At 52.8% G+C, this 134,611-nt stretch overlaps 3 protein-coding genes, 4 non-coding genes and 1 pseudogene across 16 annotated transcripts; 6 read left to right on the top strand and 2 right to left on the bottom strand.

Annotated features, from left to right (window-relative positions):
• Positions 1–3,188: 3,188 nt before the first annotated feature.
• Positions 3,189–3,352, top strand: LOC142460400 (U1 spliceosomal RNA). Its single transcript, XR_012786612.1, has one exon. It is a non-coding gene; the product is annotated as a U1 spliceosomal RNA (small nuclear RNA).
• A 3,214-nt stretch (positions 3,353–6,566) lies between these two features.
• TEX14 (testis expressed 14, intercellular bridge forming factor) lies at positions 6,567–78,936 on the top strand. Its single transcript, XM_075559630.1, has 32 exons — positions 6,567–6,702; positions 25,656–25,770; positions 27,944–28,109; positions 28,614–28,747; positions 30,523–30,604; positions 31,929–32,059; positions 33,579–33,692; positions 34,337–34,460; positions 35,315–35,493; positions 38,382–38,533; positions 38,874–39,064; positions 39,339–39,489; positions 41,506–42,284; positions 44,768–44,858; positions 47,309–47,450; positions 47,659–47,744; positions 48,594–48,842; positions 49,500–49,600; positions 50,576–50,695; positions 52,955–53,021; positions 54,825–54,906; positions 57,948–58,010; positions 58,424–58,551; positions 60,678–60,859; positions 65,311–65,407; positions 66,462–66,536; positions 70,397–70,480; positions 70,974–71,055; positions 73,763–73,855; positions 76,087–76,181; positions 77,967–78,018; positions 78,747–78,936. The coding sequence occupies exons 1-32, from the start codon at positions 6,567–6,569 to the stop codon at positions 78,781–78,783; spliced, it is 4,380 nt and encodes a 1,459-aa protein (XP_075415745.1). The 3' UTR covers positions 78,784–78,936.
• LOC142460346 (small nucleolar RNA U3) lies at positions 11,618–11,833 on the top strand. Its single transcript, XR_012786567.1, has one exon. It is a non-coding gene; the product is annotated as a small nucleolar RNA U3 (small nucleolar RNA).
• LOC142460344 (small nucleolar RNA U3) lies at positions 18,915–19,127 on the top strand. Its single transcript, XR_012786565.1, has one exon. It is a non-coding gene; the product is annotated as a small nucleolar RNA U3 (small nucleolar RNA).
• LOC142460315 (U2 spliceosomal RNA) lies at positions 26,343–26,533 on the bottom strand. Its single transcript, XR_012786547.1, has one exon. It is a non-coding gene; the product is annotated as a U2 spliceosomal RNA (small nuclear RNA).
• A 1,469-nt stretch (positions 78,937–80,405) lies between the features above and the next one.
• LOC142458696 (eukaryotic translation initiation factor 2 subunit 3 pseudogene) lies at positions 80,406–81,808 on the bottom strand (annotated as a pseudogene).
• Positions 81,809–98,246: 16,438 nt separating this feature from the next.
• On the top strand, positions 98,247–109,395 carry SEPTIN4 (septin 4). 7 transcript variants are annotated; one of them, XM_075561528.1, is made up of 12 exons: positions 98,254–98,350; positions 103,210–103,524; positions 104,025–104,118; positions 104,591–104,677; positions 105,102–105,225; positions 107,499–107,633; positions 107,747–107,864; positions 107,953–108,054; positions 108,250–108,346; positions 108,459–108,621; positions 108,804–108,903; positions 109,173–109,395. In XM_075561528.1, exons 1-12 carry the CDS (start codon positions 98,348–98,350, stop codon positions 109,230–109,232), a joined length of 1,398 nt encoding a protein of 465 aa, XP_075417643.1. In that variant the 5' UTR covers positions 98,254–98,347; the 3' UTR covers positions 109,233–109,395. The 7 variants fall into 7 exon arrangements, with proteins under 7 accessions (XP_075417649.1, XP_075417643.1, XP_075417644.1 ...); XM_075561529.1 differs by lacking the exon at positions 98,254–98,350 and adding an exon at positions 100,777–100,956 and having other exon boundaries at positions 108,524–108,621; XM_075561527.1 differs by lacking the exon at positions 98,254–98,350 and adding an exon at positions 100,779–100,956.
• Positions 109,396–111,438: 2,043 nt separating this feature from the next.
• MTMR4 (myotubularin related protein 4) lies at positions 111,439–132,993 on the top strand. 4 transcript variants are annotated; one of them, XM_075561536.1, is made up of 18 exons: positions 111,439–111,527; positions 112,724–112,762; positions 116,937–117,026; positions 117,355–117,471; positions 117,981–118,063; positions 119,694–120,062; positions 120,209–120,322; positions 121,651–121,847; positions 122,050–122,178; positions 122,832–122,943; positions 123,943–124,138; positions 124,384–124,569; positions 124,647–124,817; positions 124,940–125,094; positions 128,785–130,153; positions 131,400–131,510; positions 131,675–131,763; positions 131,952–132,993. In XM_075561536.1, the coding sequence occupies exons 2-18, from the start codon at positions 112,760–112,762 to the stop codon at positions 132,127–132,129; spliced, it is 3,669 nt and encodes a 1,222-aa protein (XP_075417651.1). In that variant the 5' UTR covers positions 111,439–111,527; positions 112,724–112,759; the 3' UTR covers positions 132,130–132,993. The 4 variants fall into 4 exon arrangements, with proteins under 4 accessions (XP_075417651.1, XP_075417652.1, XP_075417653.1 ...); XM_075561537.1 differs by lacking the exon at positions 111,439–111,527 and adding an exon at positions 111,702–111,820; XM_075561538.1 differs by lacking the exons at positions 111,439–111,527; positions 112,724–112,762 and adding an exon at positions 115,336–115,583 and having other exon boundaries at positions 119,694–119,854; positions 119,966–120,062.
• The last annotated feature ends 1,618 nt before the right edge of the window (positions 132,994–134,611 follow it).

The following is a 134,611-nucleotide window of genomic DNA, read 5'->3' on the forward strand; positions in this document are numbered from 1 at the left end:
GAAAAGTTTCAACAAGCTGATGAAGCACCGGAAGCACTTACTCATCTATGGCAGGAAACTTGGAAGACAGCTACCCATTCCAAAGAAAGGTGACCCAAAAGAGTGCTCAAATTAAAAAAAAAAAAACACAATATAATTAACCATACATGCAAGTAAAATTTTGCTGATCATCCAACAATGGTTGCAACAGTCCATTGACAAGTTACAACAGTATAGTGACCAGAGGTTCAGGCTGGATTCAGAAGAGGACATGGAACAAAGGATGTTATTGCTGATGTCAGATGGATCTTGGCTAAAATCAGAGACTACCTCGATGAAACATACCACTTTCCTCTAGTTCTTTACTGCTTCTTCCCCCACCCCCACCCCCACTATCATGACCCCAATTCTGCCTTGCAAATCTGGCTAGCCCAGAGCATGTGCACTGGTACAGATAAGGGCTGGAAACAGGGAATGCAGGACAGATAACCCCTCAGGACCAACATTGGGAGTACCCGTACCAGAGGTGGGTGGGGGGAATGTAGGGGGACCAATCACAAGGATCTACATATAACCCCCTCCCAGGGGAATGGACAACAGAAAAGTGGGTGAAGGGAGACATCGGTCAGTGTAAGACATGAAAAAATAAAAAATTATCTAGGGTTCATGAGAGAGGAAGGGGAAAAAAGTAAGAAGCTGATACCAAGGGCTCAAGTAGAAAGAAAATGTTTTGAAAATGATGATGACAACAAATGTACAAATGTGCTTGACACAATGGATGGATGGATTGTGATAAAGAGTTGTATGAGCCCCCAATAAAATGATTTTTTCCCAATAAAATGATTTTAAAAATAAAATCAGAGAATACCAAAAACATGTTTGTGCTTTATTACTTGGCAAAGGCACTCGACTGTATGGGTAGTAACGAACTGTGGATATGGGAAGCTTAGGAACTCCAGACCCTTCATTGTGCTCGTGCAGAACTTGTGCTTGGATCAAGGGGCAGTTGTGTGAGCAGAACCAGGGAATTCTGCGTGGTTTATATAATCTGGAGTGGGGTGTGTCAGGGTTCTGTCCTCGTACCATATGTGTCCAGTCTGTATGCTGAGCAAGTCATCAGAGAAGCTGGATGATACGGAGAAGAATGCATCTGAATTGGGGGAAGGCTTATTAACAGTCTTTGATAAGCAAATGACACACCTCACTTGCTGAAAGGGAGGAGGACTGGAAGCACTTGCTGATGAAGATCGAGGCTTTTAGCCTTCAGTGTGGATTACGACTCAATGAAAAGATGGCCAAAATCCTCACAACTGGACCAATAGGCAGCATCAAGATAAATGGAGAAAAGTTTGAACTTGTCAAGAATTTAATCTTGCTTCAGTCGACAGTCACTGCTCATGGAAGCAGCAGTCACGAAACCAGAAGATGTGTTGAATTAGGTAAATCTGCTGCACCTGGCCTCTGTAGGGTAGTGAAAAGCAAGGATGTTATTTTGAGGACTAAGGCGCACCTGACTCAAGCCATGCTGTTTTCAATATGTCAAAGTTGGACGTTGAATAAGGAAGAGGGAAGAATAGATGCAGTTAATGGTGCTGGGAAACAATATTGAAGGCCCCATAGACTGCTAAGGACAAACCAAGCTGTCATGGAAGAAGGATGGTCAGATACAGCAGTGGTTCTCAACCTGATGCGGACTCGCAGCTGGATTGTCCAGGGCAGAGCTGCCCCTGAGTCCCCGAGACTGTGCTTCTCTGTGGGAGCAGAAAGCCTCCTCTGTGGCCCGTGGAGCGGCGCAGGCTCTCCAGATGCCGCCCCTGCAGTCAGCAGCCGTTTGTAGCCAGCACGTGCACGGCTCAGAAGAGCTGGAGGCACAGGGAGCCCAGGACAGAGGGCCCCTCAGGACCCACCGTGAGAGTGGCGATGCCAGGACAGGAGGGGAAGGGGAGATAAAGGGGGAACCGGTCACAATGACCTGCTGGTAACCCCCTCCCAGGGGGATGGACACCAGAAAGTGGTGGAGAGACAGCAGTCAGTGTAAGACATGAAAATAACGATGTATAAATTATGAAGGGTTCAGCGGGGAAGGGGGAGCAGGGAGGGGGGGGAATGAGTTGCTGATGCCAAGGGCTCAAGTAGAAAGAAAGTGCTTTGAGAATGATGAGGGCAACAAACGTGCACACGTGCTTGACACATGGATGGATGGATGGATTGCGATAAGAGTTGAATGAGCCCCCAATAGAATGATTTTACATATATATATATATAAAATCACCAGGACTCCTAGTATCAGTATAAAGCACAAATAACATGGCCCTGTATAATCAAGATGAATGAAAATTTCAATAAATCAGCATGTGAATATAAATCTAAGACCTGTACCTTTGTGGGGAAATGGTATTAAATGATAATGGAATTTTCCCGAGTCTTTTGAAGCCTCTTGTATGCAAAAATAACCGGAAATACCATTTAGAACGACCATACACAAGTCCAGAGTGTAACAATGGTAATTACTTAACGGGCTTTTGGTTCACTTTAATTTTGTGTTTTGTACTTTTCCGTATCCCCCCAGCTATCTTCAAGGGCCTTTTGCTTTTTTTTTCTTCTAAACACCATCGTCATAATTTAAAATAACCTCTGGAATATAAAATAAGGGGAAGCTTTTAGTACATTGTGCGGACGAAGGGAGTCTGAATCCACAGTTGCGTAGACAGTTGCTTTCGATTGGGCCCAGGGCGCGCGGGCTGCGGGGCAGAGAGGAAGACGCAACGTCTGGTAGCCCAGAGACCTGGAGGGCTCGCTGCCGTCCCTGGGCTGCCTCCCCCTCGGCCACCGCTTCCCAAGTCCAAGTGCCCCGCCCCGCAGCCCCGGGGAGCACGCCCCAGGCGGCTTCGGAGGCCTGTGGCACGGGCGCGGAGCGTAGCCACGTGACCTCATCCGGAAGCGCCCGCGGAAAGAGGAAGCGGATCCGCTGTGACGTCAGCCCGAGAGGCAGAGCTATGCAGATCAGCGGCGAGATGACTGCCGTTTCGGATGGTCTCTACAGGGCAGAAATAACCTCGTTTCCAGCGAATACCCGGAGTAATGTGATTTACAGCATATAATAATTTATATGATCTCTAGTTAAGGGCCCAGCAAGTTCAGAAGTAATTCACCCTAACTCTAAAGTATGTTGAGCAAGGGGGTGCGTGAACAAGCGAGCCGAGCAACTCATACTTACCTGGCAGGGGAGATACCATGATCACGAAGGTGGTTTTCCCAGGGCGAGGCTCACCCATTGCACTCCGGGTGTGCTGACCCCTGCGATTTCCCCAAATGTGGGAAACTCGACTGCATAATTTGTGGTAGTGGGGGACTGCGTTCGCGCTATCCCCTGATCATTCCCGGTTCAAAAATAGAATGTGTGTGCTTGCGGTTAGCGTAGTCTCACTTTTTTATCTCTAAGCGTTTAGGGAGTGTATATAGGATGTTTCTTTTTAGGATAGGAGAGTTTTTTGGCTGATGAAAAACTAGTTGTTTCTTTGCAGGAGCTTTTTCTAACCCGAGCGCAACGTACGGGCAAGTGGTCCTGCCAGAAGTAAAGCCTTAATGCCCAACCTACACCCTTGTTTCTGTGCCGGACTGCCACAGCATTCCTGAACTAAGTGGAACAATTTGGGGCAGTAATTCGAAGGAAACGAGTTTGTTTTTTTGCCAGTCCATGTTACTTGTCCTTATTTCTCCAGCTCCACCACTGCAACACTGGATTCTGCTTCAGCTGTATTCAGTGTGTAACTTTCACATGCATATGAGATGCTCAAAAATTCCATGGCTTGTTTCAGGCACACCTTAGTTCTCAAAATGACCTTTCAAGAGGTGTTGTGTATTGTATTTTCATGCTGACTTAACATGCACCGCTGCATGTATCGTTTAGGCTTTGTTCTCATTCTTAATGACCTGGAGGAGCAGTCAGTGGTTAACCACTGGTCTGGTCATAGAGTGAGACGAGTGCAATGTACCTTTGTCTCTTTCGATAGTAAAGTGTGATGCTTACATGCTATCTCCCAGTTATCATGCTTGAACCACAGTGTCTCTCGGGTTTTGTCGAAGACCCTGCCCTTTTTTTATACTTCTTTAGTTTACCAGATACAATGTTCTTCTCCAGCATCTGGGGCCTCTGAACCTGTCCAAGGTGAAATTCCCAACCAAACCCACTGCCATTTAGTTCATGCTGACTCAGAACCCACTGTGCCGGTCCAAAGCTTTAACTGTTTATGGGAGCAGAACCCCCAGTCTTCCTCCTGCCAGGTGCTGGTGGTTTCAGACTACAGACCATTAAGATCATCACAGCCCAACGTAGTAGCACCAGGGCTCCTAAAGTCATGTTCCTTCACTGGCTGATAGTAAATCTCTGGTGAGGGCTTTATTCTGTGATTCTATCAAGGCCTTGTAGTGTGGTGTGTCATGCATTGAGCTATGAAGTTCTAACTCACACCTTGGGGAGGAAAATGAGGCTATCTCCTAGTAAAGCCGTGGATTTCCAAAGGGGCAGTTCTGCTCTGTTCTAAGGTCTGTCTCTTAAGTCTATAAAAGATCAAACGAGGCATCCCAATAGATAACTCTTAACTCTACAGGAGTAGAAATCCTCATCGTTCTTCTAGGGGGGGCCTGGTAGATTGGAGCCACTGACCTTGTGGTTAGCAGCCGAACACGCAATCCACTATGCCGCCAGAGCCCCTCTAGAAAGATTTATAGCCTCTGAAATCCTGGCAAATAGCTCCAACTCTGTTTTATAAAGTCCTGATGGGTAGTTTTAGACACCTCATGAGTGGAGTTATACGAATACTCGCACTCTTGTGCCTGATGTGTTTTACTTAGCATGTCTTAAAGGTTCATCAATGTTATAACTTGTATCCTTTAAATGTCTGAGGCAGCTGTGATAATTTATAGGGAATGGTACAATTATAAAATGGAGTAGAAGCAGCCCACGAGTAGGATCTTACTGTCCAGATTCTGAGCCTAGATGAGCTGTCGAGCCTGAGACTTGCCAGACAGCAGCCCTTGAAACACAGTGGGGAAAGGGGGATGCTCAGAAAGTGACTAGAAACCTCAAATCGTGAAAACAAAAATATTAGTTTGCAAAATCTCAGGGATGCAGGTATTTTGGAGAGGGCGGGGGGGGGGGGAAGCAGTTGGTGCAAGCCTTGTGTCATGGCATACTCTGTGACACTGAGGTGAGTCTGGGAGATTTTGTCTGGATTCCCTGAACATTGTACATGAAGAATATGTTCATGCATTATTTAAGTACAGTATAGTTACTAGTAAGATCACACGGGCAGTGCAGAGGGCCTTGGCCTTGTCCTCATGGAAGAAGCAGAGAGCTTTGTCACAGCCCAGGGAGCAGAGCAGGGGAGGAGGGCACTCAGCAGGCTCCCAGGACAGCCACTGAGTGGCCAGATCAGTGAGGCACACTTGTAGACGCCTCCTCTTGTCAAGAGGTTTTCCACATTCCTCTAATTATTGCGATTATCACATGCCTTAATTAAGTGAAACTAAACCAAACCTTCTGCACCTTATGACATAGCTTTTATTAATAGCTGTCCAAATTACAAAATCATTTATACCTAAACAACATAGAATAGGGCGGGAGGGACGACAAATGATAAGAGGTTCCGTTTATATTTGTTTAAAATGAAATAATGTTCTTGGAATCACTCTTGTCCACTTAAGAACCAGGGCTGTTGCTATTCTTGGATTGCTAGGATGCCGGTCGAAGTTGCTGCCCTGGGTAACCGAAGATGACCGAGGAAATCAAGTAGAAGCATCAGCCCATTGGCACTAGCCACATTTTGTCAGCAGACAAGTTAAGGTGCTACTTCTCAGCCTCCTGACTGGCAAGACTCCCTGAGTGTGAGCTCTTGGCTTTCTCCTGCCCTATGGCGACCGTCACTGTGCTCCTCCATGCAGCACGCTGTCGCAAAGCCACTGTCCCTTACCTGTAGGCCGCCCGTGTGCCCTGCTGATGGGGAGCCTGCCATAGCAACAGTCTGTTGGAGATGCTTGTCACAGCATGTGGCAGGTGCCTAGTGATGGTCAGGTGTGGCTGTGACAGGAGAAGACATGACTCCCAGCTTCAGAGAGCTGGCTCGTGCCAGGCACAGTTCTGAACATCTTTCTCTGCTAAACTGATCAACAACTGCCTAATGACGACTATTCCCACCCTACAGGTGGAGAAATGGGGTCCTGTTGAAGCTGAATAATCACTCCAATTAGGGAGGTAACAGTCGGGACAGGAACTATGGAATCAGAATTAAGAATTTAGCCCACTTCAAAGCCAGCACTGCCTGGATTATCTCCATGACACCACATACTTGGTTATTTCTAAGTTCACACCCTCGTAATCGTCTCTTTTCTAGTCCTGGGACTTGGTCATAAGTACATTCAGTCCAGTAATTTCAGCAATAACATCTGGGGCACACATTTCAGTCATTGTTCCCTTCGCCCTTTTGATTATAAACAAACTGGCTGGTTTCCCAGCGTGAACTGCCCTGAATGGCTTCTTTACACTTAGGGTTCAACTGGAGTAAGCACACCGCTCTCCTTGGAAACAGATGTCTCCGCCCGTCCATCTCCCGGTCCCCTGCCCCGTCCAGCTTGGGTCCTTCCGAAACGACTCCCCGGAAGCTCAGCTGCACGAGTATGTGAAGCAAGGGAACTTTGTGAAAGTGAAGAAGATTCTGAAGAAAGGTAAGCTCCTTTTTTCGCAGACTTGAATTTTTTTTATGTACAGATAGTTGGCATGGCTTCTTCTTTTGGGTAGCGGTCTTGGATTGTCCATCCAAAGATCCCTCAGTCCAGCTGGGTGACGCTGGCGTCCTGCGCGTACTGATGGAAACACCGAGGCCGTATTTCCGGATCGGACCGTGCCGGTCTGAGCACACTTACGGGGCAAGAACGGGACCCGGCCGAATCCGCGGTGGCTCCAGTAGAGCTGCTGGGGCCCATCCCGTCTCCAGGCTCTCTCCAAGGCAAAGGGGCGGTAAGCCCTGCTTGGAGACGGCGTTGGGACATCATGGAACTAGGTGTGTGTCCCCAGCGAAATCTGTGCATTACCCTTAGACTTAAAATGTGCCTGGCCTTGCATTTCCATAACCCAGCCCAGTGCCGGCCCCTGGAGTGTTCTCTCAGCCCAAGCTGCCACTGCTTTTGTTTCAGCCGATTCCTTTTGCCTTGAACTCTGCTTCCCCCTGAGGCCGGGGCACAGTGAGAGCAGTTTCACAGCTCACCTCTCCCTCGCTGCTCGCGGGTGTGTTGTACACGAGCCGGACACGAACAACTGAGACGTGAGATCGAAAGAAATAGAAAAGTTTATTAACAACAAAGAACAACCTGCACAGGGACCAGCAGCCCGAAAGAAAATACTTGGCTCGCCGGTCCCCCTGCTCAGAGACTTGGGTTTTTTACAAGGTTTCCTTAACCTGCTGAGCTGTGCAAGCGAGCTGGTACAGAAGCAGACTTGGCGGTTGCACAATTTCCTGATCCAGGACAGTCTTTTGCTGATTTTAAGAACAAGGGGTATTTGGGGTGTGTTTGTTTTTTTTGAGCATGCTGTAAGTCCTGTGGTTGCATTTTAGGGCTGGTGCAGAATGTTTGCTTAGTATAAAATGGCTTTACTTCGGCTAACTATTACAGGTGTTTGTTTCCAGGTTTCTCGTTGGGGGTTACCAGTAGTTCAGCCTACAGGCCGACACACAGAACCAGCACACAGCTCAGGCACAGAAACGGCTCGGTTTCTGGAGTCGGCTTAGTTTCTGGAGTCGGTAGTACCTTGGTTCGGTTCTTGGCTTTGCAAGATGAAAGAATTCCCGCCAAAGCCTGTTTTGTAATCCCAGGGGGGTTTTAGGGAAGGCCAGGGCAAGTCTCAGGTTCTACAGTCTTATAGAGGTTTACAACTGGGCCTGAAAAGAACAACCACGTGAAAAAGAACACCCACATGTGGAACTGGGGGCGGGGCGGATTCCTGAGCCCCAGGGGTCAAGGGAGGAAAAGCAAGAGGCCCCAGAGGAGGAGGGAGCGAAGTGTCAGAGTGTTGGGCATGAGGGAGCACTGGCCAGAGCCTGCTTCCTGCCTTTATTGTAACCCGCCCCAGCTGGGGAAGACGGGGTTGCAGGTATTGGTTGACCCCATTGGCTGGGTTGAGCCCACCTGGGTGATGTCATGAGCCCAGGCCTAGTTTGGACCTCCCAGGTGTACCTCCCACCTGCCTGGGGGCTGTGATTGGAGCATGCTCATTTTGGGGAATTCATAGGCATCGAATGGTCACGTGATTTCTTCCCAACCTTCTTCAGGGGGCCTTTGCAGGCTTGGGAGGGACAACCCCCTGTCCCTAACTCTAACTACTAACAAAGCCACATACCCACAAGGCCCCTGATTAGGGATCCGGCCAGCTTATTTGGAGTATCCAGAGTTTGGCTAAAGCTCCTCCCACTCCGTCCCTCTTCTTTCCAGTTGGTGGTCTCTAAGAAATCCTGACGTTAGCCATGTCTTCCCTCTTACTTCTTGGTTCTGAGGCGCCCTCTGTTTCCTTTCCTCACCTGTTCTCTAAACGGCGATGCAGGTCAAGCCCCAGGAAACTTGTCTTGCTGGAGACCAGCACTGCGCCCTGAGGAAGGGCATTGCACCCCACCCTAACCTCCTTACAACTGATTGGGTGGTGACTCACATCAGACCACATGGTCCCTCTGCACCCCTCACCCCTGAAGGGGATGATGATCTCCTTATATGACAGCAAATTATAACAGCTTGTTAGTCTGGCTAGACAAGAGAAACAAATTTCATAGACATTCATATTTTGTAAGAGTTTTTATAAAGGGTAAGTGTACATTAAGAAAGCATCCCAACCCAGTGCTGTCCAAGTTCATAAGTTCAACATTAGCCCATATGTCCAACACTGATCTACAGAGCCCTCCTCAATCTCACAAAACGCACACAATGACGCCGGATGCAGAGGGAACGCTGAATCAGTGAGCGTGGAAGCATCTCAGCGCTAGCAGGGGTCTCCACATGGCTGCTCCTCAGGATGTCTCACAGGAAGTGAGCCTTGCCAGCTGAGGCAGAGAACTGGCTAAGGCAGCTGCACCCTGGTCCGACCATCAGAGAGCAAGAGACAAGACATATAGACGAGGCTCCTTTCAATTAGTCCCACATTTGTCCATCGGCCAGGTTGGCACGATGAACCCTAACTATCACCACAGTCAAACGGAGACCCGGCTTCCTGGACACCTCCTTCGTCACCCTCGACCCGCTCCAGACAGTTGCTTTGTATATTTTGCCCCCAGTGTATATTGTTGAGGAAGAAGCCATTTGGCCATTGCTAGTAGCAGAACTCTAGATTTCATTCTTCATTGTAGTGTTTAGGAATGATGAAAGCCCTGTTAAGTGTGGAAGGATTTGAAATGTAAAAACAATCAGCTTATTAGGGACTCGTACAACTCAATCACAATCCATACATGTATCGATTGTGTAAAGCACATTTGTACATTCATTTCCCTCATCATTCTCAAAACATTTGCTCTCCACTTAAGCCCCTGCCATCAGCTCGTTTTCCCTGCTCCCCTCTCCCTCATGAACCCTTGATAATTTATAAATTATTATTTTGTCATATCTTACGCTGTCCGACGTCTCTATTCACCCACTTTTCTGTTGTCCATCCCCCAGGGAGGAAGTTTTATGTAGATCCTTGTAATAGGTTCCCCCTTTCCACCCCACCCTCCCTCCATCCTCCCGGTATGGCCACTCTCAGCACTGGTCTTGAAGGGATCATCTGCCCTGGATTCCCTGTGTTTCAGGTTCCTATCTGTACCAGTGTACATCCTCTGGTCTAGCCAGATTTGTAAGGTAGAATTAGGATCATGATAGTGGGGGGGGGCGGGAAGCATTTAGGAACGAGAGGAAAGTTGTATTTTTCATCGTTGCTACACTGCGCCCTAGCTGGCTCGTCTCCTCCCCGTGACCTGACCATTTTGCTGCAGGGATTGAAGCATAGTCATTGTCCGGAGGCTCCATTAGGAGAGGTGGCTGGGGAACATGACTGACGGCCCTAGTCCCGTCCCCGTGCTGCAGCTAGACCCGTGGTGGGCTCAGAGTGCCCTTCAATGTCAAGTGGCACTGTGCTTCCTGTCATGGAGGAAACTGGTGGGACAGGAGCATTTACAGCCAGAAGCTACTCATCGCCACATGGACCAGGGGTTACTTGAGAAACGGGGGCTAAATTTTGTCAGAAGTAAATGGGTAGACTTCCTCTGGGAATAAGAAACCAGGAAGACTAATCGTTGACAGGACTTTGAAGGAGGTTGTATTCGGTGCCTTAATAAACAATGGGCCACGAGACTGCACTAGTGAGGAAGATGCCGGTCTGGATTCGGACCTAATTTTCACCAGTGGCTCTGTTAGGTTTCTGGTTCTTTGCTTCGCACGCAGCAGAAGCACGTTTTGTAATGCAAGTGAGTTTTATGAAGGGGCGTTTTAGGTTTTCTAGTCTCGGAAGGGTACACTCGATTTCTGGAAAGCTGCCAGGTTGCTGCTGGGCTCGAAAAACCACGCGGAAAAAATACACGAATGGGGAGTGTGGAAGCCACACGGCGGGGGGAGGGGGGGGGACTGGGAACCCCGGAGGCCAAGAGGGCGGCCAGCGCTGTGCTCCCTGACTTTACTCCATCCCGCCCACTGGCCGGAGGAGGCGGGGTTGAGGGGATTGACTGACCCATTGGCTGGGTTAGGCCCACTTGTGTGACATCATTTGCTGGTACCTAAGGTGGGGTGTGTCCAGGTGGACCTCCTACCTGAGCCTGGGCAGTTTCTGAGCATGCTCAGTTCTGGATTTTCCCCGTAGGTGTCTCATTCGCGCTTGATTGCTTTCCAACCCCTCTCTCTGTGTGGACCTTTGCAGGTATTGGGGAGACAACCCCCCTTAGCCCCTATTCTAGCTCCTTTCAGTTCTGACTACTGGGCGTCCTTGCGGAAGGCGCCCATTCTCTGGGAACAGTCGTTGCACCTTACTCCGTCATTCGGAGGATGAAAAGGAAACAACAACCGTCAGAAGGTTAGGACAAACGTGTTAGGAGCCTGGTGACGTTGGTGGAACGCCACTTTCTCTTACAGGGAAAGATTTCCGTGAAGTCACTACTAGGAAGGCAGTCGACTCCACTTTATTTCCTCCCCTCGCCCAGCCTGGCTTTGCCTTCGGTGTCCCCCTGCCCGACATGCGGTACAGCCTAGGGGACGGGGAGCCCGCGTCGCCTGGCTGGCGGCGGGTTCGGTCTCGGAGCAGGCGCAAGGCCCGCCTCCCACGGGCGGGGCAGCGCGTTCCTGGGGTTCCCGGCGCGGCAGGCTGCGGATTCGGCGGGAGCCAGCGGCGCGCGGCGAGCCGCGGCCAGTGATTGGCTGGCAGGAAATCGTATGCTAATGAGGGTTGAGGTCCCTTGGAACCGTTTTTGCGCTTTGTTACGTGCTGACGGCGTCGTGAGTGTTGGTCATGGCGGTCACGTCCCCATGAGATTAAGATGCAGATCAAAAGGCATTTCATATGCCCTGAGAAAAATTTCGCCGTCGCTGAAAAGTGGGCCGCTTGCCGGGACCTCGCGGGGGCGAACGGAGCCGGGCTAAGACTATACTTTCAGGGATCATTTCTATAGTCGGCGACTAGAGAAGTTCCTCTGAGCGTGTAGAGCACCGAAACCCACGAGGAGGAGGAGGCGCAGCACTCACCCCTGAGCGTGAAGCCGGCTCCCGGCGCCGCCTCGCGCAGCGGCCGCTTGCCATTGATGATCGTTCTCCCCGCCCCCGGGCGGGGCGAGGGGGCGAGTGCAGTCTGAGTGGCTTTCGTTAAGTAGCGAAAATATAAGTTTGTGTATTTGTGTCTTGTAGCTTTTACTTTTTCTGTAGGTTACATGTTGCTCCTGCTTTCTGTGATGCTCTTGTCGTGGGGGTTTTGTTTCAGCCTTGGCCTTTCTTTTTCCACACTATGTGCATGATGTAGTTCGGATGCTCTTTTTTATGAGAGCGCTTCCTGCACTCCTGACTTCCTTTTTGTATGCATTTTACTTTTACATTTTACTTTCCTGATTACAATGTTTTGCTGTGGAATTCAAGCTTAAAAGCAGCGGTTCTCAATCTATGGGCTGAACAGTTGCTCCCACAGGGATCACACCGGTTTGTAACAGTAGCACGTTAGCGGTTTAGTAGCAATGTAGGTAGTTTCATTGTTGCGGCGTCCCCACAACATGAGGTTGCGGCATTGGGCAAGTTGAGATGTTCCAGAATGAGATTCATGGGGAATTGTCTTTCAACAATGACATGACTGTTGGAAAGAAGCCTCTGGCCGAAGAGACAACAGCTGTAGAAGCTTGCTAGTCTAGGGAAATTGCAAGTTGTCCAGGTGAAATAGAATCATCAATCTTGAGGTCTTTGGGGTTGTAGAAAATCAAGATGCACTCACTCTGCTGGGAGTAACAAGAGGAACGGCACTGCGTTCATTGTCAAAAGGGACTTTGAAAACCAATCTTCAAGGACTACAGTGCCCATGATAGAGTGACACGGACCCACCTTTAAGGAGACCCAGTCTAACCAAGTTTATTCACCAACACTAGTGTACCAACATCTTCAGTCGGAAGCTGATCAAACCTGCTGTCAATATGCATTGATTATTTGTGTTTGGAATGCAAAAGTGGGAAACAAAGAGGAAGGATTTAGTGATAAAGAAGGAAGCTGGGGAATCTCGATAGAATTTTGCAAGACAATCGGCATATTCATAGCAAATGCCTTTTTGGGAGGACACAAAAGGTGACTACAGTACACTAGGTGGAGCACAGACACCAGATGGTCTACGTCTGTGGGAAGAGACGCTGAAGAATCTCAGTATCAGCTGCTAAAACCAGGCAAGGAACAAACCTTCAATTGCTCATCTGTAAATTCAGGCTAACACCACAGAAACTAGGAAGGGGTGGGGGAGAAGAGCTAGAGAAAAGTGGATGAATTTGAGAAGTCTTTTGGCGATAGTGCAATAATAGCATTTTATAGCAAGGAGCCCTGGTTGCGGAGTGGTTACGACTGGTCTGCTAACTGCAAGGTCATCTGGAAACCACCAGTCGCTCCATGGGAGAAAGAGGCTTTCTACTCCCATTACGGTCTCAGTTTACGGTCTCGGAGACTCACAGGGGCAGTTCTATTTCCGATGGTCTTAGGAACTGAGACACCAGGCCTCTCTCTCTATGGGGGCAGGTCCGTCCACATGCAGATACACCCACATCCGAGTACCCCATTGGAGACTGTTACCCATGCTACACCATGCTTCAAGACAACATCTCATTTGTCCTTAGAAATAAATACTTCACAATGTATGATTACGTATTGTTTTGTGATGAATCACTATGCTTTAATTACGTTCAAATTTGTAACAATGAAAATACATCCCGCATATCAGATGTTTATTTACATGATGATTCCTAATTAGCAAAAGTAGTTATGAAGTGACAAATAATATTTTTATGTTTTATGGATGGGGGCCACCACAACACAAGGAAGGTTGAGAACCTCTGCTCTAGGATTTCCTTTCTAAACTTCTGAGAACCCTGAATGCTGTCTCTGCTCCTCAACACTCCCACTGCCCGCTTTACCGAGGACGCCTGGTAGCACAGCGGTGCAGTGATTGGCTGCTAACCCAATGATCTGAAGTTTGAACCCCAGCCACTCTGTGTGAGAAAGAGGTGACAAGAAGCCTTTGAAGAATCCCCAAAATAGACTTCTGACGTGGGGGGCAGGGCTTAGAACTCCACTGGCCTGGTGGGGGGAGATCCATAAAGGTCATCAGACCCTGAACTATTTGTTTGTTTTGTTATGTTTTGTTAAGGTAGGCATGATAAGCAATCCAGCAGAGAAGGCAACCGGGCTGAAGCTTCTGGGGGGACATGGGAAATGAGGAGGTGGGGGGAAGGGAGTGGATAGGGGAGCAACAAAGGACTTAAACTCGATGGCAAGGAGGGTGTAGAGTGCCTGGTGGTACTTGATCAATCATAATCTCCCCAGGAGGAAGTACTGAGAGGTGAATGAGGGGTGAGCATGATAGTGGAGCAGGAGGAAGGAAAAGGAAATAGAAGAACTAGGTAGTAAGAACTCTGTAAGAGAGGTATAAATATAGACAAGTATGTTTGTAAATATATTAATATATAAAGATAAGGAAGGGGTATTGGCCTATGTACATATATTTATATGGTTATGCACCTGAACACAAGAACAATTTGTTCTAATAACATGGCACTGGGTGATGCCCACCCTCTGGACACAATCACTGAAGACAAATTAGGTGCATAAGCAAATGAGGTGAAGAAAGTAGATGGTGCCCGGTTAGTAAAAGATAGAGCATTTTGGGTCTTAGAGGCTTGAAGTCAAACAAGCCCCCATCTAGCAGGGGAGCAACTAAGCCCACATGGAAGAATCATCCCAGCCTGTGTGATCACGAGGTGTCTACAGAAACAGGTACCAGAAGTTCAAACACAATCACCCCCTTGTGAAGGGGGGGCTTGGGGTGGAAACCCAAAGCTCATCTGACATTCCCTCACAGAAGGGCCACTTGGTGCACGGTACAGCCAGGGTGCAGTTAGCACCAACGAAGCACACAACACACTCCTCTAGCTCTTGAATCCTTCCCCTCCCCACCATTATGACCACAGGGCTACCTCGCACATCCTGCCAGACTGGCGCATGCACATTGGTACAAATAAGAGTTTTCAATACACGGGATCTAGGATAGACAAATCCCTCAGAAACAGTGCTGGGAGTAACGATTCTATGAGGGTATGGGGGCGGGGGGGGGGCAGGGAGAACTGATAGCTCCCCTCAAGGGAATGAAGACCAGACCTGTGGGGGAAGGGGCATATCGGATGGCGTAAGATACGGTAAAAAAAAAAATAATAGTATATGTTAGGGGTTCATAAGGGTGGTAGGGCAGGTGAGGGAGGGTAAAAAGAGGAGCTGATTTCAAAGCTCATGAAGAAATGAATTGTTGCAGAATGAAGACCCAAAGCCCATCTGTAGACAACTGGACATCCCCTCCCAGAAGGGTCACAGGGAAGGGATGAGCCAGTCAGGGTGCAGTGTAGCACCAATGAAACATACAACTTTCCTCTAGTTCTTTAATGCTTCTGCCCACTCCCCACCAACTATCACTACCCCGATTCTACGTTATAAATCCAACTAGACCAGAGGATGTGCACTGGTACAGATAAGAGTTCGTAGGGAATCCAGGACAGATTAACCCCTCAGGAACAATAATGAGAGTAGTGATACCAGGAGGGGAAGGTGGTGGGAGAAAGGGGAAACTGATCACAATGATCTACATATAACACCTCCCCCAGGGGGAGGGACAAACAATGAAAAGTGGGTGAAGGGAGACAGTGGACAATGTAAGATATGAAAATAATAATTTATCAAGGGTTCATGGAGGGAGGGGGGATAGAAGACAAATGAGCAGATACCAAGGACTCAAGTACAAAGAAAATATTTTGAAAATGATGGCAACATCTGTACCGAGTTCACACGATGTAATTGATGTATGATTCTTTAGGGCAGCTTAACGCCATCCCGTGGAGTTGCTGTGAGTCAGGCATTACGTGTTGAGGAGGTCTGGCAGCTGGGTTACATGTTGGGCTGCTAACATCAAGGAGAAAGATGAGGCTTTCTACACCAGCAAAGATGACAGTCTCAGAAACCCAGAGGGGCAGTTCTACTCTGTCCTGTATGGTCCCAGTGAGTCGAAATCAACTCGATGGCAGTGAGTTTGGAGACTGGCAAGATACAGAGAGGAGGGCTATCGGTGCTCCAGGCGGCAAGGGACAACCCCGGAGCCTTGGGAAAATAACTTCTAAGCTTGCATTTCCTCAGCTTCTTAGGAATTCTTAAAAGGGACAATCCAGTAGAAAGAGTCTAATACAAAACAAGCCAACGCAAAGCAACCCCACAGAGGGTTCCCGTAGCCTCACATCCCTCTGGGAGCGGCAGCCTCTTCAGCAGGGAAGGGTGGGTTGTGGGCCATTGGCCTTGGGCAGAGAGCACCCTCAGGACTCAGTCAAGGATTGAGTAGAGGGCCTAAAGACCCATTGCAGTCAGGCCGGTTCATGTTTACAACTAAAGCTATTACACAGGTCCTGCTGGCTGTGAGGGGCCGTCAATTCAGGCTGGACTCCTAGCAGTCTCGTCCACGAGACTCACACACTGGCCAGTGCACCTCTCTTTCACTGACCCTCTGCTGTGTAGGCATGATGTCCTTCTGCAGAGATTGGGCCCTCTTGATCCTATGTCCATGAGACAAGTCTTGCCATCCTCACTTCCAGGGAGCATCGTGGCTGCACCGGGAATACCAAAACACGAACGGCTCCTCGCTGCTTCAGTCTTACTGTTCACGGTCAGGCTTTGGCACACCACGGCTGGGGTCTCCTAGGATGGTGCTGCACGTCGCCGAATCAGCTCCAACTCGCCATGCGTCTGTGCACAATAGAAGGAGACACTGTCCGGTCCTGCGCCAGCCTCACCCTTGCTGAGCCTGAGCCATCGAGGGCCTCCCTTTCTCCCTGCCCTCCATTTACCAAGCATGACGTTCTCCTCCTAACACCTCCACACTGCGTGAGGCAAAGTCTTGCCATCTTTGCCTCTAGGGAGCGCCAGGAGAAGCCAGCCCCTAACACATCGTCATGGGTCCGGTAGGCACACTTGTACAGCCCCCAGTAAGATTACAGTAAAGTCATAGAGAGCATGAGAAATAGAAGAGAGAGAAATAACGGAGTCAGACACAATTCGTGGTAGCAGTACTCACCTCAGCCCCGCTTGATGGTCCACGTGGAGAGAGATTTAATGCTAACCAATACTTTTATATTCTCGGGACACGCAAGCCCCCTGATTACAGGTGAAGACACACGTCACAGGAAGGGGTTGTGCTATAGGTAATGCAGTAATGGGAGGGGGAGGTCTAGGGACATCCACGCAATAGGAAGAGGAGGGATTGGGGGTGCACATGTGGCAAGATGGGCGGATCCTAGAGTCAGGATGGCAGCCTAACTTTGGATGTCACAGAGCCGGTTTGGCCTATTCCCTGGCTCAACTATAGAGACCATTATCTATCGGTAGGGTGTAAACTCCACCTACAGGAACCAAATCCATGACTGCTGGCCTGTCCCTTGTCCTTGACCAGCAGGGAGCGGGGCCTACCGTGTAGTCTGTCGACTAAGACTGACTGTCTTCAGGAAGGATGTCTGTGAGCATCTGACCTCCTCCCACAAGGAGCATTCTGGCTCAGTCTCTTGTACGACAGAGTTGTTTATTCTTTGGACAGTCCTTGGAGCACTTGCTGATGAAGATCAAGGAGTGCAGACTTCAATATGACTTGCAATTTAATGCGAAAAAAACAAAGATTCTCCCAACTGGTACCATCATGACACATGGAAAAGAGGCTGACGTTATCAAGGACTTCATCTTGAGTCACAATCAGTGCTCCTGGGGGCAGCGTTCAGGAAGTGGGTGAATCTGCTGCACAAGATCTCTTCAAAATGTTGGAAAGCAACGATGCTACCTTCAGGATTCACGGGACAAAGATGAGGGTTGTTTTTTTCTGTTGAGTGAGTGACAGTCTGGGAAATCTGCAGGGGCAGTTCTGCCCTGCCCTCTGGGTCACTGAGTTGACATCAGCTGAATGGCAGTGAGCTTTTGAGTTTTGCTTTGAGGATTAAGGTGTCCCTCACCCAAGCCAGGGTATTTTCTGGGCCTCTTCTGAGTGTGAAGTGTGCTGCTTCGCTGAAGCTGCCGTTTGCCATTGATGATGGATCTTCTCTGCCTTTGTGCGGGAGGGGGCAGGGAGGAGAGGGAGAGAGCAGTCTGAGCGGTTTGTCTCCTAACGCCAAGGTTTGAAAATAAGTTGGGAGGTGTTTGACAATGTGCGGCTAGTTTGCTGGCTACTCAGCAAAGGGCAAAGGGTAAAGCTGGCTAATCTTCCAGCAGTCGCGGCCACTTGGTTTGTGGGGGTGTCGCTGGCAGCAGCAGGTTTGCAAGGCTACTGTTTCCACAGGTTCTGCAGCAGGTTTTTGGGTTTGAAGATTTTACAGCATTGGAAGCTTGGCTTGTTGTCAGAAGCCACTTGGTGGCATTGAATTTTTGGATATAGGAGTTTGTAAATGTGCCCTCTCCCTAAGTCTTTCTTTTAACACGGTCTGCTGCCATAGAATTCAACACCTGAATCTAAGCTGTGGCAAGCGTGAAAGCAGTATGCAGCCTGTCCGAGGATCTGTGAGATAGGAACACCTGACCAAGGACAAAGTTTGGAATGGTCAGGAAATAAAGAGTAACGGAAACAGGAAAAACAGGGAGGAAGTGGGATAAGTGATACAATCAGTGGCACGAACAAAGTATTTGTAAAAACTGATTTGCTCTGTAAACCTTCAAAACCTTCCCCCTCCCAGCCTGGGAAAAGGGAAAAGGGAAAAGGGGTTCTCTTTCCCAGCAGTTGAATCATGTCGGTTTTCCCAGCAGTTGAATCAAGCTCCCAGGACAGCCGTTGTCTGTAACGAGGCAACAATCAGGTGATCGACTCTGTGCCCGCTAGCAATTGGCCAACGCTTCCGCTTCCGCTTTTAGGGCGGGGCGACTTTCCTCTTCGGAGAAAGCGCCTTTAAAGATGTAGATTGTGATTGGCTGTTCTTAAGTGTTATGCTAATAAAGCATGGCCGTTTATATTGCTTTGACATTTTTGTGCATCTAAAACGATGAAAACATGTTCTTAAATAAGCGTTTTTAAAGATTGTGTCAAAGAGCCTATTTCTAGAAATGGAATGCAATCAACTAGAACGGGAGACGTTTCCTCGCCACGGCTGTAATGTGTGTGCCACCCGAGGACCCAGCAGGGGCGGGGGCAGCAAGCTAAGACTATACTTTCAGGGATCATTTCTATAGTCCGTGACTAGAGAAGTTCCTCTGAGCGTGTAGAGCACCGAAACCCACGAGGAGGAGGCGCAGCACTCGCCCCTGAGCGTGAAGCCGGCTCCCGGCGCCGCCTCGCGCAGCGGCCGCTTGCCATTGATGATCGTTCTCCCCGCCCCCGGGCGGGGCGAGGGGGCGAGTGCAGTCTGAGTGGCTTTCGGGTGTATGTTCAAGAGCTGGGAAGCTCCTAATTTGGATTCATTGTTATGGAAGCTGTCTTTGCTGCAAGTGTTTAATTGCATGCTATGTGCAATATGCAGGTGCTGGGCTTTCATTCTCTCTTGAGAAATAGCTTTTCTCCTCTTAAAGTCTTCAGTGTTTGGGGATATTTTCTTTGCATTTTCATTCCTTCCTCCTCCGTGTTTCTTTTTTTAATGTGATGCTGTGCGTGTTTCTTTATGGTTACTGCCTCCCTGGTTTGGAACAGCAAGCTACATTTTTATAATTGTGAACTAAAAAAGTATCTTTTATTGGGGCCCTTACAATTCTTATCAGTCGTGTAAAGCACGTTGCGTTGCCTTGGCTTTCTGTTTCCGCCTTTGGAATCAGCTCTTTGTTTTTCTTTTTATACCCCCCTCCTCTGCCTCCCCCTCCCTCATGAACTATTGAGAATGTTTAAATTATGATGTCTCCCTTCACCCACTTTTCTGCTGTTTGTCCCCCAGGGAGGGGGTTACATGCAGAGCCTTACATTACGGAACTTGACAAGCCAGGTCTTTGTAGCGTGGTCTCCTTGTCACCCAGGGAAAGGGTCAGAGGTTACTATCACAGCACCTGTATAAAGGCGCAGGAGCACTCCTCCGGGTGGGCCCACTGGGCCACAGCTCCCTCAGCAGCACCAGCTTTAGCCAGAAGTCTCCCACAGGAGTCTGTGCAGAAAGAACACCCAAGGAGGGGCATGTAGGCCTGGCAGGCCTAGGGCAGTAACCTGCCCATGTGCAGGTTGAGGGTAACTGCATGCTGTCACAGGGCTCAGGGACCAGGAGATGGCAGGTTCTATGTGAGGCCTCTGGCCCCTGGGCACCAACTGAACAAAGAGCCTGAGCCCCCCATTCCACAGGTGCTGAGGCTCACCACTGCCTCTCCCGTGGAGTGGACCTCAGTGTCGGGTTAGGGTGCTGGTCTGCTTTTATGAGTGAGAGTTCCAATCTTGACAGGGTTACTAGCAGGCCACCCCCCCAAGTCTCCCTGCTTCTGGGGTTTGTGTGCGTCCCTCACTTCACCTCCCCCTCTCCAAGATTGGCACCGGCTGGCTGGGCAGCTCTGGCCACCACCTGCCCCACTAGAGGGCCAGGGATACCAGTGGCTCCAACCCACACGGGAGTCTTTGTGGGACCAGTGGTTTTCCACAGAGTGCGTGCTTCATCCGTAATCCCCGTATGATTTCTTGCAGTTCCTCTAGTGAGGACGGACCACTGACAGGGCTGCTGGGGGTGGGGACGCTCTTCCTTTTGGCCAGACTCAGGACTGAGCACCTGGGCTGCCCTGCAGGTGAAGCGGGCGTGCTGAAGCTGCTCTGCCCCCAGCAGCTGTGGATTTGGCTTCCACTCTTTCCCCTGAATTTAGGAGCTAGTGCAGCTAGTTCTTCAGTGCGGGGGCGGGGCTTCCAGCCAACCCTTCGTTTTGGTGCCTGGCAAGACAAGGTCTGTGTCTATGGCCTCCCCCACAGGCCGCCTTCTCCCCAGAAGAGCACTCACTCAGACCCCTCGTTTAGGGGTCTCCATTAGCTTTGGCAGCCACTGCTTCTACTGCCTCTTGGTCTACGGTCAGCAGGTGAGCCGCGCCAGGGCCTCCACAGTGCTGGCTTGTGCCCTAGGGAGTGTCCAGGTGGCTGCCCTGTGGGGCTGGGACACGGCTTCCACCACCTTCGGATGTAACTATACACGCTAATATTTCCCGCAGACTGTGGTCGGCAGGTGTTTTCGGGTTCACATGTAGGCCTCACTCACGCCGCTCATGGATGGGGTCTCAGTTGCACTCTGCATGGGTGTGAATGGCCAGCCATGGGTTTCCCTTTCTCAGTCACAGCTGGGGCTCCAGGGCACCTTGCCAGGCTCCTGGCTGCCTGGAGGAAATGCCTAGTGAGGACAAAACTGTCCCTGCACCAAGGACTGAGAGACCCAGGGAAAGGAAGTGACCTGTGTCATACTCTGCGACCTGGGTTTATTGGGGATCGCATCCAGGGAGGCAGGCCCAGGGAGACAGACTGGACAGAATGAAAGACTGCTTCTGAAAAAAGATAGAAAGCAGCTGATAGGGGGGACAGCAGGAGACACCCTCCCCCAATGAGGGGGCTGGCACAGCCTTGAGCCCACATTGATGCCGCCAGTGTTCCAGGATGAATGGGGCTCCCGTGGGGCTGTTCTCATGGACACTTGGTCATAAATAAGCCCAGCGCCTTCGCAAGAGGACAGTTCCACACCGTGGACAGCAGCCTGGCAGGACTGCAGGCTTCCGAGCACAGGGTTTACAAGCATTTGGAGGCGGTGGTGGGGGGTATCTTGATTTGAGGTCAAATTGTTTTTCCATTTAAGTAGATGTGAGGTAGCCCGTGGACATGGATGAGAATCTGTCCAGCAGGGTCCCACCGGCCTGGTGTCTGGGGGGCTTGTGTGGAAAGACCTGGGGCTTCTCCACTAGCTAAGAACACATAGGCTGTACAAAAGGAGTCCGCTGTGTGAAGCTGGATTACTGAGAGAAAGAGATCCAGTGACACTCATTTATGTCAGAAGTAGTTTTATATCAAGAAGTAAGCTTATGTCGAGAAAACTGCCCAGCCCAGTCCCACTCATGTCCATAAGCCCGATACCAGCTGTGCTAGGCCAGGTTGCCGAGGACAACAAATGTAGGGTTCATAGGTGTACAGGAAAGAGCTTTCCATGGAAGAGCAATTGTGTATAAAGAGAATATCCCAGCCCACAAGCCTGATACTAGTCCATAAATCACTCCTGAGACGCAGGCAGCGATGCCGGAAGAGCGCGCACTGGTGGGTGCAGAGTCCTGTGGATCCAGTGGTGGTGGAAGCATCTCCAGGGCTCTGGCTCCATCAGCGTGGCTCCATGGGGCTTGTCCACAGGAAGGTGAAGCAGAGAGAGAGGGTGGTCCTCCTCCCAGGAGAGAAAGGAAGTTTCCAGAGTCAGGAGAAATTCGCACCCACCAGGAGGTGACCTGATTGACAGATTTATCAAGTTGACATGAAATTATGTAACTGCTACATTAGTCCATAAGCCTCTCTTCAGACTCACAGCTCATGCAAACATGCAGAACACAGGAAGACCACAGACCAGTGGGTGCAAAGTCGTGTGGATACAATGGTGGTGGCCCTGGCAGCCATCAGCCCTCCAGCAGACAGGTGAAGGCAGAGAGGGCCACGCCCCCTAGGAGGCACCTGGTGGACAGGCTGGCTACCACCCTTACACCTTTATATGTCTTCAAGTTGACAACGTGAAATTATGTCACTACCACGTGGCTCCTCGTGTGGGGAGGGGAAGACCGTTTCTCCCCCTTGCTTCCCTTCAGTTCCAGACCCTGTGTCTGCCAGGGCCACCTGGGGCAAGGGGGTGTGCACTGGCTGGTTTGGCAGGGGAAGGGTGGGAGGTACTGGGTCCTCTTCTGGCTGTGACAGAAGAGTCGGTCTCTTGGGTTTAACTGGCTTTTGGGGACCTGTTCGGATCATAGTCTTTCTCTGTTTATCGACAATCTTAGGGCCACAGAAGTCTGCACATGGGGAACGTCGTCCCGTTTCTCCTCTCTTGCAGAATTTGTCTAATTGGAAGATGGCTGCCTCTCCTGGTCTTCCAGTTCATACTGAAGCCAGACAACGTTACATAAAAATTCCATTCTCTTCTTTCTTATCACCTTCTTGGACTTAAAAAAAAATGCCCGTTCTTAAAGATACATTCTAAAGGGGAATGGGAGGGTAGGGAGTCGTTATCACCCATCTTTTTCTCACTGTTCAGAGGGTGCTCTGTGCCAGCCTGTGCCCAGGACCAGGACACGCAAAGGCTGTGTTTACCAACCTTCTGGGGTCTACTGCCGGAACCAACTGCCGGAACCAACGGACTGAGAGCTCTCGGGGTAGCAGGTGTTGCCCCACCCTTTCCAGTGCCTGTTTCCAAGCACCTGTGGGATACCCTAGGCCCCAGGGTCCTGGGGGCACCACCAGGGAGCTGGAACGGACTGTGAGGGAGTTGGGGATGGGTTGCCCCAAGGTTATCTGTCTGGGTGGAGCACACTTGTGCAGGCAGTCTCCAGGAGATGTTTCACACAAGCTGTGAGCCTTGTCCTCCTCTGTGAGCCAGCTGAGACACAGCTCCAGGGCAGGGAGTGCTGCCCACCCTTCCCACCTGAGCTGTGCACACAGTCTCATGACCAAACCGTGGGGGCTGTGGGCTTTGGGGTCCCTTTAGACTTCCAGGATTCTGATGTCTTGCCACTCCCTGCCCTCAACCCCACCCGACCCCTAAATGGAGACCCAGCTGCTGAGCTTTGCTCTGCTGACCCACGATGCTGAACAGAGGATGTGTAAGACGGGAGGATCAGAAAGGTGGGTGGGTAGCAGAATAATTCATCAGGTCGGGAGTTGACAGGAAGATTGCAGACAAAGGGTTGTCTCCATCAATAACTATGCTAAAGAAACATTAGCCGTGTGTGTGTGTGTGTGTGTTAGGGGGAGGTTTTGGAAGAAATCAGGTTGAAGCCTATGGGGAAGACCCAAACCTGGGCATGCACCCACCCTGGGCATGTGCGCTAGAAACCACGAGCACACATCATACGTGTGCCTAAACACAGACACTCTAGATGGCCAGTATGCTCAGCCCCGGCCCTCCGAGGGCGCGTGGGGGAAGGGATAAACAGCAGACACAGGCAGGAATTCTCTCTTCAGTTCTGGGACTCCTCCTTTCCGGCCAGTTTGGGTCTTGAATTACCCCCTGCCGCGCACGTTTTCCAGAGATAGCTGGTACTATCAGAGACGTCTTACCCAAAACTTCCTATCCTGCAGAAACAATACTTGGACTTAGAAAAGTGCTTCTGCCACATCAATTCAGCAAGAACGGGGGAACCACCCCACACCCAACTGTCACGACAAAGATCTTGCTCCAAAGGTTTCAAGTGCACTCTGACCCATAGCTGCCCCGCTGCCTCAGGTTTCTGAGACTGCCGACCTGCACGGGAGCAGCCTGCCTCCTCCTGCTCCCTCGGAGAGGCTGGGAAGTTTGAACCCTGGACCTTGTGATTCAGTCACCCAATAACTGGAGAAATGAAGTTTACATCAGGGGAGCAAAATTTAACCAGAAGGTGGTGATATAAGCCCAAGCTCAAAGCAGACTTCCTGCTAGCGACCCTACAAGGGAGTAGAACTGCCCCGTAGGAATCCTACATCCTCCCCATGCTTCCTGTCCCAGTCTTCCTCTTTCCTAACCCTCTGGACTTGGACGTGCACAGTCGTTTCCCTTTTGATTTCAAATGGCTGCTTATTTGAACAAGGAAATGAATTCAGTTCCAGACCTGAAGGGTGACTACAGGTCATACATAGTCTTGGGGTCCCACCTATTTCTAACCCACCAGTTAACTTAGTCTGTTTGATGATCTTGAGTGTTGGTCTACATTTCTCTCCACCTCTGTCTAGCTCAGGGGTTCTCAACCTTCCTCATGTGGTGGGGGGACCCCCAACCTTAACATTATTTTCGTTGCTGCTTCACCCCTGTCATTTTGCTACAACTCGCCCTGAGCGAGGGCCCCCAGTGATGTCGCCTGGGAAGGTTTTCTCTGGTCACAGTGAATTTTTTGTAAAGGCATTTTAGCCCAGACCCGTGTGTGTGTGTTTTGGCTCTGGAAAAATGCCGCAGACGCTGTTGTGATGTGCAGCACGGCTGACAAGACAGCACTGTGGGCTAAACTTGAACGGGCAAGTGGGTTTCTCGGTTCAAAAAAGGTGGCGTGTCAATTGCTGACAAACCTTGGTTTGGACGTCTGTCAACCTCCCAGATGGACGAGAATGTCAGCTTGTGATGCACTTGGAGTTCATTCCACCAGGTCAGGCTGCTCATCAAGCTTTCTATCGAGAGGTTTTGAAAAGTGGGCGACAAAGAAGGCCTGATTGTGGCAGACGGGGGACTGCTTTGGCCACCAGGACAGTGCACCTGCTCACGCAGCCCTCTCAGTGCGCCACGCCTCTCTTGCCCCACGCACCCGACTCACCTCAGTTTTCTTCATGCACCTTTTTCTTTCCGTGAAAGCAGAGGGACATGAAAGGACAGCAGTGGGATTATCTAGAGGAGGTGAAGAAAAAATGAGGAGGTGCTGTCAGTCATACAAACAGATGAGTTTGAAAAAGTTTTGCACAAATGGAATCACAGATTTGACTAATGTATGAAGTGTCATGGAGAGTACTTTGAAGGTGATAAGGTTGTTTTGTAAAAATAATTTAAATACATAGCTTTGGGAAAAAAATTCTGTTTTGTTGGGGGGTAGCCCCATACAGGTGTGGTCGCAGGGTGTGAGACTTGTTATTAAATCACTTTCAAGCGCACTCTGCCTGAGGGCCCAGCTGGCACATGAACAGTGTGCGTTCATGACCTGGATGAACTCTTTGGAGACTGAATTGGGGTTCTCACTGCAAACCCTAGCCGTCCTCACACCAGACCTAGAGGTTTGCACTGACTTTGGTGTCTGCTTTGCAGGAGTTTACGTCGATGCTGTTAACTCCCTGGGCCAGACTGCACTTTTCATTGCTGCCTTACTAGGTCTTACGAAATTGGTCGATATTCTGGTGGATTATGGCTCAGACCCAAATCAGTAAGTACGATTACATCAGTGTCCACAAAATAACAGGTATAAGCTTAAGACAAGCTGGTATGTCAGAGGGAAAATTTGACAAAATAATAAAAGTCAAAAAATTTTTTGCTAATTTATAACAATGAAGTAGTCTAAATGTTGATATGCTTATGTGAAGTAACTGCTGATAAAGGTTTTATTAAAAAATCATTTTATTGGGGGCTTATACAGCTTTTATCACAATCCATCCATCCATTGTGTCAAGCACATTTGTACATTTGTTGCCATCATCATTCTCAAAACATTTTCTTTCTACTTGAGCCCTTGGTATCAGCTCATTTTTTGACCTACCCTCCCTCATGAACCCTTGATAATTTATAAATTTTTTTTTTATGTCTTGCACTGACCAATGTTTCCCTTCACCCACTTTTCTGTTGTCCATCCCCCTGGGAGGGGGTTCTATGTAGATGAATGTGAACAGTTCCCCCACCTTCCCCTTTACCTTCCTGGTACAGCTGCTCGCATTATTGGTTCTGAGAGTTTATGTGTCCTGGACTCCCTGTGTTTTCAGCTCTTTTTTTTTTTTTTTTTTTTTTTTGTGCACTGTTCCCGGAGGTACTGCAATACCAGGTCGATGCGTGGAATGGACGGAGCAAGCTCCCATTCCAACTCCCTGCTCCAAAAATCCATTCAATATATTGTCCTCTGACAGAGGACGTATCAGATATTAAACTGATAAGAACAGATACTACACTTGATCTTAGCCAAAAGGCCGAGAAGCGATGTGTTTTCAGCTCTTACCTGTACCGGTGCACATGCTCTGGTCTAGCTGGATTTTCAAGGTAGAATTGGGTTCATGATAGTGGGGGGAGGGGAGCATTAAAGAAGCAGAGGAAAGTTGTGTGTTTCATCAGTGCTATATTGCACCCTGACTGGTTCATCTCTTCCTTGTGACCCTTCTGTAAGGGGATGTCCAATTGTCTACAAAGGGCTTTGGGTCCCCGCTCCTCACTCCCCCTTATCACATTGATATGATATTTTGTTCTGGGTCTTTGATGCCTGATACCTGATTCCATCGATACCTCATGATCACACAGGCTGGTGTGCTTCTTCCACGTGGACTTTGTTGCTTCTCAGCTAGATGGCTGCTTGTTTATCTTTAACCCTTTAGGACCCCAGTCGCTATCTCTGTTGATCGCCAGGCACCCCCAGCTGATGCAGGTTTTACCTAAGCAGTTTCATCTGTGAAACAGGGAAGTGGACACAGACACTGTTTGTGTCTGTCTCTCTCCGGGTCGTCATTTGAAATAGGGCCTCTGTTTGCTTCGCAGTTTAACATATGCCCCGGCAAGTTTGTCTCCAATATCAGGTTTATATACCTGATATTCAAGAATGACTCTTGGTCAGAAAGTTTGACTTTTGCCTGGCTCTTGTGGTGGTTTGAAGATTCTGAGTGTCCTCGGTGGTCTAAAGTTGAATATGGAGCAGAAGGTAGTGAATCAGCCTCCTGCGAGCCTCCCTTCTCCTTGTGGGCCACTCTTCCTGGGGCTCGACCTGGCACAGACGCACCGAATCCTCGCAGCACCTCCTGGCAGGTCTTGTCCAGTCCCGTTAGCAGGCCACACACCGTGTTCCTAGAGTGCCCGTGATGCCACTTGGCTGGCACAGGAATGTCTAATGTGAACAATCACAAAGTTATAAAACGACCAAGTGCTCAAGCAGAAAGAAACTGTTCTGGGAATGATGATGGCAACAAATGTACACATGTGCTGACACAATGGACGGATTGTGATGAGAGTTGTATGAGCCCCCAATACAATGATTTATTTTTTTTTTAAGAAAAGGCTATAAAACGGCCTATCATCTGACATGAGGTTTTGGTTTAAAACAAACAAAGTAACTTATTGATGCTGGGGTTTTGTTTGTTTGCTTTTAAATAAGATTACTTGAGGAAAAACTTGTTAATTTTAAATGGAAAAAAACCCCAAAAGACAGCCCCTACTAGATACAATCATTCATGTACAAATATATTCTTTAATAGGAGCAAACTATTGAATTATGTGATATGTGAAATATTTGCCAGCAATATTCTTAAAAACTTAAAAAACGAACAATTAAAAGGCTTAGGCAGAAGGCTGCATAGTCCCTGCCCAGTGCCACCCCGGGACCCCGCTGACGCGCCTGTGACCCGCAGCCGCTGCTTTGACGGAAGCACCCCGGTGCACGCAGCCGCGTTTTCCGGTCGCCAGTGGGTCCTCAGTAGGCTGCTGGACGCGGGAGGAGACTTACGGCTTCACGACGAGAAGGGCCGCAGCCCGCGAGCTTGGGCCTTGGCGGCCGGGCAGGACGGCAGCTCCGCGGTAAGGGGGCCCCTGGAGCCCGACCTTGGGGACCCTGGCCCAGCACGGGCTCTCGGGGACTCTGGACATGCAGGCCCGGGGGCTGGGGGGGGGGTGGCCAAGCAGTTGTACAAGCCCTTCCTCATCCGTTGGGCACGGAGAGAGCACTGGCACGGTGCCAGCTGCTCTTGGGGCAGCCGTTCATCCAGTCCCCACTGCAAGCGGGTCAGGGAGGCCCAGAAACACCCAGTCCCCTGCCACAAAGCAGCAGGTGGGACGTGTGGCCCCGCGGGGTTAAACCACTTAACAGGGTCTGCCCGCATGGTGCTGGGAAACCGGGAGGGGGGTGTGTGTGTCTCCTTGCATTTCCCACCTCCCCTGCGCTGCAGCGTCAGACTGTGCACAAGACACTTTGCCCCTCCCAGCCCCGATGCCCTCGTCTGTGGGAGGATCTATTAGAAACCACCGGCTTGCAGCGTTCCTGCCCGGCCGGCCATGGGCAGCAGGCTCTGCGTTGTGTTGCAGGTGGTGGACTTCATGCAGCGCTGCTCCGCACACATGCAGGCCGTCCTCCAGGGCTTCTGTGACCTGCTAAGAAAGATCGACTCTCCGCAGCGGCTTGTCTGCGGCCTGCCCAGGTTCGGGGGCCTCCGGCAGGGGTGAGTACTGCCCTTAGCGGAGCAGGGGTTTCTGCACCACCCAGCCTCCCCAGGGAGCCCCCACCAGCACCTGTCCGTGGGGATGAGGCCATGGATGTGAGGTGGGTGGGCGGAGAAGCCGTCACAGTTTGGTTTCCCCCAGGACCCTCTTCCTGTCATCGAACTAGCTGGCCTAGCTGCTGTGGGATCTAGTGCCGTGGGGTCCTTACTGCAGCCCGAGCCCGGCTTCTCCTGGGAGGCCCGGGACGCTGCTGCTTCCCAAGGGACTAGCTACTCCACCCGCTCTCCACCGAGGCCTTTTAAAAGGAAGTGGGGCGTGCCACTCCCAGCCCACCCCTCAGTAGGTAGGACCCCCCCCAGGGGACGCCCAGGATGAAACGGAACCACGCAGCCCATCTGGAGGGAGGTTCCTGACGCCAGCCCTGCCCACCTTGCCACGTGCGCAGAGGTTGGGAGATTTGCCAGGGTTTGGGATGATTTTATTCACGTACGTTCCTCTTGGCTGTTTCCCACCTAGCACAGAGCTGGGTGAGGGCAGGGACCGGGTCTCCGATCTTCAGCGCTAGCCCTCGCTGCCTGGTGTGTGTGCGTACCGGGAGGCAGGGCGCAGACAGGGCAAAACGCAGCCCAGGTGTCATGAAACATCCACCACTAGAGGTGATGCCTGCTAGAGACTCGAGGGGCTGGACCATGCAATGCTGAGTGCGGAAGGAAGTACGTTTGCCCCTGAAATAGAGGAAGGAGCCCTGGGGTGTCGTGGGTCACCAGTGACTGCTCACCACAAGACCAGCAGGCTGAATCCACCGGCCGCTGGGGAGAAGGATGCGTCTGTTTGCTCCCCTAAAGCTTGACTGCCTCAGAAACCCTGCGTAGGTGGCTGTGCATTAGACCTGGGCGGTGGCTAGGCTGGGCTGCAGGTGGCATTTGGGCGCGGCATCCGGAAAAGCAGTGGCAGGAATGCGGGACACCAGGCACTGTGACCTTGCCTCAGCCGCCCTTGCAGCCCGGAGCGCGAGCGCATTAGAAAACTCATGTGCTGTCTGTTTGGTAACTCACTTGCAAACGTAGCCGCTTCTGATATGGCTGTGGGTGGGGATCTGGGAGAGCCTGGGCTGAATGCAGGCCTGTAGACCCTGGTGGAAGCTGCCTGGTCGTTCGAAGGCTTGTCTGGCCTGGAGGACCCAGGTCCACGGGCTGATGCTGGTGCTGGGCCGCTGCACAGGGCTGCTGAGTGGCTTCATGGCACAGGCGCCGTCGCTTCTGGAGAAGAGGGCAGAAGTCACCGTCATTTGGGTGGCTCCCTACTGTGTTCACTGTGTGGGAGGGCGCACCCCTCGAAGCTGCCGGTGTTGCTCACTGCTACGCCAGAAACCACCTTGTCTGATCCTGACAGGGACCACTGTGATAGCCCTCGTCTTCTGAGTGCCTTCCAGTCCAGGGACCACGTCTCTGCTGCTGCCCTGGACAACAGTCTGGGGATCTTTGGATTTTCATTGGCTATTTTTTCACAAGTAGATGGCCAGGCCTTTCTCCCTAGTCTCTCAGTGTGGAGCTTCACTGAATCCTGCCCGTCACGGGCGGGGCATGCGGTAGCTCCCAGCAGCACGTAGCCATCACAGAATGACACACCGACGGACAGACAGGTGGGGGTGGCCCCTCTGAGTAGCGAAGACAAAGCTAGCGATGCCGTCTGAAAACAGCGGTGCCATTGTCCCCTTCAGTAGCAGTGTTAAGGAAATCCTGACTTTTTTCCCCCTGCTTTAAAATCTTTCTAGAAATTCTCCTGGCTCTCCTAACCGGCTGCCCAAAGCTGGAGTCATTTCTGCCCAAAACATCTACAGCTTTGGCTTTGGGAAGGTAAGTCTGGAGAGGTGCCCCGGCTTGTCCCGGGCTCGCCTTCCCCACCTTTGTCCAGTCTCCCCTAGTGGTGGTTTGTTGTTTTTTCCCTCCGTTGAGGAAAAGTACCCCCCACCTTCTTTCTCCCTGTGCTCACTGCAACATGGAGAAGATCGGGCTAAAGTCCACCGAGCGACCTGGCTTGATTCGGAGCGCCTAGAAGATGGTCCTGACCTCTCAGTGAGGGCCAGGGTAGATGAGGGATTCAGAAAGCTTCTCTTGTTACAGGCTCCGGCCCCACAATCCGCCCGGGCCCTTAGGGGTGGCTTTGCAGTTGTGGAAAACAGGATAGAGGCACAAGGCTCCCCATTCCCATGTTGGGATCGAGAGAGAGAGTGAACATATTTTCCATGGGTGCATATCATCACGGACTTAGAGATCTTTGAACAGCCAGACACGTATGGAGTGGACACGTACCCGAGTGGGAGCATAGTAGAACAGGCGGGTCATAGAATGAGCCAGCTGCCCAACCTTCTACCTCCCCAGGCTCTTCCCCAGAGGGACGATCTGTGCTCAGCTGGAAGAAGACCTCAGAAAGGAGCTACTCTTTGGGGCGGGGCGGGCACTAGAACCCGGTTGCTCTTGCCTGCATGGAGCCTCCGGGCGCATCTTCCATGACAGTCCCTTTTTGGAGGACTAGAGTCGCGGCCATACTCAGTCGTGACAATGTGTGTTAAGCGTCATTTTTATCTCAGAACCGTGAGAGCCTTCTCTCACCAGAGTCGGCCTTCCAGGCTCTGTGACTTGGAGCATGGGGAATCTGACCGCTCACATTCTCATCTAGTCCCTCCAGTTCCCCACACCTCATCTTTCAATTCTATTTCTCCGTGAGCTTTCTGGAAGCCACTGGTGGCCTGGCTCCGTGAGTGGCCTGCCCTCCCACGGCGTGCAAGCACTGCCGAAATGCTTTTAAGGACTTGGGTTGTTAAAGCGTGGAGGGTCCACGGTGACTCGTGGCTCCTAGCTCTGCCGGTTCCGGAAGGCCATTGCTGGTGGTGGGTGATGTTTGCTGGCCCCTCAGCCTGAGGCTCTGTTGGTGGCTCACAGGCCCCTCGCCCCAGCACAGGCGCCTTGGGCAGGTGTCTGACCCTTAGCTTCCTCTTTGGCCAGAGGGCAAGCGTTACTACAGCCTTGCAGGGCTTCTCAGAAGCTTAAAGAGAATAAAGCTAGAAAGTCGCTATCAGTCTCACAGGGGGGTCAATCAACGGGTAAAGAGCAGCTTTCAGTCTTTCGGGGCGCGTTGCCTCCCTCCCTCCCCACAATGCACGGCTGCCGTGGGTTTCAGTTCTATCTTACAGGAGGGAAGCAGCTGGCCTACCTCGGCGCTCTTCCTGTCATCGGAGCAAAGGACGTGATTCAGGCCGACGACGAGCCCACCTTCTCCTTCTGCAGTGGCCCCTACATGGTCATGACCAAGTGAGTGAGCGGACTGACCAGGTGAGGGGGTGTCAGTCTGGGTAAACTCGGGAAACAAACCCACGGAAATTCATGTATAAGAGTCTTATATCAAGGGCAAGTGTACATAAAGAAAACATCCCAACCAAGTGCTGCCCAAGCCCATGAGTCCAACATTAGCCCATATGTCTGATACCAGTCTACAAAGTTCTCAGTCTCACAAAAGAAACCAAATGACGCCGAGGAAAGCCGAGTCAGTGAATGTGTAAGCATCTCAGCGCTGGCTGGGGTCTCCACACGACTGCTCCAGCACCCAGGGCTGCATCGGGGTAGGTCCATGTGGCTTTACCTCGGAGATGTCCTGCAGGAAGTAAGCCTTGCCAGCTAAAGCAGGGAACTGGCCAAGACAGCTGCACCCTGGTCCGACCATCAGAAAGCAAGAGACCCGAGAACTAGAAAGGTGAAGCTCACGGAGCCATTTATCCCTCGGCCCTTCAGTTAACCCCACATGTGTTTATCGGCCAGGTTGGCACAATAAACCTGAACTATCTCACGAGGCTTCATGGGTCTTGGGGGAAGAGGCGGAGGCGGTTCCTGCCCCGCATTTGGAGAGTTTCTTCCCAAACACAAGCAAATGCTGAGAAACACATCTAGGTTGGGGTTTTCCAACCTGGACACTAGGGACATCTAGGCTGGGTCATTCTCTGCTGTGGGCCTGTCCTGTGCATGGGAGGAGGGTTAACAGTACCTCTGGCCTCTGCCTGCTAGATGCCCAGAGCACCCGGTGCCCCAGCATGACACCCACAAATGTCTCTACCAATTCCCATCTGCTTTCTTGGGGCAAAGCACCCCCAGCTGAGAACCACTGCACGGAGGAGTTCTCCTTACAGTATCCAAACTCCTCTGCATTGGAATTAGAGACAGCTACAGCCCCCCCCCCCTTTAAACATTTATTGGCATTTAACCTAGGTATCATGCGATTTAATTGTTCGATCCTATTAAGAAAAGTGTGCAAGCTCAGTGTCTGGGCAGCGACACAGGTACTGAAGCCCACGAAGCTGCTGGGACAGCTGCACCTCTCGCCAGGCAGCTCCAGCAGAGGCCCATGGGCGGTGTTCGGCTGTGATGAAATCCCCCAGAGGCCTGGCCCTTAAGGGGCCCTTGGAAGCTGTCTCAGCCAAGGCTTCTCAGCGTCTACGAACCAGGACCCTTCTTCTGGTTTAAAAGAAACTACCTCTCAACACTTTAGCCAAGAAAAGACCAGGGCCAGACTCGTGAGGCCTTCTGTCCTCATGCTACAGATCTGTCCATGGTTCACCTCTCCTCTGATACTACCGCACAGTTACTGATGGCCCCAGGTCTGACCCATAGCTGGATCCTGGGCTGCTCCATCCCACATTCTCCATACCAGGGGAGCCTCTGTCTTTTGGCAATCTACACCTCATCCAGTCCCTGGGCCCAAATCCTGCAGGGACACCCCCAGGGGGTCAGGGCAGACCCCCCCCCAGGTCTGATCACGCCCCTCCTGCCTCCGATGCAGCCTGGTGTGGAACGGGAGCAGGGTCACAGTGAAGAAGCTGAATCTGTCTGCCCATCCACACTGCAGCCGGCTGCGGCTGGCCGACCTGCTGCTTGCGGAGCAGGAGTATTGCAGGTGAGGAGCTTCGGGGCCAGGGCCCCTACAGACCCAGGCAGCCTCCCTGACCTGACTTCCTAGGGCTCCCAAGGAGGAGTGAACGGTGGCGTTGTGAGAGGGGCAGCTCTGCTGGCTGATTGTGGAGCGCCACGTGGCCGCCCTGTGTGCACTGGGGATGCCAGCTCCTCCCTGGGTTTCTGTGACTCCCACTCCAATGTCCAGAGGTCTTAGCTTGGGATGGACCTGGGTTCTGTGTGTCTAGAGGCCGAATCCCGCTTCCTGGGGAAATCAGCTTAGAGGGGACCCAGGAACTGAGTGGATGTGTACAATCAGTGAGGGTTGGAACTGAGACTAAATGGGGCAGAAGACTGGGCAGCATCCTGCCAGCGAAGGGGCCCTGGCCTGGTCTGCCTCCTCTTGAACGTGAACCTGGTAGAGTTCTCACAGCTGGCTGTCGGAATAGTCCCTGGTCCTCTGAAGTCCTCGGGGTCTGGTCAGAGAGAGTTCACAGATTCCACTACAGAGGAGCCCCCCCTGACCAACCCAGTCTCACCCCCCTCCTGTTTGTGTAGAAGAACAGGGAAGCCCTAGAGAAGAGAGGGCGGCACCCATCTGTTGACCACCCTGCTCCCCCACCTGTCTGAGTCGGCTTCTCTTTGCAGCAAGCTGCGGCACCCTCACCTGCTGCAGCTGATGGCCGTGTGCCTGTCCCAGGACCTGGAGACCACCAGCCTCGTGTATGAGCGCATCACCGTGGGCACGCTCTTCAGCGTCCTCCACGAACGGGTGAGGGACGCCCCCTTGCTGCCCTCTCCACTGCCCCATCCTCCTTAGATCTCCGACTGTGTATGCCTGGACAAGGGTCTCTTCGCCCAGGGGCCGACCAACTGACTCGAGAGCCACGTGAGGCCCTTGTGGTACACACATGGGGCTCTGCAGTGAAACTGAAATGGAAAAGGAAACCATCACGGTTTCATTTAAACACTTTTATTTGTAAAAGTATATTATGGCTCTTAAATAATTTTTAAATTATTGTGAGGGACAGGAGTGGCTCTTCTGTATCAAAAGTTTGCCGACCCCTGTCTTAGTTGTTGACTTGTGTGGGGCTCTAAAAGGCACCGTTTAAGGGCCCTGGCGGCATACTGGGTTATGCATTGAGCTGCTAACCCAAGGTCAGCAGTTTGAAACCACCAGCCACTCCAAGAGAGAAAGCGGAGGCTTTTTACGCCCATAAAGTTAGGGTCTTGGAAACCTACAGGGGCAGATCTACCCTGTATTGTCAGTCCTGCTGCTGTTTCAGACAGCTATGAGATCAGCAGGCCCAGAAAGCACTCAAAAGAGGCACTTTCCCTCTGTCCTGAGCAAGTTAGCTGGGCAGGTTCCTTGGTGGGCGGGCGGGCTCAGGTCTGACTCCCCAGCAGTTTGCCTCTGGCTGGCTCTGAGGTGGTAGCAGCTTAGTTCAGGCCAAGGGGCCGAGGCTTGGAGCCTGGGTTCCTGGATCCAGGGCCCTGAGGCTCTTCACGTCACCACCTTGGCTGTGGGCTCCCTGGTGGTGAACTGGGGCTACTAGGATGCAGTGGACGGCTCTGGACACTACAGAGGGCTGCCCGGTGCCGGGCCCGGCGCGCTTCTCCCTGCAGAGGTCCCAGTTCCCCGTGCTGCACATGGAGGTGATTGTGCACCTGCTGCTGCAGATCTCCGACGCCCTGAGGTACCTGCACACCCGTGGGTTTGTCCACCGCTCCCTCAGCTCCTACGCCATCCACATCGTCTCTGCCGGGGAAGCTCGGCTGACTAACCTAGAGTACATGCTGGAAAGGTGAGCAGACCCTTGACGGGACTTCCACAGACAGTCCCCCTGTAAGCCAAAGCCCCGAGCGTTGAAAGCTGACCCCTTCCTCCTGCTCTCTGGACAGGAAGGGTGGATCTCACTGTGCTTCCACAAACACAACCTGGAGCAGGAAGGAAAGGGTTTAGACAAAACTGCGAAGGTGCTCTGGAAGCCTGGACGGACTTCTGGGCGCCATCTGTCGTTCAGATGGAGGCACAGCAGCTTGTGCTTTTGCTCTTTCGTAGACATGTGACTTCCACCCTAGAGCCCTGGTGGCCAGTAGGTATTACAGGTTGGGCTGCAAAACGCAAAGCCAGCAGTTTGAAACCATCAGCCGCTCTGCCGGAGAGAGATGATGGGGCTTTCTACTCACATAAAGATTTACCGTCTCAGCAACTCACAGGGGCAGCTCCACCCTGCCTTCGAGGGTCCCCGTGACAGTGAGAGTTTGACTGGCGCTTGCAGCTGATCCAGCCCCTCCCTCTGTTTTACCGGGTGGGAGAGCCAAGGCCCAGAGAGAAGAGAGGCTCCAAGGCCTCATCTGGCGGGCTGGAGGAAGAGCTGGGGGGCAGTCCGGGGGCTCCTTTGCTACAGGAGCAAGATGGACTTGAGGCTGAGGGCAGGAGGAGCAGCTAGGCAGCCCCAGGGTGGGCTCTGCTGGTGACCAGGGTGCCAGAACAGCAGGAAGGTGTGAGTGAGATGCACCGACCTCTGAGGATGAACGCCACAGGCGGTCCAGAGGGGCTGTGTGTGGGTTGGCCGACCTCCGTGGAAATGGCAGGCAGTCAGCAGCTGCACACCGAGCAGAGTGGCCTTCATGAAACGCTGACCGTGTGAGCAGCTGTCCAGGAGTCTGCAGACAGTCAGGCCCACACTTGGATTGTTGGCTTGTTCGGTGCCAGTGTCAAGGGCAGTGCCTCCTGCCTGTTGATGTGAAAGACAGTGCAGTTTCTCCCACTCTCCAACTCCTTCTTCTCTCCCCCCCCCCCAAGACTTAAACCGTTTCATTGGCACATATATAATCCACATAGCCTACAATCCCATAGTTAGATCCTGTCCAGAAGAGTCGTGCAGTCATTCCACCACCAGTTTTAGGACATTCCAACTGCTTCTTAGTGGAAGTGACCTTGGAGATGGTGCCACATAGCCGCAGAGCTGAAACCTAGAAAAGTATCAGCCCCCAAGTGGCAGCCAGGATGGAAGAGGACCCCTGCCCTCCCCACTGGCTTTAACAACAGGCCAAAGTGAAAGAGGAAGGGTCTCAACCCTGCTTCTAAGTGACGTGCCCCTGAGCAAGATAGCTGAACTATTGGGACCAGTTTTTAACGCCGGGTCAGCAAATAACTTGTCCCTTGCTTCTTAAACAGGTTGACTTAGTTGTTACGTCTTACTGAGTGCTCGCCGTAGTGTTGGTGCCAGCTCTTTACTTGGCTCAAAGAATGTTTGCACAACCACGGTCTCAAGAGAGGCCCCTCACAGCTCTGGGTGTCTGTCAGCGCAGACCTGAGTCTGGGGACCCTGACACAAAGCCATTCAGATTTTGTGGGCTCGGCAAACATGCAGTGTGCTCTGACTCCGCTGTCAAGGACGCTGAGTCACTCAAGCAAATCCAGGAGCCCGTGAGTGCTGAACTTAGAGGGCCTGGCCCTCAGAGGACAGAAGGGAGCCGATCAGAAGTTGAGGGTGTCCCAGACAACTGATACAAGCCCCTTCTAGGAAGAGTTGGCATCTTCTTTATTTTATTAAAAAACATTTGACTTTGTTTCTGGGTGAAGGCTCACACTGCACTTCGGGGTCACAGTCACCAATTCCTGCACAAGTTGCTGGTTCCATTCTCCACGTGGTGTGCAGACCCTCACTCTGGGTGCTGTGATTGTGCGCTTTCCACCGTCCAGCTTCCCTGCCCTGACATCCTGACCTTTGCGTTCACACACTTGTTGAACGTGGGATTTCTAAATGAGCACAGTGCTGCGAGTGATGTTTATTATTTTTGAGCCAGTCTGTTACGTAGCTGGACCGTGACCTTGCGGTTGGTTTTGGTTCAAGGTCTGCAGAGTATCTCAAGGCAAGTCTCTGGTTTTGAATTTCAGAAATTTGAGAGTCTGTTCCATATTTCCCTCCCATTCGATCAGGCTCTGTCTGTTGTGGTCCAGATTTGAATGCTTGTTGGTGGCAGCTGGGCACCATCTAGCTCTTCTGATTTTGGGGTAGACTGTTGGCCCTGTTGCCTAGTTTCTTCTTCAGTGTTGGGCTACGAATGAGAGGAGATCAGTAGTGGAGCCTTGGACGCCTTGGAAGGGAGGGCCTTGCGCTCCTCACGCCCTGGTCAGTGCTGAGGCTCGGTGGCAGCTCGGGATGCAGTGGTACAAAAGAGAGACGAGGGGCCTGCTCTCATGGGCTGACTCCCAGTGGGGTGGAGAGGGGAGCTGGACAGTAATAAAATGGACCCCCAAAATCCATCCAGATAGCAAGTGCTCTGAAACCCATGAAAGAAATCCGGTTGCAGTTGCTTGCAGTCAGGGACGGCTATCCGAGAAGCGGTCACTTGCTCCAGGGTCTGTGTTCGGAGTGTGGCGGCGGAGGAAGCCAGCAGTGCACCAGCTGGAGATGACAGTGTGTCTGCCGTGCTAAGGGAACGGAAAGAGGCCCCGGGTTTGGGTGGGGTGGTGGGTGGGAGAATGGCTAGGTCAGGTGGGAGGTGGACTGACAAGGGGATCCAGGCTTTGGGCCATCCCAGCGGTCGTGTAACTGAGCTCAGAGTCGGGCTCCGCTTGGAAAAGCTCTGGGAGGCTGCCAGCCACTGTTCGGAGGCAACGGCTTCACCAAAGTATTGTGTGTGGGTCTTTGAGCACCCTGCCCGCATGTTGTCTCTGCAGCCATGACGGAGGTGTGCACAAGGACCTGACCCGAGTACCCCTGCCCACCCAGCTGTACAACTGGGCTGCCCCCGAGGTGGTCTTCGAGAAGACTCCCACAGCCAAGTCGGACATCTACAGCTTCTCGATGGTCATTCAAGAGATTCTAACCGGTAGGTAAAGGGCACACATTAGGGGTTGGCCGAAGTCCCCATCGATAGGGTGCCTTTTTCTCCCTCCAGCAGTTACTTTTTAAAATGAAAACTAGCTGGCCTGAGGCCGTGAAGTTTCCCTTCTGGTCCCAGGTGTACTTACTCATAGCTGACGTTCCCTGTTTCTGGGGCCAGGGCCTGCCTGGCAAACGGGCCAAGTGGCTTCTCAGGTGTGGTTGAGCTCCGCAGGCAGTTTCTCTTCTGGGGAAAACACTTAAAGGGGGTGAGTGATTCGATGGAAGAAGATGGCCCAGCTTCGCTCGGGTCTGACTGTGCCTCCTCCCGATGGCTTCCCCTGCAGACACCATACCCTGGAGTGGTTTGGATGGCTCACTCATCAAAGAGGCCATGGCCTTGGAAAATCACTTAGAAGCTGACGTCAGGCTTCCAAAACCTTACTATGATATTGTTAAGTCCGGCATCCAGGTGAAGCAGAAAGACCGAACTATGAACCTTCAAGATATCCGATACATTCTGAAAAATGACTTAAAGGTGAGCCTGGAGGTTTGTCTTCTCTCCTGGGGACGGGGGATCAGGAGCCACCGCTGAGAGAAGTTTGATGGGGCAAGGCCTCATTGCTTCCCTTGGTGAGGGCAGGCGGGGTGCCGGGAGGGCAGCAGTGGAGTCAGCAGATGCAATGGCACAGGCACTCCAAAAGCATTTGTAGCAGCAGCTATGACGGCCTCCTTAGAACGACAGGCTTCTGATGGCTGGGTCTCCCCCTGGAAGCACCAGGGACATCCGGTGACCGCTCTCTGTCTTACAGGATTTCCTCGGCCCCCAGAGAACTCATCCAGCAGAGAGTCCCAGAGCGCAGAGCTATGAACCCCATCCTGATGTCAACCTCTACCTCGGGCTGACCTCGGAGCATCCCGGAGAGCCCCCCGACTTGGCAATAAAAGAGCTGAAGGAAGCTGGCAGGCCGTTCCCCACAGGTCAGGCCCCGGGTGGCAAGCAGGTGTTTGCAGTCACACGAGGGGCCGCTCATGCAGTTTTCCAAACCAAACCCACCTTACGCTGCGGGCGCCTTCCAGACGCGCCAAGATCCTTAACCCGGCAGTGCACTGCTTTGGGCTCACATCTACCTCCTGCTTGGGTCCAGAGCGCAGCAGTGGCAGCCGGGTTCTTCCTAGCCCGGTTCCTCCCAGGAATTGATCTTGAAAATGCTGCTCTTAAACACTGAAAACAATCTGACCCAATGCACAGAAGTAAATTACTCAGCCCTTTAGCTCTGCCACCGAGGAAGAGCTGGCAGCGTTGTGACGCTCCTTCCATCTTTGGCCCTGGAGCCTTACTGCTTTTTTGTGTGTCTCGAACCTTGGCACTTAAAGCCAACCAGCTCATCTTACAGATGCGGACACCAGGACTCAGAGAGGCCGGGCCCGCTCAGGCTTGCAGAGCTTGTTAGAGAGCCGGGGCCTAGGTTTCCTGACTGGCCCCTTTGACTCTCTAGAGGGAGGGGCCCAGGCGCTCATTCTTTGGGTCCCTCGGTCCCATTCTGTGTGAGTCACACCCTCCTCAGCCTGGGATGGCAGGGCGGCAGACCTGGGCTTACTTTTCGCTGGTGGCTTAGTGGTTACACAGTGGGCCGTGAACCACAACGTCAGCAATTTGAAACCACTAGCCCCACCTTGGGAGAAAGACGGCTTTCTACTCCTGTTAACAGTCACAGCCTTGGAAACTCACAGGCACAGTTCTGCCCTGTCCTATGGGGTCACTAGAATGGCCATTGGTGCTTGGTGGTGAGTTGTGGATTCTTCCCATGATGCACTGGCTTCCTGGGGAATTCCTTGGCTCGTTTTTTTTTTGTTTTTTTTTTTTAATTTTAACAATTTATTGGGGCTCATACAATTCTTATCACAGTTCATACATATACATACATCAATTGTATAAAGCACATCTGTACAGTCTTTGCCCTAATCATTTTTTTCTCTTTTCTTCTTTTACATTTTATTAGGGACTCATACAACTCTTATCACAATCCATACATATACATACATCAATTGTATAAAGCACATCCATACATTCCCTGCCCCAATCATTCTCAAGGCATTTGCTCTCCACTTAAGCCCCTTGCATCAGGTCCTCTTTTTTTGTCCCCCCTCCCTCCCCATTCCCCCCTCCCTCAAATGCCCTTGGTAATTTATACATCGTTGTTTTGTCATATCTTGCCCTATCCGGAGTCTCCCTTCCCCGCTTCTCTGCTGTCCATCTCCCAGGGAGGAGGTCACATGTGGATCCTGGTAATCAGTTCCCCCTTTCCAACCCACTCAACCTCCACTCTCCCAGCATCGTCCCTCACACCCTTGGTCCTGAAGGTATCATCCACCCTGGATTCCCTGTACCTCCAACCCTCATATGCACCAGTGTACAGCCTCTGCCCTATCCAGCCCTGCAAGGTAGAATTCGGATCATGGTAGTTGGGGGGAGGAAGCATCCAGGATCCGGGGGAGAGCTGTGTTCTTCATCGATACTACCTCACACCCTAATTAACCCATCTCCTCTCCTAAACCCCTCTATGAGGGGATCTCCATTGGTCTTGGCTCGTTTTAACAGACGTTCAGTAGGCGCATAGCTGTGCGTGGTGTAACTGGCACGAACTGTCAAGCTTGTGTGTGTCAAGGAAGCTGTGACTGCAGCCAGTAAGCTCAGGGGCTATCGCTTGTGTGCCTGATGGTTAAGCATATTTTGAACTCACTGTGGATGAAGGTTCACATGCCCCAAAGAGTGTTTTGGAAAAGGAGCTGTAGCCTAGGTGAGGAATGCCCTCTGGCCTGAGGGAGCATGTCTGGCAGGGCTGTGCCCCAGGAGGTGGGTGGGAAAGAAGAGCTGCTTTCTGCCTTCCTGCACCTCAAGCAACAAGCCCAGGCTGCTGGGTGGTTCACAGTGACCACTTTGACCCACAAACCCCACTCTTGATTTTTTTTCAACAGGGAGTCAGCTTCGTTCACCAAGGGCCACTCCCATGGCTAAAGCACTAGATGCACAAGCCCGAGAACCAAGCCTGGGGGCCAGGGAGACTCAGAGCCAAGGCGCTGCTCCGCCCATGCCGCCCTCAGTGCAGGAAGAGACCGGGAGCTCCAGCGTCGATGTCGATCGGGGGAGCCTGTCCAGCTTCGAGATCAACGAGATTTACTCTGGCTGCTTGGCTGTGGGGGGTGGCAAAGGGGAGGAGCCCCTCGGGTCGGTTTCCTCTCTTGAGGTGGACAGTTCTACCCAGGAAGACGAACTGAAGTCCATGGAGGAAGAGCTGGAGAGGATGGAGAGAGAAGCAGGGTGCTTCTGCGAGGAGGACGAGAGTTCTTTGGAAATGGAGACAGAGCTCTCGGCCGAGGACTGGGCCTGGGAGCAAGACTCGCTGAGTCCTCACAAGGGCCGTGAGCCCACCAGAGAAGCCAGGGTCAGCGTGAGCAGCAGGTCCATGACCGAGGAGCACATCAGCAAGTGTGTGCTGAACCTGAAGATCGCGCAGACCCTGATGCACCAGAGCGCCGACTTGCTGAGCACCGCCCAGCAGAAAATCGGCCAGCTGGAGGGGATGCAGAGGGAGCAGGAGGAGAGCAGGTCTCTGTGGGAGAGCTCGCGAGAGTTTGCACCTTCAGCCCTTGGTCCCCCGACTTTGGGCTACATTCCCCCTGTTGGGCCGCTGTCAGGGGACCAGCAGCTGGTATCCAGGGGCAATTCCAGGACCCTCACAAGGTCTCCGAGGCCAGCGCAAGACTTTCACGGAGGACGTTTTGGCAAAAAATCCCAGAAAAGAAGCCATTGTGGCTGGAAGTCGTCCAGTCCCTTCACCCAGGTCTCCGCGGAAAGCCCTCGGGATGAGTCCGGGAAGAGCCGTCAGGTGAGCCTACGAAGGGGGAGACGGGCGGCCGAAGCAGGGTGTACCTTCAACAGTGCCCCGGGCCTGTGTGCTGGGCGTACAAATGCCACCAATGCACAGCAGGGCCCTCCTGACCCTGGGGAGCCAGGCCTCTAGGACGGAGTGCAAGGCAGACGCCCCGCCTCCAGTTCTAAAACCCACACCTCTAAACGCGCCCGGGTGAGCATAGGGGGTTGCTGCGGTCACAGGCCAGAATGGTCCAGACGCTGGCACTTTTCAGATGGCTCTCCTTTTGCATGAGACATCTTGGGCACGTTTTAAGGTCGATTCGTTCAGTAGTGTTCATGGAGCCGGAGGACCCCTCAGATCCCCGATTGTCATGGTGTATGAGCTCTTGAAGCACCAGGGGCCCAGAGGGCAGCTGGGGGTCAAGGAAGGCCCTCCTTAAGAGGTGAGAAAACCCCAGAGGTGCTGGCCCTGGGGTCCAGGGAGTGCCCTGCAGAGTGCTCCTGGGGGAGGGAGTCCCTTCAGGGCGGGGGCAGGGTCTTACTCCTGTGGTGTCCTAGCAGCTAGTAGGTTCTCTCTGCATGGTCATCGAAGGAGTGAGTGATTGAGAGAATTTGGACATGTTTGTGAGTAGGAAACTATTGGCTATAAGCTAATGCAAATTACATACTTCCCTGTGTTATGCTTTGGTATTTATTACTGTGTAACAAACAAGACCCAACGGAGTGGCATACAGCAGCGGAGCAATGTTTTTATTGGTTCCGTGGCTCCCTAGGAGATTCTTCCGCTCCATGTGGCATTGGCCGGAGGAGACACTGTCCACTGCAGCCCGTTGGCAGCTGGGCGGGGCCAAGAGGTGCAGGACCTGGCACTGGCTTCTTGCCCACGGACTTCCCAACAGTGGGGCCGTGGACTTCCAAAGCAAGAGCGTGCTGAGCCTCCTGAGAGCTGGTCTCAGCCTGAGTCAGTGCCATCTGTACCGCTTTCCATTAGCCAGAGACAGGCCTTCGGTCTGCCCAGACTCCAGGGAGGTGACGTGATGCCCTCTCCTGGGAAGGAGGAGTGGGGACAGTGAGTGTGGTAGCATCACTGCCGGCCATGTACTAGTGCATTCATTGACCGTGCCTAATCCAATTCTCCTTAGTTTATCTTCTCTTTAAAATTCCACCCTGTTTTCCTAGCATCACCAGAGAATATGGTATTTCTATATAAATAAATTTTTCAGACAATTGTAATTCATCCCTTGTACTTCTCAATTCTTGATATTTTAATCCTACTTAATGAAATTCTTTTTCCTTTTTATTTATTTTTCCTTTAATCTAATAGCTGCAATTAATCTACACATCCTGAATAGATTCTAGCCTTTCTTGGTGAGAGTGCCAAGCTGCTCAGTGTATCTGTGCGGTGAGGCCTGGCTGCAGTCTGGCGTTTGCCTCAAACTGAGCTCTCGAGAGCACACGCCCTAGCGAGCTTGTGGTCATTTTTATGTCTTCTCTCACTTGCTGCATCTCCAGGCCCCCCCTTTATTGCCTCAATTTGTTCCAGACTAAGAAATATGATTGCCTAAGTTTATAATTATGTTAAAATAGGACCAAGCTGACCTGAACGTCTCCGTTGGGATAAAGGGCATCAGCGTCCATATTTTGAATTCACAGTTTCAGAAGTATCATGGCCTTCGCTTTATGTGTTTAATTTTCATAGCATCCTGACTGGGGGCTGCAAGCACATCTGACCCACCAGCTCTCCACGTGAGCTTGAGCAAGGCTTAGACCAGGGCTGGGAGCCATGCTGGCGCAGAGGTTACTCGTTCAGCCACTGACCACAGGCCAGCATTCAAAACCACCGACCGCTGCTTCGGAGAAAGGCACAGCTTTCTACTCTGGTAGAGACTCTACTCGAGTCTCAGAAATCCGCAGGGGCAGTTCTACCAGTCCTGCTGAGAATCAGAAAGGACTTGATGGCCGGGAGTGGAGTAGACCAGAACCTCGGCTCCGGACTCTGGCCATAAAGCCTTGCTGTCTTAAGATTAATACAGGGGACAGTTGCTCCGGAGAGTTTATGGGGTTTTTTAATCTTAAAAGTACTCTTATTAAGCACTTTAGCAGTAGGAGCCTCGCACTGGCGTTCTTGGGCCTTGTGAGGCCTGTTTTAACCACCCAGGGTCACCCTTATCCTTGCACTCCGTCTGGGCTGGGTTCCCCGTCACCATTGCTGGGAGAAGGAATCCAGGTAAGAAACGGGTTCCTAGAGGGAAGTCACTGGGCAGTGTCACTGCTTGCGCACATTTCACAAGAACGGCTTTGAAAGGAGAGCGGGCGGAGGAGTTCCCTCCTCCCAGCCCTGACTCGTGGTCACTGCTCTTTCAGCTGCCAGCTCCAAGTGGCTCTGGAAAATGCGACACCACCGGCCAGCTTGAGCCCACGCGGGCAGCCCAGGACGGTTTGGACAGAAACAGGAGCCCCGACCCCAGTAGGTGCGTTTCACTGTCCCCTTTCCTCTGCATCGAGCTGTTGAGTGTCTGGTGACAGCAGGGCTGAGCGGGATGAAGGGAAGGAAGGCAGAAACAGCTTGGTGGGCCCTGGACCCTCACAGGTAAGTGAGCAGAAAGGAGCCAGGGGGCTGGCAACTCCTAAGGAACACCAGGGATCAGGTGGCGGCAATGACTTCAACCAGACAGAGCACAACTGTTAAAGGCCAGCCAGCCGCCTCTCCTGCCCCATTGGGACTGCATTCGTGGCTGTGAGAGGGATGAGCAGCCTCCTGCTCCTCCTGTGCCCGCTGACTGCCAGCCAGCAGGGTGCCATGGAGTGGTCCCAGCAGGGACCACTGGAAGGGGGGTAGCACATCCGAAGAGCTTCAGAAAGCTTGGGGAAATTCCATCATCGTTGAGTTCCATTTTGTGTGCACTGTGTGAAGCCCTCTGGCACCTCACACTTGGTTTTTCAGAACCATTAGATGACAAACGCTTGAGGTGTGGTCTCCTCACCCCAGCTCCGTTCTCCTCCCCGCAAAGATCCAGGAAAAGCTTAGCCTGTTACCTTCTGTCTTAGTCTGGGTGGACTAGAGAAGCAAATCCATGGGCACACAAATGTGTAGAAGAAAGAGCATTACATACAAGAGCAGGTGTATATTGAGAAAACAGCCCAGCCCAGTCCAGACCAAGCCCATAAGTCTGATATTGGCCCATATGTCCAATACCAGTCTATAAAGTCCTCTTCAGACTCACAAACCACATGCAATGAGGCCCAATGCAGGACGATCACAGGCCAGTGGGTGGAAAGTCATGTGACTCCAGTGGTGGTAGAGGCATCTCAGCGCTGACAGGGGTCTCCATGTGGCTTCTCCAGCTCCAGGTCTCTAGCATAACTCCATGTGTCTTGTCAGCAAGCATGTCTTGCAAGGACTGAGCGTGTGTCCTGCCTCCAGGGAGCTATTTATCTCTTTAGCGCCTCCAAATGAGGTTATCAAGCTGTGACCTGACTGACAGGCTAAACTCCACCCCTTCATTCTTAAGTTTCAAATTGACAACAGATTATATAACTACAACATCATCTATCCTAGCCTTTTTTTGTATATCTTAAAAGCATAAACATTAAAAGCACATTTAATTATATTCATTTAGACAATTTTATATCACCTGAGTGTCGTCACACATTCTTAAGAACGCCCTGTAAGCTTACCTGGAGGTTGTTGAATGCAAGCTGTTTTTTTCACTTCCCTGATAGGCACGAGGCTCGGGCAGTGACTGTAAATCATGTTTTCCCCTGCATTTTGCGTTAAGTCCTTAGACTAGATTCCCAGAAGTAGAGTTGCTAGGTCAAGAGGATGTGCATTTTGAAGGCTCTCAACTGATGATGTCCAGTTGCTCTTTAAAAAAAGCCCCTTGTGTCTGACCTCTGCGCTTCCAGCCTGGCTAGGGAGTAGGGCTTTCTGGGTAACATGCCTCAGACCCTACATTTGTGAAGTGTTAGTTTAGTAGGTGGTAAAATACACAGAGTTCCTAGGAAAATTCCCGTATTTTTTTAATTCTAATTTTCCTTGAGCCTTTGGATCGCCCTCGTACAAAGGGATCCTGGTGGCACAAATTGTTAAGCACTCCACGGCTAACCACCCAGTGGCTCAGCAGGAGAAAGGTCTAGAAATCTGCTTCTGTAAGGGTTACAGCAGGAACACGATGGGGCAGTTCTTAGCTGTGAGTCGAAGATGTACTCCACAGCACCTAGCAGTGGCAATAACAGGTAAACATACCAATATCGATTCTATGCACATATTTTATACACAAATATATCCCAGTAAAAAGACTCCTCCATTTTGCAGTCAGGGAGCCCTAAGCTCAGAGAGAAGGAAAGCTTCCAGAGTGAGGCAGATGGCGAGTGGGAGGCAGGGCCCAGGACTCAGAGGCCAGCCAGGCTGAGGACTCTAAGTGCCTGGCCGCCCTCGGGCCTTGGGGCGGGTGTAGGGCCTGTGGCCAGCGCTTTCTGGCAGAAGGTTACCTGTGTTCTGTGGTCTTTCCAGCAGCCCAGAGACCGGGTTCTGTCTGGTGAAGTGGTTTCAAGTGTTTGGGGTTTTTTTCACCCCCTACCTCTGAAGACTTCCTACGAGCATTTTTAGAGTCAGGAAATCTGGACTTCGTCTCCCTTCACCCACTTTTCTGTTGTCCGTAAGACCTCAAAAATTTTAAAAATAAATTATTAAGGGTTCATGAAGGAGGGAGGGGAAGGGGAAAATGAGCTGATACCAAGGCTCAAGTAGAAAGCAAATGTTTTGAGAATGATGATGGCAACAAATGTACAAATGTGGTTAACACTATGTATGGATTGTCATAAGATTTTTATGAATCCCAATAAAATGATTGAAAAAAAAATAAATCTGGACTTTGAATATATCTTAGAGATCCCCCAATCCAGTCCTTTCACTTCTTAATCACAGAAGACCTAGAGAGTCCTGTTCCCGGGCCGAAGTCACACGGATTAGCAGTGCACCGCTGGCAACACCAAGTCACCCACAGGGACATCCTGGGTCACCCAGGCCTGCCTGGGACTCTGCCAGGTAAGGACTCACTCCTGTGGCCTGAACGGTGGGGACTCCCGCCCTCTGGCGGTGGGGACGAGTCAGTGCAACCTGTGACTGGCTCAGAGTAGGCGGCTGTACCGCTGGGGGGTGGGTTGGTGGACGGCCCTGTCAGGGGCTTGAACAAAAGGATGTGTTTGTGTCCACTTGCTCCCACCCCACCCCCACCCCAACTCCTGTCATTTAGGATCAGTGCGGAATCTGTGCCTTCTGAAATCTGCAATCCCAAATCAAGACATCATGAAGACCAAGAGGCTCACCTAAAATGGAAACGTAAGTATAAAGACATGGGCTTTGTTGGCCAACAGGAAACGTCAGGTACCTGCCTAGCCTGGCTGCCATCTCCTAAGTGAAAAACTGTTCTTACTGGGCAATATCCTCCCACGTGATTCTCTTCCATCAGGTCTACCATTTTAAAAGCAAGGCCCGTTGCCTTCAGACTACAGAAGGAGATGCACTGCCCCCCCCCCCGACTTTAGAGGAAATATTCACACGGTTTATAACCATGAGGCTAGCAGTTCAAAATCACAAGCGACCCCACGGGAGAAAGATGAGGCTTTCTACGCCCTTGAAAAGAGTCTCTGAGCCCCACGAGGGCTGTTCTGTGAGTCATAGCAGTACCTGCTATCTAGCATGCTGTCACTAAGATAGCCTGTGGGCATTCTCTTTCTGTCAGTTTTATCCCAAACTAGACTGACTTTGACTGTGAGCCAATCACAGCAACCCGGTAGAACCGTGCAGACTAACTACTTATGGGAGTAGAAAGCCGCCTCTTGCTTTCTCGGGCACGTAGGACATTTGGAATGTAAATGTTCAACAGTAGCTGTAGGTGAATTCAGATTGGGAAGCTGTAAAATCGCTGCCCCAGGAGGGTCCCTCGAAGTTCTCTGCCGCATTCTAGGCTGGCATCCGTGGGGGAACGGCCTGAAATCTTGCCCTTCCCTGACATGCCTTCAGTTCTCCCCTCGAAGCCACAAAGGCAAGCCAAGGGCGATACAACTATGAAAAGGCCAATCATTGTGACTTAGGACCTGTAGTGATTGCTCCTTGAGAACTGAAGACCCTCCCTCGCCCCCTGATGTGCACTGTGATGTTGACAATGCTGCTTTCTCTTGTGCGCAGTGGAGGTGAAAGAAATGGCAAAAAAGGCCTGTGCGGGGCGGCTCATGGTGCTCCCCTGGCACCCTCAGAGTAGTTTGCCTTCAGAGAGCGAGGCCGAAAATAAGCCCGGTCCCGCTGCCCTGATGCAGCGTCCCACGAGGGGCCCTGAGAGCGTGGATTGGCAGCAAGCAGCAGAGTGTTCCCGCCAGGGTGATGCCACGGAGAACCGTGATGAGCCCAGCGAGCAGCCTGGGTCACGGAGCTTCACCAGTAAGTTCGCCGTGAGGTGGGGTGGGGTGGGGGCCGAGGCTAGCTCTATGCCGATGCCAGCGCTCAGAGAGAAGAACACTGCCGGCCTGGTTCCTGTGCTTGGCCCGCTCCCTTCCCACCCTAACGCCACTCTTCCCTGAGATAAAGAAACCAGACATCCCTGTCTTCACTAGTGGTTTGGCCCACTCTGTCCCGGAAGTAAATCATCTCCATATACAGACCCTGGCCCTGCATCTGCCCCAACAGGGAATCGAACTGGAGCAAGGATGGACACCATGCTCCACCCAGCCCCTGCCCCACTGCATCTCATTTTAAGTCTGAAATACATGCACTGGCTCCCAGATCTCCCTGCCAGAGCCGCCTACCGTCACGTGACGCGCCCTGTTCAAACTCACTGTGAGGGGCCAAACGGGACGTGTCCTGCCTGGTCATTTCTCTTAGATCTGCTGGCGTGTCTTGCTTGTATCTAGAAGCTGTCCCTTGTCAAACATAAATGGGCGGGCAAAAAGGTGGCTGATCTGGGGCTGCACTTTGGGGCTGCATGACCAGACTCCACTCTCTGGACATAGCAGACGTGGCCGCCCTGAGCAGAACAGGCCTGCGTCTCTGTCCTTTCCAGTGAGTGTCATCGAGTGACTGCCGTGTTACAATTATTAGGTGCCAGACATCTGTCCCTCAGAAGGAACGAGCAGCCAGAAGATAGTGAGGCCTTTCACGCAAGCCTCGAGACACTGATGGCCGTGGAGAAACCTGACGGAGTAAGTGAGGTGGCCCGAAGAGGGCCCGGCAGTCCCTGCCAGTGGAATGCACCGCTGTGAGTTTGAACACACGCGTGTTGTGACGCATGACAGCACCCAGTAAACTATCTGCGCTTCCTTTTGGTTGGGGTGTGTGCCCGCACGTCTCTGACATGAAGGCTGTCTCCCTGTTTGAGTCCGTTCCACTCAGTGTGGCGTGCATCGTGGTGCTTGGCGAACACAGACAGCAGTCAGAGTCAGCTTCCCCCCTGGGTGTACCATCTAGTAGGGTGGGCAAGACCAATTCTGAAAGCCCAGGGCAGAAGGAGGGGATCCCAGCTCATGGCCCAGCAGGTGTCTGCGGTTGGGCTGGACATGCGAATAGGAAGGGTACTGTGAAGGGGTAGAGGAAGGCTGGGAGACAAGCCAGTTGGCCCTCTGGCCACGTGGTGTCCAGGCCCGAATAGGAAGGCTAAAGAGGATGCTGAAGGAAAAAGCTATTACTTTCAACTCTGCTTCTGTTACTGAAACTTGATTGCTGTTTCCGAATCATGCTTCTTCGCTTGCCTGTAAAGGGTAGTACTTGCAGGACTGCCGAATCCCCTGCCTCCTGTCTGAAGCATTATGCCAAGGGAGGGACTGCTCCTGCAGCCCTGAGAGATGGGGGCTTCCCCCTCATGCCCCAGTTAGAATGGTGGCGGCAGGGCCTTGCTCTTAGCTATGACCCTGTTTGAGTGCACCGCCAGCTTGGGGCCCGCCGCTGCGCGTTTCCACAGAGTCCCTTAAACTTATTTACTCTCTCGGGACCTTCGAGCAGGCAGGTTGCTAACCCCCTACTCAGCCCTACACGGAGGGAGACTCCAGTGGGCACGGAGGGCCAGCCGGCAAGGGTGCACGAGGCCTGCTGGGCACCGCTGGGTGTTGGTACTCTGCCTAGCTGTAGGGCAATGTTCAGTGAACGGCAGCCAAAGAGCAATTTCCTACCTCATTTCACAGGACCAGTCTGCGGGATCAACTGGCTCGCCAGCATCTTCTGAGGACATCACAGATGAATTTTTAACTCCAGACTATGAGTATTTTTGCTCCTCGACTGCTCAAGAAACCTTCGCGCTAGAGGTAAAGCCGCCGCCGTTCAGGGCAAAGTACATTCCCCACTTTCTCCAGTGTGTTTCTCCCTCCCTTTCGTGATCATTTTCAACGAGGAGCGTCGCTTGCCACTTGAGCGTACGCGGTGTTCCCTGTCCCGTGGTTTCAGCTGTGCTTTCAGAGAACTGTCTGAGAAACAGGTCTTTCAAGAAGGAGCGGTCGGATGCTCCTAAGACGGGGCCCGCGTGTGCCCGCACTCTGTACTTGCCTCCCAACCACTTGTTTGTGCAGCCTCTCCCACGGGTCCTTCCTGTGGGGCCGAGCAGGCCTGCTAGTAGGCAGGCAGGCTGAAGTCCTGGCGAGGTGGGGGTTAGCCCAGCTTGCTTGAGTGGTGGGGGAGCTCCTGGGATGGGAACCAAGAGATCAGCCAGCGCACCAGCCTCTCGCCACAGGAGCCTCTCCCAGCGTCGCAAGCACCAACTTGCACACAAAGTGGGGTTCAGTAGGTTCTTTTATTTCCTGACAGTCCCCTCCGATCCCCCATCACTTGCCACCTTTTTAGGATCTTTGATCAGCATGGGAGATGTGGAGGAGGAAAGGAGGGATTCTATCTGTTAATCACAGCGTTTGGCTGATAGGAAGAATCCCAGAATGCACCAAAAGTATAACTGGAGCAGTTACCCATGATTGGCATTAAGTGTACAGCTCAGTGAACTTCCGAAGGCCAAGCACACCCATGAGAACCACATCACCCAGATCGAGAAGTAAATCCCGTGGCCTTTGAGTTGATGCTGACCCATAGCAACCCTGTGGGACAGACAGCTGCCCTGTAGGGTTTCCAACACCAGACCGCCTCGGCGCTCTCCCCTGGAGCAGCTGGAAGCTTGAACCACCGACCTTTGGGTTAGGAACCACGCGTGCCTCCTCCTGTGCCACCAGGACCCCTGCAAACCCTCTCGAGCGTCTCTCCAGCCACCACCTCCTTCCCGAAGGGACTCCTGCCCTGACTTCTCGCTCCATAGATTAGTGCTGCCGAGTGGACCATCTTTCCAACCTTTGGCTGCTCAGAAAAGTTTCCCAAGAACTAAAACTTTTTCAAAAAATTGTTTTTGTTGAGCATATACGTCGGTTCACGCATTTCTGCATATATCACTCAGGCATTGATTGCGATCTTCCAGCCAAGCAACCACTCCTCAGTGAGCGCCCGTCTACTCCTGGAGTTGTCGGCTTGGTCCCGTGCGCATCGTCCTTGAGCGAGCACAGGAGCAGGGCCGGCGTGTGTCACTGAGGACAGGAAGCTAAACTTGTCTGATGGAAAGGAAACTCCGGGGGACTTTTTTTGACTTAAATTTTAAAGATGATCTCAGGACAGTATCTGGATCCCACGAGAATATGAAATTGTGTGCATTCCCCTCCTGAGCTGGATCCTTTTAGAGAATCTTTGCTCACAATAGAACCAAAACATTTCAAATGCAGGCTTGGAGCGAGGAGTAGGCAGTGAAGAATAGGAGTGTTCAAAACGGGAAGTGGGATTTGTTTTTAGGGGTGGGAGAACTGTGTCAGGGTTCTCTAGAGAAACAATCAGAATGCTAATAATTCTATAGATGTTTATACATAGATGTATAACATATGAGATAAACAGTTAATTAAATTATAAAGCAGTACAAATGGCTCAGTGCAACTCACTCCCATGAGACAGTTGTGAGACACTGGCAGTCCTTCAAGTCTTGAGGGCCGCCAGGTAGTCCTCTGTGGAGCAATTCAGGCTATCCGGCCTCAGGCAGCAAACAGCAAGGCAGGTCACCAACAGTCAGCCAGATGACAGGGTCCGACAGTCCCCAGCTCAAGAGATGTAAATTCCAATGAAGTGGTGAAGCAGGTCTTGAAGGAACCTTGAGTTACACACAGTTCATAGGTTAGGTGTCCCACAGGCAGTGTAGCTTGCAAACTGAGGCACAGAACAAGCAAGGCAGCCGCACACTGGTAAATGATCAAAGAACAAGAGACAAGAAAGGCGAAGCTCGCTGAGCCATTTATCTCTCAGCCTTTGAATTAATCCCACATGTGTTTATCAGCTAGGCTGGCGCAACAAACTACTCAGAAGACACAATGCCAACACTTAATGTCTACAGATGAATAAATGCTGGAAGTGAATGGAGGTGCTGTGTGCTTTTATTTTGGTAGGCACAGAAAACAGGTATATCTTGTCGAGACTGAAGCACACCTTTCGATGGTCCCGTCTGTCTCCAGTGAGCCGCCTCTCTTTGCTGTTGTCATTTTCTTTCGCAGACCTCGAGTCCCATAGAAGAAGCCTCAGGAGGACATGCAGGTGCACTCGCCCAACCTCAAGGCTCTGGTAAGAAGCCCTCAGGGCCCCTGCCTTGGAGGGTCTCTTGCCTTCCCTTTCCTCGGATCACGGTGCTCAGATCCAGATGAGAACAGAGGCTGAGTGGTGTCCCCTCAGAGTGACTCTTCCCCCTCGCCCACCTAGGACCTCATGCATCCTTGGCATTTCACAGCATAACTTATGGCCTTTCTTCTGTCTTTTGTTTCCCACCAGATTCTGGCCTCTTAGTTCACTGAATTTCGCTGATCTGACTGGGGGGATTCTGTGCAACCACACAGCCTGTTACTGACAGGATAGAGGCTAGGACGAGGGCTGGGTTCCCCATGGCCTTCTCCACCGTTGTCTCCCTCTGCTTCCTTAGCCTCTTAGCAAAACACCAAGAGCAGCCAGCAGTGCAGCACAACGCCTGGAAGGCATTGGGTGCTCTCACCTTCATGACCAGTAGAAGTAACCCCATTACCCACCGCCGTGCCAGGCCACTGCCCAGTCCTGCCTCGCCACTCCTGATCAGGCAGGGCGGCCTCCTGTTGCACAGCTTTGGTTCCCAGCCCTCTCCTGGCTCCTGCCCCCACCGGACGGAAGAGCAGTTAGCCAGCTGAGAGCTGTCACATAAACACCGACATGCTCAGAGCTAGGGCTTGGGCCACCTGTCTCTTCCTGCCAACCTCCCTGCGTCAACTGTCTGTGTGGGTCTGGCTGGCATGTGGCTTCCTTGTGTTTGGAGGGCGCTGGGTGGGATGGAGAAGCTGTAGGGCAGGCAGATCAGAAAACCAGGGCCAGTCAGAAGACTGTGGTCCCTCTCCGTCTCTCCTTCCAGGAGACTCTGCCCCCTTTCCACTCAAACCCACTGCGTGAGGTCCACTCCAGCGCAGAGGTTCTGATAGATCCCTTCCACCCCAGGGCACAGGACAGGGGCCTCTCACCGGCTCCAGGCCCGACTCTGCTGGGATCCTTGAGCAAGTCCATCTCCCCAGGACCTGCCTCTCTCACCCCTCCAGTCCCCTCCTTCCCCTCCCCCTGATTCCAAAATCCCTTAAGTTCCCTCCAGCACTAAGTTGTTCTTACTAGGTTATACTTTGAAGGCATTTTGTGTTTCAAACAAGGGTCAAAGGAAGGGGAGCCCCCAGGCGTCTCCCCTGTTGGGGTGTAGAAGTCTTGGGACCGTGGACAGTAACACTGTCTGCAGGACGGCTTTCTCGGGCTCAGTAGACTGCCTAGACCAGGGGTGGGGGAGCCATGGGCAGTGGAAACAGGGCCACGCGTGTCCTAGAAACCAGGGCAGCCAACAGTAGGCAGGGAAGTGGAGCCTGGCCTGGCCGGAGGCTTCCAGAGCGAGCGTCTTCCTCAGCTGCAGAGAGGGAACTTCAGCCACAAGCTGCCCTGGAGAAGAGAAACCGTTGCCTTGGCTCCCAGCCCCACCGACTGTGGGTGGGGGTCCCCGGCTGAGGGGCACAGTTTGCTCTGTGGACAATAGTTCTTGGTTTTGATGCCCCCTGGTGTCTGCTGACAGGAAATGGGTCAGTTGAAAAGACAAACGACATTTGTTTCTAGCAGCAACTGTGCTGTTACAGTTGCTGAAAGGCCAGTAAATGGCTACATTGTCTCCGAGTGTCAGAATACAGTCCTCCCCTCTGAGCACGGAAAATAAACTTTCAGGGCAAACCTCCTTTCCTCTCTGGCACTCCATCCAGTTGCGTTTAACTAGAGGATCCCTGTCCTGCCAGCAGACCAGTGGGTCGTTTAGGGAATGGCAGCCGTCGCCTGGGTGGGCGACAAGTCAGTGTACAAGTGACATCCGCTTTGTCCCTGCAGGGGAGGAGACGTTCCACGTGGTGGGAAGAAGCCTTGGAAAAAACGAGGAAACGTCCACATCTCGGTTCCAGCCTGTACCAAGGTACGGACTGTTGTTACTGAGGGTTTCCCACCCAAAGAACCTCTGGGAATGGTGCAACCCTCGCCGAACGAGGAGGAGCAGTCTGCTCCGCTTCACTGGGACCTGCCCGCAGGGCTGTGAGGGCAGTCCAGTCGCAGAAGTAGATCCTGACTGCCTCTTACCTGGGGCTCTTCAGCAAGGTTCTCCACCCTGTCATTCTCTACCCCGATAGCCACAAACAGGCACATGAGTGCTGACAGCAGCTTTATGAATAATCAGCAAACTGGAAACGTCCAGACGTCCTTCCTTCAACCCAGGACCCGGCCAGCTCTCCAAGAGACAGTGGCAAAAGGGTCAGCACCTGGAGAGCCTCTCACCTGCCTCAGCAGCCCGTTCCGTGAGGGAGGGAGGTCAGACATGCCTCCACCCTCCACGCTCTTGTTCCTGACTCCAGCTGCCCCTCCCGCCGTCTGCTCCCTGCTGGGGTCAGCCAGTCCCCGCAGGGCTAGACACCACTCAGAGGCCACACTCAGGGTTAGGGGTTGATAGGCAAGTAGTCACAGGCTACAGCTCAGGTTCAGGAATGCTCAGGTTTTCAGTCAGGGCAGCCTCTTCTCAGCCATGCTCGAAGGCAAGTCTCTGTGGTAAGGATGACAAGGCTCTTTTGGGCTAAAGAGGCTCAGTTCCAGCTCCACTGAGTGGCTGCCAGCAAGCTTCCTGCCCAGGGCACTCTTGTTTGCCCCTCCACAGCCTGGAAAGGGCACCACGCTGGTCTCCGGGTTCTGCTGCTGCTGTTTCTCTGTCTCTTGCTCTCACTCACCGTCTCAAGAGTTACAGCTTCACCTGTCTGCCTCCTGGCTTGAGGAGGTTCTGAGTGCAGGGGACCTGGCTCCCAAGGACGCAGTCCACTCATGTCTTCTTGGGGGCCCTGTGGGTACCTTTCTCACCTCTGGATGGCTCATGCTAGGCCTGGGGACTCGGGGAAACGGCCTCCACAAGGTGCCATCTACCTCGTTTAAGTTATTAGCAAGCTGTTCAATCCCCTCGATGGGCTACAAACACCAGCCATTTGGTGGCAGGTTCGAGACCCGGGCTAGAGGGCCATGGTACGGACCTCATTGCATCAAAGGCACAACCGTGATGCGCGGGGCCACAACCTGGCTGGCTAAAAGCAAGGAGCACTTGGAGCACTTGGCCAGTATGGATGGCGAGTCACTGAAGAAAACAGAAGTTCCCACAACTGGACCGACAGACAGCGTCATGGTAAACGGAGGAAGAGGGGCGTCGAGGTTTTCTGTTTGCTTGGATCCACATCCGTGCTCATGGAAGCAGCAGGCAAGGTCGTGAGAGCGCACTGGAGATGTTACCGATGGGGCATGGTGCATGCAAAGCACACAGGCTCTCTGCGTTGTTGTTGTAACCGTTTTATTGGGGCTCATACAACTCTATCACAATCCATACATCCATCAGTTGTGTAAAGCACACTTGTACATTCATTGCCCTCATCATTCTCAAAACATTTGCTCTCCACTTAAGCCCCTGGCAGCAGCTCTTGTGTGTTTGGTTTTTTTTTAACAAGTATTTGTAAAACTGCATTCCCTTAAAATAAAAGCATTCCTTTTTCAGACGGAACTGTTGCTGTAAGGGCCAGGCACAGTAGCCTTCCGGTGATCTCCTCCTCAAAGAAACCCTTTTCCAAGCACTGGCTGTGGTTGGGGGATGGTTTGACTGCCCTTCGAGGCCCACACTGTTACCTCCATCTTACCCATGAGAGAAACAAAGTTCAGAGAGTTTAAATTGTTTGTTTTTCTAAATGTGCCTAGTTTGTAAGTGACTGTATCAGGCAGCTACATTCTGCTACATAACGTAACAGACAGCCCCACTTTCTTTTGTGATTTAAAACAAACGTCTTCGTTCTTGCTCATGCTCCTGGTCCACCATGGGTTGACTAGGGATGGCGTTCCTTATGTTACCTTCTGTCAAAGACCCTCGAGAGAAAGACGGGGCTTTCTGCTCCAGTAAAAAGCCACTGTCTTGGAAATGCACAGGGGCTGTTCTGTCCTGTGACCGGCGTCGGCTCAGTGGCAGTGACTGGAGACCCCTGCTCATGCTTCCTTGATCATTACGGCAGGAAGGGAACATAAAAAATGGCTTGCTGGCTCTAAAGGGTTCTACCTGCAAATCCGTCACATCACTTCCGCTTACATTTCATTCGTTAAAGCAAAATCACATGATCACGTAGGTACATGGAGAGGATCAAAAAGTACTGCCCTACCATGTGTCTAGAAGGAGAACCAGAAACACGCTGATGAACAGTGCTCATAAAAGTGACAAGTCAAACCCACGTGTTCCAACTCAGGATTGTACCACAGACTCCGAAAGCAAACTCCCTGCCGCCGAAGCAATGCCGGCTCAGAGACCCCGTGGGACAGCAACTCCACTGCGCGTTTCCAAGACTGACTCCGCAGGAGGCAGAAGCCCAGTCTTCGTCCAAGGAGCAGACTGGTGGATTTGAGCTGCTGATCTTCGGGTTAGCAGCCCATGTCATAGCCACTGCACCACCAGGGCTCCTTGCTGCAAGGGCTAGAGAGGGATGAAAACATGGAAGGATTTAGCAAGGGATCTATCTGCCTTAGAGTTAGTGTTTAATAATTGTTGAAATTGAATCCTAAATAAATTTTTCTGCCCATTTCGGAGCTCCAGCCTCTCTCGCTTCTCATGAGAGTCCATGCCGGCAGCTTGTTCACAGGTTGAAGGCCCGTGGCTGAGCCCCTGCTCCAGCCTTCCTCTGCCAGCAGGGTCCCTGTGCCCCCTGGCTGCCTCACTCTGCAGAGTCCCAGGCTGTGGCCAGAATGGGGCTGACCCTCTGGAGGAGTCCGAGGTCTGGAGCCAGCCCAGGCTTGCCTGAGAGCATGCGGCTGGGCAGTGGCGAGTTGGGACCCAGCCCACAGCCTCCTTGCTGCCACCTCGCACACTGGGCTGGTAGCCAAGGCCTGTTAGCAAGCACATGCCCTTTCCACGCAGAGGGCACTCATGCGAATGTCTCACTTTCTGTCTTCCAGTGCTGAAGGTGAACAAGAAGGGACTTCAAAGGAGCCGCCGAAGGATCGGAAAGACAGAGACATGTACGGCCACTGAAGAAGTGCCCCGGGGGCTATGTAGCGTGGAGGTTTTCGTGGAATACTATTTCCTTGTTTGTAAGGGCCCATGCTCTTCCTGGTTTTGTGTGGACATGAAATGTGTGTCTTCTTCCAACTAAAAGCTGTTCTCAAATTGAAGATGTGGTCATCCCACAAGCAAGGAAGTAGAGTGATGTTCGCATGTCTGTACCCGCATTTCCCACGAAATGCTCCATTCCCACGTATAGGTCTCATCGTCCATCGAAGTAGGCTCTTTCTCTGTGCTGAGGTCGGTTTTCAAGACTATCTTTTAAGGTAGTCTTAAATTCTGGCTTATTGCCAAGTGAAGGCTTTGTCAGGAGCACACTGAAAGTGTGATTTTCCCAAAACAGCATCTCTTGGTTGTTCTCTGCCCTCAGATCACTGTCGGATATTCAAGACCTGTCTAGCATCCCCAATGAACGAGATGGTTCATTTAAAGAAGCTTCGTGTAAAACACCCAAAGCACGCCACGCGCCTACCAGTGTCAGCACCCCGCTCAGCCCAGGTGAGGAGTGGCCGCCGGAAGGAGCAGACGGCCTCTGCCGTTGGCGCTTAGTTGCTGGCTCAGCAGGGTGGTCTGGTGGTGACTAAGCTGCTGCTAGAGGCTTTAACTGCAGTGGCAGAGACTTGCTCAGCACTCTAACCACCACTCCATTTAAGGCAAAAACGCTGGATTCTCTGGTGTTTGCTCATGAAGACCCTACCTAGCATTTAAAATACTTTAATTCTGAGTCCTGCATTAGCACACCAGAAAACCAAAACACCAAACCCTTAAGTCGTGCCAACTCTTAGCTTCCCTATACATGGTTTTCAAGGCTTAGTAAATCTTTACAGGAGCAGACAGCCTCACCTTTATCTCACGAAGTAGCTGGTGGGTTTGAACTGCCAGCCTTGAGGGTGGTAGTCAATTCTTACTCCGCAGTGCCACCAGAGTTCCCTGAATAGCCACGGTCTAATGTCCTCTTACCCATGTCTATATTTCCAATATGCTTGGGGTTTGAATAATCTTCTTTATGGTCATGTTTCTAATTTTATTTATTTTTAAAAATAATTTTATTGGGGGCTCGTACAACTCTTATCACAATCCATCCATCCATCCATTGTGTATCAAGCATATTTGTACTTTTGTTTCCATCATCATTATCAAGACATTTGCTTTCTCCTTGAGCCCTTGGTATCAGCACCTCTCAGCACCTCATATCCCCCCTTCTTCCTCTACCCTCCCTCCCTCACGAACCCTTGATAATTTATAAATTGTTATTATTATGTCGTCTCTTACACTGTCCAATGGCTTCCTTTATCTACTTTTCTGTTGTCCGTCCCCCAGGGAGGAGGTTATATGTAGATCCTTGTGATTGGTTCCCCCTTTCTCCCCCACCTTCCCCTTCCCCTCCTGGTATTACTACTCTCATTATTGGTCCTGAGGGGTTTATCAGTCTGTCCTAGAGTCCCTGTGTTTCCAGCTCTTATCTGTACCTGTGGACATGCTCTGGTCTAGCCGGATTTGTAATATAGAATTGGGATCATGATAGTGGGGGGAGGAAGCATTAAAGAACTAGAGGAAAATTGTACGTTTCATCGGTACTACACTGTACCCTGAGACTTCCAGAAGGGGATTTCCAGTTACATACAGATGAGCTTTGGGTCCCCACTCCGCACTCCCCTCATTCACAATGATATGATTTTTTGTTCTTTGATGCCTGATACCTGAGCCCTTCGACACTCCTGATCACACAGGCTGGTGTGTTCTTCCATGTGGGCTTTGTTGCTTCTCAGCTAGATGGCCACTTATTTATCTTCAAGCCTTTAAGACCCCAGACATGCTATCTTCTGATAGCCAGGCACCACCGGCTTTCTTCACCACCTTTGCTCATGCACCCGCTTTGTCTTCAGCCATCATGTCAGGAGGGTAGCATCATAGAATGTCGGGTTGTTAGAACAGTGTTCTTGCGTTGAGGGAGTACTTGAGTTGAGGCCCAATGTCCATCTGCTACCTTAATACTTAACATATAATTATAAGTACATAGATCTATTTCCCTATTGTTATATAAAAATATATTTACATATGTACATGCCTGTGAATAGACCTCTATAAAAGCCTTTGCCACCTATTTCTTTCCCCTATTTCCTTTTACTTTCCTTTTGTCCCACTGTCATGCTCAGCCTTCATTTGGGTTTCAGTCATTCCTCTCAGTTACATTGCCCTTGATCAAGCCCTACCAGGCCTCCTACACCCTCCTGGCCATCAGTTTTGGATCACCTGTTTCCTTGTCCCCTGGGTTTGCTAACACCACTTTCTCTCCCCTGCCTCCCCCTCTCCCATGTCCCCGGAACCCTCAGTCCCATTGTTTTCTACTCCAGATTGTTTATCCCGCCTATCTTATCTAGATAGACCTACAGTTTTTGTTTTGTTGGGAAAACATAAAATCAAGGTTTCAGGCATGACTACTGCTCAATCTACTGCCGTCAAGTTGATTGCAGTGCCTGAGCAGAGTCGAACTTCTCCTTGGGGTCTCTGAGGCTGTACCTCTTCACAGGAACTGGAACAGCTACTGGGTTTGAACTTGCTGACAGAGTAACCTGCGGTCCCACCAGGGCTCTTTTGTAACAGAATCCCCTCTTCTTCAACAGGGTCAGTCTCTCCGTCGGCCAGTCGGTTCAAAGACTGCCTTGGAAGCCTCGCATCGCAGGTTCAGAGAGGCTCGGCCTCTTGCCTGAGCAGTCTGGAGTGCACTCCCACCTCATTGGATAAAATCACAACTGTCCGGGAGAAAGCCAGGAGCCTGGACTCCCTGCTTACGTCCTCTGACCTGGTAAGCACTCTTCTGGGGGTCAGCCCAGAAGGTCTCCACGGCACGAGGAGCCCCCTCAGGCTTCTCGGCGCCTCTCTGAGCTTGGGCGATGGCATGGAGCCAGGGCTTTAGTGCTATCCCTTCCCTCCCTGCTCAGATACTTTGACACTTCCTCTGGAAAGCCCTCTGTTTGACATGACCTTCACCTGCATTGCTCTCTAACCATGACCGCCTCACCTAAGGAGGCCCAAGCTCTGCCTCTTCCTTCAAACACGCCTTGGTTATTTCCCTGAGAGAACCTTCTAAAGTCATCGCCCCCCCCCGCCCCCAGCTGAGTGCGCTCACGTTGACTCAGAGTCACAGTGACCCTGCCCGGGCTGCCAAGGCTGCAAGCCTTTATGGGAGCAGTTAGCCTCATCTTTCGCCCACTGAGCATCTGGTGATCTTGAACTGTCAGCCTTCCACTTAGTAAGCCAGGGCTTATCCAACAGCACCTAGGTTCCTTACCGAGAGAACACCAGCAGTTAAAACCCCTACTTGTATCTGCTACCTTTCCCCCTGCTCCTGTGTCATCTCCCCACCCCGTGCCACCCAGATCAGATTTCAGGTGTATTTCCTCTTCCAAAAAGCTGCAAGCTCATCACTTGGACCTGCTCCTAGAAAACTTACTGAGAATTCCAGCAAGATGGAGACCTAGTCAGGCAGGCTACCCAGACCCGCTTCAACAAGGACGAGCCAGACCAGTGCCGCCCCAAGCGTCCCAGGAAAGGACAGAGATGGGGACCAAATACCAGTGAAGGGACAAGCTGCACCGTGAATGATCAGCTGACCTGGTACACGGCAGCCATTGTAAGCAGCCTTCTGATGGAGCCAGCGGCCAGATAGCAGCTCTGCTCGCCCAGGGTACACACACACACACCCACGTAGGTGGCTGGCACCCAGAAAGGTGTCACCTTCCTCTTGTTCCCCACACCCTTCCAGTGATCAGACGTGTGGCCAGCCTCCACTTTTGCCCACCTGGCAGCAGGTGACACCCATCCTGGACAGCTCCTGTTGAGGACATGGTGCCGGGCGCACTCTGCATCCCTCCCTGCTCCCAGTGGCCGTGGGCGTGTGCTGTGCTCCTAGGGTAAACAGTGGGCATCGGGAGACAGGTGCTGTGCCCCACCCACCCCCTGGGCCTGCAGGAGCCGACTGTTCTGGCACCAGACACACTCCTCCCAGCCATCTTCTAGGCTGACAAGAAGTCCACCCGAGACTTAGCACCTTGCCTGACCGCTTCCCCCGACCCCGTTGCCCTTATCCCCTAGTCACCTCAGCCAGCAGAGTGCACCAACCTGTCCTGGATGCCCCTCCCCTGTTTTATCCTTTTTTCAACTTCACTTCCTTTAAAGGGACATAGTCATGAGTTGGGCTCCTAACGACAAGGTCAGCTGTTCAAAACCCCTGGCCACTGCATGGGAGAGAGACGAGGTTTCCTGCCCGTGTAAAGATGTACAGCCTTGGAGACCCCAGGGGGCCGTCCTGCTCTGTCCTCCAGGGTCACAGTGAGCCGGAACCCCGTCGGCGACACTGAGTTTACTTTCCCTTCACTTGTTTTTCTTTTTCTGACTTTCTTTCCTCCCTCTTTTGTTCACTCCCGGTCCGTTTTCTTTACCATTTCTCATCTTCTTCTACTTTTCCTAGCTTTGGAGATTCTTTTTTTCACTCTTCCCTTGTTTTAAAATCTCACATTTATTTCTTTTGTTGCTTGTGTATATTTTCCTGTGTTATTATTTTCTTTTGTGTTGCTCTTGCTTGTTTTCTTTGGGTGCATCCGGTGGGAGACCACAACTAGACCCAAACTTCCAAGTCACCCGACCCCTACAGCCCACACGCTGGGTGAGGCGCACTGCCACCCTGCAGCACCTGATCAGTGATGGGCAGTAGCCAACACCAGCCAGCCCGCCCTCACCTGTTCCACATGGACGGCCCACAGAGAACTATGAGAGCATTTCCATCTTCTGTCACACCCACCGGGTGCTAAACTAGTGACAGACTAGTATGCCTGCTCCACTCTCTTGGCTATATAAAAAATAATTTAAAAAATAAAGCAAAAACTTTGGGCAAAATACACCCACGTGGAATTACTAATTAATGCAAGTACAGCTATGATGCCTTGGAGACGCCAACCTCAGGTCACACGCGGAAACAACCAGTGACCAAAATACAGAGCCAGAAAATCTCCTGAGAAATTGGAACTATGGCATTGGAACTACCTGATAAAGAATTCAAAAGAATGACACTTAGGTAATTTCAATAACTTGAAAGATTGAGAAAACTGTAAAAAAAAAAATCAAGGAAAAAACAGACCAAACCTTAAAGAGTTCAGGAAAACATCACCAGAAAGAACCACACAATAAATGAAAAATTGGGAACAGTACAGAAAATAGAAATCCAGAAGATAAATGGTAAGATTTTAGAGCCAGCTAATGCATCGAAAGGATAAAGAAGTAGAAATGGATCATTGTGGACGACAGAATCGGCACGGCCGAGAGCTGCCTCGGCACCATTCTGTTAGAGCAGCGGTTCTTAACGTGAAAGGATCCAACGCCCCTTTCACAAGGGGCGCCCGACGCATAACAGGGATGAAGTAACAGCAAATATAATTTGATGTTTGGGGGGGGTCACCAGAACACGAGGAGCTGTATTCAAGGGTCACGGCATGAGGAAGGTGGAGAAGCGCTGTGTTAAGAGGAATAATCAGAAAGAAAAGAACAAAAATAAAATTAAAAGCCTCGGAATTCTGTGGGCGCCATCAAGAGGAATACTTTACGTGTGGTCAGGATTCCAGAATAGAGACAAAAAAAGGACAGGGAAAAATGATCAAAGATTTGTTGTAAGAAAACTTCCTTAATAACATGAAAGATAAAAAGATAGGCATGGCAGTAGCCGAATGAGCCACAAACAGAATAGATCCCAAAAGGAAATCTCCAAGACGTATCGTAATCAAACTCTCCAAAAGCAAAGGCAAGGGAAGATTCAGCAAAAGCAAAAGGTTGCCTACAAAGGAGACCCAATAAGACTAACTTCTGCTTTCCCGACAGAAGCCACAGCATGACCTATAAAATGTTGAAGGAAAAACAATTGCCAACCAAGCAATGAAATACACTGGTGAGATGGAAACATTTCCAGACATAGACAGACTTAAGGGCACCTGCAAAACCAGACCAGCCTCTGAGGGGTTACCAAGGGGAGCTGCCAGGACAGGGACCCAAAAGCAAGCAGATAACAACATGAGATTAAGACAACATCACTGTAGAAGTATTCACAGTGAAATAACACTTTAAGACTAGAAATAGGGAACTAGAGATACCAAATGTGTGTGGGAAGACATCAGCAGACTGAAGAGGGGATAAATGGAGTGGTCAGTCAGGATGATCTCAAGATAGAGCAGACCATCTTAAACTTTGGTGGAAAATATGTGGTAACTGAAAATAAAATTTCTAAGTGTCCTTTCCAAAATAAAAAAGGAAAATCATGGAAATTTAGTAAATGCTGAAACAACAGCAGAGGAGGACATGTTAAGAAACTCACCCCCACCTCCCCAAAAGAACACAGCGCAGGAAACTGTGGAGCACAGAAAGTACCACAGACTGCCAAAAGGACAAACAGATCTGTCTTGGAGGAAGTACAGCCAGAATGCTGTCGTCAAAAATGCCAAGCTTACTCGTTCGGCCCCGAGACCATAGCCCCAGTCACCCTTCTGACTGGCACTTCCTTCACCCCATGGCTCAGTTTTCAGCTGAACACCGAGCAGATCTAGAATGGGAGCATTTTCCCAGGGACAAATTCCGAGAGCAAGAAGGGTTAGGAAAGGAGGAGACCATGAACAAAAACCACAGCAGAGTCAAGAAGAAAAGCGATGTTCTGTTGGGAGATGGCCGTCAGTGACATGAAACAATGGAAAAGGGATTTGCTCTGTAAACCTTCACCCAATTCACAATAAAAAGCTTTCTTTCCTTTTTTTTTCTAAAGAAACTGTGACTGACTATTTGATAAGCTGATCACTTGCTTTCACCCTCAATGAAAATAAGTGACGGATAACTTCCTTGGGCGTCTGGCTCACAGAAGTAGGGGAGTGAGAAGGAATGGTAGGCTTTCATCCAGCAGACTGTTATTGGGCAGATTCTAAGTGCCAGGCCCTCTCCTCAGTGCCCGGTGTGAATTACAAAGACCCGCAGTCTCTGGCCCTAAGGCCCTCACTCGCTCACGCTGAGTGAGGAAGAGTCTGACCCAGCAGAGGGGGAAGGGCTGAGGGGGCCCAGGGGGGTGAGAGGACATGCTGGAGGAGGGGACACTGGAGCGAAGGTGTGACCATGCGCAACATAAATGCTTTCTTCCGTAGGTAGCGCTTAGTCTTGGATAGAATTGAGCTGGATGTGCCTTTAGGGGTCAATGGCACCAGTGCCTTGTTTCTGTCTGTCTTGTAGAAAAAGTGGTCTGCCTTTCCGAACCCCGGTTCTCCCAGAATGACTCCGGCACTGGGCACATCGCCGGCCACCCACCAGCGGAGGAGCCTGCCTAAAGGTACCCCCTGCTTGCTATCAGACTAGAACTTCCTCAGAGGAAGCCAAGGGAAGGGAGCCCGGGTCTTTGATGTAGATGAAAACGGAAAAGGAAAGACTCATTGTAACAATATCGGACAATAAGTAAGAGCTTGACAAAGGAAATACAGCTACCTTTTAACCCTCCCACCAATTTTAAACCTCCCACACACTCCGTGAGAGGTTTTCTTTTAACATTTCAAGACGTGTTTTTTGCTAACATAGTTGAAATCGTAATGCGTATTTATTTTAGCCTGCTTCTGTCCCTTGATTTTACGCTTTGAGAATTTTCCCTGGCAGTAGAAATTATTCATAAATATATGTCATGGCAACGTCCATTCTACATACCATTCCTCTGTTCTGAAGACTGGTGTTTTCTGATGTGGGCTCCTTGTGCATATATCTTTTCCTGCACTTCTGCCGCTTCCCTTAGGAGAGATCCGCGAAGGCAGTTCTCAGTCACAGGGAATGGAGTATTCACGGCTCGTGAGGCGCGTCGCCATCACTGCATTGCTTTTAATGTCTTCTGTCTCTGGTACAACTCTGGGAATGTCCTCGAGAGCAGGGGACTTTGTGGCTGATGCAGAAGGGTTTGGGTTAATGTTCTAACAGCACTGGAAGGATCTCTCTTCTGCACCACCCCAGTCTGATCATCCATGGAGTAAGGCCCACTAATTGGGGTTTTGTTCAGTTTGGCTGGTCCATGGCCTGTATGTCCCCCAACAGGCCTGGTCTAGATTGCGCTCTGACCCTCTTTTTTTAATTTTTATTTTATTTTATTTTTTTTGCGCTCTGACCCTCTTAATCAGAATTTGTACCTCACCTGCCTCAAATGCCCTTTTGGAGGGAGGGACACAGGCCTGGAGTGAGGGGTGATTCAGGAAAGGGCGAGTGAAGACCATTTCCACGTTGGAGATCGCTGTTATGTGAAAGCCGTCCTCCTTCCGTAGAAGTCATAGTCAGACCCTCGGGGAGCCTGGAAAGCCCAGTTCAGGCCCCGGAGATGCTCCTTCATTCTCCTCTCTGCCTCCTTCCAGAACTGGTAGAAGCTATCTCGCAGCATCACATCGAGGAGTTACCACCGCCGTCGCGGGAGCTACTTGAGGAGATTGGTAAGGGATGTTCAGTACAGAATGCCCCGTCACTCCTGATAGCTAGAGCCCCCGGTGGATGGTGGCCTCTCTTGTCTCTGCTCTGGCCCTGGAATTCAGGAAGGGGCAGTTTTCCATTAAAATGTGCCTCAGATGACCACCTCAGCCTGGCCAGGATACTTGGCTCGTAGCTGTTGACATTTTGTTTCTTAAAGTATCTGCGGTAACTTCTAAGGGTAAAAAATAACACTCAATGGGTTTATTTAAAAATATTTTGTTGTCGTTGAAAATAGACGCAACAACACGTATATAGAGTTCTCTTATTAAAGAGGTTCTTCCTCTGCCCCAACTGTTTATTTGTTGGTTCCACAATCCCCCCCTTCAGGCCAGCTGCCTCCCACATGCACATATGGAGAAGCTTCCCCCACCCCCACCCCCAACAGGGCGTGAGGCTCCATATGAAGGGAGATGCTGGACACAGCTCCTCAAAGCATCGGGGAATGGAACTTATTGAAGGGACTCCCATCTCCTTTTCAAAGCAGCCAGACCTTGGAGGCCTGTGGTCTGGCTGCTCAGGCCAAGACACCTGTTTTTGCCGTTTTGCTGTTAGCAGGAGGTACTAAAGATATTGGCACTGTGGGTCAATCTCTTTCGTGAGGGCAGGGAAGTCCACGGCACAGGGCTAACGAGACCAGACTTTTCCATTTCAGGCCAGACTGAGCACTGATCGTTCAATTGTGTTTGGAGCTAATCGGCCAGCCCTGCCCAGCTGAAAATCGATGGTGCATGGCCAGAGAGGTGTTCTGAAGTGTCCCTAGACCAGAGCTGAGTGCCTGCCGACCAGTCCCGCTGGTCAGAGGTTGCACCTCATGAGACCTCGCTGGCGGCCCAATTCTTGTTGTTGGGCTTGTAGAGATATCCGAGAAGCCCTGGTGGCACAGGGGTGAAGCGCTTGCCTGCGGAGCCAAAGGTTGGTGGTTCCAAAGCAGCACTGTGCTTCCATCAGGTGTCAGCCAGCGACAGTGCTGCTCTGTCCTCCAGAGCCACCGTGAGTGGGAAACGTGACCACACATCGGAGAATTTTCTGAGCGCCTCCACCGAGTTTTTATCCCCTGTGGGGTTTGGGTCTCAGAAGAAAGCGGGTGGTGAACAAGAGGACTCCCCCCTAGGCACCGCACCACAGCCCCCAGCCTCAGACGGATCCACTCCGTGCAGACGGTCCGACGGTCCGAGCGGCCAGAATCTCCCCGGGTTCTTTCTTTCTCTGTAGAGTAAAATAAGGGTTAATTGCTGGATCATAACACACACACCCCTTGCCCGCAGAGGCGACCTGTCTCCCAAAGGTGACAGCTGTGGAAATCCTGTAGAGCACAGTTCTGGTCTGCTCACGGGGAGCCAGCAGGAGCTAGAATCCACTGGGCAACAGCTAACAACAGGCCCTTCCTCCACCTGCCCCCCGCCCCCCGCACCTCAGGTCACCTCACCGTGGCCCAGGGCCACAGGGCTGCAGGTGACTGGGTTGTTGGGTCAGGCTCCTAGCCCCTCCCTCCTTTCCCCCTCTGAGCCGTCCTGGTTCATCCCTGCAAGCTACTCCTCCCTCCCGTTGTCTTTGTAAAGTAGACTTGTAGAACTGATGTTTGTGAGAGTAGGCTCACATGGGTTTGCTCAGATTGAATCAGGTGGTGGCTCTTCCTCCATCGTGGCTTCAAGCAGAATCCCTTGCCGCCCTTGCCCTCTGGACCCTGCTGTCCTCCATTCCACTCCCCCTGGCCCCATTTCAGCAGTGAACTTTCCAACTCCAGCTTGGACCATGGCCTCGCTACACTGCTGCATCCCAGCACACCATCGCTCGGTCCACTTAGGAAATTACCTGGGCCAGGTTTTTGGTGATGTCTGTACTTTAAGATGAGTCAGTAATTTTCCAGAAAGATGAGGACAGAGGACACTTGAGCAGTTTCTCTTGATCATGTCCCTCCCACTAGTTAGTGGCCCTCCGGAGGCCACTGGGGAAGGGGCCAGGGTTTTCACCACTCTGTTGGCGGGCCCTCGCTTACCAGAAGCTCTAAGCACCCGACAGCAGCCTGTAGGGGAACCCTGTATACAGAGGGCTATAGATGGGGACAACTTTTAACCATAACCATGGATTCATGAAGTGAGGGCACTGCTGGGAGAGGCGGCTTCCTGGTCTTGAGGAAGGGAGCAACCTGCACCTGCTTTGCACAGGTCTCGGGCTGACCAGCCCGCGCTCCCTCCTGTCTGTCAACTCCGCTGTGGGCTTCCAAGGCTGGACATCTATATGGGAGCAAGGCATTTCTTTAGGAAGTAAAAAAGTGTATACTCTGCCTTCTGCCTTTCCATGTCAACCGTTCCTATTGAGTTTCTTCTGATTTGTAGACTGGGAGAAAATCTGAAACACATCCGTAGGAGCCCTGGTGGCGTAGTGGTTTTGATCTGGCTGTTACCTGCAAGGTCAGCAGTTTGAACCCACCAGCCCCCCTGAGGCTTTCTACTCCCGTTCGGAGCCTCAGTCTCGGAAGCTCCCCAGGGCAGCCCTACTCTGTTCTGTGTCAGCATGAACTCAACGGCAGCAGAGGTGGGGTAAACTTGGGTGGCTTTGATGTGACTAATATCTCGAGGGAGGATAAGATAAGTACACGATCCAGGCTGTAGACACATTGTTGCGCAGTCATTTCTGACCCGTCGTGGCCCTTTAGCTCAGAGGGGATGGTCCCATGAGGACTCCCACAGGAGAACCGTCCCTTAGCTTTTCCAAAGTTGTGAATCTCTTGACCGGCAACTGGCGGCTTGTTGCCGCCGGCCTGTGTTTTCGGTTGGCAACCAAGTGCTTTAGCCCCCGTACCCCCGGGGTCCTGAGTGCTTCACCGCCCAGCTGCCAACTCTGACTCTGCTGCTTTCGATCTCTGAGGTTTGAGGCCAGTTCCACCTTGATTCTCCTGCTAAAGAGGAGGAGCCCGAATGGGGCGTGCTCACAGGGATGCTATGCAGCTCATGGGGGAACGGGTATGGAGCGTCGGCACGGCGCCTGCCACCCAGGGCTCTGGACGGCCACTGTCCTCAGCAGCATCTCTCTTTTTAGTGCCGGGGACTTTCCCAGGCTTGACCCTGCCGTGTCCTAGAGCGGGGTCGGCAAGCTTTCCCTGGAGACAGAGGAGCTGCCCTGTCCTTCACAGTAATCTAAAGTCATGAGAGCTGCACGTACATTTTCCCAGACAAATGACATCGCCGCTGTCTGACTAACCTCTTTCACCTTTTCCAGTGTTACTGCAGAGCCACGTGCACATACAGAGAGCCACACAGCCCAACACAAAGGAAGACTCACTACTGAGTCGATGCTGACTCCCTGCGACTCTTTGGACAGAGTAGAGCTGCCCTGTGGGTCTCTGAGATGGTCCCTCTTCCTGGCGGCAGAGAGCCTCCATCTCCCATGGCAGTTGGAAGTCTACTTTGTAACCACACTAGGCCACCAGGGCTACTTGAATCAGATGGCTGGGCCTCACCCCAGGATTTCTGACTCAAGGGGTGCAGCGGGTAGGGTGGAGAATTTGCATTTCTAACAAGTTCCCGGGTTATACAGATGCTGCGGTCCTTGGAGAAACTGGGGTGACATGTAATCCAAACCAAGTGCGGCTGACCCAATTCTGACTCAGGGAGACAGCTCAACGTGTGACAGAGTCGGCTGTCCCCCAGGGTTTCCTGGGCTCCGATCTTCAGAAGCAGATATCCAGGCCTCCCTCCCACCCCTGCCCGGAGTCGCCACTGGGCAGGTTCAAGCTGCCCACCTTTAGGTTGGTAGTGCCAGCTGTTCATGCCGCCCAAGCTCCCGGAAAAGCACACAGTTGGTTTCTGTTTGGTTGTGACAGAGCATCTGAAGCAGCAGCAGGCCGCAGCCACCATGCCGGTGGAGGACACAGCCACAGGGAGGGGCCCTGGCAGCTCTGAAAATGGTAGGCCATCTCCCTCCCCACAAAGGCTGCCTGCCTGCAGTATTAAGTAAAATGGCATATGCAAAATGCCTGGCACACATCTAAGGTGCACTCTTCCTCACCTCGCTTCCTTAAGGGGCTCCATCCGTGGACACATCTTGCAGATGAGAACAGGCTGTGATTTCCACCCCACCCCACAGCAGAATGGTGCTTTGTTTTTCAGGGAGCCTTGCTTCCTGTGGTGGGTACGCTTTCTTTCCTTGGCTTCCTTCGCTCCCGCTTTCTCGCTCGACCCCTGGCACAGGCAGAGCTTCCTGTTGCTTCACCTGGCACCAAGGAGCACCCAGACCCCAGAAGCAGCTGCTGGGAGCACAGGTCTCCGCAGACGCCACCCGCCCTGCTCTCGTGGGAAGAGAACCGGGGTGGCATACTGCAGGCTGCTCCATTTCAGGGCAAGGCTTTCTAAAGCGTCTTCCTGTTCTTCTCATACAGTTAATTCTTTCCCCTGTTTTAGCAGAACAGGAACCTGACAGTAAGAGAGAAGACGGCAGTAAACTTGGGAGCAGAGAAACAGAGGATCCAGAAGACACAGACAGGTGACAGAAGACGGGACGTGTGAAAGGAATCTAAAATGTTTATTAGTTTTTTTCTAGGATTGTGCGCAAGGAGGAAAAAAGAAACCCAACAACTTCCCAGTATTTTTTTTTTTTTGCTAGTGCAGTAGCCCTTGTTTCTAAAAGCTGTTATTTTGTTTTTAACTTCATCCTGGGAGGCAAACAGGTTTCGACCACTTAGAGAACATTTTAGTTAGAGCCCGTGGAGGCCAATAATTAGCTCTTTCTTAGCCAAGTAAGAGAAGATGCAGCGACCGTGCAGACAGTTCAGTCTTCCTCTGAAACCCAGCTTTCCCTGGTGTGGGGCTCTCTCCCCTCTGACCCGGGCTGTAAGAGAAGCCGCTTCACCTCGCCTCCTCTGCCTCTTGGCTTCTGCAAGTGCTGTTCACGGCCAGCAGACACAGGATGCAAGGGAATGCCCAAAGACTCAGGATCAATAGTGTGCAGAAATACTGTGATTTCACAGGAAAATCACTTACCGAGTTAGGTCCTCGTTTCATCAGTTCTGCACATGTTCGTTAAAGCCGTTAGTTGCTTTTACACGATGTGTCGGCACCCTCACTATGTCCATTCTGGGTTCTGTCTCCATTCACTTTGCTCCTTCTCCAAAAGCCAGCTCCCTGCCATCGAGTCGGCTCCGACCCATGCAGGACGGGCAGGACTGCTCCTGTGGGCTTCTGACCGTAGCTCTCTCTGTCTTTCTCCTCAGTCCAGACCAATCCTCAAAACACCTTAGAAACTATTCAAGAGCCATAAATGTCTTTTTACAAACAAATGAAATCACCATTATCTGACTATAGTTTTATTTTCGTTTTCAATCTTATTTCCGAGTCACATGTGTGTGCCGAAGGGGCTGCAGAAGGCTCTCAAGCTGCTGTTGCAGACCCTGCTCTAGGGAACTGGCCGCCGTTAGGTCTCGTTTACACGGATGTTTTGAAGACGGTCATGCTCCTCAGCAATACTATTCATTTTTTGAGCCACTCTGTTTGGGCTCATCGGCAGCTTCATGGTTTGAGTTCCAAATCCAAAGGTATCCCAGGCGATGGTCTCAGGGGCCCCTCTGGTCTCCACCAGTCAAGCACGTCTGGGCTCTTGTAGAAATTTAGATTTTGTCCTCCATTTCCCCACTCGTTCTCTGTGACTATTGCTTTGTCCTGGGCCACATGGTAGAGGTAGCCGGTGCCGCCCAGTTCTGGGCTCCGGGAGTGTGGATGTGGGTCACACAGACCGTTAGCTTGTTTGAGGGTTTAGCACAGCGGTTCAAAACCTTCCTCATGCCGTGACCCTTTCATACAGTTCCTCAGGTTGTAGTGACCCCCCAACCAAAACCTTATTTTCGTTACTACTTCATCACTGTCATTTGCTACTGTTCTGAATTGGGAGACCCTGTGAAAGGGTCGTTCGACCCCCGCCCCCAAGGGGTCTTGACCCACAGGTTGAGAACTGCTGGTCTAGCAGGCGCACGCAGCTACTCCTGTACTCATGGCTGAAGGTGGCTCCTCCTCTATCAGGGAAGGTTGTCCTCTTCAGCTTTGGAGGGCCAGGATGCCCCCTAGACGGTGAGATGAGCCGGACTGCCCGGGGACCGACGAACGACAAACGGTACAGCCAGATAGCCCTCACAGTGACTCCTTCTTTGACTTCCTCCTTTCTCTCTACTTCAGATGTGGGTACACCAAAAGTTGATCTCAGGTGGCCATTCAGAAGCTTTTAAGATCCAGGTGTCTCAACAAATGAGGGTGGGGAGGACATTATCTGTACGTGCTATGTCGCACCATTGACCAAATTGCCTCTGAGACCCAGTAACCCAGTCCTGCCAGGTGTATGTTTATGTCTGAGAAGTATCCTCACCCTGACCTGGCTCTGAGGACCCAGGAAAGCCATGCATAGTACCCTCAGCTGCAGGTGACAGAGCCTCTCCCTCTGCCTCACCAGACACCTGGAGGTTGGCAGCACGGGGCTGGTGTGGCCGCTCAGTGATACCACCCGCGACATAGGCTCTGTTGATCATCTTGCTCTGCCACTTGTCCTCGGGCACCTCCTGGCTGCAAGACCGCTGCCACCCACGCCCCAGGCAGAGAGGAGGGGTGTGGGGCAAGGCAGTAAGCCAGCTGACTGCCCCTCTTGATCCAGAGGTGAATGCCGTGGAAGAGGAAGGCCCTGGAGAAGGGGGTTAGGAATAGCTTTTGGGTAATTAATCCAGTGCCTGTCATACCGGTACTTCAAGAGATACAGAAGGAAGGAGAAGAGGGAGAGAGACAAGCAAAGGGAGAAGACAAAGAGGCAAAGGAAAACATGATGAATTTTTGTTTTTCCAAATTTGTAATTTAAAAAACCACTTTATTGGGGGCTCATACAACTCTTACACAATCCATCCATCCATCCATTGTGTCAAGCACATTTGTATATTTGTTACCATCATCATTCTCAAAACATTTGCTTTCTGCTTGAGCATCAGCCCCTCATTTTTTCCCCTCCCTGCCCCCTCTCCCTCATGAACCCTTGATAATTTATAAATTATTAATATTTTGTCATGTCTTACACTGTCCAACGTCTTCCTTCACCCACTATTTAAAAAGAGAAACGGTTGAGGAGCCTTTTTCTGGGATGTGTGATGTAACTCCGCTCCTCCATTGCCCCAGAGTGGCTGTGACTTGTGTCTCGATTCTCTCTGCTTGCCCGTGGACAGAGCTCACTCTACCCTCGACGAGGACCTGGAGAAGTGGCTGCAGGCACCTGAGGAGAGCAGGGGACGCCGGGACCTTCCAGAGGGCTCAGCAAGGTTGTAGTGTTTCCCACTGGGGACCCTGTCCTCTTTCGGGAAGCAGGGCTGGCTTGGTGTGGTGTGTTGGTCTGTCTGTTGGCTTTGTCCTTCCTGTCTAGACTCCTGGGAGCATGAGTGTCCGTTGATGGCCTTCCACTGGCCTTGCTCAGGCAGCCCTGACTCGGTCTGTCGGACTCTGGAGCTGACTCCTCTCCTGGAGACACCCACAGTGCTCAACGCAGGGAGGAGCCAGAGCGCTGTCAGGGCAGAGGGGCCCTGCCTCCTGCAACATTTCATCAGTCATCAAGTTGACAGATAACACAAATGGAGGAAGGGAGGCTAATTTGAGGGGTAATTGACTCGGACTCAAAGTGGCCCCGTTAGGCTGACATGCTCCATCTGTCTGAAGATAAAAGCGAGCAGTTACCCCCCAAAAGCAGAGAAGGGACTTTACTGGGATTTTCTTTTTGTAATCAGAATCTCCTGTTTGCTCTGCCTTCATTGAGGGCAGGGAGTGTGCCTCTCTGCCACGCTAGGGATTCCAGAAATGCGTCCTGGGGCACGACACAGCAGCTGTGAGCCTCCCTGCCGTCAAGTCAAGTCCACTCACAGCGACCCTGCAGGGCAGAGGGGGTTCCCCCATAGCGCGACAATGGCTACATTTCCACAGAAGCAAACGGCCACATCTTTCTCCTATGGAGCAGCTGGTGGATTCGAAATGCTGGTCTTTGGGTTGGTAGCCAAGTGCTGTAGTCACTGTGCTGCCCAGGTTCCGGAGAGGCCAGAGCGGCATGAATGAGGCTGGATGAACAGAAACGGGCTGTGCAGATCAGGACAGTCATCTCATGTTGACCAGACTTCTAGGCCACGATGTGGGGTTCCATTCTGTGAACCCCATTTTAAAAGGGGCATCAACCGCCAGGAGTGGGTGGCTGCAGTCAGGAGTTTGGGAACCGTGTCCTGTGAGGACAGCTGAAAGAGCCAGGGAGGCTCCATCTGAAGAAGAACAGATTTGATCGCTGCCTTTAACTGCCTGGACTACTGAGTTGTAAAGGGAAGAGAGAGCGTCTCTTACTCTCTTCTGAAGAAGCTGCAGAGTAACCGATTTTCACCCCGTAGCTGCATGACCTTCCTTTCAAAGAGTCATTGCTGTCTGAAGGTGGAGCCAGCTGCCACACCTCCTGCTGTGCATGGGAGAAAGACAGGGCTTTCTGCTGCCATGAGGGTGACAGTCTCAGAAACCACAGGGCCCTTCTCCCTGTCCTGTAAGGTTGCTGTGAGTCGGCAGCAATGGGATTGATGGCAATGAGTTTGGAGAGTGTTGCCCGAGCAGAGCCAGTGAGTGGACCCTCAGGTCTAGGATATGGGGCTGGAGAAGGTAGCCCCAGGCCGCTTCTCTCTCTAGCGCTAGGACTAATCATGTTGGGAGGGTATGAGGAAGAGAATTCTTCCCACCTTGGCTGGATTTGATCATTAGTTTTGTTTCAATGATTAGTCTTGCATATCCACCAAATGCAAACAGGAGAGAGATCCCTGGGCAGGATGGGGGTTGGCTCAGCAGCACCCATGGCCACTGAGAGCTGAGCACTGAGCTGGGGCTGGAGGTGCAGTGCACAAGAAGGCCTCTGCTCTCAAGGAGCGCCCCATCACTCGACCGGCAGGGCGTGGGGTGTTTGGGTATTTAAACGATTCAGATCCGTCACTCAGCATTTCAGGAAAATGAACCCACTGGGTTAAGCAGTCAGGATGCCACCAGAGGGGCTCTTCTGGAGGGCCCCAAAACTTAGACCAGACTCACTTTCCGCATCGATGACGAGGACTCAGTGACCCTGTGGGTTTCTCAGGCCACCTCCTGAAAGGCAGAAGGTAGTTGAGGTTAACAGCCCCCAGGGCTCCTTGGTCAACAAAAGGGTGGCCATTGGACGGACTGAATTGCTTTGTTTCTTTGAGACAGTATAGAGGAGTAGTTGAGAGGAGACATCCTGGATTGGGAGCCCAGCCCCAAGACTGACTGGTGTGAAACAGCTTCCCGGTCTCCCAGTGTCCCCACCTTTGTATGGGGATGGTGTGATACCGGCCCTAAAGGGGCGAATAGGCCTCAAGCCCTTGAACCTGGGCTTGGCACACAGAGAAAAACACAGATTAGTCAGAAAGCGTTAGGTAATGCGTATGTTAGGTAACTGGGACTGCTACTTTTGGGAGGAGGTCTGGCCACATGATTGAATGCCCCCAAATGATTGTCGTTGAAGGGAGACCAACACCCAGGACCAAGAAGTTGGTGACAAGAAGAGCGCCAAGCCAGAGAGAAGGAAGTCAGAGAGCTTTTTAGGGACTTCGGAAGAAGGTACGAATGCGCAGTTGTTTTGAATGTTGTGTACGTATCGTGATGGGGGTTTGGGGACCATCACTGTTATTTAGACAGCAGTCCATGTCCCAGCGACGGCAGGCCATCCTCTCCCGTGTAGCTGCGAATCTCTGTGCACTGCCAGCCATCCCAGCTCCATGGCTGAAGGGAGCCCTCCGCCTGCCTCGTGACCCTCATCTTGCGCACTGTCCTAATGGTGTGGACCCTTCAAAAACGTCCTAAAATGAGCTCACCCAGAGGCTACAGACTCCAATAAGGACTATTCTATTCTGGATTTTCAGGGGGGGGGTGTCTACAAGTCCTGTGAAAGTTGTAAATAACCTTAATTTAAAAATTATTTTGCTAGAGCTTTAGGGCTTCTGCTAGGCCATTCAGCGACTCCCTTCTATATTTGTGCCTCCTCCTCAGAAAGTTAGGGACATTGACGCGTTTCCATCCCTGGACCCCCTTTGCGCCCCTCCGTGGTCCGTTGTCATCCTCCGCCCTGCCCTGCCCTGCCCTGCGCCTCAGGAGGCTGGCCCTCCGGGACTGCATCTCTGGGGCTTCCTGGCCAGCTGACTTCCTGTTGGCCGGTGGGACCAGAGGACAGGACAGAGGCAGGGTGTTCCTTCCCCTTGCTCCCTGTTTCCGAACCTTGTCTCTGCTAGAAGCAGCGGCTCTCCAAAGCGGCCCATCCTCTCCGGTTCCAGCTCGCCCTGGTCCCCACACCTGCTCCCTTGCTTGTCCCTCAGACATAGAAGTCGTGTGGCTTCCCGCTGCTGCTAGTCACTGGCCCCTTTGCTCCTCCATCCCAGACTACACCTCTCTAAGTGGCCACTTTGTTCTGGGGCAAGTTCTGATTCCCACAGGCACAGGCACAGGCTTCTAGTGTCACAACATTTCAGCTGCTGCTGAGTCCCCGAGAGGGTATGCAGCCCTCTTGAATCCGTGCCGCTAGAGCCCGTGGCTAAGGTAGGGGGTTAGAGCAGGCTGAGAGGGGACACCCATCCCCTGAGGTTGGTTTGTTTGTTTGTTTTTTAAACTCATTTCATTGGAGCTCATAGTACTCATCACAGTCCATACGTACATCAGTTGTGTAAAGCTCATTTGTACATTCTTTGCCCTCCTCATTCTCAAGACATGTGCTCTCCACCTAAGCCCCTGCCGTCAGCTCCTCATTCCCCCTCCCTCCTTGCTTCCCTCTCCCTCCTGAACCCCTGATAATTTATAAATTATCATTATTTTGTCATATCTTACACTGTCTGTCATCTCCCTTCACCCACTTTTCTGTTGTCCGTCCCCCAGGGAAGAGGAGGTTATATGTAGATCCTTGTAATTGGTTCTCCCTTTCCACCCCATCCGAGTTTTTAATCGAATGTTCCCTCTCCAGAACTGGAGGATTCCTGGATACCACTGCCAACCACACCGATCACAATAGAAGAGCCTAGACACAGTAGGAGAAAAATGTGGAACAAAATTTACAATTTTAGAAAAGATCATTTTCACTGGTCTGGCAGAGAGACCCCACCCCACCCACACCAAAACTACAGCCCTTCCACATCCTTCAAACCTGGAAATGAACCCACATAAAAGGATTAACTGTTTAGTAATTAAGTAAAAAACTAATTCTTGAAAGAAAAAAAGCAATTATTTCTGAAAAATAAAACAAGGTTTTATCCAAAGGATTCAAAGAGTCTACCTTAGGTTGACAGGACTTCTCCTTACTGCCTCTCTTTGACCTCAAAGTAATCCGATTTTTTTTCCTTCCTCCTGTATTTCATCAAGATGAACTGAAACCTTGTTTTTGGAAGCGGCTCGGTTGGTCCGAACCCTCCAGGTAATGAGATAGCAGATGTTTACAGGTCCAGGCTCACTGTTTATAGACAGCACGAGCAGACTGTAAACATTTGTCAGCACCTAAATAAATATTTAATGACAAAAACGTAATTAAGGCAAGGGTGCTCGGTTTAAAAAAATGCACAGTTTCCAATGACAAGGGTGGAGATGTTGGACGGCTGACCACAGGATGGTGGCTCAGAGCCATGTGCCGGCCTGTGGCCCTCCGAGGAAGCAGAGGAGGCCAGCTGCTCCCATGTAGAAGTACCTCCTTGGAAATCCTGCATAGGTCACTATGAGTTGGAATTGATTCAATGGCAGTGGGTTGTATTTTTTTTTTTTGAGTTTATAGTGAATTAAAATAGAAGCTAAAGTTAATCCTACCTTGTCTGATTCAGTAAGCCAGCACAAGGCCCATTTTAGCAGAGGTAGTACAGAGAGTCTGTCTACCAGCGGCTTTACAGTTGTCTTGCATTTCTGTGATAGATACTCATTGATCATCAACTCAAAAACTCACTGCATTGAGTCTATTCCAGCTCAGCCTCTAGAGCTGCCCCTGTGGGTTTCGGAAACTGAGTAGAAAGCCCCATCTGTCTGTCTCCCGATGATCAAAACCCAAACCCCTTTCCTTTGAATTCAGTTGAGTAGAAAGAGAGGGTGTTTTGTGTCATTAAAACACACACTCAATTCAAAACTCCCCTTTTTGTCCTTTACAATTCCTGCCCGCAGGATAATCGTGCTGGACCAGAGCGACTTGTCAGACTGACCCGAAGTGGGTCACGGATGGCCTCCAGCCCCAGTTTCAGCGTCCCAGTCGTGAGCTCATCTGCTGCAGTTCCCCTCGGGGCCACAGTTCAGTAACACGCCCTGCCCGGCTGCCACAGTAGACTGACGGGCCTGTGCCTTGTATATCTGAGAAGTGAGCATAGTTTTGATGGAAAAAATTTCTCATTGTGCCTTTTGGTCTTTTGTGTGTTTTTTTGTTGATAATAGATTTTAGAAAGCTTTAACTTCTGTTAGACAATAAAATGTTCACCTTTCCTACTTGTTAGGTTTCAACTGTGTGAGATGTTGTTTCTGCGTCTGAGTTAGTAGGAGGGAGGAGAAGAAAAGCATTCCCCCCGAAAGGTTGTGATTTAACAGGCAACCACCGCTGCCGCGCATCATGCAACTGGCCCGGGTTCTTACCAGAAACTCTGCCCTCATTGGTCGGATCGCCCATTCCAGCCAGACTTGGTCCACACACTAAAAGGACAGATAGGTCCTCAGGACCAATATTGAGAGCAGCCATCCCAAGAGGGGAAGCGGAAGGGGGAGGTTGGGTGAGAAAAGGGGAATCGATCACAATGATATACATAGACCCCCTTCCCTGGGAATGGACAACAGAAAAGTGGGTGAAGGGAGACATCGGTCAGTGTAAGACATGACAAAATAATAATTTATAAATTATCAAGGGTGGAGGGAGGTGAAAAAATGAGAAGCTGATACCAAAGGCTCAAGTAGAAGGAAAATGTTTTGAAAATGATGAGCAAGTACAAATGTGCTTGACATAATGGATGTATGGATTGTGATAAGGGTTATACAAGCCCCCAATAAAATGATTAAAAAACAAAAGTACAGATAGGAATAAAATCCTAAGATACTTTGAACTCCTGAAGAGGAACAAACATCATCTGTGTATTTTGGATTGTGAACCTTACATCATCAGTGTCTTCGAAGAGTAGAATTGTGGTCAAAGAACACACCATTTCTCTGAACGTATCCTCCGAGGCCTGCTGGCCAGACCGTCTATGTACCCAGTCTGCTGTCAGAGCATCTGCCTCCGGTGTGGGGTCTTCACACGAGTGTGAACCTTGTCTTGGAAGCTCTGTGCTGTTGCTCAGTATTAGCTCGCTAGTGTCGTATTGTCTTTTGTTGGTGAAAACCTCCTTGTTCCTCTTAAGAATGGTCACATTTGTATAGTTCCTCACACCTAAAATTTCTCCCCGCACCATTAAAATGGGATTGTACAAATTTGAGCATTTGAAAAGATGACATTTCTTGCTATCGTAGCCAAAGGAAGACTTCCAGAAAACATATATTTGTTTACAAATACGGTACAGTAAAACTGTGGAAGCCAGACCTGTCTGAAAAGAAAACTTGAAATATTTCCCTCTGTCAGGAGAGATGGTAGAGTGATAAGACTGTATCTTGCCAAGGGCAGAAAACCTTTGAGACCCAGAACAGCCAGTCCTGCCGAGTTCCAGTTTGGACCGTTTCACTGTAATACCTCGGGCAGGAAACTGCGGAGTTCAAAGATATTTTCAATACACAGCCCTTCGTTCTCAACATCTGTTTTTGGGGGGGCGGCGGCGATTTTCCAAGTTCATTGTTATTAACTGAGCATCTTCAGCCATCGTCTACGCTTGGCCTGATTGTCGCCCCTCTCCTTGCTGGCCCAGCCAATTAGACGCCAGTGCTTCTCCGCTCTTCATAAGGGTAATTTTCTCTCCTACTTCTGTGCACACAGGATTAGCTAAAACAATTTTGCCCAAATCGACCTTCACGGCACTGACCCGTCCTCTGGTTGACAGGGGTCCAGTGTTCACCATGAGCACTTCATTCTTCGACAGCTTCTGCACCTTGGCTGCTTTCTTGTCCCCTTCAGGACGGACGCCTAGAAGTCGTCTGAGTAGAAAATAGGAAATCTCCAACTGTGAAGATCTCTGGTAAAGCTCCTGCAGCACCAAGTACCTGCCCGACCATTCTGTCCGCTCGGCACAAAGTGGGGTCGATTTTTGTTCCAACTCCAATAAGCCCCCCTGGAGCCGCATACTGAAGATCGTTATGCTCCGCAAAAAGTGACACAATTTTGGAAAAGGTGGGCTTGCACATGAGGTTCCCTCCGCTGTCTTTGGAAACAATACCGGGTCGGACTTCTATCTCTTGGCCCACCTTCAGCACTCCTTTTTAGAAGACTCCCTCCAGCAACACCCCCTTAAGGCCCTGGACCTCACAGCCAGGCTTGCTGACATCAAAGGACAGAATCACGAGTCGGGATTCTGCAGTAAAGTCTCTGGGAGGTACTGGAGTTTTCTTTACTATGCACTCACAGACAACTTCGATGTTGTACTTCAGCTGAGCAGAAATCGGAATAATCGGCACTCCTTCTGCCACCGTGCCTTGTACAAACGCAAGGATTTTGCTGGTCTTTAGCCTGACTTTCTTTCACCAAATCGATTTTATTTTGTAGAATTAAAATATGTTTCAGCTTCATGATTTCTATAGCAGCCAGATGTTCAGATGTCTGTGGCTGGGGACAAGACCCATCACCAGCTATCGGCAGAAGAGCTGCATCCATCACCGAGGCCCCGTTCAGCATGGTAGCCATCAAAATACCATGGCCTGGACAGTCCACGAAGGAAACGTGCCTGACTAATTTGAAGTTCCCTTTGGTCCCTGGAATGTCAAGGAAACTCGTCAGGTGTACCGCTTCCTCAGGCTCTACAGCATTCTGCTCGAGGGCAACTTGGGTCGTCCAGTTTGTAAATCTTAGCATTCGCAAATCCAAGTTTGATGATAATATTTCTTTCCGGTTCATTTTTGAACCTGATGGTGTGGACTCCAGAAATGGCTTTTACAACTGCCGGCTTCCCATGCGCTACATGACCCATCGTGCCAATGCTGATGGTGGCTTGTCTGCTGATGACGTCATGCGACGGTGGTGTCAGTTTGGCAACATCCAGGGTGGTGAGATCCTGCCGAGAAAGATGAGGCTGTCCCAGGGTGACTCCGGCCTCGCTCCCCGCCATCTCGCTCATAGAGCCAGCCGTTCTACTTTCTACTTTGTGTGAGACAAAGCCAACATATAAAACACATAAGGACCGATAGCAGACATATAAACGCTGAGTCACATTATAACATCACCTCTTAGTATTTATAAAGGCTGCAGGCCCCACACAAATGCCTGACCCATGAGGTCTAATATTCTGTCTACAAGGCCAGCAGAAGGGAGTCTTCTCTCCGGACAGTGACTGTAATATGGGCCAATATTACCAGTAATAGTTGTAGCTATGGAGCAACGGTTATGTGCTGAGTAGTAACAAGCTCCTGAGTGAACCCCAGCCTTACAGCTACTATTCGGGTGCCGCTGGCTTACAGACCACATTTTGAGAAAAAGATTTCAAGGACTCTGTTCTCAGGTAGTGACTTCTCATACTGATCGGACAGGAAAACCACCGGAGGAGTTTTAAACTGAAATTGTGTGTGTGTGTGTGTGTGTCTCCGATGAGATGGTTTATTGGATCTGGGGTGGAGTGCTCCAGGTGATTGTAACGTGCAGCCTGGATGGAGAATCAGCGTCCGAAGAAGCAAGTTGGGCTGCGCATAACGAATTAGTTACATGAGAGATGTTTATGGCAGCTTGTTTGTAATCTTAAGAAACTGGAAAGTACCTAGATGTCCAGCCATGAGGGCTGGTGAATAATTTATGGAGCAACCATAAGTGGCCTAATTAGAAATGCTGTTGGGGGTGCAGGATTATTGGCATATGGAGTTAGGAACCCTGTTGGTGCTGTCCAGGAAGCACTGGGTGGCTAACTGCAAGGTCGGTGGGTCAAACCCACCAACTGCTCCCTGGGAGGAAGATGAGGCTGGCTGCCTGCTCTTATAAGACTGACAGCCTCAGAAACCCTAGCTAGACTCCCTAAGAGTCAGAATGGACTGGATGACAGTGGGTTTGGTTTTGTAGATAGAGTGGTGGTGATGGGGGCGGTTTCACTGCCATTATGTTGGCCTGTAACTCATGGGACCCCATGAAGAACAGAACAGGTTGCCACCTGATCCTGCTCCATCCCTGTGATCATCTGTGGACCAGACCATTGTGCTGCATAGGGTTTCATTGACCGGTTTGGGGGAGTAGATTCCCTGGCCTGCCTTCCTAATCTCACTCAGTCTGGAAGCGCCACTGATTCCCGCTTAGCATCGGAATGACACAGAGCCTTCCTGACAGATGGGTGGTCCTCATCAGATACATCAGCCAGAACCGGACCCAGGTCTCCTTCGTGGGAGGGGACATTCTACCACTGACCCAGCAGCACCTCGAGGTAGGTAGAGTAGGGCTCCCAACTGTAAATTCATAGATAATTAACTGCGTGCATGTAGTTGATGCATACAGACATCTCTGGAAAAATGCCTATTGGAACGGTGGTTCTTTCCCAGGTGATAGCGAGATGCCATCGGGTCCGTTTGGACCCATAGCCACTCTGTACACAACGGAACCAACACCGAACGGTCGTATGTGATCCTCAGGATGGCGCCCGTGCCCGGGCCTACAGTTGCAGCCACTGTGTATCATTCATGGTAAGCTGTTTTCACTTGGGGACCAGAAAAGGCTTGCTATGGTTAGTTGCCATCGAGTCAGGCCTGGTTCAAGGTGACCCCGTGTGCAGAATGGAACTGCTCCACAGGAGTTTCCAGGCTGTGGCCGTAGGGAAGCAGACCGCCAGGACTTCCAAGGTATCTCTAGGTGGGTTTGAACCGCCAGCTTCTGATGAGCAGTCGCTTGCACCAACCAGGGACTTCAGAGTATGGGGATGCTTACCTCCATGGGAGGGAGACATGGCTAGGATTTTATGATGATCAGCTAGAAATCTAATCAGTTATGTTGTACAGCATATGAAGAACAACATCGCATTAGAAGGGTCAGTGTGTGGCAGTGTCTTCCCACGTGGGCCTCCACGGCCACCTGAGTGCCCTCGCCACGTGGCAGCTGGCATAACTGCATGTCCTACTGACGATCCAGCCTCGGCTGGCACACACCATTTGTTCTGCTGTGTTCTGTGGATTCAGAGTCAGGGTGACTTTCAGGAGTTAAGAATCAGGGGGCTACCTATTGGACCGACTGGATCAAGTTCCTAAGACCACTTGGCAGCCAGCCAGGGGGCCATCCCTGGCACGCCTGTACCTTACTGTATGTCTTTCAAAAGAAAACAGTGTGACAGAGAGTTTACCTGTGATAGCACACCTTATCCCCATCACACTGCTGCCAGGTGGGAGAGCAAAGGGGGGGCACCCTCAGAGAACCCCCGTGTCTCAGACATTTCTGAGTTATTTATCATGAGGAAAATGCCAGGTTCTCTGTTATAGTTTGATCACTTGTGCTAAAATCATCCTTTATTATATTGAAATTGAATACTAATTATTGATGAAAATGGTACATTTTCATAAATGAGGAAAAGATTCATTTTCCCCAATGTTAGGCGAATATAAACATTATTTCGAAGATTAGAAAAGTCTGTCAACCGCCTTAAGGTTACATGTTGATGGGAAAAATTCAAACTGCCTCTTAACAATGAGAAATGGAATATATATAGGCCAAAAGACAAATAAGCATTACATATGGTTTTATGACTAAAAGCTATATTACTATAAAATCCAAACAAACTCACTACCATTGGGTCGATGCCAACTCATAGTGACCCTATAGGAGAAGCTAGAACTGCCCCTGTGGCTTTCCAAGACTGCAGGTCTTTGCGGGAGTAGAAGGCCCATCTTTCTCCCAAGGAGAAGCTGGTGGTTTCAAACTGCTGACCTTGCAGTTAGCAGCCCAACGCATAACCGCTAAGTCACCAGGGCTCCTACATAGCAACAGACTATCGTATTTAAGGTATAATCTCATAGGGATGTTTTGTATCAGTCAGCCAGTCTCAATTTTATGATGACAAGATATCAAATGAATACTCATCAACAATCTTCACATTAACCTGGCTTATACTGAGTGTCTTCAAGATATCTCACTTGTAAATACTTTCCAACTTTTCCCCTGGCTGAGGGTTTTTGTAGGGTAAAGACCATGTCAGTAGCTTAAGATTTCTTGAGATCTACGTTACTAATGCTGTTTCTGATTTCACCATCACCTCTCTAATTAAGGCTGCTTTTAAAAGAGTTCAGAAACCTCTGGTCCAGCTGGATTTGTAAGGTAGAATTGGGATCATGATAGTGGGGAGAAGGAAGCACTAGGGAACTAGAGGAAAATTGTATGTTTCATCATTGCTACACTGCACATGACTGGCTCATCTCCCCACTGGTACAGCTCAGAGCTGGAAACACAGGGAATCCACGGCAGATAAACCCCTCAGGACCAATAATGAGGGTAGAGATACCAAGAGGGTAAGGGGAAGGTGGGGGAGAACGGGGGAACTGATCACAAGGATCTACATATAACCCCCTCCCTGGGGGACAGACAACAGAAAAGTGGGTGAAGGGAGACGTCGGACAGTGTAAGACATGAAAACATAATAACTTATAAGTTATCAAGGGTTCGTGAGGGAGGCGGGGCGAGGAGGGAGGGGGAAAAGGAGCAGATACCAAGGGCTCAAGTAGAAAAACAGTCTTGAGAATGATGAGGGCAGCAAACGTGCTAGACACGATGGATGGATGGATGTGTGGACTGTGATGAGAGTTGTACGAGCCCCCAATAAAATGATTTTTTTAAAGGGGGGGAAAAAGTTCAGAAACAAAGAGTTTGAGCATTCTAGAACTAACGGGTGATGATGGGTTAGAGCCAAGAGTGCCATGCTGGATGCGTCAGGAACTGTGTCTGAAAGAGAGGAGTAGGTAAGGGGGAAGAAAGGTGACGGGATCCAAAACGATCATCCAAGTCGGGAGGTCACTTCAAAATGGGGAGAGCCGGGACCCAGCTCATGAGCCACCTTGGTTAAAGGGGTCCACCGTTTATTCTGTGACGCCAGGGATGCAGGAGTGCTTCTGGGCTCCTTGTCCAAGGGGCACAGCCAGTCACTTGTGATGGAAACCAGCAACTGTCTAACTCCAAGTCCCTTCTGAAACAGGATGCTCTCTTCTGGACCAAGATGTATGAGAACTGGTGTGAGCAACCTGAACGTTCTACCCCGGGGTCAACCAAACCCTGGAAAAGGTTAGAGATCCATTTTCTTGGCTTGTATACGGTGTAGTACCACACAAAGCTGGGACGACGTAAGATCTCATACCTGATTAAGGCTAGGGCTTGATAGGTTTGAGTAGCCTTGCCTTAATAGGATATCCTGGCCGATTCCTTCTTTAAATTAGTCTCTGAGAAGTCCTAGAATCTGAGCAGAGGAAGGAAGGGTCTGGAACCTTCCCTACATCCCAGGAAATCTGGGTTTCGGTAAGAACACAGCCCAAGGCTTGGTGGTGCCAACGCCAAAACCAAATCTGCAGTTTCCTTTTGGGCAAAGCCTGAGATTCTCTGAAAAATTGTGGCTGGTGGCCAGGATGGTTAATAGGAAGCCCTTCCTTTATGACATCAGCGGGCAGCTAGCTAGGGGGCTGCGGGAGACATTCTTGGGACAGCTGCTCTTACACAGAGGGTGACTACTCGGACTTCATTCGGACCATGGGATCTTCTCAGAGAGGCACAGTCTACCAGTTGGTCAAGACGAATAAAGTTGGGTCCAAAGTGGCAGTGGCAGCACACAAAGGGGCCGAGGTTAGTGGCGGGGCCCCTCACCGGGGACATGGGTCCACTGCTACCTCACACCATCGAAGTATTGCCAACTCCGTGACCTCCCCTCCGAGTCGGAAGTCAGAGGCTGTGCAGCACACCGCAGCCGACCATGCCCGCTCCTCCCTGCCGTCGGGGGGGCCTAGTGGCAGGGCTTCTGTCCCTCGGGGCTTCGAGAGCCAGACCCGGCCAAGATCCGAGGCTTCCCGCCAAAGCTCCTCTCTCCAGAAAGGCCCGCACACGCAGTCCATTGCCCACAATGTCTCCTTACACCGCAGCGTGAACGCCCCGCGGGAGGAGGCCCCACTCCGAGCTGCGGGCCACGAGAGCAGCCTGCGCTCCTGGCTCCCCACGGACGACCGGGCCAATCGCCGGTTGAGTTTTGTGGACGAGAAGGACGACCTAGAAGGCTTGCAAGAGGAAGAGCGGCCGTCCAAGGTCCAGAACCCACAAGGGGTCAGAGTTCCTCGCCGGGTTTCTCTTCATCCAAAGGACGAAGCCGTCCAAACTGACCTCCCTCGGCGAATAGCTCCCGCAGATGCCAGGCCTCCGGAACATGGCAGCTCCCGGGCCTCTGCGGAGCCCCGGGCAGCCCAGAGAAGAACTCCCGGCCCAGAGCCTGATGCGGATGCCCAGGCCCCCTGCTACTCAGCAGGCAAGGCCTTACAAAGGAATGCGAAAATGGAATCCTCCCTCAAACTTTCTGTGCTTAAAGATGTGGGTACTGGGCACCGTAGGCACACAGAGGCCGAGCCCGCTCTGAAGAAGGCTATCCATAACGAACCCAGGGCCACCACAAGGAGCACGCTGTCGCCAGAGGTGGAGGCGAACACCAAGCCCGCAGCCAGAGAGGGCGAGCTCAGCCGCAAGGTCACCATCTCCAAAGGGCCACAGCGCCCAGCTCGGCCAGCGTTCGAGAGCTCCTGCCGATCTTCCACCTTTCAGACCCCAGAGCCTATCTGTAAGCCTCACAACCAGAGGACCCCAGAAACTGTCCACATGGCCGCAGCACCCTCCCGAAAGCCCTGTGTTCACGTGGAACTGGAACTGACCCCTAGGCCCTTACCCCCTCGATCCTTACCTAGGTACGGGCCGGACTCTTCATGGTGGCCCTTGCTCAATCCTGACGCGGAAATGCCCTCCAGCCGGCCAGTGACACCCGATTTTGAACCTCTGTCCCCGGCTCCTCTGGATTCTCTACTGTCCTTTTTTGAAAAGGACTCAAGTTCTTTCACTGAAGATGTGCTCTTCTCCAGAGAGGGGGCAAGTCCATCCCCGCCACCAGCTCCAGAGGCCTCTCCATCACCACCACCACCACCACCACCACCACCACCACCACCACCACCACCACCACCACCACCACCACCACCACCACCACCACCACCACCACCACCACCACCACCAGTCGCTGCCGCCAAACAGTCTTCAGCTGGCCTACCCTTGAGGGACGAGCTGCAGGTCCCCAAGCACACTGCCAAACAACCCATTCAAAGGTTTAGTGCTTTCTTTTTGGGTATGTGAAGAAGCAGACTGTCCGGGTGCAGCCCCCATGTATTGAGGGTGGGATGCTTGGGTGGGCAGGAAAGGCCTCTGCATCCTGGACCTCAGGGTCCCCCTCCTGCAGTGTCAAAGCGAGTCTCATCCTTGAGCCCCAGGGCCCATTTCTGCCCTCTGCTCTGAGCCCCGAGCTAATGACATCCACGGCGATGTGGGGGCCTGGCCGCAAGCACCGACTCTCCAGGCAGCACAGCTTGCATTTTCGATGGAAGGTGGTAGAGTGGTTTGCGGGGCCGGAGGCTGCTTCCCGAGGCGGGTCAGAAAGAGCTGAGCTGGGGTGAGGGCAGGTCAGGGCTACGAAGGAGGTCAAGGTGCCGGCAACCTGCAGAGAAGGATGGGTGTGGAGCTGAGCCTGGGCTTGGTCTTCGGGGAGGGGCGAGGCCCTCACAACATGGCCACAGAGAGGAGGTGTGAGGGAAAGACTGGGAGGGGCAGAGGGGAAGGGGCCATTCAGTCCTCAGCTGGCGCTGGCCCTTGCAGGACACCGGGCTGAGGGCACGCTTGGAGGAGAACCGAGGAGCTAAACAGATGGCGTCAGTCGTGCAGGGTGGGGCGTGCACCTGACATGGAGGGAGGCAAAGCAACCCTCTCCCTTCCTTTCAGATGTCTCTGAGGAGATGTACAATCGTGTCATCTGGTGGCTAAAAGGTCTGTACCCGTCTCTCTCCTGGGGTCCCCGCTGTGGGGCCTGGCGTGGGCAGCCCCGGGTGGCGGGCGGTTCTGTGTCTACAGCTCAGGGTCTGTTAGGAGGGGCTAGCTGGAGTTTGAACGTGAAGCTGCGGAGGAGGAATTTCTCAGAAGGCCCGTTCCTTTGGGGCTCGACCCCCTTTTCTATGTGCAGGGTCTCCCGTCAGTGGGAAGGAAGCCACTTCTCGAATGGAGAGCGGCTTGAAGCCCACAGCTTTCCAATGTGGCAGATCTTAACTGCCAGGTGATGAAAACCCGTTTCACAGCCTGCTCAGGGCTAAGCTCACACGAATCCACGCTGGGGGGTGAGTGTGGGGGGGGAGACCGTCTCCTATGTCTCTGTGGTTCCTTCACACCCTGCTCAAGTCCCCCACCCAGGACCTGGAGAGGTCTGGGTCTTCCGGTTGAGCGAGTCAGTGAGTCGTGCAGGGGACTCTGGAATCCTGAAGAGGGGTGTCCTCAGGCTTTGTAACCCCTGTGCCCTTTGTTTCTTGGCCCCTCTGGTGGGAGAGGCCTCATACCATGTAAGGGAGGCCTCACTGAACGCTGTGGCTGAGAATAGACTTTAGGCCCCTGGACTAGGCTTTAGCCCTGGCAGGAGGGAGTGGGAGCCTGGAATGTGAGCAAGCCCAGGGAGCCCTCCTAGTGCTGCTCAGCAGGGAGCCGAGAAGGGCAGCTCTGCCCCTCAGTGGGAGCAAAGCTGTATTAAAGAGATCTTCAGTGAAGTACGGACTCGGGGCGACATTGGCTAGTTTAAGCCCTGAGTCCACTCTTTCCTGGCTAGGTGAGCTCGGATAAGCCCTTTTACTGTTGCAAGACTGTTTCCCCATCAGTGGGGATGGTCCCCTCCTATAGGGTCATCGTGAAGGCTAACCAAGCCATGGCATGCCAAGGACTTAGGTCCCGGCAGCAGTGAGCACTCGGGAAGTGGCAGCTGTCGATCCTGGGCCACTTGTACTAGGAAGGGATTTGGAGCAGGTTATGCCCAAGTCCATGCGCCGCATCTTCAGTAAAACCCCTCTTTTCCCCTTTCTGCTGGCGCTCTCCGAACTGCACCTGCTGCCCCCCGGGGATGCCTGGCTGCTACTTCTCCCCGATGACAGACGAAGAGGTAAGAAAACCCCTGGGAGATTGCTCCCAGTCTTCCAGCCTAACCAAGTTCCCCTCCTGCCCTGGACAGCGGCGAGTGTGGAGGGACACAGAGCCGGCTTGTGTGGTTGGGCATGTGGTTCAGCTCACGCGCCCGCCTGGCAGAGGGATCAGGTGGGGGCTGACATTTTGGCTGTGGCTCACATCTCCCCCAAGGTGCTATATGAGCCAGTTACAAGACTGGCAAGAAAGCCTAGAGACCAATCAGCAGGCGAGGACTCCTGCCACGTGCTCTGTGGGGAGGTGGCCTGGGCAGCCATCCGTGGATCCGATGGTCCCAGTCATGGGCGCTCCAGGAGGGGCAGCGTCTCTGGGTTCCACACGCTCTGGTTCCTCAGGAGGCAGGCGGTGGACTCTGGTCCCGGCAGCCCTGAGTCCGGGTTGTGGCAGAGTGCCCTGGTCTCACAGTGCCCATTTCTTTTTCTTGCTCTGTGCTTGAGAAGATAGCTAGGCCTCTGCCTGGCTTCATTCTTTCTCCCTGGCCTCCAGCGGACCCCATCCCTGGGCCACCTGGGAGACACCGTGGACTGCACGTGAAAACAAGTCAGGGCTGGGCTGGGCAACCTGAGCTCAGAGAGCAGAACAGCTGAAAAGGAGGTGGCCAGAAATGCCTGTGCCACGGCCTCCTCCCCCCTGCATCCTGAGCTCAGCGGTAGGTGGGAGCAGCTACTTTTAGAGCTTATCTTCACGCAAGACAGCAAATCCTCCCGCCTGCTCTCTGGCTTTGCCTTCCTTCCTCCCCCTGATCCCGTCCGCCCTGCAATAAGCAGCTTCTGTTCCGATGCTGGCACTCGGCTGAACTCGGTGGGGGGCCCACGGCAGCCCCACTGCACACTCTCGGGCTTTGGGACACTCCCCATCTGCTTAGGGAGCTAAGCTGTGCACCGGAAGCAGTTCAACAACAACGTAAAACACACTGTGCTTAAATGTCAGCGTCAATGGAGCAGACTGGGTAAGTGCCGATGGAGGTCGTAGGAGAGGGGGAAGCAGCCGGGGGTCAGGCTATGTGTCCTGCCCCAAGCCAGGGGCACCTTATCTTGTTCATCTCTCCTTGCAAATCCATTCCTTTGCGACGGATGAAGGAAGGGGTTAATGCTTCCCTTCACGTAGGATATGATGCTTGTGATTGAGCGGGATACTCACTCTCCCCCACCCTCACCCCCTTTTTCGGTGCATCTTCTTTTCTTTTAGGAAGTCAAAATCCTTGGCAGCCGGACGGCTCCTTCCCAAAATAGCTCTTATCCTGTCTAGATAATCACAGCTTTCCAGCCCCGTTCGGCAGCAAAGCTGCGCCCCAGAAACTGGGAAGAAGAGATTCCCAGGCAGCTGGACGAGCCGCTCTTTTCCAGCTCTTGGAAGGTGGGCAGCACAGCGTGCTCCAGGGACCGTCCTGGCAAAGCTCGAGAGAGCGGGGCCTCCCCCAGCTTGTCCGCGGCCACGCTGCCCATGGGCAGCCCCAAGATGAAGACACCCGGGTGCTGATGTCCGAGGCCTTGGATTCTCTGATCTGGGAACGGCTGGCCATTGAGTCCGTTCAAAATTCCATTCCTGGCAGGAATTCTCTGGTGGCCCAACCATGGCGCCTGGAACAGAGCGTGTTTGTTGCCGAGCTTCACAAGCCCCTCTGGAGCCACCGCTGGGGACAGTGCTTGACTCACCTTCTCTCTTTGAGTGTCCTCGCAAGTGGCCCCTCAAGGCCTCTTGGGAGTAGCATGGACTTGCTTCTCCACCTTGGATTGTGACCTGAGGGGACGGTCTCCCCAGAGGAGCTGGTGCTGGGCTGAGGGAAGCATTGCAGGTGTTTGGGGTTTGGGTTTGGTATCAGAACTGGCAGAAGCTCAACAGGAAGGTCCCAGCATGCCTTCTGGGTCAGTTGGGGCCGGCTTCTCACACAGGCCTAGGATGTTCTTGGGAATAAAGCAGCTCTTAATGGGGGTGGGGGGGCTGCAGTGTTTCTGATGGATGGGGCTGCCTTGGCCCCAGGATCCTGTGTCCTCAAGGCACCTGACCTACTCGTCTTTGGTTGTGGCTTCCTGGCTGTCAGGGGACCAGGTGGTTTCCTTTCTGATACATCTATCAATTATGCAAGAAACTGGCTCTGGCAGACGGACCAGAAGCCAGGAGAAGCTGTTTCCGGGATCCCTAAGGCAGGCATCAGTGTCTCTAGAGCAACATGTCACTTGGTCCTGGGAGAGGGGACGGTCTAGCTCTTGCTGGCTCTTGAGCTACAACAAATTCTTGCTCCCCTGAACTTCCTTTCAGAAGAAAGATCTAGGCCCCAGGAAGAACTGGGGAGTCTTAGCACTCATGTTCCACGATACTGACAGAATCCTGGAATGGGGCCTTTCTAAAACGAATACTTCAAACCATCTTTCCCACTGCCCTAGTTTCTCTTGCTTTCTATGGAGGCTTGTTGTTGAGAGAAACGGTTGAAAGAATGGAACAGAGGTGCTGGAAATGAGGCAGGGCGCTTCAGGAGGTTTTTAATTGTGGCCTGACCTTCACATAGAGCTTCTGAGGAAACAGCCGTCTTCCCTGTCAGATGGTCTGTTGCTCATTCATGTCCAGCTAAGTCTGGGAAAGCACATCTCACAGAGGAGGCTGCTGCTCCCTGGCCAAGACTTGGTATTTGGGGGCAGAGACTACAGCGACCAACTCCTTCAGGTCTGTCTGGGACTTTCCTGGGCTTGACACTGAAAATACTGTACCCTGAGAGCCTGCCTCTTCAGTGCTGGGCAAAGAAGGACAGTTGATCGCCCAAGACCAGGCTCTGGTGGAGACAAGGTTTGCCTTAGCACAGACCTTCTGCAAATATGTGCTAGCCTCACCAACCTTGACAGGTTAAGTCCTCTCCGTCCGCACAAAGGAGACAGGAGGAAGCAACGCTTTCCTCGTGGACTTTGTGGCAGAGTGAAAGCCAGACTTCTTGCTTCTTGTTTGTTTTGGGTTCAGTCCAGAATGACCTCATGTAGGGAAGAGCCGGCCACATTCATTTTGGACATTCTGGTGTCTTTTCAGAAGCGATTTGATTCCCGGCTTGGCACCCATCGCTCGGTCAGTGGTTGGGAACACCTGAGGTGGTGGATCTTCCTGGGCTGCTCAGGAGATGGGCTTCAGAGGGCAGGGTGAAGAAACAAACCTGTCACCCAAGAGCCACACTGACAGCTGCTCAGCCAGAGAAAGGCCACCCTGGGTAGTTGAGATGGCCACGTCCCTTCACACGCCTCTGCTCAGCTGCTTTGGGCCCAGCTGCTGTAAGCAGGGCAGCAGGAGACAGCTGCTCCCAGGGGCCTGAATGAAGGCCTGCAGGCGGAGGACAGGAGGTGAGGCAGTTCCTGAGAGAAACTCGGACTCGGGTGAGAGGGTGGGCCACCCACTCCAGAGGCATAGTCGTCCAGCTGCAGGGGTCTCGCCCAGTGAAGGTTTGGGGACTTGGGGTCAGGAGATCCGAAAGCAAGACCAGCTTTCTAGAGATGGAGTGGGGTCTCAGTGGGGAAGCCGACTCCACAGGCGGGGACAACTTTTGTCTAGAGCATTTGTCTGGAATGCTCTCCCCCGTCCTCTCTGCCCAGCACACACGCACTCGCCTAATCCTTTTGAGGGAAGGCATTTGAAGCAGCCACCGTGGGTGCTTGGTGTTAGGTAAGTTTCTCATGAGCAGAGACCCTGACCCAAACCAAACCCACGGCCATGCAGTCGATTCCGGCTCCTGGAAACCCGATACAGGGATTCTAAGACTGCACATCTTCACTGGAGCAGACAGCCTCATCTTTCACCCGGGGAGTGGCTGATGGGTTTGAACCACCGGCTTTGTGGGTTAGCAATGCAGCACTTAATTATCAACAAAACAGACTCCCTGCCACAGAGTCGATACTGACTCCTAGTGACCATATAGGACAGGGTAGAACTGCCCCTGTGAGTGTTCCAGACTAACTGCGAGAGTAGAAAGCCCCATATTTCTTTCTCCTGTGGACCTGCTAGTAGTTTTAAACTGCCGACCTTGCAGATGGCAGCCCTACGTGTAGCCACGACGGCACCAGGGCTCTCCCATCCTGAGAGGCGGCCTTTTTTCTGCTTTTACAAATGAAAAACTGAGGCTCAGAGCTTGCTTTTCAAAGCTGGGAGCACTTTAAGAGGTAGATTGCCACAGGATACACGTCTTCTTTTACCTTTTTTAGTGTGTGTGTGTGTGTGTGTGTGTGTGAGAATTAGATGGACGTGCACAGAGCAGAGCACACCCACCAGCCATTGCAGGCGGGGGTCGGGAGGGGGACGGGAGTTGAGGTTATCTGCTCCCGTGATGATTTACAGCCTCAGAAACCCTATACAGCTCTGAGTTGGAATCAACGTGATCGTAGGGACTTGCGAGTTTTGAGTTGCAGAGCAGGTCATCAATAATTTTACATTCAGGAGCGTGCCTATAGCTTTTGTGGCCTCTCCTTTCCGGGAAATAACTTCTCAACATTTTACTAGCACTTCCAGAACCCATGGAAGGAGAGGCGTTAGTGGGAATCCACGCTGCCTGTGAACTGAGGGTGGGAGCTGACATGTAACCAGCGTGAAGGACGGCTGGGTGACTGCAGCCCGGCGCCTCAAGGCTTTCTGCTCTCCGAAATGAGAGGGAAAGACTAATCAATCAATCCTCTGTCAATCCACATTGATCAGACATCTCCTGGGGCCAAAGGCCTGCCCAGCCAGGCAGATAACACATCACATGTTTGCTCAATTAAAGTGAGCAGAGGTTAAAATAGAAGACACACTCCCTGCCTGTAAGGGGCTAGTGGTTAATTTGGGAAAGAGACAATATCCAGATGGGTCACTTGAAACGGAGTGGACATCAAAGGACAAAAGGAAGTCCAGGGAAGTGAGTCAGCAAAGCTTTCAACATGGAGGTACTTGAAGGCTAAGAGCCAGGAGGAGACAGATTTTGGCTCAGGAGGAGGAGGAATGTGGTGGCTCAGCTGCCCAACAATTGTAAGGCAGTTGCTAGACTCGGTGTGTTTTGGTCAGGGACGATATTTAAACAGAGGCTAGAATGGTAGGTAAGTCTTGTTTCCTCCTGAGCCCCTGCTACAGGGAAGGTGTTGGAAGGGCCCAGTAGAGAGGTTGGCTTCCAACTGCCAGCTCCGGAACTGCCTCTCTCGGCAGCTGCTCAACAGGTGCCAGGAAACATCTCCGAAACACAGCACGCCCCTGGCCTTGCCACCCACATGTCACGCCTGCCCCAGGATCACGGGGCACTGGAAAGCAGTTGGGGAGGAGTGGACCTTACTGTCTCTGGGTTTCTGGCTTCCATACAGTCCTTGCTGGACAACTGGCTGAGGTTTCCTTGAAAGACACACCCAGTGACAGCCCTTTGGACCCACCACGGTCCCCAGACTCGATGAGTAGTGAGGTGGAGGCATATTAGGCCTTGCATACTTAAGGGAAACTCAGGCCCTGGGAGGCCAGAGTGGCTCTTGCTGGTCCTGCAGATCTGAAATCCTGACTTCAGAGCATCGCTCTTTCTTGGTGATCATCCTTTCTTCTTAGCTTTGAACTTGGGCTCTGGCTTGGCCCCAGTGCAGCCTCCTCGTCTAGCTCCTGTGTCACACAGCCCTCACTCATGGGGGATGGGCAGGGAGGCCCGACGTCTTCCCTGCAGACTATGTTGGCCTGACCTAATCAGGGGGGAGCCCAGGTCAGCAGGCTGGAGCCGTGGGTGCTGAGCCCAGTTCCCCAGAGGAATCACATGGTGCTGAGCTCAGTACCTATACCCTAGACACTTGACTCAAGTCCCCCTCCTCAGAAACACCCAGTCAAGGACATCAATGGCCAGTGGGAGGCTGGCTTTCAAGAGAAAGCCAAATCTCCAAGAGCTGGGTGACACCGAGACTAAGTTGACCAGGACACCTGTCAGCCAGAAGCGGGGAAGGGGCCAGGGAATCACCAATGGACTGCTGTGTCTCAGCCCGCTGCAGACAAGGTATGGGGCTCTTCCTCCTCCAACCCAGAGGGCCAGAGCCAGTGCTGGGCTCTCCTGAGTGCAGGGAGAAGGGACTTTCAGGCAGGAAATGAACAGCCGCCGCAGCTGGCATGAGGACCTATATCCGTAGGCCAAGCTTTTTCCGACCCCCCTGAATGCTCCAGCGTTACCCTAGGGGGCAGTGGAAGGGCTGATTGGGGTAGAAAGGCTCACTGTCTCACGCTCGGTCCTCCCAGCATGCCTCAGGACTGGGCCTGTGGTGCAGTGATGGTGGCCGCCAACACCTCAAGCTTCTCAGCTTGAAGCTGAGGCCCACGGCTCCAGTTCTGCTTGGGCCTTGGCTCCCTGCAAGCAAGCTGGCACCAGTGTGCCTCTGGGCACTCGGGTCCTGGGCAGCAGGTGTCAGCGCAGAGCTGGGCTTCCGGCCGCAGCTGAGGAGGAGAGCTGGCGGGGCTGGCTTCTGGAATGTGTCTGTGTCCCTACTTGGACTGCAGCCAGGGCTAGGGGCAGGGGTCGTGTTGTGATGGAGGAAAGTAAGGTTTTGTGATGAGCTTGCCTTCCTTGGGACAGGCATCCTTCCTTGGGACAGGCCCAGCACCTCCAGCCCAGGCCACACCACCTTCTAGGTGGATGAATCCAAGAGATATAAGTCCAGCACGAACCCAAGGACCAGCTGGTCCCCAACAGTGTAGCTTGAACTTGACATTTGGGCTTGGTGGCAGCTGCTTCTACTCTTTTCTTTAATGAAATTCCTTTATTCCTGAATACAGCTTGCTCCCGGCCTCCTGATTTATCTGTCAGCCTTTCCCCAGAGCAGTGGTTCTCAGCCTTCCTCATGCTGCGACCCTTTCATACAGTTCCTCATGTGGTGGTGATCCCCCCCAACCACAAAATTATTTTTGTCGCTACTTCATCACTGTCATTTTGCTAGTTATGAATCGGAGGACCCCTGTGAAAGGGTCGTTCGACCCCCAAAGGGGTCTCAACCCACAGGTTGACAACCGCTGTCCTAGATGCCCTGCATACCTTCAGAGGCTCTCTCTCTCTCTCTCTCTCTCTCTCTCTCTCTGTCTCTCCAGAGCCAAGCTGCTGGGCCCATCCTCTGCCTCCTCGGCCTTCCTGCAGGTCCTCCTGTCTCGGCATGACCAACTCCCCTTCAGTATCTCTTGTGACTGCCTGCTCTCATCCCCCAAACCTACAGCAGCTGACAGACCCACCCACTCTCCCCCACGCCCTTTCGTCTGCTGTAGCATGCCAGAGTCCCAAGGACCCTTACACATCTGCTAGTCCAATTGCTTCCTTTTCAGACATGGAACCACTGCTCAGAGAGGTGCAGTGAATTGCCGCAGATCCTCCGGCCAGGAGGGTTTCTCCGAGGCCTGACGGCTGGCTAAACTCTTTAAGCAGCAACCCCACCGCCTGGTCCCAGAACATCTCCTGCAGCCCCATGGTGGTCTGCTGCTCTCCCAGACCCTTCTCCTTCCTTCTGCCGAGGCCTGGCTGACTCCAACCAGACACTGGCCACAGATCTGCTGAAATAGGATCGGCAGACCTCTGGGGCTTTGGGGGTGGGGGTGGGTTAAGAAGGGTCATGCTTCTCAATACTCACACAAGAGCCTGACCAGGCTTAGCTCAGGAACTCGGTCACCAAGTCCACCACGCCCACTTCAAGCCTCTACTTCCCTTGAACCACTACTGCCATCAAGTCCTGCAAGCATCTTACCTGCTTGTGGGAGTCACACCTGGCTGGCCTCCCCACGTTCCCCAGTTCCAGGCCAGACTCCAAGGACCTGTGAGGGCCACTAAGTTCTCCCCTCCCAGACTCTTTTTCTAGCAGAGGATGCCCTGGATAATGTATTCGGCAAATCCGCTTTAATCTATAATCTAGGGTCCCCACGAAGGTGGGGTGACGGGGTGGGGGGCAGCGGGGAGCTCCAAGACCTGGCTTTCCCCCACAGCTTGGGTGGAGGTGGGGAGTGCCTGCCAGTCCCCGTGTGGGTGTGGGGGCACGGGCAATCAGTAACTTGGCATCACTCTGCAAACCTTGCTGAATCTCCTGGACAGTTAGCGGTTTCTCCCCAATTTGCCCTTCCCTAAGTGTCTGTCTCCCTAGGGGGGGGGGGTTGGGGGGGAGCAGACCAGGTGCGCCATTCTGTTTTCCATGGGGACGGGCTCCCGCCCCGCTGCGCCGCGCCATCTGAGGGGGCCACCCTCCGCCCGCCCGAGGGAGGAAGGCCCGGTGACAAGTGCAGCCCCCTGGGACGGGGTGAGCCCCCCCGCCCCGGCCCGCCCGGAGCGAGTCTCCAGGACCCGCACCTCCAGCCGCTGGCCCGGCCGGCCCGTTGGGCGCCTGCACACCCCGCACCCACCCCCGCGCGCTGGCCCCGCCTCCGGCGGGCGGGGGCGGCGGGTTGCGAGGTCGGCGCGCAGCTCCGGCCGCGGTGGCTCGGGCGCTGTCCAGGAGGAGCCGGCCCGCGCCGGGCTGCAGCCATGGTAAGACCTGGGGCGCCGCTGCCCTGGCTCTGCGGGGCGGGGGGCGCTGCGGGCGGCCGCCGCTCCCAAGTTTCTCCCACTGGGCGGAGCAGCGGGCCGAGGGGACCCCCGGGGCGCTGCCCGTGTTCTTGGATCGTGAAGGGGTGGGGCCGTGTTGAGGGAGGTGCCCTAGATGCGCTTGTTGGGCAGGGGAGCGCGCATCCGTGACGGGCAAAAGTGAGGGTCCCTGCCCTTGTCTGGGCCATCTGTCACCGGGGTGACCCTCCTCGCCCACCGACCAGTGCCAACTTCTTTGAAAAGCACACCGAGAAGGTCCCCGGGCACTGCCATCCCTACCCGGGAGTGGGCCCTCTGTCTGCACAGCAGGGCATGGTGCAGCCCCTGAGAGAGAGAGCGAGCCAGACCATCAGGGTGACCTCCCCACCCCACCCCCACCCCGCCCTGCCTCTGAACAGGAACCCTGGACTCACCTTCTTCTGCACCTGCCCCCACCCCAGCCCCAGCCCGACCCTCTGCTGGGCTGCCTGTGGTGGGAAGACAAACAGTACCCCCAGTCAGCCTCTGGGAGGCCCCCAGCTAGGACGTTTGGATGCTTGGCTGGGTGATTCCAGATCTGCTCCTGCCACAGCAGAGCCGGCCACACACACACTGGGCTCCTTGTCAGGGCTTCCCCTCCTGATCTGTGAGGAGTCTCCCCCAGCCGGCACCCCTCTGCCCTCTGCTTGGGAGGCACAGGCTGTTTACAGCAGAGGGGCGCTGTGGCAGTGCCTGGGCCTCGGGGAGGATCACAGGCTTCCAGGTCTGCAAAGGCCAATCCTTTGGGCTCTTCTCTCAAGCTGTATCTAGGCCAAGGCCCAAGTCTTGGCCAGGAAGTCCTGATGACCCTTCCCCAAAGTGGGGGTTCCTGAGAGGGGCCAAGCGGTACCCGTCTTTCCTCTTTGTTCATGAGGTTGGACAGACTGACTGTTCCAGGATTGGGAGCCTGTGGGAGCTCCGATTGTCCCCAGAGCCAAGCCAGCAGGGATCAGAGGGGCTTTTCCGCCACACGCTAAGTTCAGTTCCGCTGAGGCCTCCCTGCTTTTCTCTAAAGAAAGGCACCCTCCCCCCACCCCAGTCCCAGCCTCAGGGCCCTGTCCTCCAGCCAGCCCAGTCCTTAGGCCAGTTGGTTCATGTCAGGCCAGACTGCTCTTGAAGGGTCTCTTGTCAAAGAAGGGCAGTGTCCCAGCTGCTCTGGAGGTCAGTCCAGAGAGCTTCCAGGCCAGGATCCCGAGGGGGTTTGATTTGCATGTGGGAAGAAAGAACAACAGATCAACATTAATAACCAGCCGGTGACTTGAGTTGTGCCTTCTCGCCCCAAGTGCAAAGCAGCTTGAGGTAGCTGTCATCAACCTCCTTTGGGAGGCAAAGAAAGCCTCAAGTTCCCATGGCAGTCAGGGCCCATTCTGACCCGAGGCAGCCCTGTAAGCCAGAGTCAACCTGCCCTGTAGGGTGGCCGTGACTGGTCATCTTTGTGGATACAGACGGCACATCTCTCTCCTGAGGAGCAGCTGGTGACTTGAAATGGTTGGCCTTTTGGTTCCCAGCTCAGCTAGTAACTGCTGGGCCACCACCAGGGCTCCTTCACGATGGGACATTGGGCCCTGGAACTAATGCAGCTCCAGAAGGGTCACACCAGGAACACTGGTCTCTCGACTCCTTGCTGGGTTCTCCATCTGAACATTCCCAGCCGGGCCGTTCTCATTCCTTCAGAGGCTCTGGGACAAGAGTCTCCCACTGACCTGAGCCCAGGTCCCTCAGAAATCAGCTGCTAGCTGGTGGTGGGGTGATTGCAGGCCCCCACGAGTCAGATGTTCTAGGGTGGCAAGAGTCAAGATCCCCCCGGGGCTGGGGAGGCTCTGCAGAGAATTCAAGGAGCAGGTTTCTGAAGGCAGTGGGTAGAAGACAAGTTCTCTGCTGGAAGGACACGTAGAATCAATGGAGAAGATAAGTGGGGTTCTGCCCTCAGGGGATTGCTGGCCATTCCCCCCCCTACTTCAGCCGAGCTTCAAGGGAAGCTGCAAGGGGAGACTGGGGAGGGAGATCTTTGGAGGGGAGTCACCTCCTGGATGGTGGTCTCCATGCACTGGCGGGCCAGGTCACCTTGGGGGGCAGGCCTCAGTGTCCTTGGAGGTGGACAGGAAGGGCCAAGTGGATCTGGAGCCTGTGCTGCAGACTTGGGAGGTTGGTGCTGTGCCCACCCGGATAGGCAGCAGGCAGGCGTCATGGGGCAGCCAATCAGAGGAGGAGGGGCCTGCAGAGAAACCAAGTGATCCTACTGCAGCTGAGCTGTCCTTGGAGGGTGGGAGCCAAGGGATGAGGAGGAGGGGGAGGAGAGGGTGGGGAAGGACATTCCACAGGCTTTTTTGGCCCCTTCCAGAGCTGGGGTCAAAGAGAAAGGGAAAGGAGCCCCAAGAAGAGCATCAAGACACGGCTGTGAGAGAGAGGAACTTGGCCTGGAGATAAAATTAGACCTAGAGCTTTCTGACAGGGAGCCTGCAGCGTGAGGCATGGACCGTCCGCTGGGCTGGCAAGGGAATTCTGTCCCTGAGGACAGGGCTGAAGCTGGGGTAAGGTGCTGCTCTGGGACACGGGCGGAATGGACCTGCCTTCACTGTAAGAGGGGGGAGGTGTGGTTTGAGGCTCGAAGCCAGAAAATTCTTTGGTTTTTGGCAGAGCAGGTGGAGCCGCTGTGTGCGACTCCTTGCTGACGAGAAGCCAGGGCTGGCAGATAGGGTGCTGCTGGGATCCGTGGGCCCTCCACCAGCACCCACCCTGCTCCCTACTTCGTGTTCTCACGCCCAGAATGCCCCTGGGGAAACCAGGCTGAACATATAGTCCTCTCTCTCCCACCCTTACCCTAACCCGGGACCAATCGCTGGCTGGCTGTGGAGTTGTGCTGACTCCTGAGCCCCCAGCCACCGGCCCTGCTGTTCCCCAGCCCCATCCCTTCTCCTTTCCCAGAGAGCTCACACCTGGGATACCTGAGGGTGAGAGGGGGCAGAATTCATTGTCACACCAGGACAGCAGGCAAAAGTCCCAGTGGCCACCTCGTTAGACCTCCTAAGTATGAGGGGCTTCAAAAAACCTATGGAACCCAAAGAAAATGCTCCTGTGAGCTTTTTGAAGCTCCCACCGATTACGGAGGAGGGACGCCTGTCCGATGGTCAGATGTTCCTCTCCTCGGCCTTAGGCCTCCTTGTACTGGGGCCAGTTTCAGACGGTGGGCTCGATTTCCTCCCACGCTGTCCAACTGTAGATGTGCCCTCGCGGTGCCGTTGGCTCAGTGCTGGACTGCTCACCCCACCAGCTGGCCCCTGAGAAAGAAGATTCTGCTCCCCTAAATCTTGACGCCTTGGAACCCTGCTGTAGGGTCACTGCCGGTCGGAATTGTCTTGATGGCAGTGGGTTTGTTTTTGGTTTGGATCCCGGCCTGCCTCCTCCAAGCAGATGTGGGGAACATATACAAGAAGTGGCAGGCGGAAGTCGCTCCCAGGGAGCGCGCTCGCGCTCTCTCTCTCTCTCTCTCTCTCTCTCTCTCTCTCTCTCTCTCTCTCTCTCTCTCTCTCTCTCTCTCTCTCTCTCTCTCTCTCTCTCTCTCTCTATATATATATATATATATATATATATATATATATATATATATATATATATATATATCTCCCTCTCCCCCCACCTGTCCCACAGCCTAACATGTGCAAGCCCGCCTCCCTAAGGAGGGCAGGCGGCAAGGCCACAGTGGACTTATAATCTGTAGCCTGGCTGAGACTCCCCAGTGGTCCAGGACAGCCCCCAGTGGCTTGGCCAGCCCCCAGAGGGTGAATCATTGTCTGCAGCCATCCCTTGTCCATTGTCTCAGAGTGGCTCATGGGTATTGTGAGGCAGGGCTGAACCTAGCACTGCCAGGCACCCCACGAAGGGGCCTGGTCCCAAAGGGAGTACTTTGGGGGAGACAACCAAGACAGAGGGTGGGTGCGGTCACCTCTCTCCCAAGCTGAGGATGCGGCGCAGGAAACCTCTGTAGGAAGCAGTCCATTCTGGGTCAACCAACCCCTGTGGCTCCGGGTTTAGGCAGAGCCACTCCAGCACTGCTGGTCAGAGCCTGGCTCTTGGTAGAGGGGGCAAGAGGGCACCTGAGGAGGAGCTCTGGTCTGCAGCTCTGGAGGCCCACTTCTCCTTCAGCTTCAGCTGCCCCCTCCCATGAATGATTCCATAGCCAGGACCCCCACCTTCTGCTCCTGGCCCCACCTCAGGCAGGTTCCCTTTCTCTCCCGGGGCCAGGGGCCAGGATCCGGCTCCAGTGTGGTGCTGTCTGGGCTCTGGGTGGGGAGCCCTGGACTGAGCACCACAGGAGAATCCATACCTCAGGCCGGGAGCTCACAGAATTGCAGTGGAAGGAGGCATAGGGCCTCTCCTGGGCTGTCCATCACTCCCTTCGCCCCCCAACTTTTTCCTCCTGCCCAATCCCTTCTGACTCTTGTTTTCTCTCCTGAACCCTTAGCCCCGCTCTCTCCTCTGTCTGCTCTCCTTAACTCAGTCTGCTTCCCTGGCTCAGTCAGTCCCCCTGGGAGGGCCGCCCCAACAAGCTTCCCTGCTGAGAGGGAGCTGCACAGGCCCCAAGGGCAGTCCCCAAGACTCTGGGGATGGACAGAGGTCCTTCGTGGCTTGTAGGACTGGGGTGGGCTAGCGAGACTTCCTCTGGCTTGGCTGCTCCTGCAGTCTCCCCTCTAACCTCTCCTCCTCCTGTCTTCCGCCTTTATTCTTCCCTTCCTGCCACCTCCCACCTGCTCCCTCACTCCCCTCCACACCCCCCTCCCACCCAGATCAAGCGCTTCCTGGAGGAAACCGATGACACAGAGCTGAGCAAGTTTGTGAAGGATTTCCCAGGGAACGAGAGCTGCTGCCCAACGGAGGCCAAGTCCTGGGCGTCCAGGCCCCAAATCCCAGGACCAAGGCCCCAAATCCCAGAGCCAAGACCCCAGGCACCAGACTTCTGCGATGAGGACCAGGAGTTCAGAGCCCCCCTGTGGTCCCCACCCATTGACAGCCAGCAGTACTTCTCTGCCCCAGCCCCAGCCAGCCCTTCTGCCCGGCCCCGCAGCCCGTGGGGCAAGCTCGATCCCTATGACTCCTCTGAGGTACAGCCTCCAGCCCTGCTGTTCCGTTCCCCCTCCTGTGGGCTGGTGCAGGAAGACCAGGGATGGGTGTGTGTGTGTGTGTGTGTGTGTGTGTGTGTGTGTGTCAGGAAGACCAGGGAGGAGGGTGTGTGTGTGTGTGTGTGTGTGTGTGTCAGGAAGACCAGGGAGGAGAGGGTGTGTGTGTGTGTGTGTGTGTGTGTAAGACCAGGGAGGAGGGTGTGTGTGTGTGTGTGTGTGTGTGTGTGTAAGACCAGGGAGGAGGGTGTGTGTGTGTGTGTAGGCAGGGACCTCACTCGGTACTGTGTCCGTCTGTTCCCTGGTGTCCGAGGGCATTGGGAAGATGAGCAGGAGGCTAAGCTGGAGGCCCCGGACCGGGCTCACGGGACTTTGGCACTGCCCCTCCAGGACCGTGGTCAAGACCTAGAGGGAGGAGAAGGCTGGTGCTGGGGCCTGGTCCCTCCTGCCTAGCCCCTGAGGCCGCCTCCCTTCCTTCCCACTAGGATGACAAGGAGTATGTGGGCTTTGCCACGCTCCCCAACCAGGTCCACCGGAAGTCTGTGAAGAAAGGCTTTGACTTTACCCTCATGGTGGCAGGTAGAGAGCAGGGGCGGGCGGGGCATGTGTGTGCGTGTCAGAGAGAGAGAAGGTGGGGTGCGGGGTCGGGGCACTGGGGAAGAGAAGGGTCAGAGGAGTAAGCAGCAAGGGGCTGTCCATTTTATACCTTAGCAGGAGCCTTTGGTGACTGAGTGTGGGGATCAGGAGGCGTGGGGGTAGGGAAGGAGTGTGGACCGAGCACTTGACACACAGTGTTCTAGAACTCACCAACTTTTGTGTGACTGTGGGCCATCTCTTGCTCTCTCTGGGCCTCATGCAAATGAGATCAGACAGACTGACCTCCGGTCGCATCTTTTCAGCCTCAGAATGCTATCATTTGATTACTTACCTTTCCAATTTGATTAAAACAAACAAACAAACAGCTCTTCCCACACCTTGTTCCAGTTGGGGAACTTCTGGGCCATGGTTGTGGCCTTCTGATTCGGTGCCTCTGTCCTGTGTCTCCTGTCAGGAGAGTCCGGCCTGGGCAAATCCACCCTCGTCAATAGCCTCTTTCTCACTGATCTGTACCGGGACCGGAAACTCCTCAGTGCAGAAGGTAAGGCAAGGAGAGGATCCAGGGGGAGGAGGCCTGCCCTCTGGGCTCCAGGGCGAGAGGGAAGGCCTTGCTCCAAAGGCTCAACCAACCTGGCAGCCTACCAGCCAGCTCCCTAAAGATCTGGGTGCTGTAGTGGGGCAGGGACCAGAGTCCTGCTGTCAGAGTGAAACTCTGACCCCCCAAATAATTCCAGGAATCCAAGAAAAAAAGCCGGGAGCAGAGACTGGGGCCAGAGCCAACAGCCACCGGCATTTCCTGTGTTGGGAAATGTACTCCTTGCTGGTTCCCAGAGAACAGGCCGCCAGTGGGTGGGGAGGGGGCAGCATGGATGAGGCAGTCTGGGCGAAGCTGGCTGGGGTGGACAGTTTGTCCTGACTGGGCGGGTCCCTGCCCTTGCCCTGGCCTCAGTCTCCCCCTTCTCCAGAGCGGATCATGCAGACCGTGGAGATCACCAAGCACGCAGTGGACATCGAGGAGAAGGGCGTGAGGCTGCGGCTCACCATTGTGGACACGCCAGGCTTTGGAGATGCCGTGAACAACACCGAGTGGTGCGTCCGACCAAGCACAGCCCGGTTGGCTCTCGCCGCCCACACTTGACCTTGAGCATGCCACGGCCCCTTTCTGGACCTGAGTGCTTTCCTCTGTAAAGAGTGAGGGAAAGGACGGACCTTCCAACCCTGACCGAGAGATAGCTTTAATTCTGGAAATGGGAGTGGGGCACAAGACGAGAAAGAAGGGCCTCAAATAAGCAGACACACGTGGAAGCATGTCCCGCAAGGCCTGACATTAGAAGCGCTCCCCAACAAAACCCTTACTGTCAAGGCCACTCTGACTCAGCAGTACCCGGCACAGAGTGGGTGCTTACTGAAAGCCGCGCCCCTCCTCTCTTTGCTTTCCCTAGCAACCTTCTGGGGTCACACATATCCCTCCTTGATGGGCGGCAACGGGGACATGGGCGGCATCTTGCTTAACATGCAGGCGCTGCCGAGGCCATCTCCCAGAGGACAAGATCTCAGCGTCGCCACCCACTCTGATCACTCCCGGCATTTCTGTTGTTTAATTTTAAAGGAACTGGGAGATGCTTAGGTAATAAGACCCAAGCGAGTAGGCCAAGGAGGAGAATGAATGAGAAACTCGGGTGCTTTGGGTGACGAGATTAGGCAGGGTGGTGCCAAGAGCCCTGGACTGAGAGTCCAAATCTTGACCCGCTGTTTGGTAACTGTGACTTTGAGCAAGTGACTGTGCTTCTGTTTCTTTAGTACAAAAGTACCGGCCCTTATCTTCCTGCCCAGTTGACCAGAATAAGGCCCTGTGAGTGTGCCCCGGACACGGTAACGGGCTGTTTGCATCACATTCGTGGGCTTGGATGGGGATCACTGCAGGACTATGTAATTTGTTCAGTAGGAAAAGACCTGCCCTTAAATTGATGTGAAGATCAGGCAGAATAGTGCATGTCACATTCGTGGACTTTGGGATACCTGAAGGACTGACTGACTGTGTAATTTGTGGGGCCCAGTATAAAAAAGCCCCAAGTCGGTGAGAAGCAGGGCATTTAACCAAGCCACTCTCCTCGGATGACTGATCCGACCCCGCTGTGCTCTGAGTCCCCACCACATGCTTGACCAGTCATGCGGGTTCGTCCTCAACGATGTATGTAGCTTCGAGGGAAGGGCCACTTCTTCCAGTCTTGCATCATGCCAGCACGTGGTCCATGTTCTCTGTAAATCTCCCTGGGAGATTGAGGTGACCCCGTGTCTTCATCATCTTTTCCATTCAAGGATACCAGGGAGTACGGCCCCGCAAACTGGGCTTGCCCTGAAACTCTGTCCTAGCCACTCCCTAGTCTCTCCCGTACTCGCTCGTGCCTCCACTTACTTTCCTCAGGTGTGGGAACTGCTTTGCCTGGCAATGTACCCAGGGTCCCTTCACATATATTCACTCATTTGATTTTTTAATTTATTCCTTTAGTGAACCCACGGGATTTGATTGTGCACGTCCGAGGGATCCAGCTTAGTACTGGACATTTTAAGGGGTGCAGAGCAAGTCGGAGTGACCTCTCTCCCTGAGAGGCCAGCATCTAGGGGTGGGAGTTGTCTAGCATCCGAGCCGATCAGTAAGTGGGTCAGTGTAGGGGCACACACTGAGCTAGGAGATGCTTTGGTCAAGTAACTCTGGAGCAAGTCTCTTGGCTCCTCTGGACTTAGTCTTTTCATGTGAAAGAATAAGTAAGTAAACTTATGGAGCTATTGCACAGAAGACCCGCCTACCAGGGCAGCGACGATGCAACTAGACCATGGACCTGGGATTATAGTCAAGAATGTGTGAGGGAGTTTCCGAAAGTTGGTGGACATTTTTTTTTTCATTACCTCTTCCCAGGAGCTGGTTTAAGCCTCCCTCATACATTCCCAGTTGTCGTTGGTGAGGAGAAGGGGGAGAGCACTGTGCAATGGATCAGACTTTAAAAGGAGCCTGCCCAGAGCCATGGTTCCTGGCTATGGGCTGGGAGGTCAGGTGGAGGCTTTGGAGAGGTAGAGGGCTACACGGAACCACCTGAGCAAAGGCTAAACTCTGTACTTGACTTCAGGCTTCCAGTTGACCTGCAGCCACCTCTTGGTTTATAGTGCTTTGTTCCCTTGGGACTTGCACATAGTTGACTTTTCTCCCAGGGCATGTGCGATGCACCCATGTCCCACCCAGGGGTCTCCCTGAGGGCGTAGCACAAGTGACCCAGAGAGTAATAGTGTCTTGGAGGTATTGCTCAGGGTCCAGAGCTCGCAAGGCTACTCTCCACCATCCCTCTGCTTGTCTGTCCCTGCCGCAGCTGGAGGCCTGTGGCCGAGTACATCGACCAGCAGTTTGAGCAGTATTTTCGAGATGAGAGTGGCCTGAACCGCAAGAACATCCAAGACAACAGGGTGCACTGCTGCCTGTACTTCATCTCACCCTTCGGCCATGGGTACGGTCTGAGCCTGAGGCTCCTGGCACCACCGGGTGCTGCCAAGGGAACAGGCCAAGAGCACCAGGGGCAGGGCTGCCACCAGCAGGTGGTCACAGATTCCTGTCCCCCAGGCTCCGGCCATTGGATGTTGAGTTCATGAGGGCCTTGCACCAGCGGGTCAACATCGTGCCCATCTTGGCTAAGGCGGACACACTGACACCTCCTGAAGTGGAGCACAAGAAGCGCAAAGTGAGGGAAGCTGGTGGCGGTGGGGAGCAGGTGGGCCTCTAGAAAAGACAGGGCCCCCAGAACTGTGGGCCCCTCGTGTGTTTGCCAGATCCGGGAGGAGATTGAACACTTTGGAATCAAGATTTACCAGTTCCCAGACTGTGACTCTGATGAGGATGAGGACTTCAAGTTACAGGACCAAGCCCTAAAGGTGGGCCAAGCCAGGACTTCCCTTTGCTGTGGTCTTGGTTCTGGGCAGGGGAGAGGACGGGATTCTATGCAAGGGTGGGTTGCTGGGATGGGAGAGGACCCTGGCTTCCTAAAGTGACGCGGAGCGGCTGAAGACAACAGGTGGCAAGGACAGGTGAGCCTGGAGGTGTTCACCTGTACCCCCACTTTCTTCTAGGAAAGCATCCCGTTTGCTGTAATTGGCAGCAATACTGTGGTAGAGGCCAGAGGGCGGCGAGTTCGGGGCCGGCTCTACCCCTGGGGCATTGTGGAAGGTACAGCACTGAGCTTGTGACCAGTGGCGGGGTGGTGGTGGTGACGGGGCTGTCTCCTCTCTCAATGCCTAGCCCCCCCCACGCCTGGCTGACCCCTAGCTTTGCTGTGCAGTGGAAAACCCAGGGCACTGCGACTTTGTGAAGCTGAGGACAATGCTGGTGCGTACTCACATGCAGGACCTGAAGGATGTGACCAGGGAGACACACTACGAAAACTACCGGGCACAGTGCATCCAGAGCATGACCCGCATGGTGGTGAAGGAGCGGAATCGCAAGTATGGCCAGAAGCCAGGACAAAGCTGGCGGTGGGCAGGGCGTGTGGGTGGCTAGAGGGGTCCCCAAGCACAGTCTTGGGTGAGATCAAGCCCTTCCATTGTTCTTCTACAGGCCCTGAGCTCAATCCAAGCAGGTGCTGTGTTCCCCCAGCCTTACCAACCCCCTTTCCCCTTCCCCTCAGCAAACTGACTCGAGAGAGTGGTACCGACTTCCCCATCCCCGCTGGCCCAATAGGGACAGATCCAGAAACAGAGAAGCTGATACGAGAGAAAGATGAGGAGGTGAGAGCACGTGGAAATGGTAGGGTTGACAGGCTGGGAGGTCCCTGCTTGATCATAAACCTTAGCATGGCCTGGTTCGGGCACAGAAAGATCCCTGGCTCTGGTGCACATTTGGGTCCTGGGCTGGTGGATGGCTCTGCCCATAGGCTCCATCATACCTCAGAGCTACCAAGACCTTGACTCAAAGGATGAGAATTTAAGGGTACGTCCCAATAGTGTGGGACTCCCTGAGAAGCCCCTCTTTGACACCCCGTATGTGCCTCTTCTAGCTACGACGGATGCAGGAGATGCTGCATAAAATCCAAAGACAGATGAAGGAGACCCATTAGCTGGCTTTCAGCCCTGGCTATTTAAATCTCCACCTCTTCCTCCTGCCCACGCCGGACCCTCCCAGCACCAGCTCTGCTCAGGCCCCCATAGCTACTGCCACTTCGCCTTACATCCCTGCTGCCGACCCAGAGATTCAGAGGAAATAAAAGTGTAACAAATCTATCGGTGGTGGTTTCTAGTGTCCCTCTGTGTCTTTACCACCTCCTGGAGGTGATAAAGATATTAAGACTCAGTTTTGAAGGGTTGCTGGAGGAAGGTGCCGGGTTCTGTATCTTTTTAGGGAGGGGGGAGAGTCAGGGGAGACTTCCCTCTCACTGCTTAAAGAGTCTAGCCCGTCTCCGTCATCTTAATGATCCTCTGTACTTCCTCTGGAGCCTGGTGGTGTGGTTGGTTGTGAGGTGGGCTGCTAACTACAAGGTCAGTAGTTCCAAAACCATCAGCCACTCCTGTGGAAGAAAGAGGAGACTTTCCACTCTTCTAAAGATTTAGTCTCAGAAACCCACAGAGGTAGTTCCAGTCTGCCTTAAAGGGTTGCTATGAGTCAAAACTGACTTGATGGCAATGAGTTTTGGTTTAGCTTTGGCAGCACTGATGGGTAAGCATTGGTCTCCTAGCTGCAAGGTTAGTGGTTCAAACCCACCAGTTGCTTGGAGGAAGCTGAGGCTGTCTACTCCCATAAAAACTTACAAAGTCTTAAAATCTCTACATAGTCTCGCTAACTTGGAATAGACTCGATGGCAGTGTTTTGTTTTTTTAGTCATCTTTCTCCTGGTGCGTCCCAGGGTGGTGCTAATGGTAAAGCACTTGATGACTAGCCTACAGGGCAGCTAGTTCAAACCCATCAAGAGGTACCTGGAAGACAAGGCCCGGTGATGTGCTTTGGAGTCACCATTCTTGAAAATCCTACTGAGCAGTTCGACTCTGTGACACGTGAGATTGTCCCGGGACCCTCCTTCCTCTAGCCTGAGCCTCGCCCACGTCTGCAGCAGCCTTTGGTTTTGGACCTGATGCCAGCTTTGGAAAACGCAGGGGATTAACTGCGTGCAGCTTTCTGCTTTCCAGTTTCCCCTGACTGCGGGGAAAGAGGGGCACAAGATTATACCTTGGATAGAACATCCAATACACCCCGAAGCCCTTGTGATCACCAAACACAACAGTAAGCGCTGGGACTGAGTGAAGTGCAGTTCTTATCTTAAAAGGAGGGACTCCGCGTGCAACACTTCATCAAACAGCTACTTGGTTGCACATATTGTTCTAGACCGCGTAGTTAAAGTAATAGCAAGCAAGGTTCATGTTTTCGTCGAGCTCAGAGTTTCAAAGCTCTAGAAACAGGTGGGCACACTCTAGCCCCGGGGGCTCGTGTCTGAGTCCTTGGACGCACCCCAGGCTGAAATGATTCTCGGGTCGGGGGGGTTGGTGACCTCCCAGGGCCGTGGCGCCCTCCAGCGGCCGCCTCCGGAAGGCGCGCGAGCTGGGCCTTTGGTCCTTGCGCCCTCACTTGCAGACGGCTTCGGCCCTGTGGCCGAACTCTCGGCCGAGGATATTTACTCAGGATCGGCGGCACCATGCGGACCATGGAGGATCGCGTCGGTTCGCTGCCGAGGCGTGAGGGTCAGGCGAGTCCGTCTAGACGCAGGACGCGGGCAATTCCAGCGCCGCGGGTCGGGGACGGCGAAGCAGAATCCCGGGTTCCGCCTGCCTCTTTCTGCAAGCCTCAGTGGTCGGGTCTCGCGGTCTGGCTTCGGGGCCGGACGAGCGCGACCAAATCACGCGGGAAACGCCAGACACCAAGGACCCCCTGGCGAGCGAACGCACAACCGGAAGTGGTTGTAAAAGCCTGCGCCCCCGCCAGGCCACGCCCTCATTACGGGACCAGAAGGCGACGGACCCCCACTTCCGGCTCCGGAGCCTTCGTCGGCAGCCCCCCCCCGCTACTGTTTTCCAATTGGCTGCCGCAGGGACGCGCTGTGAATTCCCATTGGCCGCGCCTCGCCTCCTACGCCGCGCCTCCGCCCTCCCGGCAGCGTCCCGCCTTCGGGCACCGGATAAGCTGCAGGCTGGGAGGGCGTCTGCTCGTCTTGCCCAATGAGCGGCGTGCAGTGCGAGGGCGGCAGCTGCGCGGTGGGGCGGGGCGGGGCCTGCTGCGGCTATTGGCCAGGCCGCGCACAGGCCCGGCGTGCGATTGGCTGGGGCGAGGGGCGCCGCGGTGGGGTCGGGGCTGCGCGGCCTCAGCAGCAGCGGGAGACGGAAGTGGTGCGAGCGCGGCCTCGGAGGGTCGGGCGGACGCCGCCTGGGTGAGTCACCGTGCCCCGTGCACTGCCAGTCTGGAGACCGCAACCACCGCGTCCAGCCTGGCCCCGCCCCGGCCCCCACGGGCTTTCCCGAATCCCGCCTTCTGTCATTCGGGGCTCCGCCTCTGAGCCTTTAGGCTCCGCCCTTAGAACCTGGGCACCTGGGCTCCCGTGCCAATCTGGCCCGTCCCCCCGGGACCATAGCCCGTAGATGGGGGAACTCGGGGCCTTCCAGACCTGGTCCTTTGCCCCTCCTTCCCGCCGCCCGTCGCCGTGAGGCTGCGTGTCCGTAGGCGGTGAGGCAGCACCTCTCCAGCTTGCTGCTTGCAAGGAGGGGTGGGCTGGGGAAGCAGGTCGAGTGATGGGAGAGGAGGGCAGGGCTACAGGTGGAGGCTCTGTCTCCCAACCCTCGTGATACCGTGCTGCAAGGTAACGGAGTTCAGCCAGCAGGCGTGAAAGCCGGGCCTGGTTCCTTCCCTCACTGCCATCGCTTTCAAGGCAGTAAATCCTTATGAGAACAGATGCATTCATCTTTCTCTCCAGGACCAGTTGGGTTTGAACCAGACAATTAGCATTCCGGTGCTAACCAGACAGTGCCGACGCCCAGGCCCCGGGCTGCCCCTCTGGTTAAATGTGTGGCCTTCCCATAACCTCCACTGCACTTGGTGTTAGGTCTTCTCAGCAGGGCCTGGTCAGCCCTGCTGTCCTCTGATAGCAGGTTGTGGTCACCTCCCTTCTGCCCTCTGTTCTGGACTCTGGCCCCTAGTAAACAGGTCAAGAGACTGGCACAGCATTCCTGTCGACTCATGCCCCAACCAGGGCCAGAAGCAAATGTGGTTGGGCAGCCGCCGACTCTTCAATTTTGGCCATTTATTTTTTTGCTCTCCCACAAAGAACAAGTTTTGAAGTTTGGTTTTTTTCGGGGTCTAGGAACCAGGACTCAGTTCTGCTGAATGATCTTGGATCACACTCATTCTTGCTCTAGAACATTGAGGCTCTAGAACTCGATGCCTTGTAAGATCACTTGTTGCCTTCTTTTTGTAGCACCCATTGCCTCTCTCTGACCTGGTGGCTCGGGCTGGCTTCTCTGGGAAGAGAATATGAGTTGCCGAGAAGTTCAGGGCTAGATGTATGGCATTTGTTGGTTCCGTGGTGATGTTAAAGGTGTTTCTTACCCGTATAATCCTGTCTCCTTACAGTGAGAAGCAGACAGCCAGCACCCTCACCACGGTAGAATGGTGAGTACTTCCTCTTTCCTCAGACCATTTTGTCTTCTGTAATCCTTGTGTCTTTTCCCCGGGTGAATTTGTTTTATCCCTCCTGGGCCTTGAACTCCAAGCTGTTCTGTTCAGCTCTCAAACAGCTTAGCTGCCTTATAGATAAGCTAGGCCTCATTTAAAGTACAACACTGTAGCCAGCTTACTGCACCAGCGCAGGGAACTTCCAGCAGTCTTTTTCTGCTTGTGTTTGACATACCTTCCCTATACTGCCGACGTACCACTGGCTCTCATTCCTTCTTGCCTTTCTTGGGTCCCTGGTCAAATCTCTGTGACCTCATCTGAAAAGCCAGAACAGGGTCCTTATACTTCCGGGTAGGTCTCTGGAATACTGTTGGTGTTGTTTAGGGACTAACCCAGTCGTCCAGTAAGCTACTGTGATTGGATGTTAAACAGGATATTCCTTGCAAGGCACCCAGAATTTCACTAGGGGTGTTCTTAATGATACCTTATATTTTTCATCACCTGTAACAGCTTGTCTCTTACCCATCACCCCAAACTCAAGGAGCCCTTTAACCCCTAAGGCAGAGGAGGAAGCAGTGAGAGAAGGCAGTAGAGGGCTGCAAGCCCTTGCCTGGGCCAGACCCTAGCTCAGTTTGTCGGATCTCGTCTATGCATAGGGACAGTTTACGGAAATTGGTTGGTGAAAGGACTGCCTCCTCCCTCGCATGGATATGTGGGTGTGTAGTGTGTGCAGTATTGGTCTGGTCTCTGCTCAGTAAGCCTGCTGGTTTTGGCTCCCACCAATTGACATCCCCACTCCCCTTTCTCTCCTGTGATACACTGAAGAGAGCAGTACCCTGGTCTCAATTCGTCTGCCAGCACCACCACTGAAATACCTGAGGCACAGCGCAGACTCTCTTTCAGCCTGAAATGCCTGCCTAGTAAAACAGCACTGTTAGTTACTTCTTAGCGAGCTGAAAGCTCTTCATGAGGAAACGTTTGAAAAGCGTGTGGTTCCTGCCACGCTTAGCCACCTACTAACCACTGCCATCGAGTTAGTGCCGATGCCTCATGGCCCTGTAGCGAGTTCCTGAGGTTTTCTAAATCTACAGGAAAAGACAGCCTCCTCTTTCTCCTAGGGAGCTGCTGGTGGGTTTGAGCTGCTGCCACCCCCCCCCCCCTTTTCTTGCAGTTGGTAGTCCAACGGATACCCTACCGAGTCACTAGGGATCCTTACGTGACTCGTAAACCCAAAAGACAAACTTACTGCCAGGGAGGCGATTCTGCCAGGACTGACCGGTTCTGTCAGTTGCTCATTGATGACCAGTGCTGCACAGTGATTCAATGGGGCAGAGTCGAACTGCCCCGTTGGGTTGTTCCCAAGGCTGTACATCTCTGTAGGAGCAGAACACCTCCTCCTTCTGTAGGGTGGCTGGTGGCTTTGAATTGCTGCCTTGCCATGGGCAGCCCAACTGGAAGCCACCATGTCCCAGGGCTCCTCTGCGCTTAATAAAATGTCAGATTTCTCTCCTTCCTCAAAGTAACCCAAAACAAAAGCCCTGGTTTCTGAAAGTTACCTGGTGCAGGAATGAGTCATGTTCCCACGATGCACTCCTTTTTGTGTCCTTTGGTACTTTGGGAGCCGATTCCTGGCTTTCACTCCTCCCGTCCCTGGGTTTCTGAATGTGCGTACAGCACGTATTGTACATCATACCTGCTGCTGTCTTACTCAGCCTGAGAAACTCTTCTCCAAGAAGGGCCTTCCTACCCGGAGGGCAGAGAATGGGGGAAAAGGATGGGGCCCGAAGGATTAGCCGTGGGCTGGGCCCTTAGAATAAGACACTCCAATTCCGAGCGAGGCCTTCCTTTTGAGAATGTGGCGTGACAACCTGGCCCGTGCCCTGTGCCCATTCTAAGGGTCAGATGGAGGGCAGGGGAAAGGTAGAGGGCTTCAGAGAGGCTAGGCAATTGTAACGCAGCCCTGGGGGTGTAGTGGCCACTTGCTGGGCTCGATGCATGCGCATGGTCGAAACTAACAAACAGCTCCAGGGAGAAAGACCCGGCTTTCTACTCCTGTAAACAGTGACTTCTCCGAAACCCACCACGGGTCACTATGAATCAGCAATGACTCGATGGCAGTGAATGTAGTTTTTGTTTTAGTTTTTGGAAGGGATCGCCGGGCACTGCTGGACAGGAGTGTGTGTGTGCAGGGGGGTTTGGGAGGGAAAAGAGGAAGCTCTAAGAAGGGGTCAATATAGGCCGCGCGCCCCCCTTTCTCCTCCTCCCCCTCAGAGGGGGCCAGATGGCGTTGCGTAGCTCACCTGAGAAAATAGGAAATGAAAAGGCCTGGCGGGCTCCCCACTCCCCACCCTTCCCCAGACCTCAGGCGGGCAGCCCGGCTCCAGAAATCCCCTGGTCCCAGGGAGCTCCCACGGCGGGCGGGCGGGCGGCAGAGGGGCTTTGGGGAGGGAGGGAGGGAGGAGTCGGGGCGATGGGCGGTGCCCGCGCCCAGCTGGCCCTCCCTCGCCCCCGCCTTCCCAGCGGCGGCGCTCCCCGGGCCTCCCTCCTTTTCCTTCTGCGCCCCAGCCGGAGGGCGGAGCTGGGTCCGCTCCATTGTGGAGAAGAGGGGAGAAGGCGCGCGAGCCGCGCTCAGGCCCGTCGCCAGCGCGCCCGCCTCCTGGCCACCACGGCTGGACCCGGCGGGCCCCGCAGCAGGGATGCGGCGGGCGCCCCGGGCTGGCGGGCAGCGCCAAAGCTCGGGGGACATGTGCGCTGGCCCAGACCGCCCGCGACCATGAGCCTGACCGCCCGGGTTTCCTGCTCCATGCTCAGCTGTTTCGTAAGTGCCGGCCCCGCCTGTGGGGGCCCGAGGTCCCCAGTTCTAGCTGCGTCCCCAACCCCTCCCGGGACCAGCCCTGGAGAGTCCAGATTCCAGCCCATCCCCCTTCGCAAGGCTCCTGCCCGGGGCGGGGGTAGGGGGGCAACGACTGGGGCTGGGGGAGTCGGGGCCAACCCTGTTCATTCTTGCACTTGCTTGAATCTGTGGGCGCCGGTACTGGTTGAACCCCAGGGCTGATGGTTCCGGAGCCCATCTGGGCCCGCAGCCACGGCCCAGACTGCAGATCTCCAAGCCCCGCCCTGCAGGGGTACATCCCTTCTCCCACTACCTCTCCATCTTGGGCCCACCCGCTGCACGCTGGCTTGGTGTGGGCTGTGGCTAGGAGGCCCGTTGAGATATTGGGGGGTTCTGGTTGAGAGCATGGGCTGCCCGGGAGCTGTCTCCGCGCTCCAGTCCGCTCCCCGTTCCACCAGTACACACCTCACCTGACCCGCCTGTCTTCTCCTTGACTGTCCCCCAGACAGTCTCTCTTTGCTCCATCTTCCCTGCCTCTGCAGGGCTCCGCACTTCTGCATCATTCCCGACCTCCCCTCCTTCCTCTCTGGCTAATACTCCTTCCCAGCTTCCTCCATCTGTCCTCCCTGCTGCTCCCCCGCCTGCCTCCCCTGTCTGCTGGGCCTCCTCTCTCCCCTGGCTGTCCTTGGGTCTCAGGGTTCCCCCCAGGTGGTGGGTCTCCGCCTCTCCTCTCCTTGGTGATCTGTGAGGAGTGACTGCCTGTTTGGGGCATTCCTCAGGAATTCCCTTCAGGTTTCCTGCAGGTGTGTGTGTGTGTGGGGGTGCGGTGGGGGTTGTGAGCAGTAAAGGGCCAGCTCCAAAACACGCCCTCCTTTGAGAGCGAGCATCCATGCAGGCCCCCTGAGGCATGGCTGCCCACAGCCCCTTTCCCCCACCAAAGGGAAGCAAGCTCCTCTGGCCTTACAGTCCTGGGTTCCTGACTGTCGCTGGCTGCCACACCGCTGGCTAATTCTCAGGAGAGCACCTTCCCGTTTCCTCAGTGATTCTCTTTTCCTTGGTAGGCTCCGCCATTTTGGTTCTATAGGAGATGCCTGCTGTAGGGAATGCAGATTCCCAGTTCCTCCTTAGACCTTGCTCTTCCCTTAGGCTTGATAGATTGGAGTCACTGCCCCTGCCCACACTAGGTCTCTCTTCCCTCTTCTGGAGACCAAAACTTAAGAGAACTATAGTTTGGGGGAGGGGTGTAGTGTGTGTGGGTGGTGAGCTGGGAGGGGCACAGAACAAGGCTTGACTAGCCAAGTGGAGCCTGACAGCTTAGGGCTCTGGTCTCTCTCACAGGGTGAGGAGGGCCCCCCCAGCCTGGAGTATATCCAAGCCAAGGATCTGTTCCCCCCCAAGGAGCTAGTGAAGGAGGAGGGAAATCTGCAGGTAAGGAGGCTGGTGGGGTTCTCTGCTCAGCTGTAAAGCACCCTTTCTTCCCCACAAACATGTCACAGGGGACCTAGTGCCAGAAGTTCCCACTTCCTGCTCCTGCTCTCTGGAGGAAGGAGGGCATTCTGTCTGTCTGTGCACTACGGGGCCTGTGGCCCCAGGGAAGAAAAGGCAGCTCTCCAGTACAGCTGTTGCCTGGCGCGGTTACTCTGGAGAGGACACTCCTCCAGCGCCTCAGCCCAGCATCTCCAGAGGGGCCCCACAGAGCAGGGGTGGAGGGGCTCACCTCCACCTCTGGGCTGAGGATTGCTCTGCCCCTCGGCAGGTGCCCTTCACCGTGCTGCAGGGTGAGGGAGTGGAGTTCCTGGGCCGCGCAGCCGATGCTGTCATCGCCATCTCCAACTACCGGTTGCACATCAAGTTTAAGGACTCTGTCATCAACGTAAGTTCCTGTCTTGTTCCACCACACCCGATCCAGAACCCCTATGAAGGGCCAGGTGGGCGTGTTTCAGGCTGCTACCTGATGGGGGGGCTCCCAAAAGCTGTACTTTTCTTTTCTTGCTTCCAGCTAGCCGGTGTTCCTGCGACCTTCTATTTGTTCGTCTCTTTTACTCAGCCTCCCTTCCATTTTTCCCCCACCTGGTCACTGGCTCCGGTTCAGACGTCAGCGTCAAGCAAGCTTGGCCTTGTCTCTTGCCCTGCCACGTGGCAGACACGTGGCCTTGTCGAGTCATTTGTGACTCAGTAATAATGCGGGGTGAGAGCACTTGCCTTGCAGGATTGCTGTGACTACTAGTGGGGTCACATACATAAAAGACCCCGCACGGTGCCGAGGGCTTCAGTTCACGCTGCATTTCTCTCTCCTGGTGGTCCGGCGGCAGCACTTGGGCAGGGTGGGGAGAGTGAGGCGAGTGGCGGAGATTTGAGCTTCCGTGTGCCCTTCCTCTAAAGGTCCCCCTCCGGATGATTGACAGTGTGGAGAGCCGGGATATGTTCCAGCTGCACATTGCCTGCAAGGACTCCAAGGTGGTGAGGTGAGAGCGAGAGGGTCTCCCTCAGGTCCTCTGGCCCAAGCTTGTCTAGACCTCGCTGCTACCGGGGTTCCGTTGGAGCCAGAGAAGAAGGCAGAACAGAACCAAAAAACCACTGGTCTCGTTGTTTCCATGTGGAGGAATGGCTGTAAGAGTCTGCGCTGGGTGGTGAGGAGCCCCAGGGACTGACTGGCTGGACCTGACCCCGCCGGCACACCGCCGAGCTTGAGCGGCTGTCATACAGACAAGGGGAGGCGTGCAGCAGCACCTGGGCAGTGTGCTCCTGGTGTCGCTGGTTCATTTGTTGATTTCACAAATAGCTAGCACCCTATCCTACGCCGACACTGCCCTAAGGTTTAAGGCCTTTAAGGTTTGAGAGGGGAGGGAGGATCAATCAGTGTAGTTCCTGCAAGCTGTCACCATGACTGGTTCTTTCTTTGAGGGAACTGGGAAGCAATTGGAAGGTTTTGAGGTGGTTAACATCTGCATAGATGATCATTTTGTCTGCTTTACTGAGCACAGACTGAGGGGACAGGAGCAGAAGCAAAGGCAGATGCTGGGAGACGAGTTAAGAAACTGTTGGCAGTCACTCGGGTGTGGGATCATGATTGTCTGTCCAGGGTGGCGGCAGCAGCTGAAATGGTAACATAGTGAGAAACCGATTCCGGAAGTTTTGGAGTAGTGTTGACAGACGGAATGTGTGAGAAAAAAAATATCCAAGATGACCTCCCCAAAAAATCCTCCAAACACTGTCATCGAGTCGATGCCGACTCACAGCGACCCTGTAGGACAGGGTCGGACTGCTCCTGTGCTTTCCTGAGACTGTGGCTCTTTGTGGGAGTCGAAAGCCTCACCTTCCACAGAGCGCCCGGTGGTTTTGAACTGCTGCCCTTGTGACTAGCATCCCAGCGTGTAACTGCTGTGCCACTGGGGCGCCCGGGGTGCCCGTCTCAGAGCCTGGTGTGCACTCAGCAAGGAGCCGTGGTGGGGCACTGGGTAAGCACTCAGGGACTAATCTAAAGGTCACGGTGGCTGGACCTGGCCAGTTAGTCTGTGGGACATGTGTCAGCCTGTGTGTGTGAAGATTTACAGCCTTGGTCCCTCTGGGCAGTTCTGACCTTTGATGTCCCGATGAGTCAGGGTTGACTCAGTTGCAGAGGTTTTATGGGTGTGCATAGGGAACAGGCCTAGAGGGATTCCAGAGAATCCAGGTTGCCCTCCCCCTCACGGAGGTTCAAGTTTAGTTGCGGAGAGAAGCCTCCGTTGTGGGCCGCATGGCTTGGAGAGCCGTACTGTGGTATAGTTGAAGCACATGGAGGGTCAAGTGAGGAAGGAGTTCATCCGATTGGAGTTTGATCAGGCTTCTGCCCTGGAGCTGCCTTCAAAGTCTTGGTAGGCTGTGGCTGGGCAGAGAGAAGAACCAGGAGCCTGGAAGGCAGTGTGATGTAAGTGGGGACTTCCTGCCCGAAGTCGAGGTTTATGCTGGGCGCTCTGGGAGATATAGTGTCTGCTGGTGGAGATATGAGGGATGCAGACCCTCCGTCACTGGGAAGCATTTGAATTTGGTAGAAAAATGGACTCGTGGGTCACTGCCTCCTTGGCTCATGGGGGCCTATGGCTTCTTGCTTGGCAGGTGCCACTTCTCCACTTTCAAGCAGTGCCAAGAGTGGCTCTCTCGCCTAAGCCGGGCCACAGCAAGACCTGCCAAGCCCGAGGACCTCTTTGCCTTTGCCTACCACGCCTGGTGCCTGGGGTTGACTGAGGAGGACCAGCACACCCACCTGTGTCAGCCAGGTGAGGCCACACTTCTCTTTGGAAGACTCCTTACACCTTGGTTCTCCTCCTTCCATGTCTGGACTTGGCTCTCTTGGGAGATGACAGGAGTGGTGGGGGGCTGTGTTCCAGGAGAGCATGTCCGAGGTCGGCAGGAGGCAGAGCTTGCAAGGATGGCCTTTGACCTACAGAATGTCTGGAGGGTCTCCCACATCAACAGCAACTACAAGTGAGAGGGCAGGGGGTGGGGGACCAAACCTCCTTCATGCTTGGATGCAGCAGGGTGGGCCAGCTCCGAAGTCTGGGAGGGAGGAGGGCTCCCTGCCCTTTCCCAGAAGTTAACGGATGTCTTAGACCCAGTGTGTCTCTTCTCAGATTGTGCCCCAGTTACCCCCAGAAGCTGCTGGTTCCCGTGTGGATCACAGATAGAGAGCTGGAGAACGTGGCCTCCTTCCGCTCCTGGAAGCGGATCCCCGTGGTTGTGTATAGGTGAGGCAGCGGGATGGGCGGTCGGGCGCCAGTGCTTATGTGTAAAGAGAGGCCCAGAGGAGGTGTTGGCAGCAAGCAGTCTGATCGACTGGGAACTGGCAGTGTGGGGAGTGGCTCTGAAACGATTTTAAGTGTAAAAGGCCTTCGTTTTTCCCTCCTAAGGCTGAGGCATTTGGAGAGTCGGCTCGTTGTCCCTGTGTTTGTAATGTCACATAAGAACAGGGGTTGGTCAACCAGAGCCCCAGAGTGAGATACAGCCTACAGCCTATTTACGTCGAGATTGAGCTACAAGTTGTTCTGCTTTTTCATTAGAAGGACTGTCTTACTGTGTCGCAGTGTAGGTCTCACCAGCAAGCTCGGTTCATTTCACAGTGACTGACCGTGTGTTTCAGGGACACTGATTACATCTTCTTCCACAGTGTTCAACATTCCTCCCTTCTGGTCTTGTGCTTCCACTGATTTGGTTTCCCTGTCCCCTTCCTCTCTGATGACTCAAAAGATAACAGTCCTCACTGCTAATAATCTAGATTTTATGACCCAGTCGTCACAGAAAGGTGCTTCCGGGGAAGCTGTAGTTCCAGGTGTGTGGAAATGCTCAGGGTTCCTTTCTGACTCGGTCAGCCCAGTTCAGCCTGGACTTGGTAAGAGTTTGAGCTGTTCCTCATGTTTCGCTGATCCTATCAGGATGCATCTATGAGCGCCCGGGTCCGAATGGTTCGTAATGAAACCTTCAGGCACCAGCTAGTTTTTTGGGTTTCTGGGTAGATCAGGTCATAGTTCTCGTAGACTTACTTAGACTTCTAGATGAGGTTTCCCTCTGGATGATTTTTGTTTTTAAAGGATTATAAAAAAGACCAACCAACCGAACAAACAAAAAAACCAAAGAAGATTATGTCGTAGAGACTGGATGAAGTTCACAAAAATGCACTAGAAATTTTGCTTGCTGGTCCATTACTGAAAAGCTTGCTCTGACCCCTATCAGTAAAGTAGAGCGAGACAGGTGAAAACGGAGGTTTGGGCCTGTTCCTGCTCTTGGCTCAGGCCCTGTTCTCCTGCTGGGTGTCTGGAGCTGGAGCAGGTGCAGTGCAGACTCATCAAGTCAAGGTCACCTTGGGACTCCAGAACCCACTTGAGAAAATGCATGTGGTAGCATTTTCCAAATTGTACAGCTCTCTAGAGATGCCGGATGTTAAGGGGGTTTGGTTGTCATTGTGACCCGAATGGACTGGCAGCCCCTGCTTGCTGTGGAGGCCTGGGCCTGCCCGTTAACATCTCTGCCGTTGGCCTCTGGGAATCTCAAGGGCCTGCTGCTTTCCCTGTCTTCTCAGACACCTGCGCAACGGGGCTGCCATCGCCCGCTGCAGCCAGCCTGAGATCAGCTGGTGGGGCTGGCGCAATGCTGATGATGAGTACCTGGTCACATCCATTGCCAAAGCCTGTGCTCTGGACCCAGGGACAAGGGCCTCCGGGAGTTCCTGCAGCGCCGGCAATAGCGACGGGAGCGAGGCGTGTGACACTGATTTCGGTAAGGAGGGGGTGGGGCTGGCTGCTGGGAGCAGCCTTTGGCTCCGTTGGTTCCCAGGAGTCCCCAGGGAGGGGCAGGGAAGCAGGCTGGGTCACTGTCCTGTGGGAGGCCTTGGGTGTGAAGGGTCACTGGTCCTGAGAGGGAGCAGCGCAGGGCTGGCTGATGTGGCTGGCTGAGCCAGGGCCTTCTGCTTGCTGTCTAGACGCCTCCCTGACGGCGTGCTCCGGGGTGGAGAGCTCAAACGCCCCCCAGAAGCTGCTGATCCTGGATGCGCGCTCCTACACTGCAGCCGTGGCCAACCGGGCCAAGGGTGGAGGCTGTGAATGTGAAGGTACTGCTGTCATCCCGGTGCCTCGTGCTCTGGGTGGGGGGCAGCGTGCGTCGTGGAAAGAGCCGAATAAACCTGGCTTGGAACCAGGGCTGCCGTGGACTTCGTAGCTGTGCCTCTGTGAGCTGTGTCTGTCTGAGCTTGACGAGGCTTCCGAGGGAGGCGGGAACTGGGCACGGGCAGTTTCTACTAACATCTAAAACACATGGCCTCTGGAGGGCATAGCTGTCTTCAGGTGTGCTGAGATGGTGAGAGGTTTCACATACGTGTTCTGCAGAGGTTTGTAATCCAGGGTCAGCGGTTCAAAGTGACCGGCCGCTGCACATGACACAGATGAGACTGTCTGCCCCTGTAAACATGCATAGTCTCGAATCCCTGGACAGGCTAGCTACGAGTTTGAGTTCACTTGATGACATTATCATCGCTGGCACCAAGCAGCTGCTACTTGGTGAGAACACACTCTATGTTATCGTCATTAGCAGTCTGCTACTCTGGCCTGCTACCAGCATTGTTCCTACTGCTTCTGGAATGTGGCACGGAGCGTCCAGATATGAGGTGGTTCAGGTTCCCGGCGCGGTGCCCTTGGGACCATCCTTATCCTGGATGCCAGCTCCAGGGCCTGCTCTTAGCCCCACGCCCCTTTCTTCTGTCTACAGAGTACTATCCCAACTGTGAGGTTGTGTTCATGGGTATGGCCAACATCCATGCCATCCGGAACAGCTTCCAGTACCTCCGGGCTGTGTGTAGTCAGATGCCGGATCCCAGCAAGTAAGTGTTCCTGCTCTGATTCCACCCTCTCTCGACTCCCATCCCGTAGCTCAGGTTCTTGGAGGTTGAGATGGGGGAAATGGGAAATGTGCAGGAGTGCTGAAGGCTGGTGGAGCTGGGCATAGTGGGTCAGTGCCAACACGGCTCCCATTTCTCAGCAATCACTTTGGCCCATCGCAGACCATTGGGTTCCGTTTGTTTGACCAGTTGCCCTACTTGAAGAACACAGAAAAGTGGGAGAGAAAAGGTGTGAGTGTGTGTTGTAGTTCTCTCGCTGCTGTAACAGAGACGGCTCGAGCGATGCCTTTAGCAAGCAAAAATTCACTCTCACGGTTCAGGAGGCTAGAAGTATGACCTCAGGCCACACGTTCTAGGGGAAGCCTTTCTCTCTCTGTGGGCCGTGGGAAAAGTCCTTGTCCACTCCTGGGTCTAGGAGGTTCCTAGCACAGGTACCTTGGGTCCAAAACAGGCTTTGCCCCTGGCTCTCCTTGTTTTGGTGGTAATAAATCTCTCCGATTTGTTTCCATCTTTAATCTTATATCCCTAAAGAGTTTGACCCAAGAGTCACCTAATCCTTAGCGTAAGTATAATCCACCTCGTTACCGTCACTGTTGCTATTTCTGCCTCGCGAACAGAGAATAGAACTTGCAACACATAAGCTACTCGCAGCAGATCACGAGGCGCAGGATTGCTGCACAATTGCAGAATCATGAATCAGCCAAGTTGACACACCTTTTAGAGAACACAGGCCCCTACACAACTATAAATATATATATGCCCTTGTGCCCTCACCCAGATGCCGCTCAGTTCCTGTCGCTATCCATCCCTGGGCCTGTCTTCCCTACTGTCTTGCTAGATATCTTGTCAGAAAAGCCCTAGGTGCAGGGTCTGGCCTCAGCCCTCTCTAGGGGCTTTGGGTGGCTGGGTAGGCTGCAGGGTGTTGGAGGGGCTTGCAGCCCAGTGCCCTGGGTGACAGGCTTGACCTCTGCTCTGGCATAGCTGGCTGTCTGCACTGGAAAGTACCAAGTGGCTGCAGCACTTGTCGGTGATGCTGAAGGCAGCTGTGCTGGTGGCCAGCACCGTAGACCGAGAAGCCCGGCCGGTGCTCGTCCACTGCTCGGATGGCTGGGACCGGACTCCACAGATTGTCTCCCTGGCCAAAATCCTGCTGGACCCCTATTACCGGACATTGGAGGTATTCAGAGGGACTGGGTGGGGAAGGCAGGAATGGGGTGGGGAGAGGTGGGGCTAGGCCCGGTGACTTTGCCGCGGGGATTTTCCAGTAGAGGACATTGGTGGCTTTGAGTCCTCCTCAAGGTGAGATCAGATCAGTCCTGTCCTTCCTTGTTACTGCTTGCTCCTGGCTTTGGGAATTCCTCTGGGGTGTGGCTCACCAGCCCCTCCAGAGGCCCAGGGCTTGAACCGTTTCCTCCTCTGCAGGGCTTCCAAGTGTTAGTGGAGTCTGACTGGCTGGACTTTGGGCACAAGTTTGGCGATCGGTGTGGCCACCAGGAGGATGCAGAGGACCAGAGTGAGCAGTGCCCCGTGTTCCTCCAGTGGCTCGACTCCGTCCATCAGCTGCTCAAGCAGTTCCCTTGCCTATTTGAGTTTAATGAAGCATTCCTGGTATGCTCGAAAGCTTCAAGCCAGGGTGGTGGGGGGGGTCGGGCCGAGGCTCCAAGCTCAATAGTTTTGGCCCCTAGGTGAAACTGGTTCAGCACACATACTCCTGCCTCTACGGTACCTTCCTGGCCAACAACCCCTGTGAACGAGAGAAGCGCAACATCTACAAGCGGACCTGCTCTGTGTGGGCTCTCCTGCGAGCTGGCAATAAGAACTTCCACAACTTCCTCTATACGCCCAGCTCCGAGATGGTGAGTGGGGCCTGACCCCTCTTGCAGGTGCTGCTTGGAAACCTAGAGGGAGGGAGGACAGGCCGACCCTGGGGCGGGGCTGGGAGGACCAGGGAACATCCCATAAGCAGCTGCTTTCCTAGGTCCTGCATCCTGTGTGCCATGTGCGGGCCCTGCACCTCTGGACAGCTGTGTACCTGCCAGCGTCGTCTCCCTGCACGCTCGGGGAGGAGAGCATGGAGCTCTACCTTTCCCCCGTGATGCAGAGCCAGGAGTTCCCGGGCCGCTCTCTGGACAGGTGGGAAAGCCCTTCTCCAGGGGCTGCTTTACGTCGCGCATAAACGCTGCTCGCTGTCTTTTGCGGGGTATTTAAAAGCGACTTCCTGGTGCAGTTGAAGGAGAATTGCGCTCAAGTCTTGTAGGTCCTTCCTTGAGACGACATTGGTAACCTTTTCCCCTGGAGCTGCTCTCACGCTGTGTGGCACACTCAGGACACAGAGAACTCTTTCAGGACAATTTGTGGGCATGGTCTTGGTTTTTGCTCGTTAACCGGTGCTTGTTAGCTCAGTAGTAACCTTTAGTATGGCCAGCATTAGCTTCTGGAGCCTTGAGCGCTCAGTTCTCAGAAGAGGGGTGGCCTTCACATGGCTCCCCATTATGAGAACCCAGAGCCAAAGAGATACATAAAAATGAACATGATTTCCTGGTTGAATATTAAATATCGTCTGGAGAGAGTGCGAAGGGAGTTGTTACGTTGTAAGTTGCTAAGAGTGTTCCCTATTATTAAATGAAACGTTAAAAGCAGAATTCAAATATAATTTGTAAGACTGTGTGGAAGCAGAAAATACAAGGCCTGCATTGATTCTAGATCCCACAAGCCGACCCATATTGACACTTGGTACATGCTTTTCCAGATGTCTACCTCTGGGCAGATAACTGTACCCACACACCGAACACTCAGCAAAGGTTTTTTAAAACGAAGAACAATCATTTTTATATACTCTTCCATACTTTTTTCCAATTTGATATTATGCTTGTCATTTTATTACAGCACTTCCAAAGGTGTGTGTGTGGTAGAATATGTAACGTACCACTTTAACCATTTCTAAGTGTGAAATTTAGTGACATTAACAACATTCCCAGGGCTGTGCAGTCGCCAGCACCGTGTCTTTCACAATTGAACCTTACCCCACTCATAAACTCTGCATCGGGTAGGCAAGCCCTCTCCTCCCTCCCCTCCCCTCCTCAAGGCTCTGATAACTTCTCCTCTGCTTTCTGCCTCTATCCATTGCCTGTTCGTTGTAAGTGGGACCAGATAATGATTTTTCCTTTTGTGTGTTATTACTTACTTTGGTTTTAGGGTTCATTCATGTGGTAGCATGTATGAGAATTTATTTCAATAGTGAAGTAAGTTAATCGTAAGCATGTACCAGATTTTATTTGTCCATTTACTTGTTGGTAAGCACTGGATGATTTCTACCTTTTAGTGGTTGTGGTTGATACTGCAAATGAAATGGTGTACCCAGTTCTTTGGGGTATATACCAGGAGTGGCGCAGCCGGGTCACGCCTGGCTGATGGCTGCTCGTCGTTGTTAGGTGCCCCTGGGTTAGCACCTGCTCGAGGGGCTCAGTGCACAACAACACCAACACTGCCCGCTCCCGCTCCTGGTCTTTGCCGTACCTGAGTGCATTGCGGCAGGCGCTGTGCCAGGCCATCTTGTTGAGGCTCCGCTTTCCCCAACCCTCACCGCAACCAAGTACGGCGTCCTTCTCCGAGGCTTGATCCCCTCGGTCCGTCCGTCCGTCCGTCCAAGCAGCACTCTGTATAGATTGTGAAATCAGAGCCATCAGGGGTGACATAGTCCGCTTCGCGGTGGTCATCTGGGTGATTCTGTGTCCTCATCATGACAGGAAGTGCTCCAGGGGGCATCCTTCATGTCTGCATCTCTGCGTCACTGTGCTGGTGTTTCTTTCAGATGAAGCCCACAAAGGATACGTGCATTTCAGACGTTGGTGCTTGTTTGTAGGCTGCCTGCTTTGAAAATCAAAAGGTAGCTTTACACTATTGCCTGAGGTTACAAGGAAACGAAAAAGCCCAACACCCTCAGGGATAGGTTTCGGGTCCTCTGAAGCTGGGCCCATTGTCGGGTCTGTGGGTAGACTCCAGGGATTCTGTGACCCTCCTTGCACGCCATGCATAAAGTCAGTGTAGATCCTTGTGCTTATTTTAACAGGGAACGAGGCCGTAAGTGTTCCCAAAATGCAATCCGTCTGACTCAGTAATCACTGTCTTAAACCAATAACTAATATTTCAGTTCAACAAGTTTCTTTAACACTGATGTGCTACCTAGTGCTGGTGGTGACGTCGAGTAAGAGTTGGACTGCTGCCAGCAAAGCCCGTGGTTTCAGCTGCTGGCGGAGAAAGTAGAGGCGTCTCTGCTCCTAGAAAGATGTGCAGCCTGGGAAACGAGGGTCTCGGGGCTGGGAGCGTGGGCCTGGCCCTGCATTAGGCTTTGTGGACTTTAACCAAAGAAATATACTTTTAAGCTGGATGAGAAGGCGCGTGAAATAACCAGAGAACAGTTCTATATCAGAATCTATGCAAATAAGAATGTGGGGAGTTCAAGGATGATGAGAGGAACGAGGAGAAATAAGAGTCCTGGGCGGCTGGTTTACTCAGAAGTAAATGCCAAACAGGAACCTCAGTTAATTTTTGTCTCTAGTGTGTGTGGTTTTACGGCCTGGCAACCAATAGGTGCTTTGGTCGTTGTTTAAATGGAGAAACAAATGAACAGCATAAAGAGAGTCCTGCACCGGGAGCAAGGCTAGTAGCGAGGGAGCCCAAGGACGTAATGAGAGACAGAGCCCTGCTGGAGCTGGTGGGGGTTGGGAAGGGGCTGTTTGGAGGGAGTAGGAAGAAGTAAATTTAGGCCAGTTCATCCAGAGCTTAACACTGGGAAGCTTGTTCTCACGCACTTGTGAAGAATCACTTATTCTAGGTGGTCTAGACTCAGGAGCCGTGGGAGTTTTAGAGAACTAGTCAGTGAGCAGGGTGCTTGTTGGAATACTGTCATGTAAGGGGAGGAATCCCTAGACACGGGAAAGATTAAATCCAGAGACCTCGTGGGAAGTCAACAGGCTGCAGAAAAGAGTGTGTGTTGGAGGGCAGAAATACAGGTAAGGATGGGTCAGTGACAGGCCCCAGTTTCAGTGTTTAAAACTTAGAGAGGCTGCTGATGGCGAGAAGTCGAGAAAGACCAGTCTGGGGAGAGAGGAGATGCAAGCAGGTTGAGGTCGGAATATCAGTCGATGACAAGGGGGTCTTGTAAAATAGGTAACTCAAGATGGAAAATTGGATTTAGATGATTGTTATAAAAGTTTTTAGGGAAGCCTGACTTACCTGTGGATCTACCTTGCTCGAGATAAAAAATGCCTGCCTACCCTCTTTCCTCATTCATTGGGAGATGACAAAATGTTAATATTGCTGAATGTGGGTGAAGGTTTCATGGACGTGTCTCAAACGGTTCCACTTCTAAGCGTGTGTTTGGAAGCTGCCACAATTAAAAGCACCATGCATGACACCCAGCTGTGATACTTTCTGAACGTACAGGTGCCTGTACTTCACTCTGGCTGGCCATTTTGGCTCCGTAGGTCTTAGCTGGGTCCTGCTTGTCTGTGTTGGTAGACGATCCATAGGTCCTCCTCACGCCCACCAACTGCTGAACCCTGCTGGTCCCCTACGTCAGCCATAGTCTCTGAGAATGATTGAGCGTGACCAAGGTAGGGTGATCCTGTGGGGCGATTACATGAAAGCTGAAGCCAAAATCCCTGGCGTGCGCTTGGAGCTTTCGATGACAGATTATGCGTATGATTTTAAATGGATGATTTCTGTGAGCGCGAGCTGACATGGCTATTGCTCTGGTATCTGGTTCTTTATCCCGGAACTGGCCCCATTCGCTGACCTGAAGGTGCTGGCTTGTCATTCCAGATTGCCTAAAACCAGGTCCATGGACGATCTCCTTTCTGCCTGGGACACAAGCAGCCCCTTAACGCGTACGTCCAGTGACCCTAACCTGAACAATCACTGTCAGGAGGCCAGAGTAGCCCTGGAGCCTTGGCACAGTGGGCCCGAAGGATCAGAGACAGCGAGTGTGGAATCAGGGCCAGGGGGTCCTCAGCCAGCTGCAGGGGAAATGGATCCTCCCACTCTGTCCAGCAGCCGGCAAGACGACTTGAGCAATAAACCTTTCAAGAGCCACAGAAGCTGTTCTCCAAGTTACAAACTGTTTAATCCTGCTGTGCCCCAGGAAGTGCAGAGCAACCCCTCTGATCTGGAGATCACAGTCCCGGAAGAGACGACGGGACCAGCTCTAGACCCTCCTGCCCAGGATGGACGGAGTAGAACTTCAGATGGCACGAGGGAGGCGCCGTCTGAACATTGTCCTGAGAAAGAGGCCATTCTCATCAAGGGTGATGGGATGTGTGATTTTCCCGAGTCTGCCCCGCACACTCCTCCAGAAGTGCCCCCCCAGGCCCAGCTGGGCTCCATGCACAGTGGGCCCTCTAGCTGTGCTCCCGCTCCCAGTCTTTGTAACCCACTGAGTGCTCCCTGCCAAACTCCTCTAGACCCAAGCCCGGACTTCCTCAGCCAAGATCCCCCAGGGCCTGTGGCAACTCTCTCCCACCATGAACACCCCTCTCCTGTGCCCGATCCGATGCCCATGGGGGAAGACTCTGGCAAGAGGGGGACTAGGCTAAATGGGCAGTTACTGGAAAATCCTCGGTTTGGGAAGATGCCGTTGGAATTGACCCGAAAGATGGTTTCTCAGAGCCAGATCAGTGAGTTCTCTTTGCTAGGATCCAACTGGGACAGCTTCCAAGGGATGGTGACTTCCTTGCCAAGTGGGGAGACCACCCCTCGGCGGCTGCTTTCCTACGGCTGTTGTAGCAAGAAGTCAGGCAGCAAGCAGATGAGGGCAACGGGGCCCTGCTTTGGGGGCCAGTGGGCTCAGAGGGAAGGTGTGAAGTCACCCGTCTGTTCTGGTCATTCCAATGGACACTGTACTGGCCCAGGAGGCAAAAACCGGATGTGGTTGTCCGGTCACCCAAAGCAGTTATCCAATACAAAGCCTGTTCCCTTGAGCTGCCCTTCTCCAGTGCCTCCTCTCTACCTGGACGACGATGGGCTCCCCTTCCCTACGGATGTGATACAGCATAGATTGCGACAGATTGAAGCAAGCTACAAGCAAGAGGTGGAACAGCTCCGCCGGCAGGTGCGTCAGCTTCAGATGAGGCTGGATATCCGTCATTGCTGTGCCCCTCCAGCAGAGCCCCCCATGGACTACGAGGATGATTTTGTAAGTATTCACTTACTGTGCCATCCATCCACCCTAACAGCCTTCCATCCGTCAACCTTCGCCCAGCCACTGAGCTAGGTGCTTGAGCTAGATGGTGACAGACACCTCCCCTGCCCTTGGGGCTCACAGCCTAGTGGGAGTGACCAACAGTTAGCATTGTATTCTGGCCAACTGTTAAGCTTCTGGGTAAAAGGTCAGGAAGGACTTTCTTGAGAAGTTAATGCTTGATCTGAGTGCTGAAGAAATATGTGCTCAGCGACAAGGAACTATTTGGACAGAAGTATGGCGTCAGTAGCTACTGACATGGTACGGCTTGAATAAAGAATGTGAGTGACCGATATACCCCTCTTTGTGCCGGGACCAACAGGACAAAGACCATGTTGGAGAGTGCTGCTGGAAGGGACTGGGTTTGGAAGAGTCAGCTGTGAAGGGTGTTGAGTTACCTTTCTTGTCTAAGCTTTTACCTTCTGGCAGTAGGGTTTGCTTGCCCAGAGATGATCCGATTTGAATTTTAAGATGACTCCTGACATAATGTGTCAACTGGGTAAAGCTGTTGTGAGACTCATTAGGACATTTTGGAATGGGCCAGGTGAGGGAAGATGAGGTCCATCTGGACTGGCCCTGAGCCAGCTGCTTTCCCATCATACCTTGCTGTCTGTACATCTGTTCATGTGAAGGCACTTTCATTGGCCGGCTGCCCACTTCTCTGCTGGTACTGCGGACAGGGCTAACAGCTTCTTATCCAGGGTGGTCACTTGGAGTACCACATAGTGAATCTTTGAGGCCATGCGATCTCTGTCACAAATACTCATTTCTACTGTTTGGGGGCAAAAGCAGCTATCGGCAATATATAAATGAGTGACTGTAGCTGTGTCCCAGTAAAGCTTGATCTACAAAAACAGGCAGTGGGCCAGATTTTCCTGACAGGCCAGCATTCCCTGAACTTTAGTTCAAACTGCAATAAGTGGGGTTTTCTTTCCACCCAGTGGTGGAACACATGGGCTAAAAGCATGGCTCTGAAGCCAGATATTAGCTAGGATCAAAAACCAGCTTTACTACGGAAGAACCTCCCAGCCCTCTTGGGGGGCTCCGTTTCATCATGTGTAACACAGGGATGACCTCCTAAGATTGCCACGAGGAGTTAAATAAACTCATACAGGTAATGCCCATCCAAGAGTGCCGGCACATGGCTAATGCCAGATGCCCACAATGGGGAAGCTAATGTAATGTCTTTGCGTTTCTGTAGACGTGCTTAAAGGAGTCAGACGGCAGTGATACGGAGGATTTTGGCTCTGATCACAGCGAAGATTGCCTTTCAGAAGCAAGCTGGGAACCTGTGGATAAGAAAGAAACTGAGGTATGTTAGGCAGATGTGTGGAGGGTCCTAACGCAAGCCGGTGAATTCTGTTTCTCAAGAGATGCGTCTTCTGTGTCCATTTCCCCGGGGATGCTTTCCTCATTGCAATGTTACACTTCTAGGCTCTTGATAGGGATCTGGAACTTTCCCCTTGTCTCTGTCAGGTGACTCGCTGGGTTCCAGATCACATGGCATCGCATTGCTATAACTGTGATTGTGAATTCTGGTTGGCCAAACGAAGGCACCATTGCAGGTAAGAAGTTGCTTTGTATGATTCAGGATCACTCTCAGAGCAGTATCATACATCTATATACTTAGAGTCTGGAAAATAGAGATGCCTTTGTAGGAAATACTTGTTTTCTCTCATTTACTCATGTAAGTAAGACCTTTCAGACTTTCATTTCCTTTTCTATGAACTCTTCTTTCTTTGCTCTTTGGCAGAAATTGTGGGAATGTGTTTTGTGCTGGATGCTGCCACCTGAAGTTGCCCATTCCTGATCAGCAACTCTATGACCCAGTTCTTGTCTGTAACTCATGTTACGAACACATCCAAGTATCTCGTGCCAGGGATCTCATGAGCCAACATCTGAAGAAACCCATTGCTACAGCCTCCAGCTGAATGCCAGAGACGGCGGGCGACATGTCCGAATTTCAGCAGGTTTGAAGGGAGGATCTGCTTCCGGTGTAGTTGTGACGGTTCCTTGGTGTGGCTCATGAATCCACAGAGCTCAAAGATGCCGTCTTGAGAAATCCTCCTTGGTACGATGAGACTGGAGTGAGAGGAATTCCAACTTAGCAGGAGGGCCTTACCTTGAGGTACTGGTCCTGATCCAGACCCCACGTCTGGAGGCTCAATGTTGAATTGGTGACTCCAGCTTCTCTGTCCTGGGGCCCACAAGATGATGATTTCATAGATCCTTCCTGGTGCAAAAGTGCCCCAAACAGCAATAGAAAGGCATCTGTATAACCACGCCCCGCTCTCCTCCACCTTGAAAAATGCCGATTCTAGTATCTAAGAGGAATTTCTCTCCCTCTTGAGATGGACTCTCCCCACTCCTCTGTGCTCTGTCTGTGCATGAAGGCTCAGCCGTCGAGGCTCTCTCCCTCTAGTCGCATTAGTTCTGTCTTTCTGTGGAGCTTGGTTTAAAGACTGGTTCAGCAAGGGGAGGTTTTGGTGTATTTTTCCCTTGGTCATCGACCAGCATCAGTGAATATTCAACTTAGGGGAACCGTTCTAGGGGTAAGACGTTTGGGCGCCGAGGAAAGCTTAGGGAGAGCCAGCTCTTTGGAGCCGTGAAGGCACTGCGTGAGGCAGCGTGTGAAGGGTGAGGAGCAGGGAACAGCATACAAGACCCACGTGAGCCACCTGCTGAGTCGTGCCCTACCCCTGTAACCAGGCTTCCTAGTTGTCCTGGTGCTAACACAGGAGCTACACCTTGATCCTCTCCAGGCATGAAATAAACATTTTTTGTTTGTTCCACCGCCCACTCCCCCCGTGTTGTCTTTACCTTGGCTGCTGCCGCCTCTGGGTCACACTGCTTCTTATCCTGAACACTTGACACCTTGAGGGTAGATTTTAGCGTTTGATTTTTTTACCTCCTGGAATATGCTGTTTGGTGTGTGAGGGTTTCAGTACAAATGCTGCTGTCTATTTCTGTGCACTTAACCAATGGAACCCAGACAGGAGAGAATAAAGCATTGATACCAAAATTGGGGAAATGGGTCCATTTGGACCAAACATTGTTTTTCTTTTTTTAATTTCCATCTTAATATGTACCAGTGGCACTTAACCAAAAGCTACAGTGACGGAGCCATGTACTGTGGTTGGGACAGATATAGTCTCCTTGGCCTATAATGAAACCACTAGAAATTTGTTCATACAATGTTAATTTTTGGTGTATAAGAGGTGAATTACATTTAGGCTTAATCCTGTTTTTAAAATATGGTAGTCATCTAACTGCTATTATCATGTTACTATCTAGGAAAACTTCTTCACAAAGAACTAGGCTCTGTATTTAGAACAAGGATTGCTATTTGTCCTGACCTTTTCTCAGCCCTACAGAGGAGCATCCGTGCAGCTTTTATCCTTGACATGGATGTAACCTAAAAAGTGTTGGCGTATGTAGGCCAGCCTAGCAGAACTTTTTTCCCTCTCTTCCGTGTAGATGGAGGTGAATAATGGAGATTTTGTGTTTGGGAAATTCCTGAGGTCATTGAAAAAGTAACAAACTATTCCTTGTCTCCGATACATAAAATTAATGTTACGCATTCTCTCAATCATTCAGATTTACTGCCAGTCGGGAGTGGCTTTTTAATTAACTTGACTTTCATTGCACTTCACTCTGCCCATTTTCAGGGGGAGCAAGAGTGGTAACATTTGGGGAGACTGTATCTGTCCATCTCGCGTGGCTGTTTTGAGGGGCTGTCTTATCAGTGAGCAAACTGCATGGCCTTGGGGAGAGACTCTGGGCTCTCGGCTCAGATATATTCATCCTTTCAGAGCTCTTGTGGGTGTTAAGTGACATGATATGGCCAAAAATCCAAACTGTGCAGTCGCGTTGTGACAAACATACAATGTGCTGTAAAAACTCGATACAATTTAAATAAAATCTCTATATTAGTGCTGCTTTGTTGGGTGTTTTTATTACTTTTAACTTCTGCGGGAGGGGGGGGGGCGGCTCCTTTTCCTTTGACCACTAGAAAGGCCCCTTCCTCCCAGCTACCCATCATTTTTTATGGGCCCTGCCTTTTTATTTTATTCTTTTTTCATTTTTCCTTTTTAAGTCACCTCCCTGGACACTTACTAACTGGCTAGAGGCTGTCCTTTCAGACGCCGCAGGTTCCTCCCATCTCGTTTCAGTTCTCCTTAGCATCCAGTGTCACCCCCTTTCCTCTTGGTCCTCTCATAAGCGGCCTCCTTTCTCTGAGTAAAGTGTCCAGCGCAGAAACCGGCCGAAGCGAGTCCGCTGAAGCCCGTGCAGGCCGCGCTTCCCCGCAGACGGCTGTGTGGACTCTGGGCCGACAGACGGACGGTGGGCGGCGAGTGGAGGTAGGCCCGCTCCCCACGGTGCTGCCCCCGGCCTCGCGCACGCGCCCGCGCC

The sequence above is a fragment of the Tenrec ecaudatus genome, chromosome 10 (assembly GCF_050624435.1).
Source record: "Tenrec ecaudatus isolate mTenEca1 chromosome 10, mTenEca1.hap1, whole genome shotgun sequence".
Classification (NCBI taxonomy): Eukaryota; Metazoa; Chordata; class Mammalia; order Afrosoricida; family Tenrecidae; genus Tenrec; species Tenrec ecaudatus.

Excerpts from the sequence above, each read along its gene's own strand:
- TEX14 (XM_075559630.1), top strand. The coding sequence starts at position 6,567 with ATGTCTCCGCCCGTCCATCTCCCGGTCCCCTGCCCCGTCCAGCTTGGG. Across the intron at positions 33,693-34,336 it reads GCGGAGCAGGAGTATTGCAG|CAAGCTGCGGCACCCTCACC; the intron begins GTGAGGAGCTTC and ends TTCTCTTTGCAG. Across the intron at positions 35,494-38,381 it reads CTAGAGTACATGCTGGAAAG|CCATGACGGAGGTGTGCACA; the intron begins GTGAGCAGACCC and ends TTGTCTCTGCAG.
- SEPTIN4 (XM_075561527.1), top strand. The coding sequence starts at position 100,897 with ATGGACCGTCCGCTGGGCTGGCAAGGGAATTCTGTCCCTGAGGACAGG. Across the intron at positions 107,634-107,746 it reads ATCTCACCCTTCGGCCATGG|GCTCCGGCCATTGGATGTTG; the intron begins GTACGGTCTGAG and ends CCTGTCCCCCAG. Across the intron at positions 108,347-108,458 it reads CCCCTGGGGCATTGTGGAAG|TGGAAAACCCAGGGCACTGC; the intron begins GTACAGCACTGA and ends TTTGCTGTGCAG.
- MTMR4 (XM_075561535.1), top strand. The coding sequence starts at position 115,539 with ATGAGCCTGACCGCCCGGGTTTCCTGCTCCATGCTCAGCTGTTTC. Across the intron at positions 124,139-124,383 it reads CCTATTACCGGACATTGGAG|GGCTTCCAAGTGTTAGTGGA; the intron begins GTATTCAGAGGG and ends CCTCCTCTGCAG. Across the intron at positions 124,818-124,939 it reads ATACGCCCAGCTCCGAGATG|GTCCTGCATCCTGTGTGCCA; the intron begins GTGAGTGGGGCC and ends CTGCTTTCCTAG.